The 144,179-nt window shown below is 35.3% G+C and overlaps 7 protein-coding genes and 1 pseudogene across 10 annotated transcripts; 2 read left to right on the forward strand and 6 right to left on the reverse strand.

Annotated features, from left to right (window-relative positions):
• Nucleotides 1–9,564: 9,564 nt before the first annotated feature.
• Nucleotides 9,565–13,147, forward strand: LOC145628859 (putative xyloglucan endotransglucosylase/hydrolase protein 28). Its single transcript, XM_081681284.1, has 4 exons — nt 9,565–9,955; nt 10,057–10,157; nt 10,645–10,853; nt 12,200–13,147. Exons 1-4 carry the CDS (start codon nt 9,748–9,750, stop codon nt 12,702–12,704), a joined length of 1,023 nt encoding a protein of 340 aa, XP_081537410.1. The 5' UTR covers nt 9,565–9,747; the 3' UTR covers nt 12,705–13,147.
• A 14,402-nt stretch (nt 13,148–27,549) lies between these two features.
• Nucleotides 27,550–28,131, forward strand: LOC145627610 (protein ASPARTIC PROTEASE IN GUARD CELL 1-like). Its single transcript, XM_081679977.1, has one exon. It carries the CDS (start codon nt 27,550–27,552, stop codon nt 28,129–28,131), a length of 582 nt encoding a protein of 193 aa, XP_081536103.1.
• Nucleotides 28,132–28,987: 856 nt separating this feature from the next.
• LOC145628860 (bifunctional 3-dehydroquinate dehydratase/shikimate dehydrogenase, chloroplastic-like) lies at nt 28,988–41,211 on the reverse strand. Of its 2 annotated transcripts, XR_014111499.1 has the most exons (12): nt 41,053–41,211; nt 40,672–40,904; nt 36,288–36,393; nt 34,704–34,922; nt 34,006–34,352; nt 33,547–33,610; nt 32,648–32,756; nt 32,421–32,558; nt 31,782–31,930; nt 30,316–30,478; nt 29,746–30,082; nt 28,988–29,277 (listed from the first exon to the last, which is right to left on the reverse strand). XR_014111499.1 is itself a non-coding variant. In XM_081681285.1 (11 exons), exons 2-11 carry the CDS (start codon nt 40,881–40,883, stop codon nt 30,036–30,038), a joined length of 1,554 nt encoding a protein of 517 aa, XP_081537411.1. In that variant the 5' UTR covers nt 40,884–40,904; nt 41,053–41,211; the 3' UTR covers nt 29,497–30,035. The 2 variants fall into 2 exon arrangements, 1 of the variants encoding a protein (XP_081537411.1); XM_081681285.1 differs by lacking the exon at nt 28,988–29,277 and having other exon boundaries at nt 29,497–30,082.
• Nucleotides 41,212–42,528: 1,317 nt separating this feature from the next.
• On the reverse strand, nt 42,529–65,981 carry LOC145627611 (bifunctional 3-dehydroquinate dehydratase/shikimate dehydrogenase, chloroplastic-like; annotated as a pseudogene).
• Nucleotides 65,982–73,635: 7,654 nt separating this feature from the next.
• Nucleotides 73,636–76,585, reverse strand: LOC145626634 (alkylated DNA repair protein ALKBH6 homolog). The gene is made up of 7 exons (XM_081679101.1): nt 76,352–76,585; nt 76,199–76,259; nt 76,064–76,102; nt 75,495–75,607; nt 74,282–74,516; nt 74,125–74,171; nt 73,636–74,007 (listed from the first exon to the last, which is right to left on the reverse strand). The coding sequence occupies exons 1-7, from the start codon at nt 76,457–76,459 to the stop codon at nt 73,831–73,833; spliced, it is 780 nt and encodes a 259-aa protein (XP_081535227.1). The 5' UTR covers nt 76,460–76,585; the 3' UTR covers nt 73,636–73,830.
• Nucleotides 76,586–78,487: 1,902 nt separating this feature from the next.
• On the reverse strand, nt 78,488–89,287 carry LOC145628861 (uncharacterized). The gene is made up of 5 exons (XM_081681286.1): nt 86,170–89,287; nt 83,262–83,918; nt 81,809–81,984; nt 79,177–80,677; nt 78,488–79,047 (listed from the first exon to the last, which is right to left on the reverse strand). The coding sequence occupies exons 1-5, from the start codon at nt 89,123–89,125 to the stop codon at nt 79,016–79,018; spliced, it is 5,322 nt and encodes a 1,773-aa protein (XP_081537412.1). The 5' UTR covers nt 89,126–89,287; the 3' UTR covers nt 78,488–79,015.
• A 10,766-nt stretch (nt 89,288–100,053) lies between these two features.
• Nucleotides 100,054–101,758, reverse strand: LOC145626636 (uncharacterized). The gene is made up of 2 exons (XM_081679102.1): nt 101,324–101,758; nt 100,054–100,849 (listed from the first exon to the last, which is right to left on the reverse strand). Exons 1-2 carry the CDS (start codon nt 101,723–101,725, stop codon nt 100,091–100,093), a joined length of 1,161 nt encoding a protein of 386 aa, XP_081535228.1. The 5' UTR covers nt 101,726–101,758; the 3' UTR covers nt 100,054–100,090.
• A 9,297-nt stretch (nt 101,759–111,055) lies between these two features.
• LOC145626637 (FRIGIDA-like protein 2) lies at nt 111,056–116,063 on the reverse strand. Of its 3 annotated transcripts, none has more exons than XM_081679103.1 (5): nt 115,937–116,063; nt 114,195–115,126; nt 113,456–114,049; nt 112,075–112,244; nt 111,056–111,557 (listed from the first exon to the last, which is right to left on the reverse strand). In XM_081679103.1, exons 2-5 carry the CDS (start codon nt 114,448–114,450, stop codon nt 111,321–111,323), a joined length of 1,257 nt encoding a protein of 418 aa, XP_081535229.1. In that variant the 5' UTR covers nt 114,451–115,126; nt 115,937–116,063; the 3' UTR covers nt 111,056–111,320. The 3 variants fall into 3 exon arrangements, with proteins under 3 accessions (XP_081535229.1, XP_081535230.1, XP_081535231.1); XM_081679104.1 differs by having other exon boundaries at nt 114,195–115,293; nt 115,937–116,032; XM_081679105.1 differs by having other exon boundaries at nt 115,922–115,985.
• Nucleotides 116,064–144,179: the final 28,116 nt, after the last annotated feature.

Below are 144,179 nucleotides of genomic sequence, written 5' to 3' on the forward strand. Positions count from 1 at the left end.
AAGGTAATTAGGTAATAGGAATAAAGGATAGGTCTTACCACAATACCGAAAAAGAATAAATCATACAAAGTGCGTAGTACTAAGTAAAATGTTCTTTCAAGTATATGTTTAATTAAAATCGGGATGAGCATTGATTTTTAACTATGAAATAATTAACCCAATATGCAAAATTTATATGATTGAAATATATCTTTTCATGTTAAGCTATCTAACAATCTTTTTGAATGGTATATGACCCAAACAATACATCCGTGCCAAACTCACATACTTCATAATGTGGGGATGATATTTAGATTAGATGTGTTTTATTCACTTGATTTTTATTTATTTGAACTAAAATCATATTCTCTTTACGTAATATTAATGACTTAAGTTATTTTTGCTGATATCGATCAGATTATATTTACCGAATTAAATTTTATAATGCTAAATTGTAATTGATTTTACTGAAATTAATTTTTCTAGCTAAACCTAAGCTTATTGATAAAACTGATCGATTTGATTTTATATTTATTCTTTAAAACTACTAAATTAAATCTTATTGATAAAGAACTCTACTATTTAACTCAATTTATTTTTCTATAATTAAATATTTTTTTAAACTAAGCTTAACTTAGGGCACATCAAATTTTAGATGTTATAAGTTTAGATTGGTTTGGTTCAGGAAAAATAAGTTCTAATAAGGGTTATTTAATACAAATTACAACGAAAATAAGTTTAAATAAGGTCTAAAAGTTCAGGTAAGTTGGATAAGATAAGATAAGTTCATATAAGTGAAAATCAAGTGCATAAAACACACCTTTATTCTCTTTGAATTGAAGTTCTTTTTTAACTTATTTTATTTATTATTAATATAAGGTGAAGAGAAAAGAGTCTTATTTTAGTTGTAAATTAAAATTGGATATTCATCATTAGCTCTCATTTTAACCAAATTCTATCTTTTCTAAAACATATCTTGCCTAAATTAATTAAACCAGCCGCCCCATCTAAACTAATCAGGTTAAATTTGTTGTAATAATAACAATAAGATCTAAGGCCTTATCCTCTTTACCTTATTCAAATAATATTCAGTCCAAATAATTTAATTAAGTTCAATAAAATAATTTAATTCTGAAAAATAAGTTAAAATTAATTAGTAAGTTAATCATTAGTAACTTTAAAAAACAAATATAGTAAATCAATAAAATAATTTTATTTCACTAAAAATAAGTTAACTTCAGCAAAAATAAGTTTAAAAAACAAATATAATAGTGATCAATTTAAAAATATGTTTTGATCAATAAAAATAATTTAATTTTAATAAAAAAAATTAAGTTCAATAAAAATTATTTGAATCCTGTTAATTTTTGGTGATGAACAAACATGACTTACAAACAATACAAGGTAAGAAATTTATTGCAACACGCATATGATTGTATTGAACTTAACAAGGTGCCATATAATTACTCAAGGTCTCAAGCAGACAAGCACATAATTTTGATGATTTGTATTTTACATATATGACATATATATGATATAAACTAGCAATTTACATGTGCGTAATTTAATTACAATGAAAAAAAATATTAATGACAATAAAAGTTGGAAATTTAATTGAAAGTTGGAAATTTAATTCAAGAAAATTATATAAGTAAAATTGGTTGCTTGAAATTAAACAAAAAATGTGTAGAAAACTTTTAAAAGGGAAAAAAAAATTGCATGGGAGTTGACGTAGGGGGGTAAAGTTATTAATTGTTTGGTGCTCGGAACGGTAAAAGGCTAGGGGTACACAAAGTGTACAAGATTCTTTTTGTACACCACCAATTAAAAAACGCCAAGTCAGCAATGTATTTATGGAAACAAAAAAAAGAAGAGGGAAAAGAAAAAAAGAAGAGGGAAATTTGGGCGGTACAATTTTCATGCTGGGCGCCAAACCGATGAAGGTGGGAGGGAAAAATTTGTGTGGGCGGCAACAATTAATGACTCGATTATTGGGTAATGCACCATTAATTTCCAGATTAAGCAAAGAAATTTCCCTTTTGTTGCCCCATGAATTCATCTTTTCCCCCAAATTTCGTTGGCGAAGAACACAACCCATTTGATTTAGGGAACGAATTGTGAAGAAATTATTCAAGTTTTCGATTCAATTTCGTCAATCAATTACAAGTATTTGCAGGTAATCTTGATAGCTGTAGGATTATTTCGTTTAAAATTCCTAATTTGATTTTTATGATAAATTAGGGTTTATATTGTATGAATTCTGAGTAAATGATTTTTGGGTTAAAATTAGTTTTATGTAACGATTAAATTGAAAGGGTAGAGCGTTTCGAGTAATACATTGATATCTATGTTGTGTTTGGTTTTGTTTGTTTTTATAAGTGTTGTTTGTGAGGGTTGAATATAATTGAAGGTGTGTTGCTGGGTATAATTGTAATGGAATCAGTTTTTAAATAAAATCGAGGTGTGTATTGCTGTTAATAATAATTTTTTTATTTACAGGATCAGTTTGTTATTCGTGGGGTCATATAGTCAATATAAAAACAAAATATTAATTTGCAGTATCATTTTATATTTTGTAGCATATAAAATAATACTGCTGTGTGTTTGACAGTGTGGCAGTGTAATGGAAAGTGAAAACGGGGCCTCTCGTTTGAACATTGATCTGAATGTAGTGATAAACGACGTGGTTAGTTCTATCGGAGATGTAGAATCAAACGATGTAACTGTTAATATTGGGGAACTTCCATTCGATCTTAATGAAGATGTTGAGATTAATAGCATTGGCACTGAGGAGGTAGATGTGGAGGCTAATATTAATATTAATGGACATGATTCTCAGAATGGTGATGTTGAGATTGATAACATTGGCAATGAAGAGGATTAAGGGCACACGGGATATTACCTTCCAATTCGGACATGAATAAAATTTGCGCCCTGCATTTCCAGTTTTTTTGCAAACTTGTACTTTGGCTGGTAGACTATGATTGCATACAACAACATTTTGTTCACCAACGTTCATGTTCCAAGAAGAGGATGAACTTGATTCAGTTTTTTTTATTATTTCCCTCTACGACTGTCATCTTCACTCACAATACAAAACTATTGGCATATGCTCCCTCCTAATTTATAGGTTGGAAACTATGACAGTTTGGTTTTTGAAATGAAGGCAATAAATAAAGTTACCGTTGGGTATATCATGAAAATATCACTTTTACAAACTACGATTATATCGTGTAACATAATGTAGCTAACAGGATCAAATTAGTTTTTACAGGCTAAATATTGTTTTGTTAGAGTATGATAAATAATAGTATAAGGTCCTTGGCACACCAGTTGATATAATATTAATTAGTGCATTAAATACGGTAACCGTTAGTAAGCGTTGACTGCTTATTTCAAAATAGTTACCGTTAGTGAAGTATAAATTACATGTAATACCAAATACCTATTTATAGTATCGGATGATAAATTGTAGGATCAATTTCTATTTTGTAAAATCCAGAACATATTCATATAAGAAACAACAAATTTAACTACTTAAGGTCATACAACACTTGTCAATAACTTGAAGCTTCTAAGTTGTTGTGCACAAAACAGATTATGATATACATTTACTTTTAACTTAGGTCACGCGTTTCCTGGGATGAATTGACTGGATATGCGCTCCCATAAACAACGCCTTTGATAACCTGATGTATCAAATACGGACGTCAATCAGTTAGATAGTTGACAAACTGAAAATACTTTTATTACTATGTAATTAGAAATAAACCTTAGCTTTGCCGTAAACACCGTTGCGTTGGGAGTCTGACTGTATTGCCACAGATACATTGTCCTCGTTCCATGAACAAATTCTGCAACCATTCACTTTCCACTCCACCTTGCTTGCATGACTTATCCTGTCTAAGTATATAAGCTGCACAAAACAGGATATTTATATCATCTATTTACTACATAAACAATGACCAAGAAATAAAGGTCAAGTAAACAAACCACGATTAGAAGTATTCCGCATCCTTGCTTATCCCAGCTGTCACTATACACGGTAAGCCAGTCCAACATATATTTGGCCCAGTTATACTTATATGCCATGTTTGCGTACTGCAGAACATAAACATGAGCAGAACTTATCAAGCTGCCTTTCATCATCGGGCAAAGCAACACACCTAGTGTGTACAGTAGAAAATGTTGCTTGAACATGGCCTTATTATACTTCTCAGCACATATGTCAGCATACACTTTTGACTCTTTGATAGCACCGCGAGAGGAATTACCCTTGTACATTTTTTTCAAATACTTGAATGTATCAGCAGAGGCTTTTTCGGGGTAAAACAAGAAATCCCAACCAAGAACTCCGAGGACCCATCCAACCATCTCGCAATCAACAATAACATTGTAGTTCTCCCTAATATTAAGGGTGCGTGAAACGAGATCATATTTTGAAACAATCCAACTTATAAAGGATGGGTCTATGCTTGTAACGGACAAATGGAGGAGATTGAAAAATCCCATTTCATTAACCCAACCTCTTTGAGTAGGATTCAACTTCCCAACGAGTTCAACAAACCGCACTAGATTTGTTGTGCAATTAGAAAACTGTAACACAATTTTTTAATCAAATAAAATTGATCAACATACACCCACCAGTATAACAACTAACTTATTTCTTTTAAAAGATCGTAACTTAGTTCACAAAATCATTATACAGTTATATGAAACAATAGGGGTTATTATACATGACAAATAATTTGTTTTGTACACAGTCTCATTAGTAGATTAAAGAAAGCATATGTTGTTTAATATACACTAGGAGAAATAACTTTTTCCGTTACCATCACTTTAATTATTTTACGTAATATAATTGTGCATCAGAATGTATTTAAAAGTATATTTATTTAATTTACAGTATCATTTGACCCTAACTAAGTGTTGGCAATAACTAACTCATTTCTTTGACAGTTTCATATGCAACATACTTTTAGAAAATTATATTTATTTCCATAAAATAAACTGCAATAATTAAATAAAACTAGAGGTTTACAAAACCATTGAAGTTGGAATTGAATTTTGAATTAACATGCAATGTGGATACGAATTCAAACGATAAATCAAATTTATAATTGAAATGCTTCAATTCAAACATATACCTTCGGATTTGATTTCCGGACCGCAATATACTTTTCAGATCTTCGTACACTACCCCCCTTCAATCTCTGGTTATGTTTGATTAATATGTGCACAGATCTATTTGACAATGCAACCCTTCTCAAGTTGATGAATCCTTCATCATCCACGACATCAAATAATTCTTTCATCGAACAATCAAACGAAGGAATATAACTTACATTATAATGTTCATACCCAAGCTTTTCAATTATGGCAGCCAATCCTCCTGGTTCAAATTCATTGTCGGAGATGTTAACAACAAGGTGTTCTCCATCTTTGTACTTCAACTTAGGATAATATACAAGCCTCCCACCATGCCAGATTGTACACCTTATTGAATTTGAACATGCCATTCTGATCTTTAAAATGCATGTACCAAAAATGGATCTAAGAAAGCGAAAAAAATGTGTAAAAGGGAAAAAAAGGGTAAAGTGGATTGGGAGGTGATGACGGTTGGAAGTCTGGTCCACATATTCCACAAAACATACCTTTAGTTTTATTTTTTGCATTTCAAACTACAGTGTGTACTAGCGTTTTAAACATGTTGTACGGAGATCTCATAACGACACGTTTATCAATCAAGATTTTATTAAAAGAAGAATGATTCTTTAAAATAGAAAATGTTTTTAGGGGACTAGCTTAAAATAATTATAAACTAAATAACAGATATACGTAAAACATTGTTTCATTCACTAAATTTTATGTTATTATGATATTTTAAAATTAGATATGATTCTGTAAAGTTAAAAATAATTAAAACCAGAAAAAAAAAAAAATACAATTTATGCCATCACAGTGTTCGAACAGTGGTTTGATGTATGCACAAGCACCTTTCGAAGTTAACCATTGGACTAAGGGGTATCAGCACGTTCATTTTGTGGGAAAAAAACTATATATTACATTGTTTGTAAAACCATCCCACAACATCGTTGTCTTGGAGTCGAATCAAATTCCGGATAGTGCTCTTTTGGGTGAATTGCAAAACCTAATCTTTAACCAATTTTGCACCTAATATTTCTAATTTTGATGGAAGTCTACATGAACATTAAAATGGAAGTCTACATGTACTACAGGCTGCTGTGTGCCTTGTGGATGTTCGCAAAAAGCCTCATGAACTAAAGGCTGCTGTTGTTTGTAATGTTCACGGCGTTCGCAAATTAACCGACTACATATCGCACCGCCATTGTTAACAAATTAGTTTCACGCCATTGTTAACGATGAAATTAGTTTCACGCCATTGTTAACAAATAAGTTTCACGCCATTGTTAACGATGAAATTAGTTTCTGCCATTGTTAACAAACTCCCCTAATCTTTAACCAATTTTTGTATATTGTTCTTCATGAGTTAATTGTACCCAGATACATTAGAGGGGAAAATAGAGGAGAGAGAAAACATTTTAGGAGAGAGAAAAAAAATGAGGTAAAAAAATCTGATTTTTTTTTTTTGGACTATATACTACATTAATTTGGGTAGGTGAAAGGATAGAAAGATTTGAAATTCAAAAGTTGAAAATTTAAAAAACAAGTTTGAATTTCAAATGAAATTGAAGTTGGCCCACATACAAGGAATATTCCCATTCAACCAATAGGAAACTTGTGTACAAGATTCCTTTTGTACACCATGTGTACCTTAAATTGCTCCCCTCGAAACGGTACAAACAAAATAGAAAAAGAAGAAGAAAATAGGAGATATTATAAAAGAAAGGTGGGAGATATTCCCTAAGTCGAGTTCATAAGAAAGATAGGATGATTTGTGGTGAGAAATTTAAGGCCCCGTTCACTTTACCTCATTTTTGCTGAAATGAAATTATTTTTACTAAATTTAAATTATTTTTATTGAACTTATATTATTTTTACTGAAGTGAAATTATTTTTGTTGAAGTGAAATTATTTTTATTAAATTTTTTCTATTATATATATTCCTTCTTTATATTTACTGATTTTTACTAAACTGAAACTATTTTTTACTGAATATTATTTTTTTTAGGTGAAGTGAACATTACTACTAATGTTACAACAATAATAATTTACCAAAAACAATACTCAAATATATCAGATTATTATATTTAAGTATATTTAGAAATATAATTTTCAAAATGGAAGGACAATATTATTTTTAAGTTACAAATAAGTTAATGAAGATGTAGCAAAAAAAAGGAAATAATTAAATGGAGGGAGAATTTTCAGCCTAGAGATGACATGTGTCACTCTAGGTTTTGTTTTTAGTATAAAGTTATTACCGATGATTGGGTTAGTGACAACTAAGGCCGTTCGAACCTGTTCACTTCAGCTTAATTTTAGTTCACTTCAGCTTAGTTTTAGTTCAGTTCACCTCAGCTCTAATCGTTTAGTTTAGTTTCGTTCAGCTCCAATCAGTTCAACTCAGCTCCTAATTTCCTTCTCTCATAAAATATTCATTTCACCTCTATTCAGTTCAATTCAGTTCAGCTAGCTCCAATCACTTCATCTTAGTTCAGTAAATGTGAACAAAACTTTCATCGGTCCAAGACCAACCCGAATCAAACTAAAGACCGGAAATTTTAATTTCAAGAACCGAAAACCGGAGCGATTAAGCTATGAACAAACCCGGACCGAACTGAAAAAAATCGGTCCAAAACTCGGACCGGACCGTTTTGGACTGATTTTAGAATTTTATTTAAAAAATACTAAAAATTTAATAATACTTTGGAAAACTAAAAAAAAAAAAAAGGAAAACTCTACTTTAGTGTTTTTTTTTTTTTTTTGAATGTTAAGTACAAAAAAAAACTCATACAATTAAAGTTTTCAAAGGTAATTAAGAATAATATTAACCTTTATCTAAGATTTTATGCATAAATTTAAGGAAAAAATCAATCCGGTCCAAGACCAATTTTTATGGGATTTTGGAGTGGGCTTAAGGGAAAAATGAATTTTAAGACCCAAATCTGGTCCCGTCTGATCCGGGTCATTTTTTTTTGGTCCGGGTCGATTTTTGAACACCCTTAGTGAAACTATTAAAGAAGTTTCACGCAATTGGAGAAAATAGATGAAAGGATCATAAGTGGAAAAGGAGAATGGAATTACCGGAAAAGGTAGGGAATACTTTAAATTAAAAGTCTTTTGGGGACTAAATTAAAAAGGGGAAATATAAAGAAAATTAAGAATTTAGGCCCTGTTTGATTCACCTTAATTTTACTGAACTGAAATTATTTTTACTGAACTGAACTTATTTTTACTGAACTGAAATTATTTTTACTGAACTTAAATTATTTTTACTGAACTGAAATTATTTTTACTGATTTTCTATTATAATTCTTCTTTAAGAAAACTGAATTTTACTGAACTGAACTTATTTTTACTGAACTGAAATTAATTTTACTGAACTGAAATTAATTTTACTGAACTGAACTTATATTTACTTAATATTATTTTTTTAAGGTGTAAAGAACAGGGCCTTATTCATTCTCTTACCAAGAGAGAGAGAGAGAGAGAGAGAGAGAGAGAGAGAGAGTTTGGTTCAAGTAATTTAGGTACCATATATTATTCATGCATCAAATTTAAGATAAATGTTCATTTCCAAACAAAATGAAATACATGATATATCATGAAAATGGCACAACCCGACTTGAGCTCGTGAGAAGCACACCACTATGTGAGATGCACGCAAATGGGCCATGAGCCGTGCATAGACTTTATATTCGAAATTTGGCATGAGTTTGACATGAGCTTTATGGTCCTACCCACTAAATTTTGACCAATTGACTAAATATATAAAAATATCAAAGGGCCTATTGACATGATACGTGTGTTGATCGCATATGAGCTCCTTTAATAAAAGATTGACACAAACATTATTCTACACAACGATTTCTTAACCCATTTAGAGTACAACCTGTTTGAGCACGAGATACGCTGATACGTTACAACTCGTACCTATTTTAATCATAGGCTTCATACATTAGAAAATGTTATAAATGGACGAGGTCTGTTCTGTTCAGCTTAATTTTGGTTCAGTTTCAGTTAAGCTCCAATTAGTTCAGTACAACTTCTAATTTCCTTTATTTATAAACAATTCGTTTTAACTCAGTTTAATTCAATTCGGCTCAACACCAATCAGTTTAGTTCAATTGATATCAGATATTTGATGTGCCAAGCCAAACTACTTCATTGTTGCTACATGCTACCCTTGGAAACTTGGAATTGCTCTTGCCTTCACTTATACTTAACCCAGTTACCAAAAACACCCCACTAGAAGAAGAGCTAGGAACTTTCACATTTTACCATTAAAAACAAAAAACAAACCCAAAAATTAAATAAAAATTAAAAATATCATATTTCTTCCATAAAATAATAAAACTTCCAAAAAATAAAAATAAAAAAAGGGTAAAGGGTAGAAAAACTCACTACCACCACCCTCCACCAATAAAACCATTTCTCCTCACACTCACAGGAGTCACAGTGTCTCTTTCTCACTTACCCTTTTTTGCTCCTCTCTTTCTCTCTCATTCATTCTTCTCCAACATTCTTTTTCTTTTGTTCAGAAATTTGCCTGGTTTAGGAGGGTTTAGTATCATCACCTAAACAATAAACCTTCTTTTTTTGTACACAATAAAAGTGAAAATAATGGGGTGTTTTAGAAATAGATTAATTTCAACATTTTTGCTAATTTTTTGTATTTTTAAGGAGATAATTGCTAATTCTGAGGTAATTAGTAATAATAATCTACCCATAATCTCATTTGATGAAGGCTATTCCCATCTATTTGGAGATGATAATCTTATGGTTGTTAGAGATGGAAAATCTGTTCTTCTTTCTCTTGATGAAAGAACAGGCATGCTACTTTAACTCTCTAGTTTTCTGGGTTTTCATTTATTTTTTTGGTAATATTGGGTAATTTTTCTAATATTTTCTGTTAAAAAATTATATGCCCAGGTTCTGGATTTGTGTCACATGACCTCTACTTACATGGGTTTTTCAGTGCTTCGATTAAATTACCTTCTGATTATACTGCTGGGATTGTCGTTGCCTTCTATGTAAGTTATTTTTTTTAATATTATTTTTTTATTGGAAATGTTCCCCTGTTTAATTTTGTTGATTATTGAGCTGTATTCTTGCTTAAATTAATCTGCAATTTTTTGGTAGAAGTTTCTAGTAGTATAATGCTAAATGGGTTTTTTATTATTTGATGATTTTGAGCTGTGATTATGACAATTACTGTTGTAATTAGTAAATTTTCATAAATGTTGAGTCTTGGTTGATTAAATTTCATGTATGTAGTAATTTAGTTAATCATAATTACATCTTGTATCAGAAGTTACTAATCCTAGTAAATTTAAAGTTATAATCATCTTGGTCTATGAGCTGAGTGTTAAGTTTTTCAGAAACAGAACATTTGTTTTACAATAATTTTCAATTTTTTCATAAATGTATATGTGATTATGCCAATGATTTCAGCAACTATCTGGTGGACTAGAAATGCATAGTAAAAGTGTTTATTTGTGGGTTTATTTTGATTTTCAGATGTCTAATGGTGATATGTATGAGAAAAATCATGATGAGATCGATTTCGAGTTCTTAGGGAACATCCGAGGCAAGGAATGGAGGGTTCAGACCAATGTGTATGGAAACGGTAGCACGAGTGTAGGTAGAGAAGAGAGATACACATTGGGGTTTGACCCTTCGGACGAATTTCATCGTTACAGCATTCTGTGGACAGAGGATCAAATAATGTAATTCCTTTTTCTCTTTGATTCTATTCTTGTTTATTGGGTGTGTTGTGTTGTGTCGTGTTCGTTTTGTGATCTATCATGTTGTTGTCCTTCACATTGTCAACTTTACTTTATTTCTTGATATTTCTTTTGTTAGTAGTTAATACAATTGCTGAAATTTGAAAACAACAAAAGCAGGATTAGTTTTAGTATGGAGTGTGTATTTAGATTACATCATATCACTATTGATAATGACTTAATTTGGAATGTCAATTACTAGCAGACAACTGTTAAGCACTTCTACTTGTTATTTTCGGCACTAAAGTTTTGATTAATCAATAGGCTAAAAAAGTTTTCTTTCTCATCAATGGAGAACTAATTCCTATGCGCATGTTAAGGTGGATGTGTGGAAACACTTTAAGAGATAGAATCAGAAATGAGGTTATTCGCAAGAAAGTAGGTGTGGCGGGCATTGTAGATAAATTAAGGGAAAATCGTCTGCGTTGGTTTGGACATGTAAGACGGAGACCCGAGGGTGCACCGGTGCGAAGAGTGGAAGAGTGGGACCATGGAGGGATTAAACGAGGAAGAGGGAGACCAAAGATGACTTGGTTGGAAGGAGTGAGGAAGGATATGAAGTGCATGGATTTACGTGAGGATGAAGTTTTGGATCGTAAGGGATGGAGGAGAAAGATTTATGTTGATGACTACACGGAATAATCAAATTTGGTTCATGTTAGCCGACCCCACTTTTGGGATTAAGGCTTTGATTGATTGATTGATTGATTGATTGAATGGAGAACTAATTCCTGAGAAGCAGAATGTGGCATTTTATTAGGTCCGATTATCTTCATGATATGGTGTAAATGGTGTGAAAAATTCTGGTCTTTGTCTCTTACAGGCCCAGGACATACTGATATTTTTATCGTGTATTCGTATGTCATGATCGTATAGGTGGAAATTCCGAGTCACGTTTGGTGGTTTCTTCCTGGACTTTAGCATAGCTTTAGATATTATTGATGTTATATCTTGTTGGCAACTTCAAATTTATCTGGTGTTTGAGGTAGTATCCCCTACCTCTTTTTTTCGAGGGGGCGCTTCTCATTTGGTTTTTTGTGGTCTATGCTGATCTCTTTTAAGATACCTCTCTGGCAATTGTTTCCTTCTGCCTCAACATGGACCTAGAGAATATTGGACCCTCATCTAATTTCATGACTTTATATGCTTTTTATTTCCATGTCATTTATATATTCCACTAAGTTCCCAATCTATTGAAAATGTACAGCTCGAAAAGCATCAAAATGATTTTATTGTTTGTGATGTTTACTATTTTGATGTTATATCATAGTTCTTCCAATCCATTGCAGATTTTATGTGGATGATGTTCCCATTAGGGAGATAAACAGGACAGCAGCAATGAAGCGTGATTTCCCTTCGAAACCTATGTCATTGTATGCTACAATATGGGATGCCTCAACTTGGGCCACCAATGGTGGGAAGTATAAAGTGGACTATAGGTATGCCCCTTATGTTGCTCAATTCTCCGACCTCGTTCTCCATGGTTGTGCCGTTGATCCAATAGAACGGTCTCGAAAATGTGATGATATTTCATTGATTGATGGCTCAATACCAAGTGGCATCACCCCTTCACAAAGGATCAAGATGCCAAACTATAGGAAGAAATATTTGACCTACTCGTATTGTTATGACAAGGCCCGGTACAAGACTCCTCCTAGCGAGTGTATTCTTGATTCTCGGGAGGCTGACCGCTTGAAGAAGTTCGACCCTGTCACATTTGGAGGAGGACGCCGCCACCATGGGAGGCGTCATCACCACCGTGGTACCACCAAAAACGCCAAGGCTTCGATTTAAGTGGATATATTATCATATCACACACCATTGCCAGCCACAATTTCTCCTACTAGATTATGGAGTATTATTTTTGGTCCATGGATGTTGGTCTCATATCTCATCAATGTTTATTTTGGATAATATTTGTCTTTAGGGGGTCCTATCTTTGGTTCACATGAATATAGAGGAAAAAGACAAAAAATAAGGGAAAAAAAAAAGTAACAGTGCGCATAAATATGTTAATGGGTTAGGTATCAAGTTTTTTATATTATAAGCGGGTTCATAATATGTTATGTAAATAATTGTTACATTGTTGTTGGATTTTGTTTGAAGATATGCCCATTCATGGCTTTTGTTCCTTAATAATTTTATTATTTTCTTTTTAAATATTGTAAGGTCGGTCGTATTGTGTATTTGTGTTTTATGTCTTGTGATTTTAATAAATTTTTAGCGTCTTATGTTGATTCCTTTGGTCAATAAATACGACAATACTCTTAGATCACAGAATATTTGATTGCAACTTGCAAGTGTATGTTTTTCTGTTTCTTTTCTTCTATTTATGAGTTTGCCCTTCTTAATCTAGTGTGTGCAACGTTTTGTTATACTTGTTACTCCATGTTCATGTTGTTGTCAACTAGCTTAGTAATCGATCAATTTCCATTGTCATATCTATATAACTTTAACTCGTGTGTAGAATTTTGTTATTATTACTCTTTCCACCCTTTTCCATTGGTTCATAGGACAAAGTTCATTTTATTAATTATGCTCATAATGTTCTGGGGTTTCAAGTCGTGTTGATAAAGAGAGAGGGAGAGAGCAAAGTGGGGTTGCAAGTGGAATGTTCACCAAATAAGGCAATAAAGACAGTGGCGGATTTTGGCCAAAAACATTAGAGGAGTCAGGATTTAAATATTTAACCTCTTGCTCAAAACTAATCACTATGTTTCAATATTTTATTAGTAAATACAGGTTATTTAGTTAATTAACTAGTTAATTACTTCCTCCGTTAATGGTTAATTGCAACAAAGGGGTATTATTTTTGAGATATAAAATATTCCTTTGTTGCAATTAACCATTAACGAAGGAAGTATAATAATTTACGGGAGATGGGCCGTGAATGGCCCCGGTGGGGCAGTGGAAGGTCCCCCTTTGAATAAAACAATCTCAAAGGAACATTTCAAAGAGGAATGCTAGACAATCAAAATGAGATGGAGGAAGTACTCAATATGTATGCCAATTGCCAAATAGTTTTTTCATTTTTATGCCGAAGACTTTAGATCATCAGACTAATTTTCTACAGACATTAATATAACTCCCCTTTGTAGCTCTTTGTGCACCAAATATACTATATACTACCTTTGTTTAATATTATTTGCAACGATTTGACATAAAATACATAGATAAAATATCTAATCGTTACAAATAATATGAAACGGAGGTAGTAATTTATATTCCGCGTTAGTTAGATGATAATTGGAGGGTGTTTGAAAGGTGGGGTTGATCCTTGGTAACTTTTGTCGTGAGTTTGTCAAATCATGTTAAAACGTTTTCGGTGCAAAGTTTGAATAGTGGGATCCGAGGTAGGTTAACCAAAATTTGAATGCTTAAAAGTAAAATGGTGAATGGGGTCGACAATAGGACGTTTTATTAGTAGGGAGTGGGCCAAAGTTATCGGATTTTTAAATGAAAGAATAACATTTATGTATGATGATGATGTTGGTTTGCATGGATCGACTTATGATTAATTCTAGTGGAACATTATTTTCTTTTTGATTTCCTTTTTAGGAAATAGGTCCACTCTTTAGTCTATTTTGACATTTTTTAGAATGGTACTACACTAAAATGTGGAATTAGTTATGGAGTTATGATGCTCTTTAAAAAGATCTAATTGGATGTTTTTAGAATATAAAATTTGATGCAAAAGCCAAATAACTGGGTTAAAGTTTTTAAAGGTGATATTTAAAATGTAAACTCGATTACATTTTATGTAGTTTTTACTTGTTATAACAAAAATAAATAAATAAATAAATAAATAAATAAAATAGAAAATCATGTTTGGACAGTTAATGAAAAAGAAAAAATTGTTTGGTATACTCTTGAGGTATTAAAAAATGCACCATGTACTCCTAAAAACTTTCAAATGCAACGTGTGACTGAGGTTTGTAAAAAATTGCACCAAATACCCCCAAACTCATAATAAATGTTAATTTTGTTAAATTGAGACCCCATAATCATCAAATTCTATTAAAAATGCTACTAATGATAAACCATTTAATTATCAAGTAAACTTAATAAATAAATCAAATCCTAACACCCAAAAGTTTAAGATTTATAATGATGAATGGAGTTCAAATTTGGGAAATTCTCAATGGTACTCATCAAGTTTTTTTTCCTCAAAGGTAAACAATAAAATCTCAAATTATCTTTGATAATCTATAAATTGTAAAATTAATTTAGTGGTAACATTAGTTAAGCATTTTATAAAAATATTATTCATGGTTAATGTTTTAAAAGGTAAGGAGAAGAGAAATGCCTAAACCCTTATTGAAAAAAACCAACCACCTACTTCTTCCCCCGCCACCCCCTGCCCGCCCAGCCTCGACTCTCTGCTACCGGGCGGCGCCGGCCACGCCTATCCATGAACAGAACACTACGTCACTGACTTACGCCGTCAATCGTCTCTCACTGATGTCAATGACTCACAGCCCCGTCGCTGACCCAGGGCAGCCGGGGCACCCGTCCAGGGCCCACGGATAGAAAGGGCCTCATTTCTAGCTTTAAGTGTAAGAGTACATATATATTTATTTAGAGATGCTTTTGTCAACATTAGTATCTCTGTAGCTTGGTGGTAATGAATGGTTTGTGAATACTTGTTGTACTCCTAAGTCAGCAGTTCGAATCCTCTTAAAGCTCCATTTCTCTCTTTTTTTTTTACTTTTTGTTTTTAAAATAAATTTACTATATGAGATTGAACAAGCAACGAGTGAGCTAACATGCTATATTTTTCTTGGTTAAGCTTTTTATTTTACACTTTTCATCCTGTCATGCATCATATTTCTTTTGTTAGTGAAGAATGATAAATTTTATTCATAAGAGAGAATCAATCGTAATGTTTCATATTTTTTTTGTACAAATCATATATTCATATAGTTGTAGTAGTATATAGAAGCATTTTTTTTTACATTGAGTTTAATTTATTATAAGTGTTTTTTTTTTTTTTTTTTTTTTTAAAGAATGATAATTTGTTCATATTAAAGTACATATATAGAAAAAAAAAATACATCTTCTATATTAACCAAAAAAAATTCTAAATATAATAGGGCCCCGGTTTATTCTTTTGCCCATGGGCCCCCAAAATCTCATAAACGACCCTGATGACTCACAATCCTCATTAACAGAACACCCACCACCATCATCATCATTTTAACCATTGGAGTAAATTTGATTAGCCTGTAACAACTTTGAGGCGCGCGGCGGAATCCCAATAGTTGCTTTTGGATGTTCGTCTGAGGTTTTACCGCATGTACAAATGAATCTGGAGCTAACTTCACGAACCCTAGGTCGAGATCGACGAGGTTATTGGGGATTTGTCGGCATTGGAATTGAAAGTTTAATTAGATGATATTTGGGGTTTAGGGTTTTTCAACGCCATTGTTGGTGGGCTCATTGTTATTGTAATTGAGGAAATTTGGGGTAAATTGGGTGAAATATAATCGCTTAGGGGATCGTCACCGGGGGTTTCAGTTGGGGATGGTTGGGGTATTTCAAGGGTTGGGGATGATTTTTAAAGGGTTTAGAGTTTCGTGGGGGTAAGGAGGGGGCTGGTGGTTCGTGCGGCGCCGGAGGAAGGGAGATCGAGGCTGGGGGTAAGGTGTGGGTGGTGGCTGGCAGTTGGCTAGTTGTGTTGGCTCGGGGAAAGCGTGTGTGGTTGATGGATTTTATTTTTTATTTTTTTTAATAATTTAACTATTAAAAAATGAAGGAAATTAAAATACTACCTCCGTTAACTGTTATGTGCAACTTTAGGGTATTATTTGTGAGATATAAAATATTTCAAAGTTGCTCATAACGTTTACGGAGGTAGTATTATTTTTAAGGGTATATTAGTCAATTCGCCTTTTTAATAACTTTGGTTAGGCCTGAAATTATAGATTAAATTCATTAATGTCACCATTGAATTAGTAACACAAGTAGTTGATTATCAAAGATAATTTGTTTTTTTTTTGCTATTTACCATTAAGAAAAATAAAAACCTTAAGAACACCATTGAGAATTTCCCTTTAAATTTTGATGTAATTTATGCTTTTGGCAATTTTACTGCACAAATATAAAGTACTAAAAGTGAGTCAATGTGTGGGCATTATTATAATTTGATAAGTGAATGATATGTGCATTTGTTAGACGATCGGGACATTTGATGCATTTTTGTTACAAACATCAGGGCTTCATAGTGCATTTGAAAGTTTTCAGGCTCTATTCATTTCACCTTAAAAAAATAACATTAAGTAAAAATAATCTCAATTCAGTAAAAATAAGTTCAGTTTAGTAAAATTCAGTAAGTATAAAGAAGAAATAAACTCGTAATAGAAAATAAGTAAAAATATTTTCATTTCAGCAAAAATAATTTCAGTTTAGTAAAAATAATTTAAACTTAGCAAAAATAATTTCAGTTCAGTAAAAATATTTTAGTTTAGCAAAAATAAGGTAAAGTGAACGGGGCTATTTTACATTTTAATTTAGAGACATTATGCTCTGATTTATATGATTGTGTGAATCATACATTAGCAATTTAGCATATAGTCAGACTACTCAAATATATTTTTATGTACTCCGTAATTAATTAAGGATGATTTGGGATATATATATATATATATATGGATTATTTTTAAATAATTCGAACTTTGAGGGGTATTCGCTTTAATTGGTCCCACCTAATAACCTAACTTGTTATTACAGGTAAAGAGACACATGTCATAATTGATTGAAAAAAAAAATTAAAATAGAAAAAAAAATCTGAAAAAAAAAGAAGAAAAACTGAAAAACCCAGCCAATAACCCTTATAGGTTCACGACCCTTCAACTCTCCAAGCCTGCCGACAGCCCTTCAACTCTCCAGCATCCCCCACCCCAAACCATCGGAATCTTTCCTTCACCACGACCCACCCATCAAAATTGCCCCCCCCCACACCCGAAAGCCACCCCTTCCTTTTCCCTAATCCGGAAAAAGTCGTGATCGACGAAGAAGTCACCACAGGAGCAACGTCGAGATGGGTAGTTGTATCATGTTTTTCTCATTGCGTTTTTTTGGAGTGTTTAATCTTGGCTGTTTATAAAGTACCGGCGTCGATCTACTGTCTGATTTGGCGGAAGAAACAGTTTTGGGGAGAAGGGTGGTTTTTCGAATTTTCGGGGGTTGGAATAGGAATCATGGGTGAATTCCGGGGAGTGAGAGTGATTTAGGTGGTTGGGTCGTGGTGACCTTCAATTCCCTCATGTTGGTGCCAATTTTGGGGGAAAGGGCGCCGGGAAAGGTCGCCGAAAAAAGGTGGAGTCGGCAGTTGGGGAGGGGGTCTAGGCTAGGCTGGTGGGAGGAGGGACGTCGGAGTGCCGGACTTGGGTGGTGGTGGACTGGCGGGGTTGTCATCGAATGGGGTTGAGTGTTTTTTTTTTTTGGAAAAATTGTCGAGAATAAAACGACTTTTGGTTGATCTTCCAAAAATAAAATGACCTTTAGATTATTCCTGAATAAAACGACCTTTAACATATAACGGGATCGATTGATAACCTGTAGAATAGGTTTATCGGACACGTGTCGTATTACAATTAGTAGATTATTTTTGCTTTTTTTCTTTTCTTTTCTTTTCTTTTTTTTTTTTTCTATTTTTTATTTACAATTTTCTTATTTAAAAAATGATTTTAATTTTTTTTAAAAAAACAAACAACCCCCTACCCCATGAACATCCCCTAACAGCCTAACCCCTTTACCAGTCCCGTCACCACTCACCACCACCTCATCCCCCAACCCTCATCTCCGCCAGCCACGAAAACCTCATCCCACCCCCATCATCTCCACAAACCTCCTCTAAATTAAAGAAGTCGATCACCATGCTTACTACCTCACAAAGCTAGCCGCCAAGCCCATTGCCGACCACCATGATGAACCTCTCTGAACCCAATCCTACGCCAACCACCACCTCTCGCGAACCTAGCCCCTACCAATCACCGGCCCCTCGGCGATCACCACCTCCCAAACTAGCCCTTTGACAGGCTAAAGTCGTATCACCTAATCAAAAGTAATTCCTAAAACCACTAACTAAAATAGATAGGGAAGTAGGGTCGAATCCACATGGAAACAAGTCTTTTTATTCCTAATTAATTAATATAATCTAGATTATAGAGTAACTAAATTATAGACATGATAGAAATTAAACTAAAGGAGATAGAAGCAGGGAGAAATCAATTAATAAAAGCCTGGGGTATAGGTTCACCAATAAACAATATTCTAGGGTAAAACATAATAATCAATCATCAATGCATCAATTAATCAGATCATAAAGGTCTTTCGCTACGTATTACAATCACAGAGTTAATTTACCGGCATTAAATCTCATCTCTCGAATCTCGACTTAACCATTTATAAATTAACCTGCCTATTGAAACTAGGCCTAAATATCAATTCTCATCTCTCGAATCTCGAACCAATATTGCTAAACTCATACATAAAAGATCTGCGCAAATCTAGTTGCATAGCATTAAATCAATAATAGGAAATTAATCAAGCATTGATAATCAACAAAAATAAATTACCCTCTTCATATTATTTATGGATCCCCACAAACCCTAGAAAGAAAACTACTCACACATAATTAATTTAAAGAGAATAATAGTATAAAATTAATAAGGAAACAAAATAATAAATCTTGTGAAAAAGTAGTTTAGAAAAAAGAAAACTAAAACTAAAAGAAACGAAACTAAAAACTACTTAAAACTAAACTAAGAGAACTTGCCTAACTCCAAGCCTATGTACTACTTCCTAATATATAGGAAAGAAACCCACAAATCCTACTCTTAATAAAACTCCAAAAGCAGCCGTTCACCACTTCTTTGAGCCCGATAATTCATGCCCATCAGTTAAGGGATTGGGCTTTAATTAACAAAGCCCAGCCGGCTTTCAAATCAGCGTGAGTGTTCAGCGCCCGATCGGGCCAGGCCTCGAATGATCGGGCCCGGTCAGCATGAGTTGGGCTTCAATGTTCCATTCTCTTTTGTTCTTGGACTTGGTATTTTAGAGTTCATTAGCCCAAATTCATTCACTTGTTTGGTCTGTCGTGATATAATAACTTGTAAAATCTTGGACCTTCTCTCGTATCAAACCCTTAGTTGCCGGATTTAATTTCTCTAACTCGGCCTTGGGCTTTAAATATATGGTCATAAAATACGATTCGACTCTAATATCTTTGTAGTGGCTCAATAAGCTCGGAAATTGACATAAATCTGTAAATTCCTACAAAATAATACCAACTCTACAAAAACACTAGAAAACATATATTAGTAATAAAAATAGCTCCGTAGAGCTCAAATAAGCACAAATATGACCATGGGATAGGGAATAAAATATATATAAAATAGACTCATCAAACTCTCCAAAGCCAAACCTTTGCTTGTCCCTAAGCAAAGCAATGAATAAATAAATCAATACTTCACCCTAAAAATAATTTAAATCAATAAATATAATTCAAGGCAAATCCGATAAATATGTATCAAAGTCAACCAATCAAATCCATCTAACTACCAATCTTCCCTAACAATTGTCAAATAGAGCAAATCACAAGAGCATATAGAATTCAAGACTAATGCTCACACACTCAACTCTCATTTATGTAGGTTTTCCTAATGTGATATTATTTTTATTCTTTCTAAAATCTAAATTTTTTTGGCTATGATTGAAATACAATAGTCAAGGTATTTTTATATCTGGTTGTATCATTAAAAGCTTACATACTTTCCAAAGTAAAGGCAAATCAAGATTGAGATGACAATATAACTTATGTCATTGCTTATATATCTTTTAGTATATAGTTATTATTTATTAATGATTAATTGATTATTTTTTTTTTTGCTGATTTTAAATTGGGTATTTGACATTAAAAGTTTTAATGCAATGGAGGAGGTGCCTCTATTATATATACTACCTCCGTTAACGGTTATTTGCAACATTTGCCATTTTGGGTGCTATCTATTATGTGCAACAATTTTTTTCCTTCCATTTTTAGTAACTTTTTGCCAACAAAATGACCATATTACCCTTACTTAAACAACTTAGACATCTAATTAAATTACTAACATGATTTAACTCTTTACCTAATTGTAGGGAATAATTTCAAGCCTTTAAAATCCCACTAGCTTGAACCCCACTGTGATCATACACTAAAGTACGGTGGCGTCCAAAAGGGAAGAAGATAAAGCAAAATAGTCGCCAACAAGTTTTTAAGGAACTTGTAAACCATCACGAGGTGAAGGTTACACCCCTTAACGATCCAAGAGATCGTCAACTCCATAAGGTCATGAACCAAATAAGGGTTCGGGGATGATGGTACAAATCCAACCTAAAAGAGATTGAACCTGCCATAATAATAGGCCTCTACTTTATTCTGCTCGTATTCATGTGCGCTTTCTGACTAACATGTAATCAATAGGATTAACCCTAAACCTGTTTAATCTATGTTGGTTGAATATTAATGCACAAACAAATCTATTATTGGCGATCACTTGAATTATAATCAAAATTAACCCTAAACAAGATTATTAATTATCTTATTAAGCATGATTGCAAGTACAAAATTCCCTTTAAACATGCAATAAAAGGTGATCAAGCAATAAAATAAAATAATGAGCATCAAGCAACATAATCAATAATATCAATAATAATTATAATCATCATAAAATTATAATCATAATCAAAACAACAACAACAACAACAACAACAATAATAATAATAATAATAATAATAATAATAATAATAATAATAATAATAATAATAATAATAATAATAATAATAATATTCATAATCATCATAAATTATAACAATTATAATCATTATCATGTTCATGTTAATATTAAAGCATAATAGTAGCAAGATCCTAGGCATGATACTAACAAGATTAATAACAAACCCTAGCATGTCACTAAACAATAAAAATCAAATCTTTAGCCCTAACATGATACTAACATGAATAAATATTAGGAAGAACAATAGGAAGCATCGTACTTTTAATCATACTTGATATTAAATTTACCCTAAACATGATACTAGGAATATCATAATAACAATGTAAACATGATTTCTACATCATAATATCAATAAATCAATTAAAGTACTTACTTGGATGCCTCGTACCTCTTTCTAATTACAAAATACACGCGTTAGTAACTTCAAGGAAAAATAATAATCAAAGCAATTAAATTAAATAATTGAAATAGAGATTTGGGACCAAACCCTCAGAAATTAAAACCTTTCACGTCTAGGGCGAAGGCAACTTCGAATATGGCTAGGTGTATCAAGATCTTGTGAATGCGGAATTTTGTATTTGAGAAAAGGCTAGTTTAGAAAAAGAGAGAGAGAGAGAGAATAATCAAGAAAATCTTGATGAGAGTTGGTGAATTGAAATAAGAATTGATGAAATCTGGTTATCGAAAACGGAGTTTTAATACGTTATTTATAGAGAAAATTAGCCAAAAAGATAAAATTAACAAAACAAAGTCTGGAGCACGCAAAACGAGGTTGGCGCCAGGAATTGGCCATTGGCGCCAGGCGCCAGGCCTAGTTCCAGGCGCCAATGCCTGGAGTCAGGCGCCAAGCCTGTTTTTAACGCGTTTTTGTTTTTATCATATCTTTTGATCCGTAAGTCCAAATAAGGCATATAATATGTCGTTGGAAAGCTCTTAAAGCCTACTTTCCAACCCAATTAGAATCAGATTAAAATATTTTGTAGATAAAAAGATATGGCCAAAATAGTGGAAGGGTGTCAGTTTTGGATAAAGTTTCATGTCTCATTCATATCTTTTTCGTTATAACTCGGATTTAATATTATAATATATCATTGGAAAGATAATTTAAAGATCTATCCAACCATATAAAATTTGGATAAATATTATGAGGTACGAAAATAATATCTGACTGTCTTTGAACATGTTTAAATCCGAATAGAATTAGGACTTTAAAAAAGGAAAGTTTTATAAAAAAGGAAAGTTTATATTTAAATCAAATTCCTTAATCTTATCTTTTCAAAAAAGGATAATTAAGATATTTTAGAAACTTATAGAAGATTCTAATCAATCCTAATTAGTTTAGGAATAGGATTAAACCTTTGGACCCTCCTCATGATCATTGGGTCGTAGGTAAAATCCGGTTTGGGCCCAGTTTAGTATTTTGGCCATAACTTCCTCAATATTCATCGGAATTGGGCTTATAATATATCGTTGGAAAGGTCTTTGCAAACCCCATCCAACTACACCACTATTGGACCCATATCATGGACCAACCAAACTGGATTGGTTGTTTTCTTAAAATAAAGTTTTCAAAAACAGAGAGAAGAGAAAAGAAATAAAACTTTCCGCAACACTAGACCTTTCCACACTTCGTTTCATTCGATTATGATTCGACGTGAAAGGCACTCATCACCGGGTTTGGTTTTGGGGAGACACAAATGGGTGTCTACACTAATGAATCTGATTATTATAATCAATTTCACCAAAAATCATACATCTTCATCAAAACCATTCATCTCCCTAACTCTTCTTCAATTGAAAAATCTCCAAAATTCAAACCCTAATTCTACAATTTTGTTCATTTTCCCCCTTCTCTCTCCTCTTGCGATTTGGGTTTGTCTGGCCGTGGGTTCGAGTTCGTGGGTCTGGTCGTGGATCCGAGTTCGTGGGTCTGGTCGTGGGTTAACGTTCGTGGGTCTGGGTTCGAATTCGTGGGTCTGGTCGTTGATCCGAGTTCGTGGGTTTGGGTATAGGTGGTGGTCGTGGGTTTATGGGTGTTGCGTGAGTTTCGTGGGGATGGGTTTTAGATCTGGTTTGTGGGGGTGGCCTGAGTTTCGTGGGGGTGGTTCGTGTGGGGGTGGCCTGAGTTTTGTGTTGGTTAATTTGTTGGGTTTGTGGTGGTTTAGGGTGGGTTGTGGTGGTTTGCTGGGTTCGTGGGTGGTTTGTTAGGTTCGTGGTGGGGTGTCGGGGGTTTTGGCTGGGTTCGTGGTTGGGTTTCGGTGGTTTTGGGGGTGGTTTTAGGTTCTAAGTATCGGTGGGTTGGGTGGTTCTGGTGGTTGTCGGTGGTGTTGGTGGTGGTTCTGGTTCAGGGTTTAGGTGGTTATGGGTTTTTATTTAATTTTTTTCTTTAAAAGTAAGATTAATACTTAATCAAGTGCCCTTAGTTTTCAATAATGACGCTTTAAAAGTTTTGCCTAGGAGTCCACGCATATCCCCTTTGTTGCAGATAACTGTTAATGGAGGAAGTAAACAATATATTGGACTTTGGGCTAAATACAAACCCCAATAAGGCAATAACCTTATACAATGATCCATAGTCTACTATCCATTTAGGTGAGAGTGCCCAAATTAGTGGGCCTTATGTCCAACAAACTCCTATGAATGCAAAATTAAAGTATACTATTTATTCTTGAGCAATTTTCACCCATTTTTATAGTTATATATGTGCAATGAATTAGCATGGTGGACAAATTACCAAAGGGCTTTTCAATTATTCTGATGCATCATATACTGTATTAATCTGCATACTAGCCATTAAGTTATCGGGGACAAGCGGACCATCTACGGCCCACGTCCGGGGACAAGCGGACCATCTACAACCCAAATTTAAGTTTATTTTTGTTAATATGACATAAAAATTACATATTCAATCAAGATTTTATGTTAAAAATTATTATGCCAATAAAAGAGGTAGTATTAATCACATTCGTTTGGTTAAGGCCAGCCATGGTTGATTGCTTCGTGAGCTACGGTGGGCGGGCGAGGAGTCAGATGACTAGTTTTCATGTGACTGTTCAGACTTGAACAAGGTTTTTGCTTAACACTATTAAGTGTGATCAACTTACAAATAAAAACTAATGCTTAAGACTCACCTTAATAAAATTTGCAAATCAAATAGATAATCCAAATTTCTTAGGGAAAATTCTTAAACATCTCTTCATCTCTTGCTTAATGACTGAACACCAAAAGTGTGATCAACTTACAAATACAAAAGAAATATGTTGTATGATTGGGCACCAAAAAATAACAGTCAAATGAAGAGTAGAGTTAACTTTAGAAGTATGTTGTATCTATACTTTATATATTAAAAAACGTTTCTAAATATGTTTATGTGCCACGTGGCACCCTCGCCACGTCATCATATTCATATTTGAAAAAAACCTATCATGAGATTCGAACCCACAACCTCAAAAATACACATTAAATGACTTACCATCTCATCTACATAAAATAATCATGCTTTATATTCGACTCATAAATATATATGGATTGTAGATCTGAACCTTTAAGAACTGCAGTTCTTACAAAAAAGTTATTTTGATAATAATTATGTTTTTATTTTCATTACATTATAAATTTTATACAAATAACATGTTTATATAAATAGTCAATAGTTGTTCAATAAATAATTTATTCAAAGATTTAATGCAAAACTATTAAAAACAAACAAATAATGAATAAATAAATAATAAAGAATGAATATATCTATTCAATTACAAGTGTTCAAAGTAACAACCCGGAGCATTGCCCGGGCCACACACTTGCTCAATTTCTATTTTTTACACTATTCATTCGTCCTACTTTGACTAATGTTTGTGATTTACACATAAGAAAAAATATAGTCTTGTGGGTACTTGTTGGAATCGTTTTAATAAATAGATTATTAATTTTCAATTGTTAGAATTTATACTTATTGATAATTAAAGATATTATTGATCAAAGATTAACATCGTCATTCGTGTCCAAGAAAAATGGAGCAAGTATTTAAAAACGGAGGGAGTATTAAAAGTATAATAAACAATATGGAGGGGTTACCAACAAATATGACATGATATTATTAGGAAAACATAAAAACTGAGGTAATTAACTATTCCGTATTCAAGTATTATTCATCAAAAGATTCTAAACCTTATAGCGTGACAAAAAGAGAGTCTAAATACTTCATTACAATTTTGAGTTTTGACATATTATTTTAACGCAAAAGGGAAATACTATATACACACATACAAACAATATATTTTTGAGTTATATGCAATGCATAATACAGATGTATACTTAATTATTACAAATTACATGATGTGTTCTATTCACTTGATTTTCACTAATCTGAACTAATCTGAATTTATTTTAGTTGTAATTTGAACTTGAATAACTCTTATTAGAACTTATTTTCATGAACTTAACTTATCTGAACTTATGTTTCCTTAACTTAACTTATCTGAACTTATTAGACATGAAATAAGTGAAAATAAAGTGAACAAAACCTACCATTACTATATATGATTTCATGATTAATTACTTGTTGAGTTGTTGATTTTTTTTTTTTTTGGTATGAATTTTATTCAGCAATATCTTTCTATAACATGGACACATACACTTCGTACTATATTGTAGACGCACTGTTAATTACATTTCTAGAGTTGTACCTTGTACTCTATTGTCTCCATGGGTCATAGTAGGAAGTAAATCACCCTGTAAAAAAAAAGGAAATAAATCACAACAATTTTAATGTATGTAAATGTGATCTCTTTTTTCCTATTGGGTTGGAGATTATACCTCAAAGGCTACTCATAGTTTTGGAAATAAATCACTTTTAATTTAATAGCTTTCACACTATACATGCATGTCTAAGAACAGAAATACAAGTTAAACGTTACGCATTTAATTATAATTATTGTAATTATTGTCACATTTTTTTCCCTTTATAGTAGCCATAAATGGGTTACAAACTTACAAAATATATCATCTTTCATTTGCATTATTCATTCCAAGGCTATCAAACGTTCCCTAGGAAAAAATAAAAATAAAAAATGGCACCAACAAATTTCATTTTTTTCTTATACATTATTACAACATCCATCATATTCCCTAAAACAAGCTCATTTTCTTTGCCAATGATCCCCATAGACTCAAGTGAATTACAAATCGTACCTCAAAGTTTAACCACCCAACAACGCCACCAATTCCTTATGAATATATCTTTGTCACGAGCATCAACATATCGTAAAAGAAGGGGCTCGGGCTCAAGTACAAACTCACTCGAATCCACCGTATGGTGGAGGCTAAGCAATTTTTTCGTAACACAAGTCTTCTTTGGCACAAGCTCAAATCTTTTCGGCCCTTATCTTCTTATAGACAGCGGGGATGACAATACTTGGATACAATGCGACGGATGCAACCCATGTTTCGAGGTAAGTGGTGGAAACCCTAGAGTTCAAAATTCTTTAACGTATAAATTACTTAGCCCTGATGATCCGCGATGTGAACCTAAATACATTTATGATAGTTCATGTGGGTACTTGAATGAATATATGGGCGGGTCAGTGTCTACCTCTGGTCCGATGGGGACGGACACATTTTTATTCCTTAATCCGGAAACCCAAAAACCCGAATTTATTCAAGATCTAGCATTCGGGTGCGGTCTCATCAACAAGAACATCAACTTCGGGCGAAATGATGGGCCTGACAATACAATTGGAGGGTTATTTGGGCTTGCACCCGGCCCAAGTTCATTCATTACCCAACTTGATGCCCAAACTCAAGGGAAGTTTTCCTTTTGTCTCACATCTTGGGCCGAACCAGACCTTGGAAGATCTACAATGTATTTTGGTGATGCGGCCAAGCTAGAAGGACCTAATGTCCAACAAATTCCTATGAATTCAAAAGATAGATACCATATATATTTTAGTGGTATAAGTGTAAACGGAAATAGACTCTCATTTGATGCTTCTATATGTGCATTAACAGATGGTGACCCTTCTAAAGGCACAGGGTTCTTCGTCGACTCGGGTGCACCACCCACAATACTACCTACAACGGTATATCAACCCCTACGTGCAGCCATGGTTGACTACTTCGCTCAATATGGTTGGCAGACGATTGGTGAACAAGCCTTTGATCTTTGCTACACGTCGACTCCTAAAGAGGGCCAAAGCTATCCATCCGTGGTCTTTCACTTTTCGAAAGGTGACCAAGGAGGGGAGGTCGATTGGACAATGGACAAGGACAACATGTTTGTTAAGCTCGATGCAATCGATGGTTTTTGTATGGTGGTTGGCCAAGTTCCTGATCCTGGACCTTGCCTCCTTGGTGCTTATCAACTAGCTAACTTTAAGCTCTCATTTGACGTCAAAAATGAGATTTTATCTTTTGCTCCTCAGAGATGCCAAGAGAATCTTTAGCTTCATTTTAAAATCAAATTTGTTATTGTTCTTGTTAATTTACCATGTTAACGTAAATTAGTTTATGCTCATGGTGTGTTTAGAGGACATAACTATATATAAAAATGTTTTGTTCAAATAAATTAATAAAGCTATTTTGCCATGTTTAGGAAATATTTTATGATGATCAATATGTTATTGAACTTTTGTGAGTTACCCTTACCGGCCATTCGGTCAAATAGACACTCATCAAAAACCGCTTTATACATAGACATTTATCAACTGTTCAATAGTACAAAGCTCCAAAAATATTTAAGACGGCCCTATTACATAGACATTTATCAATTGCTCAATAGTTCTATAATCATCTACTCCTAATTTATCCCCGTGATCAATAATTACAAGGTTGATTAACTATAAATAATGATCCTCTGCATTATTAGCTATGTACTTAAGTAGCATTATAGCAAATTAAAATCAATGCCAGAAAATATTTATAGTTTAAAACTAACAACAAATAGTTCAGCCCTTGTCATTAAAACTGGAAAAGTTTAGAAATGGTGGTGCTAATATAACTTATCCTTGAGATATTATTAAACGAAACCTTGATAAGTTCGTATCAATATAAATCTCTTAAATATCCAAATTTCAAATAATTTATTAATACAAAATTAAAGATGAACTAGAAACAATTGGTAATAAGAAGTTATGTTCTGATCAACTTTGATCAGAATTTATTTGGTAAAATATGATCTGTTAGTACAAGAACAAGTATTCATAGGTAATAATCACGAGTAAGCGAATTTGTACAATGTTAAACAACGGTTTTTATAAATTTTTTGTTAAGTCAAGTACATATTGGATTGAGTCTAAGCTCACTTATCCCAGGTAATTAAACACAGAACATTGTAGCCGCGATACTGAGACCATCAGACCACGAGTTCAGAAGTAGGTAGTTCTATTACTCCATTCACCTTGCTGCACCTAAATTTGGATTTCAACCTTAAATATAAAGCTTATTATGTAGGTCATGTAACAGAGTTCTTTTAGGCTTTTAGCTACTAAAACTGCATTGTGATACAACGTGCTATTATATACGACCTGTAGTTTTTGATTACTTCCAAACCACAAATGCTAACTCGAGAGCAAGCAGCCTTAAAAATGTCACTGTCAACAGTAATACAGGTTTAATCAAACACAATGTGATGCGCAGTAAGTTGTACCCGGAACCTACTCACCATTGCAGGGAATAAAATGATACATAACTTATTCTATACTGGAGGGAAAAGCAGGAACAGAAACAAAGGGATAAACCAAGAGTACTGTTATTGTTATAGCATGGTTCTACTGTCAACAAATTTCAACGTGGTTGCTATCTTGTACAGATTCAGACAATCTCAAATTCTCAAGGATAAATAAAGGGAAAAAAAAGAAAATAACAACAACATATGAAGTAATAAAAAAAAAAAAAACATTAATTGAACATGACATAAGCAGACTATGAAAACAAGCCACAATGGAAGTGGGTTAGATCAATCAAGATTAAACGAGAATGGAAATGTTACGAATGTCTCGTGTTCCTAGACGTAGCAAAATAAAACAATTTCAATCACAAGATTCTAAAGAATTGTATACCTTTCCTACACCTGAACAATTTGAACACCTTTGTGTAGTTGGCACTCGCAAGGGGCGGTGAACCGTTTATCGAAATTGGTTATGTCCTTAAGCACACACCACTATAATAAGATGCATTGGCCTATACGCCCTCTATAATGGCTTTTCTCTACAAAGCAGCCTCCAGTTTTGTAGCCTCGTGCCATTTGACAAAAAAAAAAGTTTCAGGTTCACCGTGCTTACATAAGAAATTACACAATTTGGTACAAAAGAATCACTTGGAAATATAATGGAAATACCTAATAAATCCGTCATTGCGTGCTCTTTGCCAGGACTGACTTCATTAGTTCCTTTGGGGCTGTATTTATAGGCAATACAAAAGTCAGCAAGGGCAGAAGAAACATATCAGATGATCAGCAGAAACATAGCAATAATACTAATCAATCAAGTGGAATCGAAGAATTCATAAAGGGTGTTGCTTTAATATGGGATTGATATTTTGGTTAACTTTGCCAGAATCAATAATATAATCTTGTCGATGGCATAAGTTAGAGAAAGTGAGAAACAAGCATATCTTGTTATGAATCTTACCTGGCAAACCAGTGAACTTTTCATACTGTCTGAAGGCTTGATTAGCAAGCATTTCTGTTCCATATACAATAACGGCTCCTGTTTCTTGAGCTTCTTTAAGGAGTCTTGTTAATTTTGGTGTATAAACCGCATAAAAAACAAGAGCATAATTCTTCAAAGCTTTCTGTCGAAGAACACATAGGAAAGAAACATAGTTCAACTTGATGGTGAATCAAAACTGAGCATGAACAAATGTAAAATGTTCACATTACTGGAGAGCAGGAGACAAAGCAATATTTATGTACAGCTATCGCAGGATTTGCAGCTTTCATAATGCTACTATATCAGGCATAACCACATATATGTCATATTTATAATGATGATTTGCCAAATGCTGCAAATTTTTAAATGGGAAAAAATAGATAAATAAAAACAAACGACCTTCATGCCTCCATCTCTACTCCAAAACTGGCTTAGTGTTGAGGTTGATGTAAGAATTTACCAGGATGGTACAGAAAAGATGTCAATATCATATCATACTCTTCCATCCGGTGATCCAGATATTACACTGATGTAGTTCCAACACCTCAAAATTCAGAACATTTATTTACTTGTAATTCACTAAATTACTTTATTTCATCTTTATGGCTAGAGATAATTTGATAAACAATTAGAAATAAGTTGATAAACAATAGGGCCAAGTAGGGAAAGGTCTCATAACAAATGAGTACCTAAGCACAACAGCCACTCAGTTTATACATGGGCACAGGACAAGCAAAGAACTATCTAATGGAAATGGAATTCCTAAGTTTATCTGATGAGATGCACACATCAGGGATACGGCTATAATGTGGGAAGAAAAAAGAAGTGTATGGTGGTGGTGGAGGGAGAGAGAGAGAGAGAGAGAGAGAGAGAGAGAGAGAGAGAGAGAGAGAGGGGGGGGGGGTTGTGCCTTAACGTATCACTATTTTGTCACACGTAAACACTTTTCCCAGGCATCTGATAAAAGGTGACATTTTTTTGCCAAGGTGACTAGTATTTCTGGATAATTGAGCAGTTTGTAGCATCCATATTGCGATTGTTTTACTTCCTAAATAAATCCAGATATAGTAAACAATGGCTATACGCCTATACTTAAGGATGAGATTAGACGAGGGCACCATCTAAAACAAATCAACTAAACCGTTAATAGTTGCATGATGCTCTTGATTATGATAAAAAATATAGTGGTCAAATGTCTAAAACATTACCCTTTCAATAGGGGAGCAACATCTGTTGTGATACAACAAACTACGACATTTATCACAGAAATCATTTTGTATCCCACAGAAATCAAATAATCAAGGAAAGCATAGACTAAATAATTTACTGTTGAAACAATTAAATTTCCAGCAGAGCATAGGTAGAAATTATTGCATTTAACAATACTTGAAAATAACATAAGTAATAAAAGGTATATATGCATAAGAAAAAAGAGAGGGCTGAACCTTAGAAATAGGTGTTTCGGCTATTTTTGGTTTCATTCCAACAGATGTAGTATTTACAAGAATCATCCCTTCTTCTGGAGCAAAGTCATCTAGTTCATCAAGACTGATAGCTTTTCCTCCAACGCTACTAGCTAAATCCACAGCACTTGCTGATATCAAACAACAAGAAAGCAAGAACCCCTTTAGTACAAAACCAGAGATGTCAATATAATCTAAAACAAAATACAAAAAACAAAGGTTGTGTAGTAGAGACCTCTATCAACACGTGATATCCAAAACAATTCTTATTCACTTCAAAGTTTCCTCTGAATTTAAAATAATAAAATATATGTATAGAAAAAAAAATATATCCTTGAGTGCTTCAAAACAATCAAAAGTTAAATATGAAAAAATATATCCAGTGACATGAAATTTATAAATTCTTTTAATTTTCAGCAAGAAAGACGATATCTAGTATCTTTAACCAAAGAATGGCATCAAAATTATATTGTTTCCTCTGCAAGTTTGAAGCCCACATACACATAAATAATATGCCTAGATTACCAGTAAACCACTGTGTTTACTGCCGTAAGAGTAATAATAAAAAAATTATGTAACTGAGTTTGTCAGCCAATGTAACGCATTAAGGAAAATACTTACCAAGTGTGCGATTAGCTATGACCACCTTAGCTCCTTTAGCTTTTCCACCGTAGGCAAGTGCCTTTCCTGCACCACCAGCTCCAATAACAACAAAAACTTTATCTGCCAAGGGTGATCTTGGTGCAATACTTCCACCTTCTAGACTTGCAAAAGGAACAACGTATTGTTATATGATAGTGTGAGGAAAGTATTTAAAGGGATACATAAAATGTAATTGATTAACAAACCTTGTAATCCTTCTTCAATAGCTTCAATAGCTCCCACATAATCAAAATTGTAACCTGCCAATTTCCCATCGCTTGGTCTTTTAACCAAGCAATTTACGGCTTCAATTGCCTATAGAATTTGGGGAAAGTCAGTTTCAACCAATAAACCATTAATTCGTGCCTTTAAGTGACAAGCATGGAATGTAAAGACAAAAGACTACGGTTCTGTTCTCTTTACGTATTTTAACTTCAGCTTTAATAAGGTCAAATTAGTTCTGATAAAATGAGAGCTAATAAGTTCAGATTAATGTGATAAGATAAGATCTAATTATAATTCATACTCCATACTCCCTCTGTTATGCTGAGTGTTACTCAATTATTGTAACAACGCTTACCAATGAAAAGTGAAAAATGGGGACCATGCATCAATGCATGTGGGTACTTTTGCTTTAAAGAGGAAAGAGATGGAGAGTTAGGGAGTTATTAAATAAAATTGAGCCCACAAAGTGGGGTTGTAGGTGATTAAAAAATGAATAAAAGATTGCCATGAAAGGAATAAAGTAAAAGTGGGTTGAGCTTAAAAAAACGGATGAAAACGGAAAGTGAGTGAAACTTAGGCGGAGAGAACAATGCCTACAACCCTACACCAAATCAGATTTTGAAATGATGAATCTATGTAGCCCCTCACCTATATTTAGTATATAACCTCCCAAGGATAAAAATTGTAACTTATTAGATCATAAAATAGTCAGACAATTGCACAATGATAACCAGATAGACACTAAAGAGGGAAGTCCATGAGAAGAGGAAAGGAGAAGCTCGTCCACTCTGAAGCTCTTAAGTTTCCAAGCAACGACCATGGGAATCATAGTATGAACAGACTGTATTCACAAAATCAAAGCTAAAGAGGGTTGGTATACCTTGGCTATGGGATCAACCTCTTCAGAGCACTCAAGTGCAGCCATCTTGTGAGGTATTGTGACACTGCACAATATGCATCATTGGATGAAAAATGTAGCATAGTATGAAATAACAAAAGAACTCTGTTTATTTGTTATCTAGAAAATGTAATGATTCATTAAATATGCCATTTCTAATTGCAAAAGGATGACATAATGTCATAAGTTAATCAAATGACTAACTTCACATTGACTAGTGTGGATATCATCCACGACACAAAATATCACAAATGGTGTGCTGATATCTGATTTATTTGTAGAGTTCATAATCAAGTTAATTAGAAAATTTCGTAAGAATTTTTTGGGACATAGACGTCTACAAATTTGCTTTCCCAAGGGTACATGAGATGTGGATTATGAGTTTTGGAACTTACATAAACTATGATAGTAGTCAATGAGTAATTTGAAAGGTGGTGGTACCTGTATCCAACAAAATCAGTAGACGAATAGGTCTTCAAAAAGTTAGGTAAACTGTCCACCAGCAAAGGCAAATAGATTCCATCGAAGCCAACAGACTTAAATGCTGCGTTAAACATATGCGGACTCTTACTATGGCCAACAGGATTCCCAATTACTCCAAATACTTTAGTATCAGGCCCTATACGTCTGAAATTATACAAATCCAAGAGGTCTTTTATAGTAGGTTGGCCAGGAGCTGAAATTGCTCCTTCCTCAAGGGTACCAAAAGTAAGATATCCACCAAATTTGGCACAAAGTATCCTTGACATCAATCCTTTCTCGCGCATAACAAGTCCAATCATTGGAACCTGTAAATGTAAAGGTAAAATTCAATCAAACACTCAACAGAATAATAAAATCAAATATAATGAAGAAGGTAATTCCCAATTTTGTATAATGTTAAAAAATTATTTTTCATAATATTTTGTGATATTGTAGATGAAATTATGTGGACTATTTTAAAACATATGGTCTGGTGTACAAATCAGAAACACAGAAACCTTATAGTAAGGCACTAAGGCATGCCTATAATCGCCCCCCCTCTTGCCTGTATGAAAATTGAACTTAGGGCATCATGTTAAAAGATGTAAGTAGGATCAGTAATCTCCTTCCTAATTAAATGATAGATATTACACAAATAATCTGCTTTTGAAACACACCTGAGAATGTGTAAGTACTTGAAGAATACGTGCACAATCTGTAATATCTGTAGCGGTTGTTGCAATCTTTACAATGTCTGCTCCAGTTGCTTGTATCCTTGATACAAGATTTCCTATCTCTTCAACTGATGGTGTGCTTTGATAGTTATGAGAGGAAACAATAATCGCGGTTCTTGTAGGCTTCTTTCCACCAAAAGAGTCAAAGAACTCATCTGCTACCTACAAGAGGAAAATGATGAGACAATTTTTCTTTAGAAAGAATTCCTTACAAGCTTGATTTTCAAAAATTCAAGTTCCATCATCTAAACACAAACAACATAGGGAAGCAAATAACCCATGTAAGTTAATGATAAACATAAATGCCATCCATGTGTAATAAAAAATCCTAAGATTCATTCTAATCAAGTCCTATTGGTAATTGGTGAGACTTGAGTCAAGAGCTAAAGGAACACGATAGCTCTTTGATAAACATTATTTTAAAATACCCTACTAATGAGTACCTCATAAGAATTATCAGCTTCTCTACCATAAATATAGTGCCATACAGGCATACAGCATGTAGAGTCAGATAAAGTGTATAATTCCCTTTGCTTGTTTTATGTAAAGATAATCACAACATTAGAGGTCCAAAAAATAAATCATTCTAATTCTATATGTCCTTTTAGGTTTCAAATGTGTATCATGGCTCTCAATAGGGAAATACAAATAAATAAATAAATAAATATAAATTCATTGACCTTGTAATGTCCTTACCTTATTTTAGGTACTTACTACCTCCAATTTTTTTTTTTTTTTTCTTCTCAATCTACACACTTTGCCTATTTGCATTATTCACATACTCATCCTGACCAATGTTTGTAACTTATACGTAAAGAATACATAGTTAAGTTATATCTTGTTAAATTAGTCTCAATATATACTTTCAAAGTATCAAGTTTTTATAATTTTTTCTTATGTATAATCAATTATACTAATGGTCAAAGTTGTGAGATGGCAACTCGGGAACCATAAAGTTAAACTATGGAAAAAGAATAGTCAGAGTTTATTAGAATCAAACCATACTAAGCCACAAAGATCCAAAATTAGGTCATATCTACTTATTATTGTTTACTTCTTTTAGATTTAATAGTGCATTAGTAAAATTAGATATTTGAAAAATACACATAGAGACAAACCTATAAAGACCCCACGTGAACAAAAATATGGTTTAAGTTTGGTCAAACCAAACCACATCAGAAACAACACCTTATTTAGGTGAAAACTGAAATGATAATGGCCAAATTTGGACTAAATTTATGGGGCAGATGACATCATCTATCTAAAACATTGTTGTTCATCTTTATCCTTGTATCCTAGCCAAAGATGCTCCAGTCTCTAACATTAGCTTTAAGACTAGAGCAATGAGGTATACAAAGTACTAAGTATGCAACTCTATTGTTCATATATAAACATCTTTTACGTTTTGTTGCATTCAATTACTCAAATCAGCTAAACATACCTCCCACATCAACATGTTAACAACATGAAAACTTATATAATACTAATTTAGATCTACAATAAACAAAAGACAAAGGATAGTATAACCTTAAGCTCGACATCTATATAGTCAGCTCCTAGTTCCATGGCTCTGTACAACGCACTCCTTCGCTTGCTTTCATCACCGTCATACTGACCACCTTCCCATGTAGGTCTATAAATCATATGAACACTCATAAATGTTTATGAAAATGTAGTTTATATTTTATTACTTGATTTATGAGTTAAAAATCATTTTTACATTATACTATTACTTTGTTTTCCATTCCATATTAGAAAAATAAATAAATAAATAAATAAACAAAACAAACAAACATTAGAGAAAAGCACACTACACATCCAAATATCATGTAATTAAATTAGAACTAGTTATTTCACGTCGCTGAAATGAAATTGTCAAAGGCATATAGGCAGAGTAAAGGATAGCATCTGCCTCATCTAAGCATGCATCTTCACCACTCTTTTGAAATGATTTGTTGCACTCTCCATAATAATTGGCATGTCAGGTTTCATTTATGAAAATAAAGGTGGAGATCCTACATAGATTGCACATACACACCATCAAAGACTCAACCAACCATAATCAATAATCAGTATTCACCAAATGTAAATAATTATCTCTCCCTAATTCAAGAATGACATGCTTTGACAATCCAAACTTTACAAGATTGCATATTGGGTGTGACTTCCCTCCCTAAAGCTTGCACATACATATCATCAAAGACTTAACAAACAATAATCAATTATCAGTATTCGCTGAATGTAAATAATTATCCCTCTCTAGTTCAAGAATGACATTCTTTGACAATCCCAACTTTACAAGATTATTGCATATTGGGAATGCTTCCCCTCCCCAAAGCATCATCTCACTTTGTATTTCTCTACTCTGAAGCACTATATCACTGGTAGGGTATAAAAAACGCACCTAGGTGCTATGCAAATGGGGGTACATTTCCTTAATTAAGCTAGGCAAAGTGCATTTAAAGAGGTGCAATTGAGGCACACATCTTTCATTACTATACCAATTATTTTTTTTAATTGCCTCTGCACCAAGCCCCCTATTTCTTTCTCCTTACTGCACCTTGAACTCTTTTTACACATTGAACACTATTACACATGGGTTTAGAACATCTGGCAATGGTTCGTTGAAGTCCGGGAAAATACTCTTTGGATAACTTAAATCATCTAATCTTTGAAATTCAGTCCAAGTAGCGCTTACCACATTGGTTTTGGTTTGCATATGGACATGGAAGTTAAAAAAAAAACATAGCTTATCCAAACTTCTACAATGAAGCCTTGATGATTGTAATAGACTAACATTAGGAAGGGCAATTTGGGAAGTTTAGTACTTTCAGGTTAGTAGTCCATGGCCTTAATATTAATAGGGGATAGTATATACAGTAGGACATTATGTGAATTGTGAGGAAAATATGTTGAGATAATGGTAACCTCAAGTTACTAGGAGAGCGATAACCTAAAGTTATCAGGAGAGTAATAGCCTAAAGCTATTAATCTATCACTTTTGTATCAAATTCTGCCATTATTAATCGAAATTCCAAGCTTTCATCTTATTATCCATATAATATACAAACCAAAAAATCAGTCTATAACAATGATGCTAAAAATGAGCTTTAAAGCACTTAATTACATTCTATTTCCCAAAATCAAAGTTTTGTTTAACGGATTTTGGTTCCCTTCGTTTCAAGAAAATGAAATTTATCATACTTCCTTTTTTGTTACATTCTCCCCGATAACCTTTTGACCAGTGCTCTTTCTTGGATTTCATTTTGCAGGACAATCAAAGCAATCTGGAAGCACAAATAGATGCATTATTGAATATTGAAAAGCAAATGAGACTTGCTGGAGATGTTGCTGGAACTAGAAAAGCTGTGTGTGACATTCTCCAGTTATGCTTTGAAGCTAAAGCCTGGAAAACCTGGAATGATCAGATTGTTGTTCTGTCAAAGCGCCGAGGCCAGCTCAAACAGGTACACATTGGTATTTTTGATGTTATGGTGAAATCAAAATGATGAGGATCATTTTTCTAGCTGTTAGCTTAGTGTATATTATACTTTAGTGAATTTATCATAATTGAAGCGGCTGTGGTTACGTAAATATGTTAATCTATGCTTTAAATGTGCAATGCAGTGAATAAGACGGACTTAAATGGTATTAGGTCATCACCACTGTATGCCTAGCTTGGTTTGGAGTAATGACTTGTTTCTATTGTGCTATGTTGATATTCTTGGAATTTTTAAGGAAATTGAGTAATTCGTTTGGATTAAAAATCCATATTATGGTTCAGGGTTCCCCAGACAGAAATCAAATAATACAATTGTTTATTGTTTAATTTTCTTTTTTAGTTACCTTGTAAATTGTAATCTTGGAGTCATAATTCCTTCATGAAGCATTTAATCAGGAGGTTCCTTTATTTATAGGCTGTGACAGCAATGGTGCAGCAAGCCATGGGTTACATGGATCAAACATCTGATCTTGATACTCGTATAGAGCTCAATAGCTCATTAAAACATTGAATAGTGTATCTGCTGGGAAGGTAACCAGATATTATTGTGTTGAGCTTGTCTTTTGTTAAGTTATGCTCTTTCATACGTTTCATGTCTTATATTATGTTTGTTACAGATATATGTTAAAATAGAAAAGGCATGGTTGATCAAGACCCTTGCTAATGTTAAGGAAGAACAAGGGCTTATCGACGAGGCTGCTAAATTGATGCAAGAGATCGCGGTAAGTGTGGTTTACTACTCTGTTTTTTTGGTAAAAGTTGTGTAATTGATCATCATTACACATATTTTTGTGATACTGCAGGTTGAAACCTTTTGGTGCAATGGCAAAAACTGAAAAGATTGCTTTTATTCTTGAGCAAGTATGCCCCATTTCTCGAGTTTGTTGGTTCCATTATCTCTTTTCCTAGCAGTAATTGTTCACTGTTGGAGATAAATGTTTCTACTTATTTTAGTCGTGTTTAACTATTGATGAGTTAATATTTGGAAAATTTTCTGTTTATCAGGTTCGCCTTTGCTTAGACTTTAAAAACTATGTTTGGGCTCAAATCCTTTCTAGAAAAATCAGTCCCAGAGTTATTGATATTGATCCTTCAAAAGAAAAGAAAAAACCTAAGGAAGGTGATGCCATTATAGAATAGGCCCCTGCTAATATTCCATTGTTGCCAGAATTGAAGCGCATCTATTATGAATTGATTATTAGGTGAGTTCAAATATTGTTTTTACGGGGTGCTTAGTTCTGTTCTTGCTGGATATAGAATTTTCTTCTTTTTGCATAAATTTTTTTCCTTGGAATTAAAATTATAAACTAGTTTCATTTCTAATTAAGTAGATTTTGCCAGGTATCGTGACTTTTTTTTTTTTGTATTTTGTTTTGTTTTAGATATTGCAAAGTCAATATAATGTAGTTTTTTTCTTGAAATTTTGAGCTTGGAAAATTACTGCACGTACCCATATTTCTTTTGTTGATTGTATGTTCTCAAATCGAGGGAGCCCCAATTCATCTTCATGATGAACAAAAAATGTTTATCTAGTGGCAATTCCGTAAATAAATCAATATAAAATCCTAGTCATCATGGCGTTTCTGTAAATAAATCAACATTACTAGGGTCCACATTTGACAAAAGTTTTTGATTTATTTACAAAAATGCCACTAGATAAACGTTTTTCAGTTTATCATGAAGATTACTCTTAGAGAGATTAAGGAGGTAGAGAGAAAAGACTAATGTATTGTAGGCAAAGTAAGTATAAACTTTAAGGGGTAAAATTTATGAGGGAAACTTTCTAGGCTAAAATTCTCTAATTCAGTTAGTTTGGTGGACAACCATAGATTACTTTCATCCCCTCTGTTCTCATTCTATCACTGCTCACCACATTAGCATCGTAACTTTACCAACCGATTCCAAGTCCAGTTACTTATTTTTTTTCTCTCTATGTTCCTCTACATCTCCTCGACCATTATCCTTTCTGCAATCCAAATTCACTTGCATGATCTCCAACTTTCTTACACCCTTAGACATCTTAAAGAAATAAAAGTTTAGATAGAGCTTGCATCCTTTGGAGACTGTTCTAGAATCTCGTCGCCCGTGACAGCACTTTTGGTGTCAAAAGTGTTGAAAACTATTGAATTGAATTCTTATATTGTAATGTGTATACTGAAATATGCAACCCATTAATTCACAATGCACAATAGTTCCAATATACAACAATCTAATCGTCAGAACAAAATTCTCACTACCCAAATCTTAAAACATCATATATATATATAATTCATGCTTCATGAATCAACCCAACCAACTAAAACAGAATCACACAATGCCCAAATTCATACTTTAAATCCCAAAAGTCAAGCTAAGTTTTCCAAAAATTCAATCAACAGACAAAATTAAAACTGCAAAAATAAAGATTACCTGAAAGTGATCAAAGTAGGCAAAGAACTGTTTTGAATCAAAAGCTGAAGATGATGATCTGGGTTGAAATTCTTCAAAAAATCTAATCGAAGCTCAACCAAATCAGCACCTTGTTCCTTAGCTTTGTTAACTTGAACCAACATTTGATCCGGGGTATCATTCATGATGGGTACACATATCAATGTCGGATTTCTTCCAATGCATTCCCCCATTTGAAGATTCAAGATTGCTAACTGAAACCCAGAAACACAATTATCGGTCCAATAACTCAATAATCTACCTTAGAAGAACCCTTAATTGAATATACTGACAATAGAATAAACGATTAACAATTACATTATGAAATTGATATTCGGTGATTTAAAAAGAAAACAACTTTACCTCAGAAGCTGCTTCAATGGAGGAGAGAGGAAGAGGGGAAGCACAAATTTGAAAAAAGGGGAAATCTTTTTGGATTATCAAGTTTTTAGTGTAAGAGGTTAGGTGAAGGTGATTGAACTAGGGAGGGTAGTGGATGTGTTTGGTGAATTGGTGGGGAGGACGGAGTACTCTTGGAGATTTTTTTTTTTTTAATTTTTTTTTATTATTATTTTTTTTAATGAAAATAAATAATCTCATCTTTGTGCAAATTAAAAAATAAATAAATTCACCTTTGTATAAATTGTACGTCATCTTTTTTAATGAATCTTGATTTGTTGGTGACCGAGTTTAGTAGGTTGTATGTCATGTGTCAAATCTTAATTGGTGCAATACCAAAAAAAAAAAAAAAAAAAAACCTCAAGCCGAAAAACTCACTACTTTTTTTTCGGGTTTGGACACGATGTATCATGTTCAAAGCCTAATTTTGGAGATTGTCTACTCGTTTAGCTAATTGAGACTCATTAGAGGTTTTATCAAATAAAAAAAAAAAAAAATAAATTAATTGGAGTGTTTGGTAAATAGCCTTTTGGGTTTTAAAAGTTCTTTATTAAAAAATTTAAAATAATAAAAGTTTTTTAAATTAGCTTATCATTAACTATTTTTACTAAAATAACTTATTAAACATTTAACTCTTTTACGTATTACATACACCAAAATGACTAACAACTATTTAATAAACAACTAGTGTGTAGTACAAGTGATGATCCGGCCTCCGGGTCATTACTATAAATATATAAATAAATACCCCAATCAAAGTTAGATATATAATTAAAAGCAATAAATATAAAAGTATAATTAAAATTTGGCCAACATGGTTAGACTTTCAACTTAATTATTGTTGGTCATGAGTTCAAACACTATGTAGATTATTTTTGTCTATAGTCATGTGAAATTGGATTAGAGATTTTTTTTAATTTTTATTTTTTTTGACACGGGTTAGAGATATTAATATCAAATATTAACATTTAATTTTTCTAAATCTTGATTAAAGATATCAATAGTCGAAATTATGCATTCACATACATAAAAGTTGGTTTGTAACAAATAGAATGAAAGCAAGAGAAGTATTGTACGTACATGGTAAAAGATTAGCGTGTTAAAGTTTTAAATTTAGTACCCAACTCTTCAAATCGAGCATTGTTATTTTTGCAGTATAAACTATACAGTGATATAAATACTAAGTATATTTTCTTAGATAAATTGGGTCACAACCTTTAGAGAAGTCGTACCTGATTCCCTCCCTACAACTTACATACTCTTTAAAAAATCGACACTAATGTAGATGATAATTAATCTCTTCTATCTATTAAGCTTAAGTTGCATACTATATATATGCAACGATAACATTATTACAAATTACGTACATACAAAATAATACTCGATTTTACAAATTTCTCAAAATTAGAATTCAAACATAGCTCATATCAATCCTTATTATTATTTGTTTCTTGCCAAGACTTCTCTCATAAGTTCCTTTGGGGCTGTGTAATCAAGCGAAACAAACGTCATGAGAAAACACACAAAAAGGAAAGTAAGAAGTGTTAAATTGTAGCAAGAGGTTGCATGTATATATAATCGAACATATATCGCACATTTTACCTGCCAAACCAGTGAACTTTTCAAATTGTATGAAAGCTTGATTAATGAACATTTCTGTTCCATAAACAATAGTAGCTCCTGAATTTTGAGCTTCTCTCAATAGTTTGGTTTGTTTTGGGGTATAAACTGCATCGAATACAAGGGAGTAATACTTTAGAGCTTTCTGCAAAAGAAACACAAATTATATTCACATTAGTATTATGGAGTATAATGAATATAAAGTTAGTGCAAACTAATGCAGATTTAAATGCATGTATTCCTAATCAATGTTGTTGAACTGAATGAACAAAACCCTTATAAAAAAAGCAAGTGCATGTATATCTATTTTACTATAATGAATACTCTTGAGAACCAAAGGAAAATAATACTCCATTTGTTATGTATTACTCGCAACAAACATAAAGATTGCGTACTCCTAGGCAAAAGATGGTAAGTGTAATTAATGAAAATAAGGGCCTGTGTTTAGTATTAATCCAACCCCCCCCCCCCCCTCCCCTCCCCAAAAAAAAAAAAAAAAAAAAAAAAAATCAAACACAACCACCTAGCAGGCTAGCACCACGAAACCAACACCACCTAGTACCATACCACCACCACCTAGTTGCACCACCATCGCCACTTAGTAGCACCACACTCAAACCCAAAAAATTCGAACCACCAATACCACCATCTAGAACCACGAAACCACCCACCACCACCACGAAACCATCCAACACCACCACCTAGCTCAACCCAAAACTCGAACTTGAACCCTAAACACAAAATCCACAACCGACGAACCCTAAACTCAAAATTCACAACTCGAAATCTAAACCCAAAATCCACAACCGACGAACCCTAAACCCAAAATCCACAACCCAAAACTCGAACTCGAACCCACAACCCAAAAATCCCGCCTAGCACCACAAACTAATGCCTTTTCTATCATCTATTAAAGCTTTAATTGGTCAAATTTAATCACCAAAACTCTAGATCTAGAGTTTTCATGCATGGTTAAATTTGACCATGCATAAAACCTTCAAATATGTGCTTCACCGGCAATGACGAAACACCAAGAAGAATAAGAGAGAGAAAATAGAGGCGGCACAACAAAAGGGACGGCGGTAGTGACTTCTGGCGATGGTGGTGGTCTCCATAGAATGTTGCAGTCGAATCGAGGGGAGATGAGCAAATAGGAAAAATTTATGGGTTGAAGAACATAGAATGGAGATTGGTGGTGGTAGTGGTGGTTGCCAATGAAGATGAGAATGAATTTAGATGAAAGCGGAATAATTTTGGTGGAAATAATTAAGTTAATCAGTGTTAGGGTTTAAGTTAATAAGTTAAAATCAGTAGTTTAATTAGAGTGTTTAAAATAAAAAGTAAGGTAATTTTGTAAAATCACACATAAAAACTTACTATAAAAGTTTAAAAGCTTTTCTCAAAAAAAAAAAAAAAAGTTTAAAAGTTTGTTGCGAGTAATATGTAACGGTCATTTTTAGTAATTGTTGTGAATAATATGTAAAGAGGGAGTAAGAGAATCATATCCTTAAAATGCTTAATCCATCTATGACGACATCAAGGCCATCAATACTAAATTCTTACCACTAGACCCATCATGCATGTTTCAAATTTCTCCTTATATTATACTTCCTCCATTTACTATATAATGTCCATTAGCCATTTTTAATCAAAAACGTTGAACATTATCAACTTTTTTGATTACAGGGCAATATTGTTGAAGTATATATATCATACCAAATAACAAGTGTAAGTGTCACACATTAATAAAATTTGAGATAGTTAAACATTTTTTTTAAGGCCAAGGGGCTAAGCCTCCTATTATCATATGGTTTTGGGATGGAACTTTATTTGAACTTGTGAAGTGGACTCTCTCTCTCGGTTTGCGGGTGCGGCCAGACCCGTATTTGATATAGTTTGAAAGCCAGACCTGGTTTTGGGATGAAACCTACCTCCTTTATTAGACTTGTGAAGTGCATTCTCTCTCTTAATTTGCGGGACCCGTATTCGACAAATATAGTTTGGTAAATTTCACTTTCATGAAATACTTTGATAATTAAAAAAATAAATAAATTAAGAGAATAAGAATACTATCATCACAAGTAAGATCATTGACGATTAAGAGTCAAATATACTACGGTATCTTATTTATCAGGTATGAAGGTATTAATAAGAAATATGGTTACCTTAGAAATAACAATCTTATCAATATTTGGTTGCATTCCAACAGGTGTAGCATTTGCCAAAACCATGCCCTCTTCCGGAGCAAAACCATCTAGTTCTATAAGTTTGATAACTTTTCCACCAACTTTACTTGCTAAATCCACAGCTTTTTCTGATATTTACACCAAGATATAAACATTAAACAATAATCTTTTAGCACGACCAAGAGTTTATTCTAATAGGTAGTTAGAAGAAATATAATACTTCCTCCGTTACGAATTACTTGCAACAAAAGGGATTATTTGTGAGATATAAAATATTCTTTTGTTGCGAGTAATATGAAACAAGGGAGTATATGAGTTGAATAAACAATTGTATCAAACATATACTTCATGAATTTACTTAGTAATTGTTTTTCGTGTTTAAAGACACTAAATAAATGCCAATAAATGATTTAAACAACTAATTCCTAACTAAATAAATCAATTAATAACAAATAATTAAATATTCCATAATAGCAGATCAAACAAGCTAAGTAAACCAATCACCGACTCATTCTAAAATGCCAATGTGTTTTCAAGAAAACTACCTATTATGCAATCAGTTACGACTACTCTTGCGCCTTTAGACATTCCTCCATAGGCGAGTGCCTTTCCCGCACCTCCAGCTCCAACGACAACCATGACTTTATCGACCATTGATGATTTCACCACTGAGCTTCCATTACTTATGCCTAAGACATACAAATTTCAAATAATACACTTCATGACATTGTACAACAGATAATCACTTTATACATATCTATAACATATATCATTTTAATTAACAAACAAACCTCGTCGTAATCCTTCTTCAATAGCTGTAATAGCTCCCATGTAATCAATGTTATAGCCTATTAGTTTCCCATCAGACGGTCTTCTAATCATGCAACTTATGGCACCAATTTCCTACAAAATTTTATACGTAGTATATGTTTAATTATAATAGGGATTTTCCATTTGGTACCATTGTAGTTTTGGTTTTTCTAGTTGGTACCCAATTTTTAGTGTTAATCAGTGTAATTTTGTCTTATTCTTTACTATAGCATTTCGTTAAATGTAATTTTTAGCGCTTGTGGTCCTTTAGATCTAATTTCGACTGCAAATTTTGATCATTTAAGGTCATAATGACTTCCAAAACTACATTTTTTTTTGTACAAATTAAACCGCGACATTTCTTTAGCGCTTTTTTTTTTTTTTTTTTTTTTTTTTTTTTTTTTGCTAATTTTGACTTCAAACTTGAACCTTAGGGCCGCAAAGTGCTAAAACCTCCTCTTAAAATTTTTAACGATCAATTTCAATGACACCTAAACCAAAGAATACATAATATATTTGGTGGAATGCTACAATAAAGAATAAATTGAAAGTATAATGATGCCATTTGAAATAAAATTAAAAATTGGATACCAAGTGGAAAAGTCAAAACTACAATGATACCAAATGAAAAATCCCTTCATAATATTATGTACGTGATTTAAATTTGCAAGGGTTTTTCGAACACAGAAAAATTTGGATCCACTGAAAGAGTAGAAGAATTATGCACCTTTGCTACTGGATCCACCTCGTCACAACATTTAAGTCCCGCGATCTTGTGAGGAATTGTGAAGCTGCACACGAATGTCATGGGCTTAATATACTCAGAATGAGGTCTATTTGCTTGCTGGGGATGCCCCAGTTTCTAATAGTAAGAAATAAAATTTGTTTCACATGACATTTTCGTAAAATAAACCTACAACTTTATTCAAGTGTGGAGTCCACAATAATATATCAAGATTTTTTAGTACTAGCTTAATAGTCCAATAAATGTACCTGTATCCAACGAAGTCAGGAGATGAATAAGTCTCTAGAAAGTGAGGAACGCTATCCACCAGCAAAGGCAAATAAACGCCATTAAAACCAACAGATTTGAACGCCGTGTTGTATAGATGAGGACTCTTGCTGTGAGATATAGGATTTCCTAACACACCATGAACTTTGGTATCAGCCCCTATTTGCCTGAAATTGTACAAGTCCAAGAGATCTTTTATAGTGGGTTGTCCAAGGTCTGAAACTGATTCTCTACCCTCAAGGGTTGCATATGTAAGGAATCCTCCAAATTTCGCGCTAAGTATCCTTGACATTAGTCCTTTCTCACCCATAACAACTCCGATCATTGGAACCTGAGAATGTAACACAAGCATTTAGCTAATCAATAAGGGCTAGTTCGTTATATCATTTTTTTTTTTTTTTTTTTTTTGTTTCCATATTTCACCACAAAAAGTATTTTTCATTACTTTGTCGTCAATTTTCAAAATTAACATATTATTATTGTGGGAATAAATTACTTATCTTTAGTTCAAGATTCTATTAAAATTTTATTATTTTCGAATTTATAAAATCAAGAATTGAAAACTAACAGTAATGTCAAACGAGCCTTAACTTTTAATTTCCACCTGATTTTTTGATTTGGTCATTTGTAATAGTTAATTGAAAATGATTACAATTTTCACTAAATATAACATGTGTATTACCCGTTGAAAAATGATTTTAATGCAATTTGTTTTCATATGTGAAAGATAACACGACCTTTGAATTGTTGCACGAACCTGAGAATAAGTAAGCAATTGCATAATACGTGCATTGTGTAATATCTACAACAGTAGTTGCAATTTTTACTATATCAGCTCCAACAGCTTGTATACTTGCCAAAAGTCCTCCTAATTCATCAAGTGACGGGGTGTTTACGAAGTTATGAGAAGAAACTATGATGGTGGTCTTAGTAAGCTCCTTTTCATCATCGTCAATAATGGACTTGAAAAACTCATCTGCAACCTACAAGAACCAAATGACAAACCTCAATAACTTGTTTGCCCAATGTATATGTCCTAATTTCTCATACATTTTATATGTCCATGTATTCAAAAATTGGAAACAGTTTATTTAGGGCTTGTTTGACATTGTTTTTTGTTTTCAGTTTTCAGTTTTTTTTTAAACAAAAACCAAAAAAGGAAACAAGAAAAAGGTGTTTTCACTTTTTTGTTGTCAGTTTTCAAAATTAGCATTATTTTAATAAGTTTGACTAATTTTTTATTCATTATATGACATATATCATACACTTTTAAAATACAAAAAACCAAAAAACTGAAAACCGCAACAATGCCAAATGAAACCTTATTTATTTTTTAAATCATGTGCATTAACACAAGTGCATCCTGCTATCATAGTACGGAGTATATAATGAGAGTTTGTAAGGTCAAAAAAGTACCTTAAACTCAACATCGATGTAATCAGCTCCTAGTTCCATTGCTTTATGCAATGCACTTTGGCGCATACCTTCGTCACCATCGTACTGACCTCCTTCCCATGTTGGTCTAGAAACCAATTCAATTAAACAACTATAATCAATTTTTTTTTTATTATTTTTTTTTTGTGTGTACGTGTGTGTGTTTAGAGAGCAATTAGGGCGGAGGTGAGGATCGATCACATGATCTTCGTTCTGAAATCGAGAAGGAAGCTCTAACCACTTGATCTATCCTTCACTCTCAAAAAACTATAATCATATTATTCCCTCTTATTTTATTTGTTATCCCATTTTCCAATTTAAAAGCTATAAAAAGTCCTTATCATTTAATACTCTGTATTTTTTTTGTAAAAAAAAAAAAACTTCATTAATTTTCCTCCATATATCTGGTGAAGGTGCCAAAATTTATAATTTTTTTTTCTATTAATTTTAAATAATTTTGTACTATACGTACAGTTTTTAATCATCATTATTCTCTCTTCCAGCCGCTAGTTCACCACTATCTTCTCTCTTTTAAAAAACTGGGACTATTTAATGTAAAGTTAGAATCTTTAATTAAGTCAATGATTTCTCTCTTCTTAAGATCTACTCTGTGATTTTATACACCCTATATCACTTATTTTTTGCCCCATTTGACTGTGCACGATCTCAAAGACGCGTATTAAAACGTCTGTGTCTTTATTTTCATGCACATAAAAATTATAAAAACGTGATATAAATAAAATATACAATGAGACAAATTTAACAAGACCACTCATAACAAAATTATTTTTTTATACATTATTGGTAATTTAGGGTCAAATTTTTAAATTTGACCCCAAAAATGGCAATAGGGCACAAATAAAGGGACGGAGGGGGTATTAAACAACAAATAAGATCGAAGAGATATTTACTCAGACGCAATTAATTAACATCCAATTTAGAGAGTGAGGGATAGCTCAAGTGGTTAGAGCTTTCCTCCCAATTCCAGAAGATTCTGGGATCGATTCTCACCCCCGCCTTTGTGGCTCTCTAAACACCAAAAAAAAAAAAAAAAAAAAAAAAAAAAAAATTAACATCCAATTCAATCTTCACTAACAATTAGACTAACTGATGACTAGGTAAGTCTCACCAAAACCATCTTTCGCTATTTGTGTTAATTAAATTGATCAACACAAACAAAATAGGTCAATATTAATATTGGCTCACAACTTCGATGCAACAGTTCATTAAGTGGCAGCTTCAATTACGGAGTGTATATAATCTTATGGCCTTCAAAATCGATATTTCTAAGGCCTATGATAGCTTCGAGTGGGGGTTCATTCGTGAAACTTTAATCGGCCTTAACTTCCCTATCCCCCTTGTTAATTTGATCATAAGTTGTATCACTACGCCCTCTATCTCAATTCTTTGGAATGGGGAGGTGACTAATAGTTTTACTCCTTCTAGGGGAATTAGGCAAGGTGATCCTCTTTCATTCTATATTTTTGTCCTTTGTGACTTTGTCTCCAAAGACTTTCCTTAATGATTGAAAATGAGGTTAAAAAAGGTAATTGGATACCCATTAAAATTGATAAGGATGTAAGTATTTCTCACCTTTTTTATGCCGATGATGTTTTTCTGTTTGGAAGGGCTTCGGTTGAAAATGTGGATGTGATTAAAAATGTTCTCCTTAACTTTGGCAATAAGTCGGGCCTATTTATAAGCCCTACTAAATCTAAAGTTATTTTCCCGCCAAAGATGTGTCTCTCCCTTAAAAGAGCTATCCTTGATGCCTCGAATATTAAGGGAGCTCCTTCTTTCGGGAAATACTTGGGAGTTAACATTAGCCCTAATAGACTTAGGAAAGCGGATTATGTGGACCTCCTTAATAAAACAAAAAATAGGATCAAGGGTTGGCAAGCTAAGCTTCTTAATATGGCCGGAAGATCCACCTTAATAAAATCCGTTCTTAACTCCTACCCTCTCTATGTGATGCAAACTACCTTACTTCCAAGTGCTTTCATAGAGGATTTGGAAAAGAGTTGTAGACGTTTTTTATGGAATAAGGTGGACAAGACTCATTATCTCCCTAGGACTAGTTGGGAAAAGGTTTGTCTTCCTTTAGGGCTTGGAGGGCTAGGAATGCGTAACTTCAAAAATTGGAACCTTGCTTTCATGGCTAAACTTGGGTGGAGAATAATTCATGATCCGGACAAACTTTGGGTTAAAATTCTTCATGCTAGATATTTCAAGGGATCTTCCTTTATTAATAGTATTCCTAGTACTAGGGATTCCCCTCTTTGGAAGTGTTTAGGGTAATTTTACCCTGCCGTGTGGCCCAATCAGAAGCTGACACGTGTCAGCCTCTGATTGGTTTAAAATGAACTAATCCCTGCTTGACACGTGTCATTCCAGAAATCAAGGGAAAAGGCGGCCTTCAGAACCAAATCCCGTGAATGCCGCAAAACGGCGCAGCCCACCAATGATTAGGGTTCAGTGACCTAATCAGGGGCACAATTCCCAAAGACCCTATAAATAGGGAGATATCCCTCTTTTCGAGGGCACGTTTTACCATTTATTACACTTGCATTCTCTCACATCAGAGAAACACCTGAGCTTGGAATCCGAGAAGATACCCACCTAAATTTCCGTCCTCTTTATTCCTTTTCAAGTTACTAACTTGACCGTCGGAGGCGGAGCTCCAATCACCCGGAGTCTCCGTTATTTTGCAGGTACAGCTCGGCCGGATCATACTTCGTGTTGTAACTCTCCCGAGGGACAAAAACACCCAAAACATTTGGCGCCGTCTGTGGGGAGAGTACCTCGAAGATGGTTCAAGAGTCTGTACCCCCTAACCGTCTGGGTGAAGACCCAGAAGTTTTTACAGACCATGAGGAGGATGAAGATCCTCAGGTCGAAGCTTTTACAGCCGGAGACGACTCTCTCAGAACTAAACGCATCCGGCCCAGAGACACTCTGGAGCGGGGTGCCTCCCAGGCGGGTCCGAGCAGACCTACTGGGCAGCCGGAAGGGGCAACCCAAACGGCAGCTGGATCAGCCCCTGTCACCCGAGACGAACTCATGAGGTTCATGACGAGTTTAAAGGGTGAAATTACAAAGCTGATCACCAAAAGCCGGGCTGGCCCAAGTAAAGTTCAGTCGGCGAAGAAGACTCCTCCAGAGAAGGGGAAGTCAGTCAGAAACCGGCAGCCCACTCCTCACCCAAAGGAGAAGGCAGCCGGGACCATTGATTGGTCGAAAATTCTCCTTCCTGGTGGGAACACCAATAACCCTCGCCGGCCTCATCAGCCGGTGAGAAGTAAAAAATCAACTCTCGATGCCCGGGAGATCATCAACCGGAAGAGAAATCAATCGCTGTCTGAGTCGGCTTCAACGTCGAAATTCCCAGACAGCTTCAACGATATTTCTGCAGGGAGTGCACCCTCCTTGCATGAGAGTCAGACAGGCGGTAATACCGTCCATTCTGGCCCTCATATGATTGGAAATGTACCGTATGTGCCTACTCATGCTTACGGACAGTATTCTCCTCACTTCATGCAGCCGACCTTCTTTGGGGGTCAGGCGGCATATCCAAATGTCCAGCCACTGGACTGGCAGCTTCGTCTGCTGCGCCTGGGTGAACAACCTTCTGCGTTCACTCGGGAGATAACCGAGGCGGCACAGCCGGCCAAGGTTAAGAATGTGTTGGTTGGTACTTATGATGGCACCACCAATCTAGAAGACCACCTCATGGCTTACACCAACCTCATGTACCTGCAGGGGTTGGATGATGCCACTTGGTGTCGGTGTTTCCCGGCTACATTGAAGGGCATTGCCCAACAATGGTTTGGCGATTTGCCGGCCGGGTCCATCGATAGCTTCAGGAAGCTCGCCTTCCTGTTCGCTTCCAACTTCTCAATGAACATCCCTGCTAAGAAAACAAGCCTTGATTTGAGCACTGTTAAGCAGGGAGAGAGAGAAGGGTTGCGCTCATATGTCAGGCGGTTCAATCTGATAAGAATTCAGATTCAAGGGCTGTCTGATGAGGTAGCTTTTACAGACTTTTTCAAGGGTCTGAGAGACGGGTCGACTTTTAAGTTCGACCTCGTCAGAAAAGGGGCTTTCACCCTACAGGCGGCCCTGAGGGAGGCGGAAAGCTACATTCAAGCTACCGACCTCTGCTCGCCTGGAAGCCAGTCGGACTCCAAGAAGTCCGACAAGCAGAAAGACAGCCGGCCAGCTCAGCCGGCCAAAAACAAAGAAGAGAGCAAGAAAAGAAAAGAAGTCTGGGCGGTTACTGACTCTAACCAGCCGTCCCAGAAGAAAAAGAAAGAGTTTAAACCGTACGTCCCCAAGTACGAGTTTAACAAAGACTCCAACTCCATCCTCATGGAGGTAAAGGACCGGCTGTCCATCGAGAAGCCGAATCCTATGAAGAGTTCTGTCCAGTCATGGAACAAGAATAAATTATGTCAGTTCCATGAGGAGGTCGGCCATGACACCAACGACTGCTTCAGTCTTCAGCGTGCGTTGGACCGTCTGGCTGACAAAGGGCTGTTGAAGTCCTACATTTCTAAGTCCCCAGTCGGGGCAAAAAAGAAAAACAAGGGTCAGTCCTCCAAGACTACCCCCCAGCCTGCTAGTAGTTCGGATACCGACAAGGAGCCGGTCTACACTATAGCAGGCGGGTTTTCATGTGGTGGCCCTACCATCCGGGGCACCAAGAGCCATCTTCGAAAGATGGACAAAGATGATGATGAGCAGGCGTCTGCCAGCTCTTCCTTCCCAGACGTCTTGATCACTGAGAAGGATAGGGGCAGCGTCCGCCGCACACATGATGACCCGGTGGTCATTGAATGTAAGGTTGCCAACCAGCTAGTTGGACGGATCCTTATAGACACCGGCAGCTCATCAGACATCATCAGCCTCCGGTGCCTGCAAAAGCTGAAATACAATGTCAGCAGCATGCATCCGGTCACCCACCCCTTGGTTGGTTTTGGGGGTGGGATGGTCTACCCAGCCGGAAGAATTGACTTACCCATCCGGCTGGGAGAGAAGGGCCAAGGACGACATATTGTCGTCAGATTCTTGGTCGTTGAGGAGTTGACCGCCTACAACATTATCCTTGGCCGGCCGACCCTCAACGTAGCCAAGGCAGTAATCATCCCGTCTCTCATGCTCATCAAGTATGAGAAGGATGACGGCATTGTGGGTTCCCTGAATGGGGACCAGAAGACGGCCCGAGAGTGTTATCTCTCAGCCGTCCGAGATACCGTGGCCCCAGGCGGTCAGGAACCCATAGACCTTGACAATGTCAAGGATGCCGACCCAGTTCCCGTCCCAACAGCAGCCGGGAAGAAAAGAAAGGCACCTCTGCTGGTGGAGGTGAAGAAAGAGAAAAAATAGCAATCAATGACCGGTGAACGGTCAGATGAGCTCCGTCCCCAACCGGCTGGCGAAAGCATTGATCTCGTTCTGGATGACAGCCGTCCAGAACGTACTGTTAAGGTTGGGACGGTTGCTCATGCTACCTTGGGTGCAAGCTTGCACCTTCTGCTGAAAGAATTCAAAGACATTTTTGCCTTTGAAGTGGAAGAGATGCCAGGCGTCAACCCGGATCTTGCTGTCCACAAGCTCGTTGTGGACCCCAAAAAGAAGCCCATCCGACAAAAGAAAAGAAACCACGGCGAGGAAAGAAGTCAGGCGGCAGCTGCCGAAGTCAAGAAGCTGCTAGACGCCAGGTTCATTCGGCCTTGTAATTTTCCCGACTGGGTGGCCAATGTGGTCCTTGTTAAGAAACCGAATGGGACCTGGCGCATGTGTGTTGATTACACAGACCTCAACAAGGCGTGTCCAAAGGACAGTTACCCGCTTCCAAAGATCAACAGTCTGGTCGATTCTACAGCCGGTCACGCCTTGATGAGCTTTATGGATGCCTACTCCGGCTTCCATCAGATACCCCTGTGGAAGAAAGATCAAGAGAAGACGGCCTTCGTCACTGATCAGGGGCTATTCTGTTATACTATGATGTCGTTTGGCTTGAAAAATGCGTCTGCCACTTTCCAACGGATGATTAATATGGTCTTCATTAATCAGATTGGGAGGAATGTGGAGGCGTACATTGATGACATGATAGTCAAATCCAAACAGCAGACGGATCACCTTGCTGATCTCCGAGAAACATTCACCACCCTCAGGCGGCATAAGGTTATGTTAAATCCTAAGAAATGCGTCTTTGGTGTTGAGTCTGGGAAGTTTCTCGGATTCCTGATTGATCAAAGGGGGATAGAGGCTAACCCTGAAAAGATACAGGCGGTGATAGACATGAAGTCACCCCGTTCTGTCAAGGAAGTCCAGAGACTCACCAGTTGTCTGGCCGCCCTGGGGAGGTTCCTCAGCCGGTCAGGTGACAAATGCCTCTACTTCTTCCAAGCAATCAGAAAGAAGACCAGATTTGAATGGGGCGATGATGCTGAGGCGGCGTTCCAAAGGTTGAAAGAGCATTTGCATTCTCTGCCTAGGTTGGTCAGTCCTTTGCCTAGGGAGACGTTGTACATGTACTTAGCCGTCTCAGACCATGCCCTCAGTGCCGTTCTCCTGACTGAGCGAGACGGCGTGCAGCTCCCGGTTTACTTCATTAGCCATGTTCTTAAAAATGATGAACTCCGGTACCCCATGGTTGAAAAATTTGGCCTTGCTTTGTATATGGCATTCAAAAAATTGAAGCCTTACTTTTTGGCACATCCGGTGGTGATCTACACGGACCAACCACTCAAGCGGCCAATGTCTACCTTGGACTCATCTGGGAGAATGTTGAAATGGGCTATTGAAATGCAAAGTCTTGAAATCACTTACGAACCAAGAAAGGCAGTGAAAGGTCAGGTGTTTGCCGACTTCATTGTAGAAATGACTCGTTCGGTGGCTCCGGATAACCTTGATCAGGTTTGGAAAGTGTACGTAGACGGGAGCTCTACAAAGAACGGCTGTGGTGCAGGCGTAATCTATGAATCTCCTGAAGGAGACAGATTTGAATATGCACTACGCTTCAAGTTTCAGGCCTCTAACAATGAGGCGGAATATGAAGCCCTGCTAGCCGGCATACGCATGTGTAAGGCGGCAGGGGCCATGAAAATTGACGTCTACTCTGATTCTCAATTGGTCGTTAGCCAGTATGAGGGAAGTTATGAGGCTACCCATCCGGCTATGATCAAATATCTTCAGGCAGTCAAAGAAGAGGCCGGGGCACTTGAGGAATTCCGACTGAATCAGGTGCCTAGGTCTGAAAACAACCAGGCGGATGCATTGTCAAAGCTGGCATCTTCCGCCTGCCATGATACGCCTCGGTCAATCTTCTGGGAAGTTCTTGAAAAGAGAAGCATCTATGAGGATCCCGTTGGAATTCTGGACCGAAGCTCTACCTGGATGGATGGCATCCGGGCCTATCTTTCAGAAGGCACACTTCCTGATTCGCCACAGGAAGCAGCCGTCCTGAAAAAGCAAGCTGCAAGATTCGAGTTGAAAAATGGAGAACTCTTCAAGGCGGGGTTTCTGAAGCCTTTGTTGAAGTGTGTCACCCCAGAAAAGGGGAAAGAAGTTCTCGAAGACTTGCACTCGGGATTCTGCGCCTCCCACATAGGCGGCAGGTCCCTAGCCGTCAGAGCCAGACGACATTACTTTTGGCCCACTCTTGAGGCAGACGCCAAGGAATTGGTGAAAAAATGTGACAAGTGCCAAAAGTTTGGAAAACTTATTCATCGTCCGGCTACTGATCTGACGGCCATCCACAGTCCAATCCCGTTTGCAAAGTGGGGCATGGACATTCTAGGTCCTTACACGCCTGCTCCAGGCGGAAAGCGCTATATCTTAGTGGCTGTGGATTATTTCACCAAGTGGGTTGAGGCTGAGGCGGTTAAAAACATCAAGACCTCAGACGTCATTTCCTTCATCTGGAAGAATGTTATCACCCGGTACGGGGTACCCATGTCTATGGTGTTTGATAATGGTCCTCAGTTTGAGACGCCTCAGCTAAAAACTTGGTTGGGAGATCAGGGGATCTCAAGTTATTTTGCATCTGTTGGCCGGCCCCAAGCAAACGGCCAAGTTGAAGCTTTCAACAAAATCATCTCAGACGGCATTAAAAAGAAAATAGAAAGAGCCGGTGGCTAATGGGCAGAAGAATTAATCCATGTCCTATGGGCCATCCGGACAACAGCGAAAGGGGCAACCGGTGAAACCCCATTTCTCATGGTTTATGGTGCTGAAGCCGTCTTGCCCATCGAGCACTACGAGCCGACTCTCAGAGTCATGTTGTATGATGAAGAGGCAAATTGGGAAGCAATGCGCCTGACATTGGATTCACTCCCAGAACGCCGGGGCAATGCCGCCTTGCGTCATGAGATTTACCGTCTGAGAATGACTAGAGCCTACAACAAAAAAGTACACAAGCGTCCTTTGAAAGTTGACGACTTAGTGTTACGAAAAATGGAGGCAACCGGTAGGGCCAATGAGTTGGGAAAGCTAACACCAAATTGGGAAGGTCCCTACCGGATCTATGAAGAAGTAAGGGATGGCACCTACCGCCTGGAAACCCCAGACGGCAGGCGCCTGCCTAGAACTTGGAATGTAGACAATCTAAAAAAGTACTACTTCTGAGAATGTAACTTTTTGTAAACAATGAGTCAATTATTGAAGATTAAGTCTTTGTTTGCAAATTTGAGTTATCGTTTGACTATCCATCCGGGTAATATCCAGGCGGATTCCCCATCTACCTAACTAAGTTCGATACTTGGTAAAGGTTACATTTGTTTATCCGCCTGGGTAATGCTCGGATCCCTTGTTTATTTAAGTCGGATACTTTGTTTATTCAACTGCTTGACTATCCGCCTGGGTAATACTCAGACGGATTCTCCATTTATCTAACTAAGTTTGATACTTAGCATGATCAAATATTTGCCTGTCCATCTGGGTAATACCCAGACAGACTCGTTTGCTTAAAAAACTAAGTTCAATACTTAGTGTAAATTCAACACTGATTAAGAAACTAAGCACAAAAACGTTTAGTGGCTACACAACCGGTCTCAAACAAGACCAGAGGCTAAAATGGCCGGATGGTTGCTATTTTTATAAAATCGCCTGTCCTAACATGGACAAAGGCGTCCGGCAACACCCCTCCGGGTGCAATCGTCGCAGAGAACAGATTATCTGTCGGTTCTACGTATCCATGCAGACGGCAAAAATTGAGCGACCAAATTGGTCAACTCATAGTCTGACCAAAATAACCTGCGGAGAACGAATAAGTTCCTAAATACCGGATGCCCATAGGCATCAGTCGGTCACCGGCTGAAGTTCTCACTTGGGTTATTTATTTTAAAATTGCACCTCACCCCAATTAGGGCAAGAGTTCAATGGCTATGAAATCTCTACCAAGACGGGCATAAGCCGTCTGGGTAGTGACCGAAACGCCTGTTGGTGTACGGCTGTGCACTTGGTTTGGGGCAATCACTACTGTGATTGATTGACTTACAAACATATCATGCTCTTTGCAGCATCAGACGTTTTCAAGTCAATCAACCAGCTCCAATTGAAACCAATCACACAGCCGTCCAGGGGCAAGGACAGCCAGACTATTGACTAGTTAGGCAAAAAATCGCCGCATGCTTTTCATAAGATAGGCAAAAATTAAAAATTCAAATGCAAAATGCAAAATGATCAAAACCGACTTAGTCGGTGCAATTCATAAAAGTCCATCCAACCAAACGGTTGTAATGGATCAAATGTTAACCGGACCCCGTCCGGGAGAAAGAAATTGTTAATTAACACGGCTCCACAGCCGGTAAATACAAGAATACTCGGCACGCAGGCCGGAAAAAGCAAGTTTTGGCATACAGCCGCTGAATAAAAAGGAATTAAAAAAGCAAAGACTGGCATACTGCCGCTGAGGGGTCACTTCTGGCCTGCAGACGGAGCCTCCTGGTTCTCCCCCTTCTCCTCATCATCTGAGGGAATTTGGTGCGCTTCGCCGGGACCAGGAAGCTCAGGCGCGGTCGGCTCATTGTTGCTGAGCCAGGCTTCAAAGGAGGCAGGCTCTGGCTCGCCTTGCTCTCTCAAGTACACCACGTACTCGGCATAGCTGTGCGCCATTGCCCAGATGCTATAATCCGCGTCTGGGTACAAGGCAGCCCAAGCAATCTTCATACGGGCGTCGTTGTCAGCATCACTCTCGGCAACAAGGCGGTTTTGCTCCGCCTCCAGGGTTGCTGCAAAGTTTTTCTGAGCTTGAGCAGCATCCTTCTCCAGCCTCTCAACCTTGGTCTTCAGTTTGCCAAGGTCCGCCTGGGTCTTCTTGAGCGCCTCTTCAGCCTGTTTGGCGCTCTCGTCTGCTTTCTTCTGGGCCTCCTCCGCCCTCTTCTTGGCCGTCTCAGCATCCGTTACCCGCTGGTCGGCCGCCTTAAGATCTAGCTCCAGCTGCTGGATTTTAGACGCCTGTGTCATAATTATTGCCTTAGTTTCAAGTTCATTTACGATAGTTGAGTGGAAAGCAATATTATCAGCGTCTATGGCGGACTTCTTGGCCCTTTTTACCTCTTCCCGTTTGCGGGAATAAGGACGTTTGAGCCCGTCCACCCGCAGCATGGCCTGCAAAAAAGCAGGCGGTATAAGTATTGCAAGCGGGATAAAACACTTAAAAAAATAATAATAATAAAGTTTAGTTGATAAGTTTCTTACCTCAGCCATAAGGGATAGAATGCGTTCAAGGTTGAACGTCTCTATCCCAGGGATATAGTCCTTATCCCTCTTCCGGACGGCCTCCAGCATGGCCTTGGCATGCTTCTGGACGTCTGGCCAGCGCGGAGATTGATCTGCACCACAATCAATACGTGATGAGTGCGAAACTAAGGCAACACCTATTTGTTGCCGACCGTCTGAGGATGACGTCTGTTGGGAGTGGGATTTCACCCGTAAAGGTCACCCCAGCTCAAGCGGGGATTCAAAAGGGTTCTTACCTTTAGAGCCGGCCAAGCGGGAAACGCTTGCAGGCGTGGTGAACCCCGCGGCTGCTGAGGGGTTGACAAGATCAAGGCACAGGCTGCCGCCTACCTTCTCGAGTCGCCCCGCTATCCGCATCGTCTTAGCCCCGGCCGAGGCGCCAGGAGTTGACGCAGAGGCGGACTTTTTTATCTTGTTAAGAATGGCTGGGGCCTCCTCTCTAGCCCGTTTGAGGTTCTTCTCAAACGATTTCCCAACTTCTCCCCCCTGTGAAAATAAACAAGTCAAGGTTAGTATCCGGGCAAGACAGTTTATAGAATAAACTTAAGAAAGGGTCAGGCGCTCAATACCTTGGCCCTGAGCTCGGCCGCAGCTTTCTCCGCAAGCTCTTTGCGGATGGCCGCAGAAGACCGCTTGGGAGTTTTCTCCGTCTGCAGCATGTTCAATGCTTCTTCTGCAAAAAGAAAGAAATTGGTCAACATCATAATTCAATACCGATAGAAAAATACTACAGACGGTATGAACTCAGGTGCATACATTTATTAAACATGTGCCCTAGCCCGCAGGCGGCTAAGAAACATTCATCCCTGAACCAGGCGCTCTTGGGAATCCAGTTTTTAGGGACTTTTATTGTTTCCCCGGTTGACAGAGTTGCGTCTGTGAGGCCGAAAAAGTCTGCCTCAATTATTTTGTCAAAGTCTTCCTCTGGGATCCGGGGAAGAGCGCACTTCCTGCCCAACAAATCAGGCTTCTTATTGTATATACGGAATTCATAGTTTTCCCGTCTGGTTGGGGCTGACATCAGGTAGAACCTGTGTTTCCAGCCATCGAATTTGGAGACCTTGTCCAAGGTCATCATATATTGCGGCTGCGTGGTTAGAGTGTACCACGCCCTCCAGCCGCCTGGGCTCCTACTGAGGTAGTGCATGCTTGCAAAAGCCTCCCAGCCGGGGTTAAGCCCTTGGAACTCACAGGAGGCAACATACCCCAAAATGTTGGTCCAGGAGTTGGGGGTAAGTTGCCAAAGCCCAAGGCCGTAGCCTCTCAAAATTGCCTTCACCGCCTGGTGAAGGGGGAAGCGAAAGCCGGCTTTGAACGCCGCCTCATAACAGCCAAAATAGTTGTTGGCGTTCTCTTGATCATCCCCCCAAGCGATGGTGCCCAGCTCAGGCGGCACCCGGATCTTATACCCGTCTCCAAGCGGGTGCATTTTCTTAAAGTTCTCTAAGTTCTCCCCCATTTGGATCCGGTCTTTGGAGGAGACGTGGATGCTGAAGGGATCGTCCTTTTCACTCCACTTTTTCCTTTCTTCCTCCTCGCTATCCGGAAGAGGGGGCAAGTCATCGCTGCTCTCAGAGGTAGAGGCGGAGCTGTCACTCTCCGTCTCCCCCTCACTTTGGTCCATGGGGGCAGAGGCGGCCTCGTCGCCGCCTTGGTCACACTCTTCCAAGAAAGAGTCAACTGAAGGGGCGCGCGGAAGGGATCTCTCCAGAGCCGTCTGGTCTCCCTGACTAGACGTTTCTCCCTCAGGCGTTTGGCCGCCTGAGCCTTCGCTTCTGTAATTTGGATCAGTGGCCGTCTGCATTGTCCGAGCCATGGTGTCCTGCACAGACACATAACTGGTCGGAATCCATGGAAAAGGGTGGTCCCAACACCCTGAGCCGGCACTCCCAGTCCTAGACTCAGCCGTCCCTGGTGACCGGCTGGACTCTAACCTAGGTTGTGCCGTGTGTGTTGGTGATGCATCCATTTATTGCAAGAAATATGTACAAGCGGTGAAAAAAGAAAAGAGCTGAGAGAGACAGAGACGGTACCTTTGGATTTGATATCTGAAGGAAGGCGGGTCCGGCTGGGTTGCGGAAGAACAAAGTTTCTTGCTCGCGCCTGACTCAAACGGATGACTTCTGCTCTCTCAAAGTTTTTCTCTCTAGAAAATTTTTGTAAACGTACAAAATTATGAGGGTAAAACGGCTATATATAGAGGGTAAATATGGGGGCATTTCCGTAATTTACCCGGAAGGTGAACGGTTACTCTGTAACGGTAAAATTACCGCCAACCGAAGCGTGACATGTGTCACAGATGCCACGTGGCGTGCCATGTCACATCTGTGAGGGGCAAATGTTTAGGGTAATTTTACCCTGCCGCGTGGCCCAATCAGAAGCTGACACGTGTCAGCCTCCGATTGGTTTAAAATGAACTAATCCCTGCTTGACACGTGTCATTCCAGAAATCAAGGGAAAAGGCGGCCTTCAGGCCCAAATCCCGAGAACGCCGCAAAACGGCGCAGCCCACTAATGATTAGGGTTCAGTGACCTAATCAGGGGCACAATTCCCAAAGACCCTATAAATAGGGAGATATCCCTCTTTTCGAGGGCACGTTTTACCATTTATTACACTTGCATTCTCTCACATCAGAGAAACACCTGAGCTTGGAATCCGAGCAGATACCCACCTAAATTTCCGTCCTCTTTATTCCTTTTCAAGTTACTAACTTGACCGTCGGAGGCGGAGCTCCAATCACCCGGAGTCTCCGTTATTTTGCAGGTATAGCTCGGTCAGATCATACTTCGTGTTGTAACTCTCCCGAGGGACAAAAACACCCAAAACAGGAAGGATATTCTTAAAGGAAAGGAATTGTTAATGAAAGGTATCTCTAATAGAATTGGAAATGGGAAGGATATTTGCCTTTGGTATCATCATTGGGTGGGAGACAAACCTATTTATTTGCTTGTTGAAAACCCTATTCCTAACTATATGGCCCATTGGAGCGTTGACTATATCATTAATAATGGTAAGTGGAATACTAATAGGATTAAACATGTCATCCCCGATTATCTTTGTAATCTTATTGAGTGCATTCCGTTACCTAGTGTTGCTTCGGTTGAGGACACTCTTTGTTGGGGTGTCGAGACTAATGGCCAATTTAATATTCGTAGTGCCTACAAACTTGCCTCTAACTTCACTACTCACCCTTCTTTCCCCTCTATTAATTGGAAAAAGATTTGGCATTTCCCCATCCCCTTTAAGTATAAAATACTAGTGTGAGATGTGTGTGTCATCAAATCCTCCCAACTGCTACTATTTTAGCAAATAGAATTGAGAATTTTGACCATATTTGTACTAGGTGCAACTTAGGAGAGGAAAGTCATATTCACTTGTTTCGAGATTGCATTAACACTAGGACGCTGTGGTCTAGAATCTTTGATCTTAACAAAATGGATAAGGACTTTAATTTTCAGATTTTTTTCAATATTAATTAGGAAGGTTAGATGAATTACAATTTGAATATGAGTACTACCCGGAGGGTAATTTTCTCGGTGGCTATATGCCATATTTGAAGGGCTAGGAATTACACAGTCTTCCAAAGTGCCATATATCATCCTCTAACCTTGTTTAACAGATTTAAGATGGATTTGGATATTACCTTCAATGTATTTAAGGGGAAAGGAAGAATCCCTGCCACTTTAATTCGTGAATCAAGGTGGCAAAGACCTCAGCAAGGAATCATTAAAATCAACACTGATGGTGCGTGGGAGTGGAGGAACAAGAACAAGTCTGGAGCAGGAGTTGTGGCTCGCACTTTTGATGGCTGTTGGTTCTTGGGGAAGTCTTGGTGCATTAGTGCAGGGAGTGCTGCACAAGCTGAGTTTACTGCTATTTGTGGAGGTATGCAAATGGCGGTGGATGCTGGCTTCAAAGAGGTTATTATCGAGACAGATGCCCTCTCGCTCAAGCCTACCATAGAAGAGGTAGAGAAGAATGGAACGCACAAGTTGGTGGCTGTTCTAAGGGATATGCAAGAGCTCATGAACAAGGGTTGCAGCTTCTCTTTCAATTATATTCCAAGGCAAGCCGACAGGGTGGTACATTACCTTGCAAAGGAGGTGGATGGAGGAGCTAAGTTCTTTGAAGACTGTCCTGAGTGCGCCAAAGATGCTTATGAAGATGATCTTCTGCGCAACATATAATCAGGGAGGCAGTCTTAATGTTACTAATGGAAGGATGTCCAAGTTTAGTGCTAAATTATTTGCTGTTTTGAACATTAAACCTTATGCTTATGTTTTTATGGTTGCTTTGATTGCTGGTAGGGCCTACAGATTAGTAGTACTAGTCTGGCATTTTGGCTGGTTGCCCTGTACTGTTACAATTTCTAATTAATTAAAGTTCTTGGTTTTCTTAAAAAAAAGGAAAATTTGACAGTAACTACACGCTTAATAGGGGTATTTGGAAACAACTACCCACTAAAAATTTTTATCAAAAAAACTACCCCCCCTAAATTTTAAAAGTTATAGTGGCACTACCCATTTGCATTTTCCGGCGAGAATGTCCGGCGCATGGGCCCACTTTTTCAATTTTTTACTGAAAAGACACGATGCAATGACAAATTGGACCATAATTCGTAACCCTAAGATAACCAATTTGAATTAAAAGCAACAAATTCAACCAATTTCAAATTATCCCCAATTTCTAAGAACCCAAATTTTTCTAATCGTTACACCCTAACATCAAAATTCATAATTAATGGATTAAAAGAAAATAATTACCTAAGAATTGCATACCCTACTTGTTTTCACTTCTTCAATTAGGAATTTTCAGAAGAAAAATTGAAAAAGTGGGCCCCACACATCAGACTTTTTCGCCGGAAAATGCAAATGGGTAGTGCTACTCTAACTTTTTAAATTTAGGGGGTAGTTTTTTTGATAAAACTTTTTAGTGGGTAGTTGTTTCCAAATACCCCTATTAAGCATGTAGTTCCCGACAATTTTTTAGTATGATTTCGAGTTCGTTGATGATGATTTAGTGGGGATTTCGTGGGAGGAAACGGGGATTTCGTGGTGGGTTGTGGTGGTTAAGTGGCGACGCAGACGATAGGGGAGGGAAGCGCCGGCGAGGGTAATCAGTGGGTCTTGGCTCGACGGGGGTGGGGGCGGACCGGCGGAGGGCTGGGCGGGGGCAGGGAGGTTTGCTGGTGGTGGTGGGTTTTTTTTTTCATTATTTATAAATAATTTTTATATTTACTTTTTTTTTGAAAGAAGAAAAAAAAAATTTATAAATAATTTTTATATTTACTTAGTTAAGTGTAGTTTTTTTGTTAAAGACTTGATATCCAAACATAAAGACTTGTCAATATGCTACTGCAGCAGTTAAGTGTAGTTTAGTAACTAATAATTTATTTTAAGTGTTAATTAGTATTTCCTCAAAAAAAAAGTGTTAATTAGTATTTTTGACCAATCATGTGGTGACATGTGTAAGTTAATTTTTTGTTAAAAAAAATTACCCATTCAACCGGTTATAGGTCACCTGGGACCATTAGAAGAAAAATTCATATTAAAGTTTGGATTATTTAAAAATAATCCAAAGTTTGAATTATTTTGGGCGAATCGAACAAAGTTGGGATTACTCTTGTCAATTTATTTAAAAAAATCTTGATTAATTTTCCTCCATTTATCTGGGGAAGGTGCCAAAATTTATAATTTTTTTTTTCTATTTTTACTTTTAAGCAATTTGTATTGTAAGTACAATTTTTAATCATCATTATTCTCTCATCCAGCCGCTAGTCCACTAATTTTTTGTCTCTTTTAAAAAACTAGGACTATTTAACGTAAAATTAGAATCTTTAATTAAGTCAATGGTTGCTCTCTTCGTAAGATCTACTCTGTAATTTTATACACTATGTAACTTATTTTTTGCCCCATTTGACTGTGTACGGTATTTAAAACGCGCATTAAAACGTCTATGTTTTTATTTTCACACACATAAAAATTATAAAAACGTGATATAAATAAAATATACTATGAGACGAATCTTGTATACATTAACGGTAATTTATCTTTTATACATTAACGGTAATTTAAGGTCAAATTATTTTGACCCCAAAAATGACAATAGGGCACAAATAAAGAGATGGAGGGAGTATGAATCAACAAATAAGATCGAAGCCTCGAAGGGATATTTACTCATATTTACGCAATTAATTAACATCCAATTCAATCTTCGCTAACAATTAGACTTGACTTATTTTGGCCGGAAAATCAAAAAGTCAACGACGAAAAATGGTCAAAGGACCCTCCTCACAAATAAAAAATAAAGACCTTTTGTGCGACTTTTTTTTTAATAAAAGTGCCTTTGTCACAATAAGGCCTACTCACTTAAAAGTACCTCTTTACAAATTTTCCATGTAATTATTATAATTTTTTTTTTTTTAGAGAGCCATAAAAATGGATGATGAGCCAGGATCTCTTAGAATCAGGATGAAATCAAAGCTCTAACCAATTAAGCTATCCCTCACTCTCAAAGAGTATGTAATTAACTAATTATGGATATTAAATTCAATGTAGTTGTTCTAATTTGTAAATTGTCAATTATATTTATCAAGTTTTAATTTAATTTTTTGGACAATTGTAAGTAGTTCATAGTGAAAAAGAGATGTCAATATACAAGAGGCAGAAAAAAAAAACAACTACTTTAATCAACTTAATTAAGTACCTGAAAGTAACTATAGTGGGTAAACAAGTATGTTTTAGTAAAGCTTCAAGATCATGATGTAGATTGAAGTTGTTCAAACAATCTAACCGAAGTTCAACCAAGTCGACTCCTTGCTTCTTGGCTTCCCTTACTTGAACCAGCATTTCATCAGCCGTTTTAGCCAAAATTGACGTACAAATCAACGTCGAGTTTCTCCTTACATTTTCTCCTACACCAACTTCCAAGGGAGTTTCCTAGAAAAACATATATACAAACAATGAATGTGTAAGTAAGTCTACTAAAATGGTGAAAAAAGAGCTAGAATACAACAATGTGTGTGTACACGCGCATGCTCTTAGCGAGGAGATACCAAGTTCCCGTAGCCGGAAGTAAGAATCATTGTAGTGCAAAAATGGAGGAGGATAGACAAAGAAGAGATGAGTTGATTAGAGGTTTGTTTAATGTGTACCAATTAATAACTTGGCAAAATTACTTAATTAATATAGTACTCCCTCTATCCATAATGTAATGTGTACTAACTTGGCAAAATTACTTAATTAATATAGTGTATGTATTTCATATAAGGTTGCCCAACATTGTTATGTTTGTTTCTAAAAAAATCTTTCTATTACACAATAATATCTTATAATTATATCGATCAATAATAACTTTTCTATTTTTTTTTTATATAATATATCACCCATAATTCCCCAAATTTGGTGCTACTTCTACTTTTAACTTAAATAAAGTATCCCTATATTCAAGTTTTTTCATTGAAGGGAGTAACTCCTTAGCCTTAAAAAGTGAACACAATTTTCTTCATCACATGTGGGTTTGCTCATATCATTGGCTCAACACTCTCCCTCCACATGCGAGTTGTCCATAATATTGGCTCAAATCACAACACAACCCAACCTCAACTCTAATACCATGATAAACGGGCCTAGACCACATCCGCCACAAATCCACAATTGTCCACTTTATACGTCCAATAAGGTTCCACCTCAAAACCATATGAGAATGAGGGGAGTAGCCCGACCTTTAGCCTTATAAAGTGAAAAAACTTTTTTATTTCTTCAATTTAGAATACACTTCTCAACACTTTTATACTCACATGTGAGTTTGCTCGGTTGTTCACCCATTTTTTTTCCCTCTTAAACGTCAATTTACACACTCATCATTTCATTAAGTTTCTGTAAAAAAAACAAATTAAATAAATTATACTGGTATTATTATATTATGAGACAGAGAAAGTACATCATTTCAAGCGTGGAGCATAACAAAAGGCAGCTGAGTATTGTTAATGCGCTGAATCAGTGGTACGTGATTGTGAGACGTTAAGCAAATTATTGAGCTTAGAGCCAACCACGGCCAAGCTAAGGGGAAAAATAGGTGTAGCCTGGACCAAATGTAGGACAAGTTCATAATTTTATTGTTGATTAATGTAAATTACAATTAGTGAAAAACGTGTTTGATAATTGATCCCTAAAGTTTGCAGAAATCACTAGCTTTTTGCGCATTATTTTGTTTGCTTCTCAACTTGTCTTTACCTATGAACTAACTTTACTTTGTTTCTATAGTACTATGTAATTAAAGATAATGGATTGATGATAAGGTACTTGTGTTTTGTATCATTGGATGTGATGATGAGTTGATAACTGATGAGAAGTACAGATTTTTGTCAAAATTTTTATAGTAAGATTGTGAGAAATAGAAATGGCCATTTCTATTAGATTCAGATCGTATTAGGTGAACAAAACATAGCCGTAGTCAAGTATGTCATGGAAGTGAATAGAGGGAGGGGCGGCCCATTTGATGAGATTGTCTTAATTAGATGCAGTTTATTGTGGTGGTTAACAAAAAGCAAGAAATTAAAGTTGTTTCCATCTGTAATTGTAATGCTTACAAGTTACAACTTCAATGACCAATTCTATTAGTTAAATGTTGCTATAAACATTTGTTATTCTAAACACACGTGGTTGGCCACACAATGTGGCCATCAATTATGAGGGTTACTTCGTTAGTATTATAGGGGTTACTCTTTCAGTTTTACAGGGTTACTTTGTCAGTGTTACAAGAGTTACATACTTCACTAACTTGGTCAGTATTATAGGGGTTACCAGATCAGTGTTATAAGTGTTACTTTGTTCTTTTACGAATTGTTATTTCGGATGCTATACTACAAGAGAGGGGGGTGAATTGTAGTATGTTCCTAGTGCTTTCTTTTTGCGAAATATAAAACTGATTGTTGTTAGGAACTTAGACAATGCAAAGCGAATTTTACGAGGAAACCTTCCAGGACCCAACTGGAAGTAAAACCTCGACCCACCAAGGGATTTCCAACACAAACATTTCACTATAATAGGGCAATACCAAATTACAACCTATTATACACAGACCTTTCTCACAAGTTCCACTAGGGACACTTTTTACTCGATAGGACCCTATCCTACCCAACCTAAGTCCCACACTTAGATTACTCGTACTCCCAAAGTACTACTCACAACTACAACTCGAATTTTAGAGACTTTAAAACTCCTCACACCCCAATACATAAAACACTCAAAACCCTTTTTCCCAATTACAAGATCTCAAAGACTAACTTTAAATACATATCAATGAATAAAGAGATAAAACTAATATGTTGGACACTCAAGATCTGTCTGGAACTTACTGGATGAACTGAAACCAAACCTGACTAGAACTTCGACCTGGAGGTTTGACTTAGCTTCGTGGTGAAGGATGAAACCATTAAGCACGACCACTAAGCTTCGTCAGCCTCGACTTTGAATGAATACATATGAGCATATTTATATACACCCAAATCAAACTTTTCGTAAAAGATAAGTTTTCTCAAAAGATATGTTTATAAGATATTTACCAAAAATAAGTTTTTCAAAAACATATCTTTTTGTTAAGAATATATTATGCCAATAATAATAACTTATATTTGCTATAAACACTAGTAGAAAAATACAAAAAGGCAACCCCCAAATGCCACCGGTTCAAGCCAAACCGGTGGCAAAAACCGGCCTAAAATTGGGTGGGGATTTAGACCAAGAACAATGGCACTGGTTCATCTCAAACCAGTGCCAAAAATACAAAGGCCACCGGTTTGAACCGGTGCCACTGAACCGGTGCACCAAAAAAAAAAAAAAAACGGCCTTTGTTCCTTTATATACCCTAACCTCTCAACTCGGCGCCTCTCCTCCTTCTTTCTCCTCTCTCTCTCCTCTCCTCTCCTCTCCTCCTTCTCTCTCCGACCTCTCTTCTCTGTCCTTTCTCCCCTCTCTGTCCTCTTCTTTTCAATTTCTCTCTAAAATAAAAAATCATCTGATTTTCCCATTTAAATCCATACCCAGATGGAATTCATGGAACCGATTGATAGGGTAATTATAAGAGGCTTCTAGATTATGCTGCAGTTTTGCCTCGACTCGGTGAATCTTCTTTGTCCTCTCGATCTCCGACCTCTCTTCTATCTTCTGCCCACCACCACCGACGCCACTAACCACCGCCGCCACCAGTCCGCTTATTTTCAGGTCAAATTTGAGGTTAGTGCATGTTTCTGGGTTTAATTATTCGGGGTAAGGGTATCTGGGTTTAATTATTTATGTTATATGCCTTAGTTTTTTGGGTTTGATTGTTGTAATATTGTTCAAAATTGATTGGTGTAATTGATTTTGGAATTATTTGGGTTAATTATATTGATTTTGTCATTTTTTGCACTTAATTGATTTTTCAAAATTTATGGATTTAATTGATTTTCGAAAGTTTTGGGGTTAATTGTTTTGCTGGGTATAATTGATTTTCTAGGTTTGCTGGGTTAAATTGATTGCTGGGTTTGATTGATTTTCGAAAGTTTTGGAGTTCGTAGATTTGCTGGGTTTTATTGGGCGATTTTTTTGGGTTTTCGTCCTTTTCTCTTTCTCTTTCATGCATGAGTTTTCTGGGTTTTTGTTTTTCGTATTTTTTTTTTTTAGTTTTAATAATTTCTAGTTTTAATTGATGCAAGTGTTAATTCATGCAACAAGGATTCAAGACTTTGATTTTGGAATATTTTTTTGATGTTGTAATTTTTTTTTTTTTTTTTTTTTTGTGCAATATCAATTTCTGAGTTGAATTTCATTATAATTTTTTAATTTTTTTTTTGTATTGTACAATAACAATTTACTTGTTGAATATAATGTGATTATATTTCATTGTTTTTGCACTTCCGTTATATCGATTGCGATGTTGTTTTTTTTTTTTTTTTTTTTTTTTTTTTTTTTGAGAAACTGATGTTTGGTTTGTACTCTGTATTTTACAATTTACATGCATTTTTTATATTATTTTTATTATTATTGCAAGAAAAAAGAAAAAAAATACCAAAAAGGCGCCGGTTAACCGGTGCCAAAAAGGGGTGCCACCAAAAAAAAAAAATTCGCGGAACTATTTAAGGCACCGGTTAACCGGTGCCAAAACCGGTTTATGGCACCGGTGGCAAAAGGGGGGTAATTGGCACCCCCCCACATTGAAACTGGTTCAAACCGGTGCCTTAAGCTGGGTTTGAACCGGTGCCCTTTGCTATTTTTCTACTAGTGAAAATCAGATTTTATTTAAAACATATACTTTCCAAATATATTAACTTATCTTTTTCAAAAGATATACTTATCATAAAATCATATTTTATTCCAAACTTATATTTTCCAAATATACTAGCTTATCTTTTTTTTTTTAAAAAAAGATATACTTATCATAATGTCAGATTTTATTCCAAACTTATATTTTCCAAATATACTAGTTTATCTTTTTCAAAGATATACTTTTAATAAATTTAGATTTTAGTCTAAACTTATTTTTGCTTAAAATACTATCCAAAAATAACTTATTTTTTTCCAAAAGGGATTTATTAGAAAATAAATATCTTTATTCTGTACAACCAAATCCCTAAAAGATATGCACGTATTAGGTAAATATTTATATCATTAAACCGACCTTTAACGACGTGCAGTCTTAAGTTCCGATTAGCTTCTGAAACTCTGACAGTCTCTGAGCTCATGACAAGTCAATAACTCTAATTTCACTGACTATTATGAGTTTACCTTGGTTCTTTAGACTTGTTTCAGACTGACTTTTATGTCCAACATACTTACATGAATCCTAGAGCGATATACTTCGATTTCTCCGTCTTCATGTTGTTTCTTTGAAACTCTTGTTCTGGAATTGCAGTATTGATGTATTTTAGATCTCAGGGCAACGTTTCACTTTTGGAACAGCAGGCCAAGTTCCTAACTAGAACTTGCTGTCTTCAACGCAGACCAAGTCAACTCCTTAACTTGATGTCTCCAAGTTCCTGTTAGGGAACTTAGATAGTTCTTGTTAGAGAACTAAGTTCCTGTTAGGGAACTCTTCATGTACCTTTTAGGGAACATGCTCTGGGAAAGTTCCTTCTGGATCTTGTTAGAGAATACCTTCAAGTTCCTTCGTGGTTTGGTTCTCGTGGAAGAACCTGCTTTAGATTCATTCATTCTCTCTTGTTCCTCTTGAAGTCTTCTATATGTTCCAACCCATTGACTTCACCTAAGTCAGTTCCTGTCTTCACATAAACACTTAAGAGAAACATTATATTGAAGTTTGTTTGTCATAAACAAACTTCAAGTGAGAGAACTAATTAAACTTAAAGCTTATGTAAATACTTCTACATATATACAACTCATGTATGCTTAGTGTACTTACCTCATGAAGCTAACATATGCAAACACCTATTTACATAGTTACCTTCATGGTTCTTTAGCCATCATCATGCTTATCAACCATGGCACTCATCATTGTTCTTGTTTCTCTATTGTATAATAAATTATACATTAACAAAATAATAAAATAAAAAAAATTGATATTATAAAACTGTACGTACATTAAGACATATCCATAGAAGATAAGTAATATCTAACATGAAATATAAGTTTTGTATGAAATCTAGTGAAGCAATGATATATAACATGGATATGTTATACTACCTCCGGTCCAAACTCGCAACTTTGGGGTATTAAATTATTTGTGAGATATAAAATATTCTAAAGTTGCGAGTAATTTGGACTGGAGGTAGTATTTCGTATGTAACTGTACTTTTTATGAAGTATAAACAAAAATTTATGGTTCAAAATAAATTAAACAGGGATGTTAGATGTAGCCATACTGTGATTATAGATGTGAAGACCATGTATGATGTTAAAAATTCCCTCAAAAAAAAAAAAAAAATGTATGATGTTAAAAAAAAGAATTAAAAAAGAAAAATGAAAAATGAACGTACTCTTTATACTGTATCAACTTTAATTCAATGTCATTTGACTGATCAAATTTCCTTGAAAAATAATTTGTGATTAAAAATTTGTGATTAGATTGATTTAGTGTCAAAACTGTCAATAACATTAACCTAGTTAATGGAATCAATAGTGTATCTTCCCATATTATCTTCTTCTCCCACAAAACCATTCAACTATATATGGCTACTTTATTACGAATTATGCTTCATGGTGTTTGTGGTTATTAAATTAGATGATGGCGAAGGTGGCAGTACTACAGTAGTCATGAACTCATGATAAAAGTCAATGGAGGATGGGACCCAAACTCTCAATTGAGTTGTAGAAGTAGTTTTCGTTGTTACAATGATTTAATTACTATGTCCCTCGTACAGTGTAATTATTCTAACATTAATCACCCATATTAATTAATCAATTATTTTCACAGGTATTAATTAATTAATAAATGGTTTGGCGTAAAATAAATTAATTAAATGTCGTTGTACATATTAATTATTTATTAATTCGGAGTAATTAAAAATTCTCGAGTTCGGGCAGATTAAAAAATTCAATTTTTAGATAATTTGTTGCTTTGCCTATTAATATAGATTACGACATTATAATTTCTATATACTATCTCCGTTTTTTTTTAGTTGCAACTTAGAGGTATTATTTGAGAGATATAAAATATTCCAAAGTTGCAATTAAAAAAAATCGGAGGTAGTATTTGATTTGTATGCTTTATCAAATTTTATTTGTTAGATATAATTAATTTTCTTTAAAAAATTAGACTTACTGTGCATGACGCGGGCTTAAGCAAGTTATTTCTTAATTCAGAGTAATTAAAAATTGACAACTCAATTTCCACCTATACCTCATAGGATTGACTCGACTAATCGCTATTTATAGTTTTATACACTAACGTGTACTTTTCAACTTGGTGTATTGTTGTTCTTTGAAGTTATGATTGGGTGAAGTTGTGAGAAATTAAATTGGTGGCACTAAAAGTAGAATAACTGAAAATAAAGTTCCATGGTACAAAATAGTTGTTTATATCCAGCTAGTTAAATTAGTTAACACAATCAATGATATTAATCAGCTACTAGCTACAGAGTAATAAACAAATAGGGCGTATATAGTATAAGAAAAATTCAAAGGAACAAATCATATGGAATTATGACAATCGTCATTAGTTGATTTTTGCTCTTAAATAAAAGAACCAACCTTTTGAAGGTAAAAATGAACGATTTATGTGAAGCAAAACTCCATGAGAATAGAGACACGATGGATTACCATAACTTACTCAACTTGGCTAAAAGTTGTAGTTTAAATAATCACAACTTTCAAATTTTGCAGTTTGAAAGTTGCTTTCTGCTTTAGTCTATGGTGCAACGGATTTTTTTTTTTTTATAACTGTATTTGACTAAATAATTAACATTTTTTAAAAGAAAATATACAGCTACAAAATATTACTTTTATTTTTATTTTTTAATACTTACAACACATCGTTTTAACTCGTCATTTAATAACACAATTAAGAAAAGCAAACAAACGAATTAAACTACTCCGTATAAAAAAATTGAATCGTAAGAACTATTAGAGGTAAAGTTATTTCAAATAATTTATCTATTTATCTAGTCTAATACTCCGTACGAATATATTTCTTAGAGTATATGTCAAAAGTGGTGTGTACTGTGTTGCAAGAAATAAAAATGGAGAAGTATTATAATTTAATCAACAAATGATAATATACATACTGTCAGCAACACAATAGTATATCTTCCTCAGATGATCATTTTTCCACAGAATCCAAAATCAATCAACTCAAGGATTCATCCCCAAATTAGATCAAAACCCACCAAAAACATTTTTTGGAGTTTGATTATTCTCAATTAGTTGTAGCTCAAAGCCTCGTCAGTTTTCAGTCTCCTAACTTAATTTAAACTGTATTTGTTAACTAGCAACCTTCACCTAAATCCTGATCAAATTTTTTCGAACCTTCAATACCAACCGCCATGTCAATGAAACCCGTTTGGCTGTTCGACATAAAGTCTTGGCATCTCCTGAATTAGTTTCCTCTGCGCAAGTGAGGCTTGGCAAAAGATCATTAAATCCAGATTCCTTCACAGTTTCAGTAAGATTCACAGCCTACATTATAAATCCAGTACCCACATCAAGTAGCAGAAAAACATAATAATAAACACCAGTCACCAGTGCTTTTGCTCAATCTAAAATTTTGATTTAATTAGAATCCGACAAACTTACCCCATCAAAAGGTTGAACCGCATTATCTTCAATGCCATGCAAGTAATCTGAAAGCCAGATTTTAATGATCTCATAAGTCATTTCATGAAAATGGGAATCAAAAGAGAGAAATTATTTTACGATAGTGGAAGGCTCTATAAATAGTTATATCAAGTACCCGAGTATGCAAGGTCCTTAAATATCAATAGACTTCGAGGCATCAGCAAAAGAGAAAAGCTACTGTGGCTGTTCAATGGTACCGTGGATTGTTCAGAATTTTGTGGAATGGCTTCGGATTCAGCTGTACCACTGCATTCAGATAATTTTAGATGAGGAGTGAAATTCATTACCACAGGTGACTCGAGAGACAAGATTGATGCAGCTGGAAAGTAAGCTGGTCCATCTTGATGAGGCTGCATGATAGTGAAAAATTAAGTCCATCTAAACTACTAATGCTTACGTAGTGCATTTTTAGGCTTTCCTATGACTGAGAAAATAACATATCAAAGCATTTAAAAAAAAAATGGTGTAAACAAAAAATACACTTTCTAAAGTGACACTAAGGTTTATCAGGGGATTGCATTAAGAGGCATTATGCTTAGTTTGTGGCTAACCCATCATTATTTCTGCAATTACTAACCTACCCCATGTACACCCGCTCCAAATCTCAAACTACCACCCACACAGGTTCACTCCCCTCTGATTGGCTCCGAAAGGCAGCCCACCACCGGACCCACTACCCCAGTTCAACCACCAATTATGTTCTTTAACCCAGTGGAATTTCAAGTGTGTTTTGTTTTGTTGCAAGTGTTCAGGAGGCAGTCGTTGATATAGGAGTAGGAAGCCAACTTCCATTTACATCAGCGGCAGTGGTGGTGGATAAGGTGAAGAGAAGTGGGTGGAAGGAGATGATGAAGGTTAGTAATTAGCTAGAGGTCTAGAGGGTAGGTTAGTAAAATGAATAAATGTGGGTTAGCCATCTAAAAGAGCAATTAGGGCATGCAATGGAATATGATTAGCTAAGGGTTCACTATAGAAACTAAAAGTTTTTTGTTTCCACCATATGGAATTTTCAAAACTACGAGGCCACCTTGTAGAATTTCCCTAGTATCTTTAAGACATAAAATCAACAGCATAAACAACTTCTTTATTTTTAAAGTTTTAAGAATATGGTAGGCTATCAGGCAACAAAATATAGACAATTAGACACTCCCCTATTTTCTCTTCCTGATTAAAAAATAAATATAAATAAAGAAAGAGGGAAAAAGGAAACGGAACAGTTCAAGAAAAGCAAGTTTCACAGAGTTGACAATGTCAAAAATTATAGAAGGTAGTAAGATGAGATGAAACAGCGAAAATCGGCAAAAGAAAATATAGACTCAGGTTCGAACCATTATGCCTTGATCAGGCTGGTATTCATTGATGAGAACATGATTAGGGGCAGCAGGGAAAATTCCAAGCTCTTCATGTATCCTTTGTGTTATCTTGGTCAGCCAAGGAGGCACTGTAAAAGTATACGAGGAGCAGTCAAATTTTATAAGGCCTAAGAAAATTTCAAAATTTTGAATTTATACTACTAGAGGCTGGAGCAAGAGAAAGCAAGATAAATCTCAGACATTAAATAATATCTCAGCTTTATCCATAAGTGATTAGAATTTGCTATTTATCTTAAAAATCATACTTTGGGACTCGCAGGTCACAAGGATAAGCGACCACCACTTGCAAAAATTCATGCATTTTGTTTTAAAAACAAAATAATGAATCTTAACTTAATAACTAGGTGAAAAAAAAATACAAAAAAATGAATCTTAACTCAATAACTAGGTGCAAGAGTTCATTTTTTCTTTAGCAGCTTTAAAAGGTCCAAAAGATGAATATGGGCCAGGAGTTGGACCTTGATAGAATATGAATTGCAAAGTTAAATGGTTCCAAACCCAAAAGTGAAATGCATATAACTTACAGTCTTGACTAATAAGGCCCTTCTCATGAACTACACCCCCTGTAGAAGAAGATCAACAAAACATATTTAGCAACCATATAATGTTGTGCAAGAGGCAAGTGTGCGTCATATGTGCAAGATGCTATCTTTCAGTACCCCAATTCTGTAACCTCCGATTTTTAAGTGTTTTCCACTTTGAAATAGGTGCTTGATAGATCTATGAACACAAGGAGATGGAAAAAGTTAGATGTGTACCCAATGTTAACCAAACATTATATTAAAAAGTAACAAAGAAAATGGAAATATTACATGATTTAAAAGCTGTGTTTGTTCAGAATCATTAATAAATTCAGGGATGTATATAACTGTGGGCACAGAGCCAACAACAAAGCCATGCAACTTCTCATCCATTTCCATTGCTGCTCATCCAGAAACACACTAATACAATCAGTCTAAACAAAAGAAAATAACACAAAATAACATGAATATCTACAACGAAAACCAACAAGCCAAAGTTACTCTTGCAATCTTCTTTATCACACTAATCGGCTGCCTACCTAATGCGTATCCCCCATTCTCCAACCCCCCCCCCCCCCCCCCCCCTCCCTTTTCTGCTGGTGGCTAATCCGAAGAGGGTGTTGTACACTTGTACTAGTATTTATCTCGGGGGTAGGGAGGACTTGATGTTCATAGTGTGGCAAAATACATAAGCAGCCAAAAAATAATGTAAGGGATAAGAGATGAGCTGCAATTTTACAGATTTTACGACACTACAATCAAGTAAAAGAAGCTCCTACAATAATTCTTTGAACATATCTAATAGGCTCAACTCATTGTCACATGAATATACCAAGTTAATGTCTTATAAGCTCATGTTATTCTATCAGTCAAAAAATAAACACCCAATGTAAAGCTTGAATTACCAACACCGACCACAGCACTCTCTATACAAAAATACAAGAACATACCCTTTTGGTTTCTTCAATTACTTTAATTTAAACAAGTAACCTATCATTACAATCACTCATGTTCAATTCTGACCGAAGAGGATTCGAAAAACAGTTCATTGTTATTTTTCATGGATCCCATGATAAATTACCAGTATTTTGAAGATGACCCAGCAGCCAAAATCACAAATTTACCATGAACAGCACATAAAAAAGCCATTAAAAGAAATAAAAGATTAAAAATTTACAAAACTTTCAGTCAAGCAATTCATCAAACAGGTGGTATGTCAGAGTATAAAGAGTTTTAGTAATACCAAACTCAGCAAAATTTTCGAAATTGTGGGAGTTTGCCACAGAATTAGAAGGGGTACCATACAAATGGTGTTTGAATTCGCACAATTGTTGCAGATTTATTTGTTTAATTCAAGATTATAGATACTTTTTTTTTGGAGAAAAAAAAATTCAAGTAAAGGAAGAGTTTTGGAACTCACCAAAAAAAAATTTGTCTAGGACAACCTTTTAAAAAACAGTTTTTGTCTAGGACAACCTTTTAAAATTTTTTTGGCAAAGGCAGACCCTATTATAATTTTTTTTTTGTTAACGACGACCAACCTCCACTTTCAAGCGTTGACCCACCAGAATCCGACGTTAACACCCCTTCACCACTGTCTGTACTCCACTCGAACCACCACCCCCACCAGGCCACCACCACCACCACAACTATAAACTCCACCACCACCTTGAACCCACCATTAGCGAAATCCGCAACCCCACCACCACCGAAACCACACCACCAGCGTAATTTGGATCCAAAACCCCACCACCAAGCACCGGCAAATCCCGAAACCCCACCCTACAATCACCCTCCTCGCAGCAAATAAAAGCCACCCCACGGCAGGAATTCAACCTACCGGCCTCACTCACCCTCCCCCGTAGACCGCATCAAATCGAAATCCACCACAAAAATACCAACCCTAGCTTTAGATCTGATCGAAATCCGTTGTTTTTTCTAAGATTGCACACCCAATTCAGTCTCTTTCGTGTCAATCAAAGATCCTTAATTGAGACAAAGAATAATGCGGCTGGTGGTGATGGTGGTGGTGGCGGCGGTAAAGAAGATGAAGAAGATTGGTGGTTGTAATGGTGCGATGTCGAAGGTGTTTATGGTGGCCTTGGTGTTGGTGGTCTGATATTGAAGGTGTTCATGGTGTTGGTGGTCTGGTGCGGTGGTTCTTATGGTGTTCGGTGATGATGGTGGTGGCTAATGATGATGGTGGTACGATGGTGGGGTGCAATTAGGAAAAATAAAGGTCACGTGCAAGTCATGTGAGGGTCAACGCCGGATTCCGGTGGGTCAACGCCGGATTCCGGTGGGTCAACGCCTGAAAGTGGGGGTTGGTTGTTGTTAACAAAAAAAAATATATTAGGGTCTGCCTTTGCCAAAAAAAATTTAAAAGGTTGCCCTAGACAAAAAACTGTCTTTTAAAAGATTGTCCTGGACAAATTTTCCATATATAAATTACAAGTATATGATATAAAAAATCAAAAAATTGTATAGATACCTTATTGGTACACGTTTATTGCTTCCTTTCTTAAACACTACAATTTACACATTATCATGGCCCGGGAATATAAACCATGTTTGACCATTACTCTTATGGCTTTACAACCTACACAATTAAGAACTAAACAATTGAAATAATTGAGGATCAAGCATTTGAACTAAAAAGAAAAAACAGAGCACCCTGTACAAACCAAACTAAAAAAGAATTAGACACAAGCACAAGGCTGTTTATGGTTGTATCGGCATATCCTCTAGATTTGCTTCTAAGCACATTCAAACCAGAATAAGACTTCAATTCCACTTGTAAGCATCTTTTATCATCAACCTTCAAAATTCCTAGATAACAAGTTAGCCTACCAATTAGCTGTCTTGACACCGGAGAACTGATATATCCAAGGTTCACCCTTATCATATACATCCTTTAGTGTGTTGAGTGCAATTGACAAAATAGCCTTATGTTTATCACGGCCTATACGGCGGCACCTGACTTCCAACTGAACAACAAACAAAATGTCAAGAGATTATAATAAATGAGTTGCAGAAGCTTATGAATATATGACAAATTAACATCAAAGGTTTTGAACTAAAATCAAAGATTATTGTACAAAAGTTCAGAATTATACCAAAATATCCAGGTGTAGGAATAACGTTCGAGCTGATTCCAGCAGTAGGCCAAAATTGTCCGGGTGCAGGAGGTCCATCAGGATAGCTTCCAGCAGTAGGCCTATACTGTCCAGGTATACTGCCAGAACCAATTCCAGCGGCAGGTCCATATTGTCCAGGTGTATTGCCAGGCCCAATTCCAGCAGACGGCCACTGTCCAGGTGTAGGAGTACTGCCAGGGCCGATTCCTGCAGCAGGTCTAAATTGTACAGGTGAATGAGTATCACCAGGACCGAATCCAGCATAAGGTCTAAACTGCCCATGTGCAGTGGTACTGCCAGGGCCAATTCCAGCAGTAGGTCTAAACTGGGGTGCAAGGGTATCACCGGGGAAAATTCCAGCAGTAGGTCTAAACTCACCTGTTCCCCAACAGGGATTGACACCATAGCTGCCACTAGGGCCACCAAACTGGGCACTTGGCCCATTTACAGCAGGCATTTGTCCAGGATGCAATGCTCCATTGGGTCCATCATGGGCTACATGTCCAAATGTACAAGGTCTATGTTGCCCCCATGATTGCAGACTTGGCAGTGGAGGGTTCATGGATGTTATGGGATATTTGGGTGGTGGATTAGGAGACTCAAAAGTTTGTGGTCTAAGGTGTTTTGCTTGTTGTGGCAACACCGAGGAAGAGGAGGGGCTGGAAAAGTATTTCTCACCACAAGACTCTGCTACAATTTCAGAAAAGGCTGGGGAGAGAATTTTTTCGGCCTTTTTTACACCCTGAATTGAATTGTTTTCTACTATATCCTTTTCAATATTTGCAGAAAAGGTATTCTTAAGATCCTCTTTTCTTTTATTAGCCAACTTTTGTTCAACTCTTGCAGTGGTAGTCTTCAATTCTACATCAATGCCACCAGGGCAGATTCCGGCAGTAGGTGCGATTTGCTGAGTCTCCCTACAGGGAGTGGGAGTGGCACTAGCACCATAACTATTATCAAGTAAACCAGATTGGGCACTCAACCCATTTATAGCAGGCAATGTTACAGGATGCGACACGGGGAATTCATCAGGCTTAACATGGGCTTGATGTCCAGAAGTACAGGGCCCAGGTTGTGGCCACTGTCTATTAGAAACAAGAGCCCCTGCTTTGAGGCGCTTTTCTTGTGGCAGCACAAAGGAAGGGGAGGGGCTGGAAGTGCGCTTCTTCCCACCAAACAACTCTGATGCAGTGTCAGCAGGATGCAAAAGATTCTTTTCTGCCTTCATTCCGAGCTTAGTTGAACCAATTTCTACCATATCCACTTCCAAATTTATGGAACTGTCATCTATTAACCCTTCTTCGGTAGTTACCATCTGTTCCTCTTCAGTGGTGGAAGTCTTCAGTTCTGCAATCTGCTTTTCCAGCTCTTCAATTCGCAATTCAAGAGAAACATCTGTGAATTCTGACTCAAGCTTATAATCATTAATGTATTTCAGTACATCTTGCAGGTGATGCATCTCAAAGCGAGCAGATTCAATCTGCAAAGATATTATTATGAATATACTTGATATGAATATTACTATTATTATCATGAATATACTAAGTTTGAATTCTTTGAAAAGAACATAACATCTGGGAGACAATACAAACTCCAAGAAAAACAATACCATGGATGTTGGCATGAAACTTCCTTCACAAATATAAATACTGTATCATTTCCATTAGACCCATTAATTACCCCAAATAGACCATTCTCTTATATTAGCATTTGGCATTTTCCTTGTTCATCCTTGAAACACATGCACACATCTCCATCTATACACAGTACACTAGTATTAACTAACAATACTAATCAGAGCACAGAGCAGATAATCTGTAAGGAGATCGTACACAAAGAGAACAACTTTTTTATTCGTTTTACTAATTTAGTTCCCCTTGTCTCCTTCCCTTATAAAATAGTCCCATACCAATCTCACTTAACATCGCAGAGTGACATATGACGACCATGCCACCCAAGAGTTCTAGTCTTCTTATACTCTCATTGACTTATTGCATTATCAAGCCCTGCATCTACCACACCAGCATTGAATTTCAACTCAAACACCATTGTTGAATAAAAAACAGATGAAGAAGAAGAATATCAAATCCAGCATCATCAATTTCATTTAGAATAAAGAAGAGACTATACCAAAGTTAGACTTCCCCTCATATAATCTCCCCAAGTAGATTCAGATAACAATCATTGAAATGAAGGCACTTTTCATACATCTCTCTTTTTGGGGGGCCTTTTTACTCTATGCCCTCAACAGAAATTTAGCAATAGTTCAAGCTTTTACTTGAGCCATTGGGAGGTGTGGTAGGGGCACAGTGTCCGAACATTGTCTCTCTCTCTCTCTCTAAAATAAGCACAATGCTAAGACGATTGGCTATCCAAAACAAGGCTGAGATTAATTTCTTCATTTGGCATGTAATTAGCCATGGTTGAAAATCAAAGAGGTGTTAGAGGATCAAATAAACCTCTCATAAGTCTGATCTGATAGCAAGTTTGAATACTGTGTCAGATCCGATTGAAAAGTGAAATAGCCCCTAGAGCATGAGTTATAGCTTTGAAGGTTACACCACAATTGTAATACTAATTTGTAAGCATTAAACAAAGGGTCAATAATTACCTTTGCTGCATGAGAATTGTTTCTTTCCTTCCGCAACTTCACTGATTTTTCCTTGGTGAACTTAAGGTGATCTTTTAGAAGGGGAGCTAGCGGAAAATAAGTTTCCATCATAAAAGTACAGATATACTTGACTGCCTGAAGTCGTCGGTCCTCCTTGACAAGAGATTTGATAAGGCCTGTACAAAGTGATCCAAGAAAGAACAAACAACTAGTGTAAAGAATCAACTATCCCAGATAAGCAAACTTTATGAAAGAAACATATACATAAGGTAATCAACTAGAACATCAACAAAATATCACACAATCCTTGAGATGCTTTATGTGAAAAGTGAGGAGGAGAGGCGCACAAGAGAGTCAGCACAAACTATAGGATTTTAGAGAGAGAGAGAGGTGGGGGTGGGGGGGGGGGGGGGATAGAATTTTTAACACCCAAACCTGCACATAGAATTTTTAACACCCAAACCTCTGTTAGGCTCCCCTTTGTCTACTATAAACCCTTTCATTTATTGCGCTTTATTTCAGCCTTTTTTTCACCTTTTGAACTATGCAACTGCTTCTTTATTTACGGCTTCTAAGCTTCTGCTGGGTGGCATGCTTGCAAATTTTTCCCCTTTTGTCTGTAAGCTTTGGTTATTCAAGGATGGACCATAATCATCCTTATGTAACATAATCCTCATCATTTAATTAAAAAAAAAAAATTATACATAGAGCAAATGAGGCACTTAAAGAGTTAAAGATATAGTATATGATTGTATAATAAGACAGTTTTACCAATGACCCAAATTAGAAATTCCACCTCCCTATTTACAGCAAGGCATTTTTTTTCTTTTTTTCTTTTTTTGAGAAATTTAATAGGAAGGCATTATTACAAGCATGAACAGCCAAAAAACCATGCATGACCTATTATACACTTCTCCAAAATCACACTCACTTTCCACCCCTTAGCCCTTTATTTTTTCACCATTAACAATTTCTCTATTAATTTATAGTTTAAACCTCTATTGTCACATATCTTGCAATATCACATAGGAGGAAAAACACAATATAGAATCGGGAGAGTGGAAACGCAGTAGATTTGTGAGAATTGAGGGTTAATATTAGACAAAAAGTCTTGCAGAAACAAAAGGGTCATTGGACAAAAGGAAGTGGGCATGTGATGATGTGAATTAACTTAGAGATGGAAGATCAGTTAATCCTTTCCCCTTTATATCTCCTCAATGGATAAAATTAAATTGCTAGATATGTAAAAGGCATTTTCATTACATATGCACCCTTCAGCAAGAGACAATCTGACTATGTAGAGGAAAAATACTAGGTAAAAATTGTTCTATTAGACATATTAGAAACACTCAATATATAGGTAAACAAGATGATTCGTATGAAAATAAGAAATCATTCTCAAGTAACTAGAGCTCTAGAAGTCTTTTTATGGGTTCCAATAGAGGAAAAATACCTGAAATTCTTTTTTCCAATCCCAGTGTACGGCACAAGTATGGATTTTGCTCAGGCCGGAAGACCAAGCGCCCACCATAACATTTTTTGAAAAGTCGAAAAAGTTCATTTTCATTAAATAAACTGGCTATCTCGTATGTGGCTAGAAATTGCAGAAAGCCATAAACTTCCAAAAGTTTATAGCCTTTCGTCTTAGCCAAAGTTTGTTTCCATGTATAAGCAAACTTTTTTGCTTGCTTTTTCAAACCAAGTGTAATTTTTAATGGTGGTTTCACCAACTGCTCTACCTGACCAAGGGAATTGATACTACGTTGTCGCTTTTGTAGTTTCATCAACTGCTCTAACAAAAATATGCAATTAGTTTTCTCAACTGGTGTTGCCTTCGGTTGGTTGAAAATTTGAACTACATTAAGAAGTAGTTTTGCTGGGTCTGGTGCACATAGAAGTGCATCTAAAATCTTTTCTGGAGAAATAATTTGATCTATCATATGTTCTCTTATATATAATCTTAGACCCTTTGCATCCATACGATGGCACAGCGAGTTGATCACACTGCACTGATTTATGGAGGGTGAAGCAACTGTATCAGTCCCTTGCAATATATCTGTCAGCTGTTGTCCAGTCGTTAATTCAAGGGGGCCAGTGAGCATATTGCTTCCTAGCCAAACAAATCAAGTTGAAGCAACCATTAACATATGATGTGGGAAAAGCATTTGAGAGATGAGAGGTCCAAATATAGAAAATGCACACGATATTACAAACTATACAGTACACCCAGAGCAATACATAAATAAATACAATAAAAATATATATATATAAAAACACACACACACTGATTTGTTACTTAACACAAAAGGTCAACATAGAGGTAAAAGTAAATATCATTCAAATCCAGTTTTGACTAAATCATCCTAAAAGCCTAGGTATCAACATTTCAATAGACCTTGGGTGCATATCACAAGACAAAAGCATTAGTGCTTTTTTGTAATATCACAGCAAGACCATGACAAATTCACATGGGGTCACTTGGTTCACTGAAGTGAAAATCAAAATTGTGGAAATAATCCATACCAGGGACGACTCCGAAGGTATGGATTCAAAACCCCACACCAATCAAAAACTATGAAGTTCACTCTTTGAATGGAATCTAATTCTATATCCATCTTTAATGTTTTATTGCATAAATTATAGCTACCCAATTTAACTTTCTCAGCTATGAGCTATATGCAACTGTTTCAATTTTTTTTTCTTTTCATTTTATAAAAAATACTGAGATACAAAAGCATCAAGCATAAGCAATTACGCACAATGAAAAATTAGTACTATATCTAATAAATATATTGGATTATAAAGCATGACATTAGCTAGTGCATTGCATGATAAAAATAAATAAATAAAAGTAAAAAATTCCAAATTTCAAAAGATGCATTATGAACAACCCAAACATTGATGCAAATAAGTATAATCCAACACAAGCAGTATGCTTATGCATTGAAACGAAAGATGACAAAAGTCATGGGTCCTTCCTACTCCCACTAACATTCATTTCCATACTAATATTTGGTTTTATTAGAAATAGGAAACAATAAAGCAGAAATATGTCCAACCTCAGCTATAATGTCATGCACTTACTTAGTGCTTTAATCACATGCCTTTTTGACAAATACTTTGTCATTAATCCTAAAAAAAAACACAACAAACAAACAAACTTTGTCATTAAGATGTAACAAGGTTAACACATTTTCTCATTATGATTTAACGAGGTTCAAAACTAAATGTCGCGATTTCCTCACAAGATATGCTCAAGACAGTAACAACATTGCAACAATTTCCAAGGAAAACTAAATTTATGTATCTAATTATCTCAGGCCTACAAGTTCATTTTATGCGTCAGTTTACAAAAAAACAGCATCAACGTAAATCCACAAGTATCATAATACTAGTGTAACCTGATCCAACAACAAGCTTAAGCAACCTCAATATTTCTAGCTCCAATAAGAAGATATAAACACACGGGTAATCAGCTGATACTCTGTACACTAACAGGGTTGATCAGGCTCCCTCCCTCCCCCCCCCCCCCCCAAAACCTTAATAAATATTCTCTTTTTACTCTCACCAATTCTTTATCATGTTGACTTTTACACTATCCACACACCCCCTCTATGAGCATTTTTTGTTTGTTTATTTATGTAATGTATGAAAACAAGTGTTATTTTGTAATATGGTATTGGATGTATCTCAATGTATATCATCAAAATATCAACTTTTAATAATTCCTACTAATACATTAGAATAATAATAATAAAAAAAAAATGGTCAAAACCATGCATTAAAAATGTAAAGAGAGGAACAATTAAAAATCAATAGAGGAAGTAAGAAAATAGACAAAACTCAAAGTGTGCTGAAAGGCCTTGGGAGTTGAGACCGTAATTGTTACAGTAATAGGTGATATAGATCCTGTGGCGTAGCTATGGAACAAGAAAATAAAGCATAGGCAGCATCAAAACCTAAGATGGGGTCACCATAATATGCTACCAGCTAGTAGTTTGCTTGTTCTTGTCACTAATTCAATGGATATAGAAAAGGTCGCAGGCCTAGTTGTTCAGAAAGAATTATTTAAAGAGACAGGGTAAAGCCTACTTTGACTCTCAATTAGACTTCATTCAACCAATTTTCTAGTAAATCCACAATCTGTTATTCATAGTAGGTACTTCCTAAAAGCATCATTCAAATAATTCTTTGAACAGATAATACTAACTAATTGGCTAGCTGATATTGAGCATCAGAATGCAAAAGGCAAGCAGAACATAGAATCACAGGCACAGCAACTTTACACATGTATTGCACAAAATAGAACTGTAAAGAATGGGTCTCAGATGCATTGTATGGGTGACAAATTAGAAGTTCACCTTCATTCGCTTTGAACAAGTTCAGTTCCTGATGCAACCGAGGTGCTATCCTATCCTGATCCACAATCTTATAAAGCCTCTGCAATTCATCCCTGTTAACAATTGAACTCAAGCCAAATGCAACTATTAACAGTAAGAAGCTTAGCACCACAATACGACTCTGTCCATTTTCTCTCATTTTCTCTTTCCAAAGAAAAAAAACCTTCTTGGCGTTTTTCTTCAAACCTTTATCAACTTTAAGTTGTAAATTCATCAATTGCTCCAACAGTAGCACACAGCTACTCCTAACAGCACTTGTTTCATACATCACATCACCATTCTTCAAATGTGGTGAGAAAAACCCAACACAAGCTGCTAATACCAACCTGCCTGGTTCTGAAGATAACCTGAGAGCATCCCTAATCTCTTCTTCCATGAACCTGTGTTCATCGACTCGATCATTCAAAAACATCTGCAAGGCTTTTCCATCTGTCATACATTGCTTAAGACTAAGACTCTGCAATCCTTCAACAAATCCCAAACTACTGTTTTGTTCAGATTTCTTCGTCATGCCAGTGGTATCACTCAATTGCTCCCTTTCCAATTCCAATTTCGTGCAAGGGTCATTAATTTCATTCTTCTTGCACTCCTGCTCCTGAAAACACTTGTTGATTTTCTTCCCCTTTAACACCAAGGATTTAATATGCACATCCCTTTGTCCCTCTCCCAACTCCTCTGCCTTGGCGTGCCTACTAATTTCCTTCTCTTTCAATTCCAGTGCTTGAGACTGCTCATACATCTTCTTTTCTTTCAAATCTAATGCTTTACTACGATCACTAATTAACTTCTCTCTCAATGATAAATCTTTACATCGCTTGTTTATATGCTCCACTTTCGAATCCAAAGATTTAAAACTCTCATTGATATGCTTTTCCTTCAACTCTAGCTCTCCACATTTCTCACTAATTTGTTTATCTTTTAATTTCTTCTCTTCAGTATGCTCTATCATTCGCTTCTCTTTCAATTCAAGCTCCTCACAAGCCTCTTCTGTCTGCTTGTATTTCAATTCGATTTGATTCTCTTTCAATTCTAGCTCTTTCAAACGCCCATCTATATGTTTCTCTTTCAATTCTAGCTCTTTCAAACGCCCATCTATATGCTTCTCTTTCAATTGCAACCATTTAGACCGCTTATTCAATTGCTTGTCTCTCAACTCTTGTCCCTTGCACCGCTCATCAATCTCCTCCCTAGATTCGACTACTTTGCAACTTTCATCAGTTGCCTTCTCCTTCAACTCCACCACACTACACCGCTCAATAATTTCCTTTTCCTTCAACTCCAACTCTCCCAACCGCTCACCTATATGCTTCTCTTTCAACTCCAACTCTTCACAACGCTCATTCAATTGCTGATCCCTCAACTCTTGTGCCTTACAATGCTGATTGATTTCCGCCTCCCTCAATTCAATCACACTACACCGCTCACCAATTTTCTTTTCCTTCAACTCCAACTCTCCCATACGATCATCTATACGTTTCTCTTTCAACTGCAACCCTTTACACTGCTTATTCAATTGCTTCTCTCTCAACTCTTGTCCCTTGCTCCGCTCATCAATCTCCCTCTCCCTAAATTCAACCAATTTGTAACGTTCATCAATCGCCTTCTCCTTCAACTCCACCACACTACACCTCTCATCAATTTCTTTTACCTTCAACTTTAACCTTTCCAAACACTCATCTACATGCTTCTCCTTCAACTCCGCCACACTACACCTCTCATCAATCGCCTTCTCCTTCAACTCCGCCACACAACACCTCTCATCAATTTCCTTTTCCTTCAACTTCAACTTTTCCAAACACTCATCTATATGCTTCTCTATCACCTCCAATTCTTCCCTACGCTCCTTCAATTGTTTATCCCTCAACTCTTGTACCTTACAACGCTGATCAAATTTCGCCTCCCTCAATTCAACCACCCTACACCGCTCACCAATTTTGTTCTCCTTCAACTCCAACTCTCCCAAACGCTCATCTACACGCTTCTCTCTCAACTCCAACTCTTTACATTGCTCATTCAATTGTTCATCCCTCAACTCTTGTGCCTTACACCGCTGCCCGATTTCCGCCTCCCTCAATTCAACCACATTGCACCTCTCATTAATCTCCTTCTCTTTCAACTCCAACCCTTTACCCTTCTCACTCAATTCCTTATCCCTCAACTCCTGCACTCTACAAAGCTCATCAATTCCCTTCTCCCTCAATCCAATTTCTTCAAAACGCTCATCAATTCGCTTCTCCTTCACCACCATCTCCTCCTCCCTCAACTCCGCCACCCGGTTTCGCTCCTCAACCTCCTTCTCCCTCCTCTCCAACTCTATACACCTCTTATTTATCCCATTCTCCCCCATCTCCACCGCCTCGCTCCGCTGATCAATCTCCTTCTCCCGCTCCTCCACCCTCCTTTCTCTCTCCTCAACCTCCCCACACCCTTCCCTCCTCTCTCTCACCTCAACCTCCCTCTCTCTCTCCTCCACTGCAACAGTCCGCTGCTCGATTCGCCTCTCTTTCGCCTCCGCCGCCTTAAACCACTCCTTAACCCGCTTCTTCTCCAACTCCAACATTTGAACTCGCTCCGAATAATCCCTCTCTCTCATCTCCAACTCCTTACATCCCTCACTCAATGAATTCTCATCAAAGTCCAGCTTTTTCCGACGCAATTCAACCTCTTTTTCCCGATTATCCAATGCAATTCGCAGCGAATTTGTTTCTCTCTCCTTCACCTCAAGCTCCTTAATATGGCTTCCCAGAGAATGCTGAACTGACACAAAGGAGTTCTGGAAAGTTCCCCATTGATCCGAAAGCGCCATAACTGAGTAAACATGAGATTGAATTGATTGAAAAGTGTCAGTGAGTTGATGAAGAACTGCTCTCGATTTTTTTAGGTCTGCTGATGTTTGCTGCAACGTTACTGCCGCCATTGTTGCGGCTTGATTACTGGTAAACCTTGGAATTTAAGTTGCAGAAGATGCTAAAACCCTAGAATTTTGGTTTCAATTTTATGCATTCGCCGGAAATTGAATTACGATTGTGCTAATCGTATCTTTATTTTCATGATTAATTAATTTATGATCGACTTTCAGTTTCAGCAGCAATTAATTGAATACGGATTTATAACAGCAATAATTTTAAACTAAATAAATAAATAAATAAAAAGAAGAAAAATACTTTTGGGCCTAAAAGTAATGGAGCCCAGTTTAGGGGTGCTCAATCCAGAAAAATTCAAAACCGCCCCTAACTCAAAAAACCGAACCTAATAGGAAGTGGGTTATACTATGTTTAATTCGTCTTATTTTTAATGAATTGAAATTACTTTTTATGCTATGTTTGGATAACAAATTAGAAGGTAAACAAAAGGGAGGGAAATAGGAGGAAGGGGAAGGAAGGGAAAGTGGAGAAAATAATGAGCTCCATTTTCCCTCCAAATCTCTCTAATTTTGAAGGGATGGTTTTTATTATAGGAGGAGGGAAAATGGATCCCTCCCCTTCCCTCCCCCAAACATATAATCCAAACAAGGAAGTTTGTCTCCCTCTCTTTCCCTTCCCTTCATTTCCTTCCATTTTTTGTTAGTGGTTAAAATTTTTCTTTATTATACTGTATTTGTTTGTCTAATTACTAATTTTTACTAATTTAAAATTATTTTTGCTAAACTAAGTAGTATTTTAAGGAGAGGTAAACATAGCTTTAGGCCATGTTTGGTAAATGGCTTTTTTGTTAGCTTTTGGTTTTTGACTTTTTTTTCAGTAGTCAAACAGTCAAAAAATGTGTTTGGTAATTGGCTTTTTAGTCAGCGAAAAAGCTGGCTTTTAAGCTAAAATAAAAAAAAAAGCTGCTTTGAGTAGTTTTTTTTTTTTTTGGCTTTTGGCTTTTTGTCCCATAAATTATCTAATTAACAGCCAAAAACCAACAATTAATTTACCAAACACTTTTATAAACAACCAGCTACGTAAATGAAAATTAAATTAACTATAAATACAATTATTAGCCTTCAGCTCGTGCATACAAGGTAACTTCGAGGTTGACATTGGTGAAGCAATGGCTATGAGACAGAGTTTTGTGACAGCAATGGAAGCAACTTTTTAGGGACTTCGCTTTGGAAACCGACAATATCAAATTGTTCCATCATATGAAGAAGGGTATCACTCATCCGAATGCTTTCGGAATGTTGTGAAGGACGTTTTTATGCTCGTGAAAGATTATAGACGAGTTGATTTTTCTTTTATTAGAAAAGTAGGTAATGGTGTGGCACATAGTTTGGCTAGTTTAAGTTGCAATTTTAATGAGTGTCGTATTTGGCTAGAAGAGTATCCCTATAAAATACAAGGGGTCATTTGTAATAATCTTGCAAACTTGACGCTTTAATAAAATGTTGAGCTTCCGGTTTGTGTCAAAATAAAATAAAATAAAATAATTATTTATTTTAATTTTAATGTCACATATTTTGCATGAGAAACTTTGTTAATTAACAAATAATGTTCTTTCAAAAAAAAAAACACACAACGTAACATACCCTTGAATCGGTATTTTACTTGTACGAGCATATAACACTTCAAATTTATCCAATAACTCAATGAAACAAGTATCATTCCACCATATACAAGTCTCTCCCATTATGATTTGAAAATTTAAATCATTTTTAACTGATAATGGTATGCAACTGATATCTAAAACAAGTAAATAACACATTATCAAACGAATTAATGAAAAAGTAAATGATAGGAAAGATTTAGAATTTTTCAAAATTGATTCTATTACCTGTACCAAATCTAAATCAAAAAGTACAAATACTCTAATTAAAGAACCAGTTGTTTCATTATATTTGAAATTGAAGAATAACAAAAATATTTTCATTAATTTAATATGCATGCACGAAAAGTGAAATAGAAAAAATATGAAATAAACCTTTCTTGATTCTCGTTTGGATTATTAATTTGATGATCAATTAATTAAATCATTCTATTTGCTCTAATTTTTCATCCTCAATAATTTTATTCTTGTATTTGTTTACCTATACAAACTAAATAAGAATACAAAACAAAGTTTAGAACTTAAAAATTATACATAATGTCAATAAACAAAAATATACTTACCAAAATAGCTATGTCAGCCTGCATTGCTTTACTCATTAATTTGGAAAAATAATAAAAATCACTCTACAAAAAAAAATAAAGATATATAAATAATTAATCTAATTATTTATTGTACATCAAATAATATACGCAACAACTATTAATCGATCTAAACTTTCACTCATAATGGATTCAATTGACCCATTATTTTTTTTAAATGTATTATTATAATATATATTTTCACGTAATTTGTTAATATTTATATAGTTTAATTATAATTTGTTCACGTAGGATTATACTCACTTATAAAAAATTAGTGTGATTTTAAAATGAACACTTTTTTTTTTAAATACACATGATGTACAAAATACTCATCAAATTAAATGAATTAGATTAATATGACAATAAATTTAATATAAAACAAAATAAAATACCGGCGCGTGAAATATAGATGTTTTTGTTTCATATCTGATTTTTTCAAACGTTACTGTTTTCTGCAAATATCACCGTAATATTTAATACAAAGAATTTCTTTCTCATCAAGGATTTATTATATAACATAAAAAAATTTCTACCTCAAACTCGCCTTCATTTTTTTGTATAACATGTTCCAAAAGTCTAACATATAACAAAATCAGTCAAATTAATAGAATTCAGTTAATCACCAATCAAAAATATAATACTATTTAGTTTTCATGAGTCCAAAAAGGGTCTCACCGGACCTAGATACTTTCATCCATGGTAACTTATATGAGATTTTGAGTAGGTTTCTCGAGTGCAACTCTATTATTCTCAAGTTTATTATATATCATAAAAATAATATTAAAAAAAACTAATACAATGAAGTAGTTTGGACGGGTATTTCCCTTTTCACTTCATTTAACTTGCCACGATATCCGAGTACTAAAACATTTATGCAGCGTTGATTCTTCCTTTCATCTGTCTCATGACTCTCAGTTGTCTTCAAACCTTGGAAAAAAAAAATTATTCAACTTCCTTTAATTTAAGGAACACAAACTATTAAAACTTTTTAAAAAATTATTTTTAAAAATTAGGAAAATATAGAATTGCACCATAAAAACCTAGCTACTATATTATAGAATTATTTACCCACTGCATTATAGAATTGCACCGTTGAACCTTACTCCCTCCGTCTCATTCATAATAAAGTTCTCGCTTATACTACCTCCGTTTCTTTTTAGTTAACACGTATTCCTTTTTAGGAAGTTTTTTTTAGTTGACACGTTTTCTTTTAGGGTAATCTTTTTACCTTGCATTTACAAGCTACCCACTTGCTTTTTCATTTTCGCTCACTCTCTTTCCTCTCCTTAATATATGTGCCTAAATCAAACGCATCAACTAAATAGAAATGGATTTAGAGAATTAAAGAAAGTGAAGGAAGTGTAAAATATGCCTTAGAAGTTTCACCATAGAATACTCCGTTTAGTCTCAATTGATGTATTAATTGGCGGTTTTTACACCATATGCCCCTGAGTTTTTTTTTTTTTATCCATCGTATAACCTCTGGAATTTTCTTGTTAAATGTTGACTATTGATTGTTAATTTCGTCAGTCATTAGATTTAATTAAGATTCGAAATCACCATAAATACATTTCCCTACCCCTTAAACCACTCACATTCCTTTTTCCCACTCCCGAAACCACCTCAAATTTCCTTTTCTCATCCTCAAAATCAATCATACGGATACGGTTATAGAGGTTTAGAGTGGTTTCGGGGGTTAGAGAAAAGAGATGAGTGATTTCGGGGATGGTGGGAGAGATCTAAGGTATGGTTTTGATGCATAATTAACCAAATTTCACTCATCTTGTCATTAGAGGTGTATGGTGAATTTTTGTCACAACACGGGATATAAGGTGTGTACATTATCAGATCAAATATGTAACTTTCGACGAGTTCAATTTTTTAATAAGTATAGGGTTTTTTTTTTTTTTTTTTTTTTTTGGTGTGTATGTTTTTTTACAAACTTGATTAATGATTGCAAAAAGGAAAAATTGCCCTAAATAATCCGACCTTTGTCTCATCCGCCCAAAATAATCTCACCTATCGATTATTCTTTAATAATCCGACCTTTATATCTCTTCCGCTTTAAATGGTCCCAACCGGTCATCTAACTTGTTATTACAAGTTACTAGACACGTGTCAGTCTAGGATTGGTCAAAAAAATTAAAATTAAAATTATTTAAAAATAATTAAAAAAAAAAGAAAAAAAAATCAAAATATCCCAAACCCAGAATCCGGCAGCCCCAACCACCGACCCTCTACCCATTTCCGGCCACCATCTCCCTTCCCCTCCCAAATCCGACCACCAACTCCCTTCCCCTTCCCGATTCCGACCACTCCCTCCTTCCCCCTCCCCGTTTCTGGCCCACCCGAATCCAAAACCAGCCTGCAAACTTCTAAAGCAACCAGCCCGCAAACCACCAACGCATTGCTACTGCTACTCCTTCGCAAACCCGCCACCCAGGCCACACTCTCCCCGCAACAAACACAAAACGAATCCTCCACAACAGTGAGTCGCCACCCACCATAGACCAACAACCGCCGGCGGACTTCACTAGAGCAGCCGATTTCGACGCCTACAAATCAGCCCCAAAATCGAATATTAAACCCCTCACAGCTGCCATTACTAAGGGAAAGGGACAATTTCGATGGGTTGGCTGGGTAGAGGAGGTGGTTTCGGTAGGTGGGCTGGGTAGGGGAGATGGTTTCGGTGGTGGGTGTGCCGGAGAGAAGGTGGCTGTTGGTTTTTTTTTTTTTTAAAAAAAAATTTAATGATTTTTTTTAATTATTATTTTTTTAGATATATTTTAGACTAATTGAGTGGTGACACGTGTGCAAATAGTTCCAAATCACCTATGGTAACTTGTTTAGCCGGTTTCAAGTCACTTGGGACTATTGGGAGCGGATAGGGTATAAAGGTCGGATTATTAAAAAATAATCGAAAGGTGGGATTATTTTAGGCGGATGAGGCAAAGGTGGGATTATTCTGAGCAATTTTTCCTTGCAAAAAACCCTAAAAACCCTATGGTTACTCTCAAGCGTAAATGAGGTATATATATAGCGTTAATTAACCACTAAGGCCCTGTTCTCTTCACCTTAAAAAAATAATATTAAGTAAAAACAATTTCAGTTCAGTAAAAATAAGTTCAGTTCAGTAAAAATAATTTCAGTTTAGTAAAAATAAGTTCAGTTCAGCAAAATTCAGTTTTATTAAAGAAGAATTATAATTAAAAATCAGTAAAAATAATTTCAGTTCAGCAAAAATAATTTCAGTTCAGTAAAATTAATTTAAGTTCAGTAAAAATAATTTAAGTTCAGCAAAAATAATTTCAGTTCAGTAAAAAATAATTTCAATTCAGCAAAATTAAGGTGAAGAGAACGGGGCCTAAGTGTAATGCAGTATCTTCTTCTACGAGGTGTAACAAAGACCCATAATTAAACAAAATTAAAAAAACGTAAGATTATTTTTCTTAAACCAAATACATACATAAGATTATACACATTATATTAGAAGTATAATTAACTAATTAGTAGATGATGAAAAATTATATCATTCATGAAATTGCAGTGTTTCCACTCGATCTAGATGATGATGGCCTTCCTCTCCCACCCTTCTTCCTCACCATAATTCTGCAATTGCCTGGCGACTCTTTAGGAAAATTTTGGCCTGCTACTGCAAATTTGACCTAAACGTGTTATACAAGTAGTACTGCTGTATTTTTCTTTTTTTACACATACTTAGCCCTTTTATTTTCTAAATAAATTCTATTAGCCTACTTCCCTTTTTTATTTTTATTTTTATGAGGTGCTCCATTAAATTTGACACACATGTAGTCATGTAGACATATATATATATATATATATATATATATATATATATATATATATATATATATATATATATATATTAATAATAGTTTAAATTATCAATGACTATAAATTACAACCATTAAATTTTAATAATCTATTAAATTATTAATTGAGACAGTTTCAACAAATGCCGCAATTTTTTTAAAATTATGAATAATTCACAAACATTGGTTAAAGTAAGTTAAGTAACTGCAAAAAGTCCCAATAAAGCACTTGAAAAAAATGGAAGGATTACTTGACCAATGTTATAGGGTTACTCGCTCAATATTATAACTTAAAAGATTATTTGGCCAATGTCATATATGTTACTTTGTCGGTATTATGAGGGCCATTCTGTTCTTTCGTAAGCGGTCACACAACATGGTCAGCCGCACTATGCTACTAATATAAATTATAACTAGTTTCCATCTCGTGCAATGCACTAGTAGAAATGATTAAATAACAAGTATACAAACTGGTTTTTATAAATATCAGTCAAAAGTTATATCTTTATTCAAAACAAACAAACAAAAAAAAAAACAGCCAATTTCAAAAGTCATTATAAACAGCCAAATATTCCAGGCCAGTTGGTCAAACAAGCCAAGTGAACCAGCCAACCGCCACCAGCCATTTGCCAAACAAGGCCCTAGAGTCGGATTTTGTAATATTTAAAACCTAAATTAATCGAAAATTTTATTATTTCACCTTAAATTTTTTTTTTCACTTCACTTTTTAACTTTTCACCTAATTCACTTTTTTGTAAAGATATTATTTTCAATTGTATTACCATAAAGGATTTAAGATACAAAGTATTAAATGATTTGTGGCCTTTTTATTCAGAATATTTTTTGTAAAAATGGAAACTAAAAATCTAACTTGTGCCCGGTCTTCTCTTAAAAACCCAACATTCCATTAATCTCATAAAAATCCAACCTTTATACCCAACCTTCTCCAACAGATCCATTTGACCTTTAACTGGTTAAACAAGTTTTTTTTTTTTTTTTTTTTTTTTTTATTTAATTATCTCACTTCCCCTTCTCACTCTTCCTCTTTCTCTCTCCTCTCTCCTCAAAAGTTTTAATACAGTATGCCACCACCTCCGCCGCCTCCACCATCGCCGCCTCCACCTCAGCCAGAACTTACCCCTCCCTTACTCTCATTCTCCCTCACAGGCTTCCCAATTCTCACTACCAAATCAGACCCTCTCTCCTAAAAAACTGAAACAGAGCAGCGATCACCTCCGCCGCCACCACCTCTGCCACTCCTTACCCAACCCTACCCAACCCTAAACTGAAACCTCTCCCACTCCTACCTAGGTTTGAGATTTGTGGTTTGCGATTTGTTAGGTGCAGTTTGCGATTGGTGGCGATGTGAGGCAATAATGGTTGTGGAGGTTGCCTTTGGGTTGGTGGATTGTTGCGTGAGGTAAATGTTGGTTTGGAGTCGGTGGTTGTGGTTTCCAATTGATGGTTGATGATCGATTGGTGGTGCGGGTTAAGGTTTGGAATTGTTGCGGTGGTCGGTTGTTAATTGGTGTGGGTTGGAGCAGGTGCTGCGGCAACAGTATAACTGGTGGCTTGTTTGGGATTTTGAGCTACTAATATTGGCTGGCCGTGATCAGGGCTGGGAGGTTTGCGAGGCTGCTGAAATGGAGGGTGGAAATGGAGATATATGGGCGGTGGTGCGAGCTGGATTCGCTGATTGGTGGCTATGGAGGTTTCCTTTGGGTTGGTGGATTGTTGTTGGTGTCGCTGGGTTCCGGTGGGCGGTGGAGATGGGGTGGCCAGGGAAGGAGGGTGGGGTTGGCTGGTCTGATTTTTTATAATTATTTTTGTTTTTAAATAATTAAAAAATAATAGTTGACCAATTAATGGCTGACACGTGGTACATAACTTACAAAAATCGATCATCAATAGGTAATGGATTTGTTGGTTTGTTGGAGGAGATGGGGTATTAAGGTTGGATTTATATCATTATATGAGATTAATGAAAGGTTGGATTTTTATGAGAAAACTGCTCAAAGGTTGGATTTTTCTTTTCCATATTCCCAATATTTTTCTATTTTAATTAGATTTTATGTGGCTTTTATTTAAGCAATTTGCAACCCGAAAATACCTAATACCTAAATTAGCAAGTACCGAAGTTTTGGACAAATTGCAACCCAAAAATAATGGTTACTTGAAATAAATTCCTAAACGGTAACCGAACCCAAATTTGCACACCTCTCGATGAAGTCAATAACCTTGTTTTGGTATTGAGTGTCTTGGGCCTAAGTGTAAGGGTTTTAAGAGCATCTCCAATGGGAGTACTCTACTTCCATACTTTTTCCCTCTCTCTCCCATTCTCCTTTTGACACATCATCTACTTTTTCCTATACCCCACTTTCCACTATCATAATACTCTTCATCTTCCTCCTCCTCCATAATTTCCCACAACAAGAGGATCCTCTTGTCATACTCTTTTATTCTCTATCTCTTTAATATATATATATATATATATATATATATATATATATATATATATATATATATATATATATATATATATATATATATATATATATATATATATTTGTCACTACATTATTGTACCTATTATTATATATATCACTACATTATTGTACCTATTATTATATATATCACTACATTATTGTACCTATTATTATTTAGTATTAAATTAATTTTGTTTAAATTTTAATTATAGTAAAAATATTTGTTAGTAAAACGTAAACATATAGTTAACTTTCTAAGATAATAAAATAGTAAATATTTGTAAAATAGTATAATCAAATAGTACGCTTAATTTGCATTAATAATAACATTCATTAATAGCTGAAATAATAACAAACCAACATGAAACTAAAAACAACAATAACTAGAAAATAACGACATTAAATTAAAATTAACATAAAAATAAAAATAATGATAACAATACCAATCTCCTTTTCTTACACACATTGTTTAAGTTTAATTTGGTCCTTGAAACTTTCTCCAAACATGTTCAACCAAATCGTTTTTCAACGACACATGTATTTGTTTGTTGTGAAGCTCTTCCCTTTTGCCCATAAATCTGCTTAAATCTCGATCCATGTACTCGTATCTTCCGCGACTAACAAGGATGGGCCCGCGATTAGCGTTTTCACTTGATGAACTAGCTAGTGTCTCGGGTTGTTCTTCCGCAAAATCAATACACGGATCTTGATAATTTCGATACATATGACGTTCATCTTCTACAATCATGTTGTGCATTATAATACATGCCATCATAATTTTCCATAATAATTCAGGGTGCCATGCCAAAGCAGGATATCTTATTATTGCAAATCGAGCTTGAAGTACTCCAAATGCCCGCTCCACATCCTTTCTAGCACTTTCTTGTTTCATAGTAAAAAGTTTATGTTTAGCAGTCTGGGGAGCAGTTATGGCATCAATGAAACCAGCCCATTTCGGATAGATACCATCCGTTAGATAGTAACCCATATTGTACGTTTTTCCATTTACGTTGTATTGAACTTCTGGAGCTCGTCCAGTTAGTAAGTCATCAAATACCGGTGATCGCTGCAAGACATTGATATCATTATTTGACCCAGGTGTCCCGAAAAATGCATGCCAAATCCATGTATCCCAAGAAGCAACGGCTTCTAAGATTACAGTTGCCTCTCGAGATCTTCCTTGATACATGCCTCTCCACCCTGCTGGACAATTTTTCCATTGCCAATGCATACAATCAATGCTCCCAAGCATGCCAGGAAAACCACGACTTTCTCCTTCACAAAGGAGACGATACACATCATCAGAATTTGGCTTCCTCAAGTAAACTGCAGAAAAGCTAGTAATAATTCCGTCAACAAAATGAGTAAGACACTCTCTTGCCGTACTTGCACCCAACTTGAGGTACTCATCAACATGATCAGCCGAGGTGCCATATGCTAACATTCTTATTGCCGCGGTGCACTTCTGCAAGTTTGAAGCACCAAGTTTCCCAGTGGCATCTGCATTTTGCTTAAAGAAATCGTCAACTTCGGTTAAAGTATTCACAATGCGCATAAAAACTGGCTTTCGCATGCGAAATCTTTGTCGAAATTTTACATCATTATAGAGTGGCGTGGTACTAAAGTAATCATCTACCAAACGTTTGTGAGCCCCTTCACGATCTCTTGGCACATAGTCCCTCGATCTTGGTCGTGAACTCTCAGTTGTGGGTTGTTGAACAGCAGAGGTAACCACTTCTCTTATTACATCCTCCACCTCTTGTATACGTTCACTCTCCTGAATGAAATCCATCAACATCCAATCATATATTTCATCACTAGAACTTGATGAACCTGAACCAAAGTCAAAGTTCATTTTTTTTTTGTGAAACTTTGAGTGTTTTTACAATTTGTGCAAAAAACAATGATATTTTCACAGAAGGAGAGTAAATATATATATGGAGTATAATGTGAAGTGAACTTATATTGTGAAGTAAACTTATAATTTATCAAGTGAACATAAAATCACGGATAAGATATTGTTGGATATAGAAGATAAGAAAGTAAAAGTTAATGGTTGAGAATTACTAGATATCTTCTGAAGATAAGAGTGAAGATATCTTATCCAAATATGTTGGATTTCAATTATATGAAACAATAAGACTAGTACAAGTAACGTTAGGTACATCATCATGATATGTCAGCAATTATATGATAGGACATGACATATTGTAATGGTAAAGCTTACAAGATTTTTTTTTATTTTGTTTTTAATTAATATAAAAATTAATATATTTCACATAAATTAATTAGAGCAATATATTACAAAGAATCTTAATTTGAACTAAACAACATTATATAAATTAACTAAATATATATTACAATAACAACAATGGAATATATTACAATACAATATCATTTAAACAATAAAATTGTAACAATTAGGATATAATTATTCAACTTTTTATAACTAACACTAAATAAATCTACCCCTAAACTCATTTTTCAACTTCCGATACAATTCTTCATCATCGCTATCACGATTAGGATTTGTCGCTAGTATGCTGAAAATTCTAATTTTTGCCTCCTCCTCCTTTTGTCGTTTTCTATCTTCACTTCGCTCTTTGATTAAAGAATACATCCTTTCTCCTTGTTCATGTCTCTTAAGGTTAGACTCATCAAGAGTAGAGGTCAAACTATCAATGTTGACAAAAGAAGAAGTAGCCTTCTCCTTACCTTTATTTTTCATCTTCTTAACCCCATAAGGTCGATTTTCTTCACTATCACCTATTAAATACTCGGACTCTGATCTTTTACTTCCTCGACTATCAGAAGGTAGTAGCATAGTTCCGGCACCCCATTTCTTTTTTTTCCTCATAATTTGCCAACAATGTGTCAACACAAAATGTTTACCATATTGTTTGTGAAAACTCTCGTGAGCATGCATTTCAATATCTTCCTCCGATTCTCCACTTTGTGGTGGGTTACGTCGGATTAATGAGTAACATCCAACCCATTTTCCAACCAATTCATTAATATGATTCCACCTAACTTGCAAAGCTTTCTTGGTCCTTTTACTAATTTTCCAATCGGGATTTTCTTCTCTTGATTTGTTGTAGAGAGCTTCAATGTTATCCCACAAATTAACTTTTGTTTGATAAGTACTCTCTCCGACATCTCCTCCGGCATTAATATACCCGGATACTAGCGCTTCATCGTCCTTTATGGACCACCCCTTTGATCATACAATAATATTCAAACTAATTAAAACAATACAATACATAAAGTAATAATAAAACTAGTTAGCCATAATAATATTAATTGATTATATGCACTATATAATGTAATAATATATCTCTTAAAATAAATCTTAGATCATCTAATCTTTACAAGAATGCTACACTACTGTAAGTTTTGCTAAAGATTCTTTTTATTATTATCATTTACAAAAATTCTTTTTATTATTATCATTTACAAAAATTTATGTGTACAAGTGAGAATAGTATATTGTTTGATGGGTTGTAATTAAATTATCTATAATAATGTTCGTTATTGCTAATAATAATTTTAAAAAAACAATCATACCTTAGGTTATTGCTAATAATAATTTTTAAAAAACAATCATACCTTAGGTTATTGCTAATAATAATTTTTAAAAAACTATCACACCTTAGGTTATTGCTAATAATATTTTTAAAAACTATCATACCTTAGGTTGTTGCAACTCATTCGTTTGTTGCGACACTTTTGCTTGTGACGTCTTCTTTGCTTGCTTTTGCGTTTTTTTATTGTTAACGATGACATTTGGTTCTTCGGGAAACAATTCGACGGCAACATCTTCAATTTCTTCAAGGTGGCGTGCCGTCCTAATTTCGGAAGTTGGAGTTGCATTGCTACTAGCATCTCCTCCCGGAGAACATTCCATTTGTTGAAAATGTTGAGACATTGGAAAAACAAAATTTGGATTTTGTGAAGTGTTATTTGGATTATTAAGGTTAGATTGAGTAGTAAATAATTGTACCATAGCTTGAAATTGAGGATTATTAAGAAGATTAGGATCAAATTGGAAATTATTTGGTGTATTTTGTGAGTTTGCACTATTATTATCCATATGGGATTTTCTTAGTTGAGAATAATTAAAGGAAAAAAGTTAATTAGTTGTGAGAAATATGGAATATGTAGGAATAGATGAATGAAAGTTAATTAGTTGTGACAAATATATAATGTAAAATTTTTTTACCGTTACAAACTTACAACAACATATAAAAATTACTACAAATTCTTCTTGTTTGAAATCCCCTAGAAACTAGCCGTTTCAAATTTTTTTTTTTTTTTTTTTTATTTTAAAATATATATATGTATATTTTGATAAAGTTCCGTTTGCATTGTTGACTGGGTAGAGTATTGCAATGTTGTTTATTTTTTTTAAAGTACTGCATTATTGTTGTTGTACTACAAATTAGAAAAAAAAAAAGAAGAAAAGAAGTGGGCCAACAATGTACAAGTGTCAAACATTAATAGGATAGTTGGGGGGTCCACTATACAAGAGTATCATGGGAGTACTACTCCATATTTGGAGTATGCTTCCAAATACTCCTATATGGAGTACTTTGGGTAAATTTACCACAATGGGAGTATCCTCCCAAATTGGAGAAATATGGGGGTAGAGTACTCCCATTGTAAGTGCTCTAAGCTAAGATCTAAACTAAGTTAGGTTTTATTTGGCTTGTTTGGCTTGTTTTGTCAATGTATACATGATTACATCATACCGTGGGCTTGATATTGTATATCATATTAAATTTTATCAATTAACATATACTAAAAGCGAATCTAAAATGACATTTGTCACAATGTCATTAAAAAATTTCCCGCCCAATTTTACTTTCTATTTTTATGCAGATTATATATTGAAAGAAATCATTTTGTAATAATTTAAAATATCTTTCTTCCAATTAAAATTCTTAACAATAATAATTCTCCATATAAACCTAACTGATATATTTTTACATATATGTAGTTTTTTATATTAGGTATTATTTTTATAAAAATAATGAGGTGAGTATTATTAAACAATATTGCTATACATTATTTTAGTTTTCGATAATACTATTAACTTTTTTTCATCCAATTTTTTACTTTTGCAATAATGTTTAATTCAATTAAAAATAAAATCATTTTGTTAAGACATATATAATACACACTTTATTTTCTACTCTTAAAAGTTGTACTAATAATAACGTAGAACGTGCAGATACTATATAACCTTAGATTTTTTTTTAAAAAAATAAAAATAAATAAAAAAAATAAAGCCTCTTTTTTTCTAAGTGTCACTAGCTAATCTAAGACATTGATATAGTTAGGTATAAAAGTTAAAGTTATATTTATTTTTGAATTAATATTATGAGTATAATTTATTTTATAAAAATATACAATAACCTTTTTCTAAAAGTTAAAGTTGCATTGCACGGGACTTAAACTAGTTTTTACTATAATTGAATTTATTTTGTCTAAAACAAGTTAAAGTACTCACTTTGTCCACAATTATATGCAACTAAAGGTATTATTTGTGACATAAAATATTCCTTTATTGCACATAATTGTGTGCGGAAGAAATAAATGAAATACATTGTGGCGGTAAAGCCGAGAAGGGTTAGTTTGATGAAAGTTTGGGGCAAAAAGAGAGGTTTGAAACCTTGATTAATCTAACATCTAATAAGAGTGATTGGTCATGGGAGGATTAGTAAACTTGTTTCTGAAACGCTAATTTTGAATATGCTAGTTATAGAGGTTTGTAATTTTGTTTATGTAATAATTTTAAGGAAATTTTGTCTAAAACTACCCTAAAGATAGGGTCATTTGTGAATAACTACCTATTTTTTTCTATTTGTTTAGAACTACCCAAAAGTTACAAAACGTTTGGATAACACTACCTATTAACGTTTTCCGTAAAAAAAAATATTAATTGGACCCACTTTTTCACTTTTCCCAATTAATTAACTCCTCTAATTACTTTTCTCTCCTCCCTAATTAACTTCCCTTAAACCCTAGAAATCAAAACCCTCAAATTTAGACATCCTACCAATTACAATGGCCAATTAGGCATCCTACCAATTACAATGGCCAAATAGTAATTAAAATGCAATTGAATTCAATCTCAAAGTCAAAATAATCAAAACCTACAACTCAATTGAACCCCTAAACCTTAAAAATCAAAACCCCCAATTTTTTTGAACCCATAAACCCTAATCCGAATCACTAATTTACACCCTAGTTATGTTAATTGCGCTCAATTAAAACTTATAAACAAATACAATAAACAATGAATTAAAAGGTAAGTGTGAAACACTACATGAATAATTGAGAATTTGTATTCTATTGATTGAGTATATGCTCTTGGATTTTATGAGTGAGAATTGAGGGAAGTTAATTAGGGTGGAGAGAGAAGGTAATTAGGGCATTTAGGGGAGTTAATTAAGCGGGAAAAGTGAAAAATTAGGACTAATTACGTCTTAATTGGACGAAAAGCGTTAAAGGGTAGTGCTACCCAAACGTTTTGTAACTTTCGGGTAGTTCTAAACAAATAGAAAAAAAAAGGGTAGTTGTTCACAAATGACCCTATCTTTAGGGTAGTTTTAGACAAAATTTCATAATTTTAAAGTACTACTTTCGTTACACATTAGTTGCAACTTGATATTATTTGTGAGACATAAAATATTCCAAGTCGTAACTAATATATAATGGAGGTAGTAATGTTTTTACCATTTTAGTGATTAACATCAAGAACACTATCAATGTAGTCATTTGTTGAATTCAAACATTAGATAAAGTAGAAGCATATCAAATTCAAATGATTTTGTTTTAATTTTACAAAATCTGAAAGAAGAAAATTTTAAACTTATTCTTCAAATGTAACCTAGGTAACCACCAAGCTTCTTCAAATGTTGTGTAACAATAAGTTTTCATTAAATTTAATTTGTACTCAATATAAACTAGATACTACATTTATGCCTAATCTAAAATGTATGCCTTCAGATTTTTCATGCTAACTAAAACAATTATAGACATGTGTGAAGATCACAGACACAACTATTTTGTGTTACAGAAATACACAGATCAGCAGAGCACCAAATTTACCATCTATGTTCATCAAACAAAGCTCGAACAGGCCAGGTTAAGGCGCTACTAGGCGTTGTGATTGTTCCCCACTCTACGACGCTTTTTAAACTGTTTTGGACTTGCCACAGAATCACAGGAAATTGGACTGCGTTTATTATTCTGATTTTTCGAGGCAACCTTCCTAAATTTTCTCTTCTTGTACACTTGTTTAATGCGCGATAAAAGGGAATCAGGTGGAAATTTCAACTCAAGCTTAAAAGTGGCAATGCAGCTAGTAACATCTCTAAGAATGGCTAATTCCATGTTTTCAGCTTCATACTGTAAAAAAAATTAAAGGCTAAAATTATAAGATTATTTTCCATGAAAACCTGAAATACCAAACAAAATACGAGTAACAAATATATATAGCTAGATCCTGAACAAGCCAAAACTTGAACATACCTTAACCAAAAAAAAAAAAAAAAAAAAAAAAGGGGGGGGGGGGGGGGGGGGCAAGTTTTCACATACTAATTCAAATCATCAACTATGTTATGTTAAGTTCCGAAACAATATACAGTAGCAAAGAAAAAGAAATGCAGGACACACAGAGACCTGAGAATATCATTTCCGACTAATTCTGCAAGAAAGTGATGTCAGAAACAAAAGTTACTAATATACTAAACTAAATGAGCTTCTAATAGAATACAAGTCAGATATACATGTTTGGTGCATGTCCCAGGCCCTTAATCAAGCAACTATTATGACAGTAACAAAATAGCAATGAAAAAAATTAACAAATGAAACATAAAGATGAATTCTAATTGTCCTCTTATGCGTAGTATGTTCTTTTAAGCATATGATATATACATATATAGCGTAATAATAATGACTTAGTCTCATCACATATTGCATAATATTTATATAAAATCGTGCTAAAAATTTACCTCAAATCTAAAAGCTCCCTGTTTCCGTTTCTGATTCACTCTTTTACGAGACAGGTCCAAGTAACATTCCAGTAGAGGCACTGGGGAATATAGATGTTACAGCTTAAAAACACAGATGCACTTGACTGCTGTAAGCAACTTATTTCTTTCAATATAAGAATGGATTAATCCTGTTCAATTTGAAACGGAAAAAACACCAAATGAGCACCATAGATGTACAAATTAATGATAAGAGAAAGGGTAGCCAAGCCAAACCGGATATTAAAAAAATGTACATTAAACTCGTAATCCTATATGAATTTTATAGCCAAATAATGAAAGGAACATTCGTAACTCATAATCCTACATGAAATTAACAGCCAAAGAATGAAAGGAGGAACTTTTTTAAAAAAACAACTTTGTATTAAGCCAAGCAGTACTATTAAGTAGGCTGTAATATTCTCTGTAAATTTTCAAAAGAGTGATTCAGTTGAATCAAAAAACAAAGTGCTGTAAATGTTCAAATGCCTGCCTATTTCAGGATGAACAAATTCTACAACTCAAATAGGATATGGACAAGCAACAATATACATCTCACAATGATTCCTCTAGAACATCTACACTTATACCTCTGCTTTACAAATGGATCGAGACCAAGGCCGACCTTCCTTAGTTTAAAAAAGAGAGAGACATGCATGTTTTCATGAGACTTAGCTGCAGCTAGATTGTACTACAAAAAAAATTCAAAATGACAGAACTACAGCTTTAAGGAGGCCTTCTCTGGAGAGAAGCTATCACTGAAATTTTATAGACCGACTTTTCGATATCCTACCCTATATTTCTGATATACAAACATAGTATTCTTTTTCCATGCTTTCTAATGTCTTCATTCATCACATAATTAACCAACTTAAGACACGAAAAATGCTACACATAAAGACAGCACATAGTAAACATAGATCAAAGTATGCTGCCTTGGCAGAATTACAGGTGTTTACAAATATTTTATTGTAAAACCATACATGAAACTCCGGTATGATTCAAGAACAAACTCGATATGTGAATTCATCGAATATTAATAATCTCATAAAAGCTTACTGCAAAAATATACACCTGCAACTATATTAGTACTTCATATTATATAGAGGTTCTCACAATTAAGTTAAGTTTTCATTGAGAGCAATAGGAATGTTTCGTTCACTAAACTGAGTACATTTTTTTTTTTTTTTTTTTTTTTAAGGAGATACTAAACTGAGTACATGAGTTGTATAATTATCAACAAAGTTTATGTCACCTAGATTAGCTTAAATGTGATACCAAGAATCAAATCCTGTGTATACTATTTCACTTCAAAAACAGAATTCCCAATTAAGCAAATTACAAATAGTCAATTTAGCACATTAGCATAGATATAATGAAGATACATACCTGGAATCTTATCCGAAAGCCCCAATGCACTGCATAAAACCGCTTGCTGCTCATGCCGATAAACCTTAGGTCCACCATACAATGAACCAAACATGGATAAAAGATCATCTGCATCAAAACAATCTGCTAACTTGAACGCAGCTACAAACTGCAAAAACCCGAAATTATCTGTTGGTGTTCTGCCCTTGGCGGCCTTAAGAGTAATAGCTAAATCCCTTGCTTCCTCTTTGACATTATCCATAATTGGAGGAGATAGGTTCATTAACTGCTCTGACAGCAAAATGCAACTATCTTTATAAATTGTGGTCGTATCCTTATCTGAGAAATTTCGATGAAACAGTCGAGTGATTCCAAAAACAAGCTTTCCGGGATCAGGAGAACATCTAAGAGCATCCAATATCTCCTGAGGTGATACACCATTCGCTTTCATATGATCCATTGAATAAAATTTCGCAAATAATGGATCACTATAGTATGAATGAGTTCGATGGCTAACAATATTTGATAAGGAGGTATCTTTTGAACATGTTACTTCTTGTTGGTTTTCTGAATCAGGTAATTCCTGCCTCACGTTTGTCAAACTGCTACTTTCTAAACAAATCAAACAAGAAAGTTCAGTATTTATTGAAGGTCCTATAAATAGAAATCGATACTCTAATAGCAACAAAGAAGTGAAACTACGAAATTTTGTAGCTATCAGCTGTCTTAGTTTAGACTAAATCGTGCTTACATTTCCTCTGTTCTTTTTTTTTTTTTTTACAGGACATTTCCTCTGTTCTTCATGTTCCTATTTTCACAATTGTAAATTTATGAAAAGTTGCTATACTATAAATATAATTTTAGACCGCTCTAAGCCTTTAACAAGATCCAACATTCTTAATTATATTTATAATTCACAAATGCTAGTCAAAGTAAAGTTTGTAAATACGAGAATTGTTTAAGAAAAACGAACAAAGTAATGTAGTAAATAGTAAAGCTAGATTGCTCACCACTATGCTTCTCTTCGAACTCTTGTGCTTGACAATCAGAAAGTACGCGATGCTCATCTGGTTGCTCTTCCAATAACCCGTCTAATTGATCATCGAGCTTATTCTCTTTCGCGTCTAGTACCTTGTTGGACTCATTAATTTGAGTATCATCCCTTACTATGACTCCTTTAGCCTGCATTGCAAGCAATTGCTCCTCAATTTCCTTTTCCTTCAACTCCGCCAGTCTTAACCGCTCATCCATTTGCTTTCGTTCCAACTCCATAGCTTTTGCATCCTCCAACATTTCCTTCTCTTTCGCCTCTAACAATCCACTTCGCTCATCAATCTCCTTCTCTTTCAACTCCATTGCTTTAACACCCTCTAACATTTCCTTCTCCTTCGCCTCTAACACTTGATAACGCTCATCAATATCCTTCTCTTTTAACCCTAACATCTTCTCTTTTGACATCAACAAACTACTTTTCTCATTATTTTCCTTTTCCTTACACTCGAGTGCAAAGTACATTTCATCCAATTCCTTCTCCTTCACATCCAACACCTCCCCTCGCTCACTCATCACCTTCGCCCTCAAATCCATCTCTTCAACATTGTCCTTAACAACCCTCTCCCTCTCCTCGACCGCCTTCAGCATTTCCTTAACCCGCTCGAAACCCTCAACATTCCGCTTCTTCCCCAACTCCAATGACTCCCTCCACTCTTTCACCTCTTTTTCTCTCAACCCTACAAACTCACTTCTCTCACTCAACACCTTCTCATCAGAGTCCAACTTCTTCTGCCTCAATTCAAACTCCTTTAGTAAATTCTGTAACCTGTTCTTTAACACATCACATTCTCTTTCTTTCGCCTCGACTTCCTTGACTCGCTTCTCGAGGGAGTTGTGGATTTTAGTAAAAGAACCCTGGAGTGTCTGCCATTGCTCGCATAGTGAAATCATCGAAAAGGAACGAATCTTGAAATCGGTGAAAGTTTCGCCGAGTTTGTGCATTACTAGACGTGATGCCTTGAGGTCGTTTGAAGTTTGATCGAAAATTGTCATGGTTGATCAATCTTTTGGAAAAGGGATAAACCCTAGAATTCTGTGTAGAGTAACAGAACAAGTGTAGCGGTTATGTTTAAAAAGAGGAATGAAAACAGCGATAGTTTTTTATAATTTGGTGATCGTGCGATCGTGCTGTTTAAAGTGATTATCATGAACAAAATACTAATTTCTTAACTTTCTTTTTTAGAAATTTTGTGTAGAACTACCCTAAAAATAGAGATAGGGTCATTTGTGAACAACTATCCATTTTTTATTTTTTTATTTTTTTAGAATTACCCACAAGTTTGAAAACGTTTGGGTAGCACTACCCATTAATATTTTCCGTCCAATTAAGACGTTTTCAGAGCCCACTTTTTTCACTTTTGCCACCCAATTGACTCTCTCAATTTGTATAAAGGTTTTAATTTACCTTAATTAACCTAATTAGGATTTTAATTAGAATTCATTTTAGGGTTCATGAGTTAAGTATTATTTGAGGACTTTGATTTCTAAGGTTTGGGGGTTTAATTGAATTGGGGTTTTTTGCTTATTTTAGCATCAATTGGATATTGTATTTGAAAAAGGTGAAAAATTAGGCCAAAATAACGTTTTAATTGGACAAAAAACGTAAGTGGGTAGTGCTACCCAAACTTTTCCAAACTTGCGGGTAGTTCTAAGCAAATAAAAAAAAAATGGGTAGTTCACAAATGACCTTATCTTTAGGGTAGTTCTATACAAAATTTCCTTCTTTTTTCTTCTTTATTAATTGTAATATTTACATTTATATTTTTATTTTACATAGGGTAAAGTATGATTATCAATATCTGTAAAAAAAAAAAAAAAAAAAAAAAAAAAATATCAATAGGCTTGGACCTTCTTTCAAAAAAAAAAAAAAATCAATAGTCTTGGACCATAAGATGAGAGAAATTAAATATTTAAATAATAAAAATAAATTAAAAAATATTTAAATTTTTTTTTTGAGGGAAATTTTTTTTTTTAATATTTTTTAAAAAAATTAAATAAAATATTCAAGAAGGGTTGTATTAATTTAAATAAAATAATTTTTAACAAAAAAAAAAAAACGGTATATATAATTTTTTATTTTTTAAAAAATATTATAACCTGTGCATTCTCAGTTTTCATCTATTCTCGGTTAGATGTAGCTACGCGAACTAAAGAAAAATTAAGGTGTCGTTTGGTTGCTATGGGAATTTACTTTCCATAGGAATTTGTATTTCATGGGAATTAATTTCCTACATCAAATTCATGGGAATTGCTTAAAATTGTTTGGTTGACATGAAGGAAGTTGCAAATCATGGGAATTTTGACTTACCTAGGGGGGGTTGGGTAATCAACTTCCCATGTTTTGTGGGAAGTCACAATTCCCATGAATTTGCAATTCCCTCATTTTCACTTTTTAGTGTCAACCAAACAACTCACCCATTTTCAAATTCCCATGATTTTTGACTTCCTCCATTTTCTTTAAATGGTGATCGGTGATCATGCATAACAATTTAGAGGAAGGAGAGTGGGTGAGTAATGTATAATATACAAAAGAAATTTTCAACCACACATTGAAATTTGAAGTAAAATACATAATAATGGTATGAAATGATAATGAAGAAAAATACAAAATACTACGTATATTATATCAACATGCATCTTAGAAGGAACTTATCCAAACTATACAATGCTAACTAATTATATACTTTGTAATTTAAAGTTTCAATTTAGATGTTTTATTTCATTTTTAAATTAATAAACTCTCGCTGTTGGAGCAAGTATTTAAAAACGGAAAGAGTATAAGACTTTTTTTTTTTTTTTTTTTTTTTTTTTTTTTTTTTTTTTTTTTTTTTCATTTTCTCAATCTCTCTCATTCCCAAAAATGCTTAGGAATTCGTAATTTTTAAAGTGGTGTAACTAAAAAGAAACAGAAAATGCATTGTAAACATGTGAAAACTATGAAATGTGAAAATCATGGACCGAATTATTGTGTTATAAACTTACAGATGTACTCACTCTATGACGCTTTTTTAAAGTGGTGCAACTAAAAAGAAACAGAGAAAGCATTGTAGACATGTGAAGATTATGAAATGTGAAATGGGAAAGTCATGGACCGAATAATTGTGTTAGAAACCTACAGAGATGCACATGTTAGAACATGAACATCTACTTTATCAGTCTACCATTCTGCATTCACATTTCACCTAAACTAACAATCTCGAACCAGGTTAAGGAGGCTATTTGGTGCAGTTATTTTTCTCTCACTCTATGACGCTTTTTTGGCTGTTTTGGACTTGCTACAGATTCAGAAGAACTAGCACTGCGCTTATTCCATTGCTTTAAAGCAACCTTCCTATCTTTTTTCTCCTTTAACAATTCTTCAATGCGCAATAGAAAGGAATCAGGTGGAAATTTCGACTCAAGCTTACAAGTGGCAATGCAGCCAGTAAGTTCTCGAAGCATGCACAATTCCATGTCAGTAACAATCTGTAAACAAAATACCATAATTATATGATAGTTTGTCCATGAAAATCAGAAACGCCAAAAAAAAGAAAAAAAAAAAAAAAAAAAAAAAATGGGGAGTACTACACAACTAGGACATACTTTGTATTACATACTCTTTAACAAAGTACAGAAGTTAATATGCACATGATTTCTTAATTACTTGGGGAAAAAACAGGTAAGTTTAATTTGTCCATGATTCAAATCATCAGCTAGTTCTGCAAGAAAGTGATGTTTAAAAACAAAAGGCTAAATTGCTAAACGAAATGAGGTTATTAGAATACAAATAGTCGGATATACATGTTCAGGTCCCAAATCAGGCAACTAATATGACAGTAATAACAAAACACAGCAACGAATAACTTAACAAATGATGCAAAAACTTGAATTCTAATTATTCTCATATTCATTAAGCATGTGAAATACGGTGCAAAAATGACCTTAGTCACATCACATATGGCATAACATATACAGAGTAGAACGAGTCATGTTATAAATTTACCTTGGAATCAAAATTTTCCTCTTTCCGTTTCTCATTTACTTTATTGGTTTTAAGGTCCAAGTAACCTTCCAGCACAGGCACTGGCGGAAATATATGTTCCAGCTTAAAAATACAAATGCACTTGACTGCTGTAAGCAGCTTATGTCTTTCAATATAAGACTTAATAAGTCCTGTTCAATTCAAAAGGGAAAAAACGGGTACATTAAGAGTATGTAGGTAAGTACTACTCAGATAATTCTAAAAAACAACAAATGAGCACCGTAGATGTAAAAACTTGATGATAAAAGAAAGAAAACTTAAGCCAAAAGCCCAAAACAGAGATTAAAATCACATTTAACTTATACTCTGTATAAAATTTTAGCCAAGTAATTAAAGAAACATTCTTAAAAACTAGAAAGCTAAGCTAAGAAAGTAAGAAGTACTCGTAAGTACTCCGTTGGTTGTCATATAATTTATCAAGAGAATGATTCATTTGAATGAAGAAACAAAGTTAGGTTGGAAATAATTAAAAGGCCTGCCTATTTCAGGATGAGCAGATTCAAAAAGTCAATAAGATGACTCCTTAAAAACACATGCAGGTTTTCGAGGGACTACTAGATTGTACTCCGTAATCCGTAGAAAAATTCAAAATAGAAACTGAGAAAAACCGACTAAACTACAGCTTTAGGCATTCTCTGGAGAGAAAGCAAATACACTGGAATTTAATACATCGTAACATGTAGTATTCTACTATTCTAGTATGTTGGATATCCTAGCCTATATTTCTAATACCGGATATACAAACATGATATACTTTTGCCATGCATTCTAATGTATCCCTTCTTCACAAAATAAACCAATCAAAGACAAGAAACTGCTACACAAAAAGACAGAACATAGAAAACATTGATCAAAGTATGCTTCTTTTTTTTTCCTTTTGCAGAATTGCAGGGTTTTATGAACATTTTACTTTAACAACATACATGACACTCTGATATGAATTAAAAGCAAATTCAATATGTGAATACATCCAATAATAATAGTCTTATACAAGATCCTTTTTAATTATTCTTATATCTCCCTTCTTTTCAGAGAAAAAATCTTCCCCTGATTGTAGTTCAAATTGTACTAATTAAATGGTGGTTCTCACAAGCAGCTTAGTCTTATTTCAAAGAAAAACCAATGCTTTGTCACTAAATTCTATTCATGAGTTGTATAATTCTCAACAAAGCATGGATGTCAACTAGATTATCTTTGCTGATTACATGTGTTACCAAGAATCTGGTTCCCGTTTACACCATTTGCACTTCAAATAAAATAAAATAAAATAAATCCTAACAAAGTAGAATTACAAATTGTCCCAGTTTGCAACTTTACATAGAAGACAAAGAAGATATATTACCTGGAATATTATCCGAAAGTCCCAATGCACTGCATAACACTTGCTGCTCATGCCAATAAATCTTAGGTCCACCATACAATGAACCAAACATAAAAACAAGATCATTTGCATCAAAACAATCTGCTAATTCGAAGGCAGCTACAAACAGCAAAAACCCGTAATTATCTGTTGGAGTTCTGCCCTTGGTGTCCTTAAAAGTAATAGCTAATTGCCTTGCTTCCTCTTTGACATCATCCATGATTGGAGGTGATAGTTTCATTAACTGCTCCAACAACAATATGCAACTATCTTTATGAATTGTGGCTGTATCCATATCTGAGAATCTTTGGTAAAATGTTCGAGTAACTTCAATAACAAGCTTTCTGGGATCAGGAGCATATCTAAGAGCATCCAATATCTCCTCAGATGATATATCTTTTGCCTTTGCATGCTCAAATAAATAAGACCTCACCAAAACTGCATCCATATTAATGCAATATGAACGAATTCGTTCATCAGCAATATTTGATGAGGAGGAATCATCTTTTGGACATGCTACTTTGTGGATTTCTGAGTCAGGTAATTCCGGCCTCACTTTTGCCAAACTGCTGCTTTCTAAACAATCAAACAAGAAATATAAGTGTTGAAACAATCGAACACTTCAAGGTCCTATAAAGAGAAAACCTAATGATGCTTTTAAAAGCAACAAAAGAAGGAAGTGATAGAGTGAACATATGTTGCAGTAAACTAGTTTGCTTACCACTTTGCTTCTCTTGAAACCCATTACATTGCTCCTCTAATGACTTGTCTAGTTGATCATCAAGTTCATTCTCTTTCGACTCGAAACCCTTGTTGCAATCATTAATTTGGTTATCATCCCTTACTACCAACTCTTTTTCATGGCTATAGAATTGCTTCTCTTTCGTACGCAATGCTAGAATTTGTTCCTCAATTTCCTTTTCCTTCAATTCAATCTGTCTAGACCGCTCATCCATTTGCTTTCGTTCCAACTCCATAGCTTTTGTACCCTCAAATACTCCCTTCTCTTTCGCCTCTAACACTTCACTACGCTCATCAATCTCCTTCTATTTCAACCCCAACATCTTCTCTTTAGACTTTAACATTGAGCTTTGCACATTATTCTCCTTTTCCTTAAGCTCAAGCGCGAAGTATAACTCATTCATGTCATTCTTGTCCCCCTCTAACTTTACCTCTTTTTGTTCCAACACACTTTCCTTCATATTCAATTCCTTCTCTTTGGCATCCAATGCTTTGCCTCGCTCACTCATCACCTTTGCCTTCAACACCATCTCTTCAATACTCTCCAAGTCTCCATAATCACTCTCTCCCTCTCCTCCACCGCCTTCAGCTGCTCCTTAACCTGCTCAAAACCCTCCTTATTACACTTCTCTCCCAACTCCACCGCCTTACACCGTTCACCAAGTAATCTCTTCTCCAACTCCAAAGACTCGCGCCACTCTTTCACCTCATTGATTCTCTCACGCAATGACTTCTCCCCCAAGTCCAACTTCTTCTTCCTCAATTCAACCTCTGTTTGTAAATCCTTTAACTTGTTCTTTGCAACGTCGATTTCTGTTTCTATCGCCTCGACTTCCTTAACTCGCTCCTCAAGCGAGCTGTGAACCTTAGAGAAAGAACTCTGAAGTGTACGCCATTGCTCACAAAGTGAAACTATTGAAAAGGAGCGAGTCTGAAAATCAGTGAAAGTTTCGCCAAGTTTATGCATAACTAGCCTTGAAGACTTAAGGTCATTTGAAGTTTGATAAAAAATTGTCATGATTGATCAAACTTTTAAACTGGTAATTAAATTTGAAGATCAATTATTAAATCCTAGAATGCTGCATAGAAATAGAAGAAGGGTAGTAGTTATAATCAAGATTAGACTGGTAGCTAGAAAAAAAAGGAAACAACTAAAAGGAGAATCCTCCATTGAAGCAACCTCTTAGGTAAAAGATGTATCATTGAATATCAAATTCAACCTTATATGTTCTTCAATTATTTCAATTATTAACAACAAATTAATTACCATAAAAACAAATTGAAACAAGTAAACCTAATTTGAACATATCTTTGAATATGAATTTCCAGTATTTTGAATTGGATATTGCAATTGGCAAAGATTACATCTTTACTATCAATTAATAATCAAATTAGCAACCAAATTGACTCAATCATCAAATCAAATTCATTTCGATTAAGAATATGAATAGCAAAATTTTGCATTATTTATAATTTCACAGAAAATTAAAATCAATTTAACCGTGATCAAAATTTTCCTATTAATTATATCTTTATATGCAAACAATTTTGCAGCGAACTCGCAGAAAATTCTAAACATATTGAAAAATCCAGGCAAGTAATATGAACGGGTATGAATCATCAAATCGAGGGTAATTTGCAGCAAAATGTAGTTTAATTTGCATAAAAATCGACATAAAAATGTCGCTTAAAATTGAGTAATTGTACCTGTTAAAGTATTACCTGATTTTGCAGTCAATTTGTGAATTCAAGTGAGGAATTGAACGTTTGCATAATAATTTGAAGAGCAGGAAAGAAAAAAATGCATCTTTGAGATAATATTTGGGCAATTATTGAAAAAAAAAAAAAAAGAAGAACTAGTGAGAGAAAGTGAATGCGTTTATTTGCCAGGTTTAATCAAAATTAACTTAATAGTTATTTACTAGTATAGTACCGGTGCAATTGCACGGTATTATAAGTTCATCAAAGGTTATGTTCAATTCAGCTTATTTTTGAAATAATCAGATTAAATTGTCTAGCAAATGATATTTTATGTTTATTTGCTTTTATTTATTGTTGAACAATTATATTTTCATAGTTTGAAAATGGGAATTTTTATGTGGGCGTGGCTGGTCACTCTGTGTGGAAGGGGTTACTCGAGTAATTCCTGACCGAATAATCCCTGGCCGAGTAACCCCTGATTGAACCCCTAAAGTAACTCTTGATCGAGTAACTCTAGTAACCCTGCCCAATCGAGTAACCCCTGACCGAAAAACCCCTAGATTAATCCCTATCTGAACCCCTCAAGTAACCTTTGAGGGAACTCCTACTACACGGTATGTCCAGCCATATACAAAAATTTGTCTTAAAAATTTATAAATTGCAAAGTGCAAATCAAATGACATCTCATTTAATAAATTTGCAAATTATTAAATCAAATTATAATTTAGTTAGTCAATAAAAATATGTGGTGAATTGAACATTACCCAAGTCTGGTCAAATCTAGTTAATCAAATATAGCCCAACAATAAATTAAAACCCCTGACACAGTAACTCGAGTAACCTTAATCGAGTAATACCTGGTCTGAGTAACCCCTCAAGTTAACCCCTGACCGAGTAACCCCTGGCCGAACCCCTCAGATAACTCCTAACCGAACCCCTCAAGTAACCTCTAACTGAGTAACTCGTGTAACATAAGTTAAAATATGCAATCAATAATTTTTCATCAATTGAATTATATATATTTTTTCTTATTTTGTTTCTTAATTTTAATTATTTATTTTTCATAAGTTAAAACATGATGTTTGACTCGAACTTTTTGAAAAAAAAAAATGAATAAATCGTTTTATTTGAATAAAAAAATATATGTTTTGGTCTAGTAATAATCTTGTTTAGTCTTCTTTACTTTTCTATTTTTTTAGGAAATTTGCTTTTCTATATTTTACCCACTTCTTTAACAAATCTTCTTTATATTAATTAGATTTCTTTTTATCAAAAAAAAAAAGATTTCTTTTTAAAGTAAGTGTTAATGTTTCTTGTTTTTTTTTTTTTTTTTTTTTTTTTTAAGTAAGGGTCTGTTCACATTTAATTTACTGAACTGAGATGAACTGAACTGAACGAATTAGAGCTGAACTGAACTGATTAGAGTTGATCTGAACTGAACTAAGCTGAACTGAATATTTTATGAGAAGGTAATTAGGACCTGAACTGAACTGAACTGAACTGAACTGAACTGATTGGAGCTGAACTAAACTGAACTGAAATTAAGATAAAATAGTAGGCAATAATTTAAGATAAAAAATAATATGCAATTTTGTCACATAAGATCAAAACTATTCATATGATTTATTGTAGGAAATAATTTATGATAAAAATATTATGCAATTTTGTCGCATTAGATAGATAAAAAATATTTGTAAGATTTTTTGTAGGCAATAGTTTAAGTTACAAAAATATTCATAAGATTTTTTATAGGCTATAAAAAATTTCTACAATATATGGAGTATATATTTTGACAATTGCTTTATATAGAATTGGGAAAAAAGGCGGGAAAATTTTTAATAGTGGAGTGACATGTGGAGCTTTGCATATAGTGTCCTCTATTTTAGTATATATATATAGATAAAAAAATATTTGTAAGATTTTTTGTAGGCAATAGTTTAAGTTACAAAAATATTCATAAGATTTTTTATAGGCTATAAAAAATTTCTACAATATATGGAGTATATATTTTGACAATTGCTTTATATAGAATTGGGAAAAAGGGCGGAAATTTTTTTAATAGTGGAATGACATGTGGAGCTTTGCATATAGTGTCCTCTATTTTAGTATATATATAGATAGATAGATAGATGAGTTTTAGGTTCTTTATTTATTTATTTTTTTGACACGTAGGTTCTTTATTTTCAGTTAATCATGAGATGTCTTATTTTAATGCGAAGTAAAGTATTATGCTCAATTTAGTCAATTATATTTGAGTTGTCTTATTTACTTATGGAGTACTTCTTATAATTTCTTTTTTTTTTAAAAAAAAAAAAATCATTATATATACAATGTGTCTTTATTTAAAAAGTATGGAGAACATTTTTTTTGTGCAAATTCCTTTAAAAATGTCTAAAGGTGTGTTAAATTCAAAATTAAAATTTACGGAGTAGTTGACTTACATTAACCATAGCATATTGAGAGAAGTTTGACCAAAGGGTTGACCATAATTGGGATACTTCACTCCACATATTAGATGGTTTACGCTAATCTATACAAGTACTATATAGGGGTGTGCAGAAATGGACCTAGACCGGAAAACTGACCGGGACGGGTCCGGAATTGGACCGGACCAGTTGATTCCGATCCGGTCTTCGGTCCTCACAAATTGGGGATTCCAGGTTTTCAGACCGGTCCGGGTAAAAATCAGAAAGTGTATTTTTGTAATTTTTTGGGTGAAAATTTTAAATTTCTAAAAAATTTAGGTACAAAACTTGTAATTTATAAATTCTAGGTGCAAAATAGGAAAGCACGCAAACAAAAATCGGACGTTAAAAATGTATGTATATATTAAGATACTAAAATGAAAAAGAAAAATAGAAAAAAATGTAACTGGCCCATCCCGGTCCAAAATCGGGCCGGAATAAACAGGTCTGGATCGGAACCCGGACCGGTTGATTACGGTCTGGTTGGTCCTAATCCCCAAAAAAATTCGATTCCGGGTTTTGGTCAATTTCGGTCCCCAAAAAAAATGAATAAGAAGTCATACCAATTTTGCTATCTAGCTAATAATTTAGCTCACTTATTCTTCTTAACTAGCCTTCTGGCCCGTGCAATGCACGGGTTATTCATATAAAATTGCATTAAGAGATAAGTGAGGAAATATCAATAATTATTATAGATTTATAGGGTATAATATGTAATCGGAAACATGATTAAAGAAATTAAAATTTTGGAACTTTAATCGAAAAAGAGGCTTAAATAGAAGGTAGAAGGGCTAAAATTAAAGCGAGAATAGGAAAAAGTTTAATTAAAAGGGAGAGATAAATATTAAGAGATGAAATGTGTATAAAAGATGAAGTATAAGTTTAATGAAAGAATTAAAAAAAATGGTGTAATAAAAAATTAATAGTATAAGATGACATGTCGTGGCACTATGGTTAGAGAAGTGTAATAGAATGGATGAGGACATGTGTCTTTTTTAGTTTCTTGGTTATAGTTTTTAAATACTAAGTATAGATATATTATAATGTAGATCATTAAAGTTTATAAATTATTTTCTTTAACTAAATCTAAAATAGAAGTATTTAACATTATTATGTATATAAAAAAATTAAAAGTAAAATTCATCTACATAAAATATATAATACATTAATATTCAACGTATCGACCCTGGACATCGTCCGGGCTAAACACTAGCTAGTTACAATGTTAAATTACGCGTGATTGCTAACGATAAATGTCAAATTGTCAAGCCTAAGGAAGAAGGCCCGAGACTGAAGGAGACCGGTTTGTGAGCAGTTGAAAACAAGTTCAAAAGAACGATTGGCAGAGTACTTACAAAGTACTTAAATCATCTTTAATCTCATTGCTTCATTATTACACCACCCTTATTTTTATTTACAGTTTACTTGTATTTTTTATATAGTAAGGGTATATGTTAATGAATTTTTTTTTATTTTTTATTTTTCATTTTTAAAAAAAAAAATTTGCCGCTTTAATGCAATACATATACATTATCAAATCACACCCTAGCTATACTAACAATTTTATTAATTTCTTTTTAATAACAACGAACCCTAGATAAGTCTATTATGTTTAGGATTAGGTTTATTATTTATGGTAAATTGTTTTATCTTTTGTAGGTTTAGGAAAGTAATATGCAGAGTTCTACAAGGTTTAGGTAACCTTTTGTAAACTATAAATATTAGCCAAATTCATCAATACATGTCAAGCAATTATATTTTTCATTACAGTAATATTTTACAAAAAGATAAAATGGCCGATGACTTTCTTGAAATGCTATTACAATGGCCGAAATCTTCATTGCCGATCTCATCACCGGCAACCCAAGTGAAAGGCAAAGAGTCGAAATCTCTCCGTCAAAATCTCAAACAACCTTTGTCATCACCACAAAAACCTTCCTTGAAAGACTCGTTATATTGCGAGAAGTTGGAGTAGGGATGTCAACGGGGCGGGGCGGGGCGGGTTTTGGCATTTCCATCCCCATCCCCGCCTCCCATTTTCATCCCCATCCCCACCCCCATCCCCGCAGCGGGTCTGGAAACTTTCCCCATCCCCGCCCCGGCGGGTCTAACTTCAAAACCACCCCCGCCCCATCCCCATGTGGATATCCATCCCCGTTTTAGCCCCACATAATCCCCGCCCCATACCCACCAAATCCCCACCTGAAATCCACCACAAATAATATATTTAAATCAATTCCAAAAAAAAAAAAAAAAAAAAAAAAATTCTATACTACAGCAGCGTACAACTCAAATACAAAGAATGCAGTACATACTTCACATATTGAAAAAAAAAAATAACAGTAACTCAAATTGTCCAAAGTCCAAAATTAAAAATACTACAAGTTTACAAATATTAAAATACATAATAAGAAATCCATTATTCGGTGCAAACTCCACTTGTTCCGGAATCGATATCCCATGTTTCAAATTCTTCCTCTAATTCACCCACTAATTTGGCATACTCATCATTCCTGAATTCTCCACAATCTGCAAATACAACAATGTGACTTAATTAAAAAATAATAATAATAATAATAATAATAATAATAATAATAATAATAATAATAATAATAATAATAATAATAATAGTAATAGTAGTAATTAAATAAAATGTTATTTTAGCTATCTACCTTTAAGAGTAGCCCATATCCAATTTTGAGTACACATTAAAGCTTCGACTGCTTCCGGTAAAAGCCGACTACGATAAGGATTAAGAACCCGACCACTTGTGCTAAATGCGGACTCCGATGCAACAGTAGAAACAGGAATGCTCAATATATCTCGTGCTATTTGCTGAAGAATGGGATATGTGCCTCCATTTGTCTTCCACCAATTAAGAATATCAAAATCTTGGACTAGAGGCACATTAGCAGCATCTAAATACTTATCCAATTCAGAAATTTCATTACTTGGATCCTTATCTTGTTGCAAAAATTCTGCAAATTCTTGCATAAAGGCCTCTTCATTGGCTTTGCTACTACTACCCAAATCAAAAGGTTGTTGGCTACTACTACCTTGAGTTTTACCGATCTTAGAGCCATATTCTTCAACCAATCTTCGTAGAAGATCACTAATTCTACCAACCTCAATTTCAAAGTCATGCTCATCAAAAATTTTTGCAAAATAAAACCGAATAAGAGCCATTTTGTATCTAGGATCTAGTATTGTTGCCACTCCCATTAAACCATTCACATTAGCCCAATATTTGTTATATTTCAGCAACATAATGTCAGCCATTTTCCTTACATAATCATGAGGAGATAAAAGCCAACCAGAAATAGCAATTCTCAAAGCACAAATTTTAGGAAAATAAAGATTGGCAGTGGGGTAATTTGTTCCTGAAAAGTTAAGGGTAGTTTTACTAAACACTTCTAAATGTTCACATATTTTCTCAACTTTTTCCCAATCTTCAGGTGTCGGTGGATTCTTATATAAATTATTTCTTGCACTTAAAACAACAAACACTTCTCTATAACAAATAGCAATAGAAAGCATTTCATAAGTAGAATTCCACCGAGTTTTGCAATCAAGTGCTAACTTTCTAGTACACTCAGGAGCTATTTGCTTAGCAACTTGTTCAAACTTTTGTACTCTCTTATCAGAAGCAGTCCAAAACACAACACTATCCCTAATCCTTTGAACACCATTTGATACCACAGCACTTAAACCATCTTGAACAATCAAATTTAAAATGTGAGCACAACAACGCATATGAAAAAAATCACCTCGCAATAAAAGTGAGCTATATGGAAACACTCCTTTCAAAATTTCCATCATTGCATCATTAGTCGAACAATTATCCACAGTTATAGAAGACAACCTAAGATCAAGATTCCATGATTGAATGCTTTCTTTCAATGCATCAGCAAGGACTTCGGCAGTATGAGGGGCAGGGACATATAAAAACCTATCAACACCATTGAAATTGACAAATAAAAACCTATCATCATCACTTATAATTACTATGATATTTTCCAGGGAACATCAGTATAAAGGTATGTTTTCATTTTAAATCTCACACAAAAAACTATAACAATACAAAGGCAACCAAAAAAATAAACAAGTTATAAGTAACTAGAAAACAATACCTTATGATCCGACTTTGCAACTTCCATGTATTATCAATGAAATGTGAGGTGACCGCCATATAACCTTTTCTCTGGTTGTCAGCAGTCCACATGTCAGTAGTTAAGGCAATCTTGCCCTTTGCTTTCCTCAACAAGGTTGCAACATTCTCCTTCTCAAGCTCATATCTTTTCATAATATCTTTTCTTGTTGTGTTGCGAGATGGCACTTTAAATCCAGGTTGGAGTGTCTTGCTATACTTTCTAAAACCCATATGTTCAACCATGCTAATTGGATACTCATGCAAAATAATCATCTCCGCCAAGTCTCTTCTTCCATCTTCTTGGTGGAATTCATAAGGGGCCAATGTCATCGTTTCATTCTTATCATTCAAGTTTTTTTGTGTACCAAACAATCTTGATTGTCGAATATCTTGACATACTCTCTTTGGACATATTTTTAAATGATCTTTCAAATGCGTAGTTCCTGCTTTCGACCCACCAGCAAGTAGCTTAGAGCAATGGTTGCACTCAGCTTTTACTGCATCACCAACCCTCTTTCTCTTAAAGTCAGACCACACTGCTGAAGTATGCCTACTAGTTATTGGTAGGACAGAAGGATCGGAATTAGTCTCCATGGGACTTTCATCGTCATCCAATGTAATTGGAGTATTACTAGCTGAAGTGGGAACACTAGCATTATTGTCATTCTTTGATGTCATTCTCCCCTAAAAACAAATTGCAGTAATTTAATGGTCAATTCATGAACAAATTAAACTACTACTTTCAACAAGTCAACACAAAACTTTTGTAAAAAAAAAAAAAAAAAAAAAAAAAAAAAAAAAAAAAAAAATTGACAATCACGCATCATCAAGTTAATCTTTTTTAATATCTATCCTATAATATCCATCCTAATATCTATATGACTTTCCTTTTTTACCAAGTTAATCTTGCATATAAATAAGACCATCACGCATCATCAAGGACATCAACCCCACAATTTTATTTTATTTTTTTTTAAATAATCTCCAAATTTTTTATTTTTAAAAAAATTGACAATCTCAATTCTCTTTCTCTTCTACAATGAAGAAGGACGCAGAGTTGAGTGTTTCCTGTAAAATTTCTGGTGCAAATGAAGAGAATGAAAGGGAAGATGATGATTGGAGTATCTAACCCTTGAACCTCCCAATTTCCCATACAAATACAAATTATCAACATATACTTTGAAATTATCAACATCTATGGTTAACAGTAGACATAATTGAACATACAAGTACAAATTATTCTATATCATGCAACTAGAAATACAAATTATCGTCATACAAATACAAATACAAAATAAAATGCAAATAGACACATGCAACTCAAAAAACAAGTAATCAAACATAATAGCAAATTATTCAAATTATTTTTCATAAAAAAAAAAATGTTTTTGTTACCTAGGAGTCTAGGACATACTCACAGACGCAAATCAATTTAATGAACTCATACATAATCAAACTAATGGCTTCTTAATTAATTTCTTAGTTGATTATTTAATTTATTTTTCATATGATAAAATGATAAGGGAAAAAATAATTGGGGGAAAAAAAAGAGAAAGAGTTAGAGAGATTACCTGGAAGAAATTCTGGTCAGATTCTTCGTTTACCGGCGACGAGATTCACAGCCTCAAAGGTGGAAGTAAGGTGACAGCCTGAGAGGAGTAGATCTGTTTTTTTTTTTTTTGACGGAAAGGAGTAGATCTGTAGATGATGGAGGAGAAAGTGAGAAATGGAGGAGAAAGTGAGCCTGAGTGTGTGACGGCTAGGGTTGAAAGTTTGAGAATGAGAAATTGAGAGTGTGTGGGCTTTTTCCAGAAACTTCATTAATTAGTTTTTTTTTTTTTTTTTATATACATAATAAATAAATTAATGATATATGTACATATGGGTCGGGTATAATGCGGGTATGGGGCGGGTATGAGATGGGTCAGGCGGGGCTGGGCCGGGTATGGGGTGGGTCAGGCGGGGCGGGGCGGGGATGGGGTGGGTCAGGCGGGGCGGGGCGGGGATGGGGCGGGTATTGCCTAAAATCCACCCCCGCCCCATCACCCATGGCGGGTATGGATTTTAGACCCATCCCCGCCCCGCGACCCGCCAAAGCTATACCCATCCCCGCCCCATCGGGGCGGGGATGGGGCGGGTCTCCTACTAGACCCGCCCCACTGACATCCCTAAGTTGGAGAATACAAAACGTAAGTTGCAACAAGGGTACAAGGACTACGAAAATGGAAGAAAGAAGATATGTTTGATTAGTGTGAGTGATCTCCCTTCAGAACCTACTACAAGTCGAAGAAAGCAAAACAAGTTTAAAGAAACGAGCTTAAGAAATCGTAAAGAGTTAAGAGAGGTCAAGAATAATAATGGCTCGTCAAATACATGGGTGTTGAACAAACAATGTACTAGTGATACGGTACGTCAAGATAAAGAACAAGATTATGGTACTCGGCCACCGGCAACGAATTCAAAGATCAAGATTAAGTCATGGAACAAGTGAATTGAAGAATTAAAGATTTATGATCATCGAAATTAATTTCTTCTACTAGGATTGAGGTTGATGAATGGTTGAATAGTGGCTGTTGTTGAGTAGAATGTCGTTAAATATCGTTTTATGTATCGTGTACTACTTTTTTCTGTTGAACGAGATTATGATGTTTACTGCCTTTTGTATTGTTACTATTATAATAATAATTAGTTTTATTATTTTCATTATTATTATTACAATCTTAGATATGCACACGCATAATAAGAAGTGTATTATACTTTCATTAACCATACAAAATTGTTTACATATATACTTTGTACATACTTGGAGATAATAGTGCAATGCATGGACAAAGTTTTAAGATATTTTAAATAGTTTTTTTTTTTTTTAACAAAAATAATTTTTTCTACTTTAGTAAACAATAGGAAAATTACATATTATAGAAACAAAGAAAAAAAATACAATTTTGAGGTAACCTTAAGTCTTTATCAATTGTTACTACTATTTGTCATCATAACGATTACACATCAATAGGGTTCGAATAACCAATAGGACAACCTTAGATATATAGTATAGCTAGATTTTTAACCAAAGAAACACCATGATTAGCGGTGTCAATTGCCTTTCTTGATAATCTTGTACTTTGAAATATGAAAAGGAGATATGAAAAGGAGTAGTGCTAGCCTACAAAAAAAAAAAAAAAAAAAAAAAAAAAAAAAAAAAAAACTCATGTTATATTCAATTCATAATTCTTATTATTTAACTAAGATAAATAAATATTGACAAGATAAGATTACGATTGATTTTTTTAGGGATTGGATGCAATTTATTTTAAGGAAGGGATTAAAGGCAGTTGAAGGCATAGAATGTGGAAATAATAATAAAAATAAAAAATAAAAAAAACTGTGAATGCTTTTTTTTTTTTTTTTTTTTTTTTTTTTTTTTTTTTTTAACAAAAGTTTTAGAAGATTTTGTAATTAAGAAGGATAACTTCATTGGAAAAAAAAAAAAAAAAAAAAACAATTGAAAAAGATTTTTTATTGGTATTTTTATCAATAGAATTTTCCCAATAAACTAAAGAATTCTCTTTAAAGATTAACACATATACAAGTAGCCTTTTTTTCATTAAGTAATACTAAGGGTTTGTTCTCATAAGTTTATTTTCAGTTCCGTGCAGCTTCTAATTTCCTTCTCTTATAAAATATTCAATTCAGTTCAGTTTAGTTCGATTCGGTTCAGTTCAGCTTAATTCGGTTCGGTTCGGTTCAGTTCAGCTTAGTTCGGTTCAGTTCAGTTCAACTGAGTTCATTCAATGAAAACATGCCCTAACTTTATGCATAAACATTATACAAGTATATTTTTTATTTTTTTTTTTAAAAAAAAAAAAAAAAACATTATACAAGTATAAAATTTTAGTGAAATAATTAGCATGCGGTCTCCATTACCATGAGATTACAATCTGACCAAAAAATAAAAGGTGAAGTCCAACTACATACTTCTCTCTTCCTATTTCTATCTACCAAGTGCTTTTAAAATACTTTAAAAATTGTTATGTAGTCGCAATTACATATAAATATTGCACTAAAATGATAACAAAATAACAAAATCATATTGGATACATTATTTATATTCATATTGTTTGTGTTACAAACGTGTGAAGAAGTATATATAGACGTAAGAAGAAATTCATGGATCAAATATTTTTGAGTTACAAAAAAACACAAGTCAGAGCATTTAATTCATCAGTTTGCATCCACCTAAACTAAACTCGAACCAGATTAAGGCGCTACTTGTACTTGGTGATCGTTCCCTACTTCTCTATTTTAGGACGCTTTTGTAGCTGTTCTTGACTTGCTATGGAATCACAGGAGCTTGCACTGCGTTTATTATTAATCCAATGTGTTAGAGCACCCGCCTTCCTTTCTTCTTTCGCCTTTAACAATTCTTCAATGCGCGATAATAGGGGTTCAGGTGGGAATCTAGACTCGAGCTTAAATGTTGCAATGCAGCTAGTAACATCTCGAAGAATGGATAGTTCCTTGTCAATAGCTTCAATCTGTAAACAAAGGACCAAAATTAGCCTCATGCTATTCAAGCAAATGAAAGACAAAGTAATAATATATACTGCCTCCGTTATTTATTATGACAGATTATGTGCAACAAAAACATGTCATGAGGAGAGAGATAGAGAGAAATGACAACCTGTAAATGGAAAGAAAACATTTGTTGCAAATAAAGTATATCATCTATTTTTAGTAAACGTTGCACATAATATGAAATGAAGGTAGTATGATAAGTCACATTGTTAATAATGGGTAGTACCTTTGGAATAAACGTTCCAGCTTTCCGTTTCTTATTCACTTTTTTATTAGACATGTCCAAGTAATTTTCCAGCAAAGGCTCGGGTGGAAACTTATCTTCCAACTTAAAAACACAAATGCACTTGACTGCTGTAAGCAACTTCTTCTTTTGAATAGAAGACTTGATAAGTCCTGTTCAATTAAAAAAAAAAAAAAAAAAGGTTAGTACGAGTATAAGTCTAAAGAACAACAAACGGGCACATAGATGAACATACGTGGCTTAACTACTTAAGTAATCGTAATTGTGAACAGAGTGTGGATATCAACTAAATTAGCTTAGTTAGAGTCGTTAATTAAATGTGATATACCTAGGGGTCGAACCACATATATATACACTATATGCACTTGAAAAAAATACAAAATTCGTCCTAACAAGTTAGAATTACAAATTGTAAATTGAGATAATGTAGATATATGCATACCTGGAATCTTATCTGAAAGTCCTAATGCACTGCATAAACTCGCTAGCTGCTCAAGCCGATAGATCTTAACTCCACGATAAAATGAGCCAAAAAAGGTAACAAGATCATCTGCATTGAAACAATTAGCTAACTTGAACGCAGCTACAAACTGCAAAAACCCGAAATTATCTGTTGGAGTTATGTTCTTGGCGGCCTTAAGAGTAAAAGCTAAATCCCTCGCTTCCTCTTTGACATTATCCATAATTGGAGGTGATAATTTCATTAACTGCTCCAACAGCAAAATGCAACTATCTTTATAAATTGTGGTAGTATCTTTATCTGAGAAATTTTGGTGGAACGTTCGAGTGACTTTCATAACAAGTTTCCCTGGATCAGGAGCATATCTAAGAGCATCCAATATCTCTTTAGGTAATATTGTTTTCGCCTTCACCTGGTCCGTTATACAAAATCCCAAAAACAATGCATCCATTGTAGTGCAATAATAACGTATTTGTTCACCACCAATACTTAATGATGAGGAAAAATCTTTTGTACCAATGTGCTTCTCATCATACTCTTGTGCTTGACAATTAGAAAGTATTTGATGCCCATCACATTTTAGTTGATCATTGAACTTGTTCTCTTTCGACTCGATCTCCAACTCTTTAGCTTGCAAAACTAGAAATCGTTCCTCAATTTCCTTTTCCTTAAATTCAATCTGTCTAGACCATTCATCCAATTGCTTTCGTTCCAACTCCATAGCTTTTGCATCCTCTAACATTAACTTCTCTTTCGCCTCTAACATTTCACAACGCTCATCAATTTCCTTCTCTTTCAACCCTAATATCTTCTCTTTAGACATTAACATTGAACTTTGCTCATCATTCTCCTTTTCCTTACGCTCGAGCGCAAAGTACAACTCATCCATACCATTCATATCCTCCTCAAACTTTACCTTTTTTTGTTCCAACACACTCTCCTTCATACTCAACTCCTTCTCTTTAGCATCCAATGCTTCGCCTCGCTCACTCATCACCTTCGCCTTCAACTCCATCTCCTCAACACGATCCTTAACCGCCTTCTCCCTCTCCTCCACCGCCTTCATCTTCTCCTTAACCCTCGCGAAACCCTCCTTACACCGTTCACCAAGTAATCTTTTCTCCAACTCCAAAGACTCGCGCAACTCTCTAACTTCCTTTTCTCTCAACCCAACACTGTCGATTCTCTCACGCAACGACTTCTCTTCGGAATCCAACTTCTTCTTCCATAACTCAACCTCCTTTCCTAAATTATATAACTTTTTTCTAGTCATATCGATTTCCCTCTCTTTCGCCTCGACTTCCTTAACTCGCTCCTCGAGCGAGTTGTGGATCTTAGCAAAAGAACCCTGGAGTGTACGCCATTGCTCACAAAGTGAAATAGCTGAATAGGTGCGAGTTTGAAAATCAGTGAAAGTTTCGCCGAGTTTGTGAATAACTAGTCTAGAAGACTTAAGGTCTTTTGAAGTTTGATCAAAAATTGACATGATTGATCAAATTTAGGACAGAAAATTTAAATTGAAGAACAATGATTAATATACTAAAATTTTGTAAGGAATACGAAGAAAGGTAGTAGCTATAAACAGGATTTGATTTTGGTAAAACCAGAGTTATTATATAATACGGTGAGGTCGGTGATTGGGCGAATTATAATGTATTAGGATTACTCTTTTTTATAGAAATTAATATTGTTCACCCTTTTAATTATCACCTCCTATAATATATCCGTGTCAATACACGGATGTATTAATTTCCTAAAGTAATGTTAAAATTTCTTTTAATTTCTCTAACTGTTGAAATCTTACTATAAAATTTAAAATATCTGATTGTTTACAAATTTTTGTATGTGGCTGGCCATATGGTGCGGCAAGGGTTAATTGTAGGGTGTTACTGATTTTGTCAGGGGTTACTTGTAGTTGTTACTTGTATTATGGGGTTACTTGTATGGGTGTTACTGGTTTTGGTCGGGGTTACTTGTATGGGTGTTACTGGTTGTCAGGGATTACTTGTAGGTGTTACTTGTATTCTGGGGTTACTTGTATGGGTGTTACTGGTTTTAGTCGGGGTTACTTATACGGTGTTACTGGTTTTGTCAGAGTTACTTGTAGGTGTTACTTGTATTATAGGGTTACTTGTATGGGTGCTACTGGTTTTGGTCAGGGTTACTTGTAGGGTGTTACTGGTTTTTGGTATGGGATTTTGGTCTAGAGTTACTTATAATACAAGTAACCCCACGATACAAGTAACCTCATAATACAAGTAACTCATACAAGTAACCCTAAAATACAAGTAACCGTGCCGCACCATGTGGCTTGCCGCACTGAAAAACCTCTGCTGATTGTTTGATTGGTATTGATTGAAGCTAATACATCCTCCGTGTCAAATAATAATAATAATAATACCCTACTAATTTCTTGTAAATTGATTGACTTTGTAGGTTATTTTTATAATAATAATAACTAGCTTTTTGGCCCGTTCGATGCACGGGTTCATATTTAGGTTATTTCATGTGTAGGTATGTTTTTCAGTAGTTGAAACTTTTGATATGAAATACAAAGTAATTGTCTCATTGTTAAAACTTAAAAGGAAAAAAATAATGAGGGTAGAACTGGGGAAAAAGATAAAGGAATTTAGTTACATATATATATACATGAAGATTATAGGATATGAAATGACATATTGGTTTAAATTATATTTTAAGCCTATTAGTTGAAAAGACAATTTTTATATAAGTATATTAATTGGTTCAACTTTATTTTATTATGATGGAAATGAAACACTTCATTTTCTTAATTGAATTTGCAAGTTATAGAATGTATAAAGACTTAAACAAAAAAATTTAAAGGGGTGACATGTGTCATATGTGGTAGTGAGTGACTTGTGATGACATGTGTCATATGAAAAATTATGGTTTGTGTTTTTAAATACTAAAGTATAGATATAGATAGATATCCTCCTTTTTCATGTTGTCTTTAATGAGATATTACATGGCTATTGATGTTTTAGACCATGTTCAATTCACCTTTAAAAAAAAATAAAAAATTCATTCAATTAAAATGATTTTAGTTCATTACAAATAAGTTTAGTTGGGTAAAAATAATTTAAGTTTAATAAAAATAACTTACAAAAATAAATATAATATAGAATCAGTAAAAATAATTTCAATTTAGTATAAATTATTTTAGTTAAAAAAAAAAAGTAATCCTGTTTATATTTTACGGAGTAACAAACAATTTATTGCAAGTTTCTAAATTTCATGAAATCAACTTATTGCACTTAAAAATACAAAAGGGCTGTTGTCAAAAAAAAAAAAATACAAAAGGATCGGAGTACATATAGAGTAAACGTATGTACAGTAAATTACATCATACATCTAAAGTTTGTATTACCTCCGTTAATTATTATGTGTAACTTTGGAATATTTTATATCTCACAAATAATAAAGCTTGTTCGTGGAGGCGGATGCACGATCCGCATGGTGCATCCGCTCCAAAGTACAAAAAGGCATAATGAACATGCAGGTATATACTAATGTACATGGGCATATAAAAGAAAATAGCGTTCATTTATAATGTACATCATATTTTTGTGCAACAATTTTGTATATTATTTTTGTATAATAATATAATTATTTTTTTTTGTATAATGAAATAGATAAATAGTACTATAATTATTTTTTTTTTACCATACATTAATTACAAATCATTTTATTTTTTTTTACCAAAAGTTCACTTTCTCTCTCCAAACAAAGCTTCAAACCCATTTAAATTCCTCAAACCTCAAGCAAAATTTCGAAAATTTCAAGAAATTCGAAATTTTGAGTCCAAAATTGTTCAAGATGACAAATAAAAACGAAAGGTAAGACCAAATTCAACATTCATACTTGTTTGTTTGACATTCATACTTGTTTATTTGACATTCATACTTGTTTATTTTGAGTTTGAGTGTTTGTTTTTTATAAATTTGATTGAAAATTGTAATATTTGGTTTTATTGGGAATTAATTGCGATTTTGATGTTATTTTGTTGTTGCAATGAGAAATAAAATGAAGTTCTTGAAGAAGATCTTCCGATTAATCCATTTTTGAAGAAAAAAGCAAGCAAATAGACAATTTTTAAAAAAGTTGTAGATTCAAATAATGCAATGTACATTAAAATACTGTAAAATGTTCTTTTTTCATATACTTACATGATGCAAATAATACAATGTACATTAAACATGTAACCAACATTATAACATATATGTTCATTAGAATATAATACAATGTACATTATAATACAATAAAATGTACTTTTTTATATGCATACATGGTCATTTATACTAAATGTACATTTACTATATGAATAATGTTCTTTAATATTATCATGTTCTTTACTAATATTACAAATGTTCTTTAGATTTACAAAAAAAACATATAAAACTAGATGTTCTTTATAAAATAGCTATATGTTCTTTATAAAACAACTATATGTTCTTTACTAAACAACTAAATGTTCATTTCGCCTTTTTTTAAAAGAAAACAGGGTGCATCCGCCTTCACAGAAAAAATTTCACACAAATAATACCCAAAGTTGCACATAATAACTTACGGAGGTAGTATATCTAATCTGCCTTTATTCATGTTAGCTTGTACAACTACAACTCATCAGGCCATCAAATATCGATGGCTATTCAAACCATGGGTAATTTTTAATATACCGACGATTTAAACTGGCCATTGGTAATAAGCCATTAGTATTTGGTACACACATTTTTCTAGTAGATATAAGTTGGTTGGCTCGTAGCATGAGTTACATGCATGTCCAAATGAATGTGGCATAACCATAGGAGCTACTTAGTATCCTAGACTTGAGGTCGCTTTTGTAGCTGTTGTTCTATGGATGTGCAGGAGCTTGCACTACTCTTCTTCCTGGGATTTACTGCAGCATCAGCATGCCTCATTTTTCTCGATCTTCTCCTCCAATATCTTAACGCGTGATACAAGAAAAGCGGATGGGAAATTCAACTCAAGGTTAAAAGTTGCGACGCATTTAGGGTCTGTTCTCATAGACTGAACTCATCTGAACTAAAATGAAAATAAACGTATGAGAACAGTCCCTTAATAACATCTTGGAGAGTGTCTAATTCGATGGCTTCAGCTTGGATCTGCAAATATAATAAACCATAAATATGTGATAATTTGCTCATGCATTTTATTCCAAGCCATAAACATAAGATGTCAAAATTAGAAAACTAAACATAAAAACAGAACCTATATAAACAAGAATAGTGCAATTTGTTACTATAACAAGTTTTGTTACTATATCAAGTGCCTTCTCTTTCAAGTCAATAACAACTTCATTGTTATTTCGGATGATATACTACAAGAGGGGGGGGTAAATTGCAGTATGTTCCTAGTGCCTACTTTTCACGGAATATAAAACTGATTACTGTTAGGAACTTAGACAATGCAAAGCAGATTTTATGAGGAAACCATCAAGGGCCTAACTGAAAGTAATACCTCGACCCTACAAGGGATTTTAAGCCAAACCAATCCACTATAATAGGACAAACACTCCTAGTTACAACCTATTACAATCAGACCTTTCTCACAAGTTCCTACCCGGAAACTTGCTACTCGATAGGACCCTATCCTACCCAACCTAAGCCCCTCACTTAGATTCACTCGTACTCACTGAGTATTACTCACTCGGTCTCTCACTAGAAGCTCACTCGGCTTCACCCTAGAAGCTCACACTTTGCACGCATACAATTATGATAACGAGAATTCTCACGAACTCTCACACCCCAATACATAAAACACCCAAAACCCTTTTTTCCAATCACAAGATCTCAAAGAATAACTCTAAATACATATTAATGAATTAAGAGATAAAACTAATATGCTAGACACTCAAGATCTGTCTGGAACTTACTGGACGAACTGAAACCAAACCTGACTGGAACTTTGACCTTCAGGTTTGACTTAGCTTCGTGGTGAAGGATGAAACCATTAAGCACGACCACTAAGCTTCGTCGGCCTCAACTTTGAGTGAATACATATGAGCATATTTATAGTACACCCAAATTATTCTTTTCGTAAAAGTTAAGTTTTCTCAAAATATATGTTTAAAAGATATTTACCAAAAATAAGTTTTCCAAAAATATATCTTTTTGTTAAGAATATATTCTGTCAATAATAATAAGATATATTTTCTATAAAATCAGATTTTATTTAAAACTTATACTTTCCAAATATACTAGCATATCTTTTTCAAAAGTTGAGATTTTATTCCAAACTTATTTTGCTTAAAATACTTAATTTCCAAAAAAAAACTTATCTTTTTCCAAAAGGTATTTATTAGAAAATAAATATTTTATTCAGTAAAACCAAATCCCTAAAAGATATACACGTATTAGGTAAATATATATATATCATTAAAACCGACCTTTAACGACGTGCAGACTTAAATTTCGATTAGGTTCTGGAACTCAGAGAGTCTTTAAGTTTCTGACAAGTCAGTAACTCTAATTTCATTGACCAATATCATGACCAATATCATGAGTTCACCTTGGTTCTTAGGACTTGTTCCAGACTGACTTTTATGTCTAACATATTTACATGAATCTTAGAGCGATATACTTCGATTTCTCTGTCTTCATGTTGTCTCTTTGAAACTCTTGTTCTAGAATCTTGTAGTATTGATGTATTCTAGATCTCGGGGCAATGTTCCACTTCTGGAATAGCAGGCCAAGTTCCTAACTGGAACTTGTTGTCACTCTTTTCATTCCTTATTGGAACTCGTAGACCAGGTTCCTTTCTGGAACTTGCTGTCATCTTTGCAATCCAAGCTTCACTCTTTAGCTTGCTGTCATGCTTCTGTTAGGAAGCTCCTTGTGTGTACCCGTTAGGGAACACTTCATGTACCTATTAGGGAACATGCTCCGGCTCTCGTGGGAAAGCTTGTCGAAAGTTCCTTTTGGATCTTGTTAGAGAATACCTTCAGGTTCCTTCGTGGTTTGGTTCTCGTAGGAGAACCTGCTTTAGTTTCATTCTCTCATGTTCCTCTTGAAGTCTTCTATGTTCCTACCCATTGATGACTTCTCCTAAGTTAGTTCCTGTCTTCACATAAACACTTAAAAGAACATTAGATTGAAATTTGTTTGTCATAAACAAACTTCAAGTGAGAGAACTAATTAAACTTAAAGCTTATGTAAATACTCCTACACATATACAACTCATGTATGCATAGTGTACTTACCTCATGAAGCTAACATATGCAAACAACTATTTACATAGTTACCTTCATGATTCCTTAGTCATCATCATTCTTATCAACCATGACACTCATTTCGATCTATTGCTTATCATATATTGCTCAGGTTCCTTATATATATACTTGACATTGCTCAGGTTCCTTGTATCCTGTTCCAAGCATAACTTGTTCTTTCTATGCACAACTTAAAAAACACGTTAGATGGATAATCATATATAATTAGTTTACAATCATGGGTTTATAAAAAGCCTAAGTGAGCCATCACTCTGCATCAAGGCCCAAGGGCCATGTGATTTTCTCATCTTGTGCCTTTATGTAGATGATCTTATCTATATGGGCACTAACTCAAAAATGATTGAAGATTTCAAGAAAGCAATACCGACCTTGGAGCTATGAAATACTTCCTTGGCATGCAAGTCAAGAAAAGTCCAGGAAGAATATTTCTCTCACGAGAGAAATATGTTGAAGATATGCTAAAAAATTTCAACATGGGCGATTGCAAGCTAATGGCGACACCAATGGCTACGAATGAGAAACTCTCCAAATATGATGGAAAGGAGAAAGTGATTGCATCACTCTATCGTAGCATGGTCAGATCTCTAATCTATATCACAAACACAAGGCCCGACATAGTACATGCAATTAGCATTATCTTTAAGCTCATGAGTGAACCTAGCAAGACACATCTTGCAGCAGTAAAGAGGATTCTCAAGTAAATCAAAGGGACAAGGAGCCATGGAATAATGTACGAGTCCGAGATTGGCTACAAGCTCACAGGCTACACACAGACAACGACTAGGCTGGAAGCATTGATGATCGAAGAAGTACGAGTGGCGTGTTCCAAATAGGATCGAAGTCCATTTCCTGTCCATCAAAGAAACAGATAACGATGGCACTATCATCATCAGAAGCAGAATACATATCGACCACAAGCGCAGCATGTGAAGCACTCTAGCTAAGGAGAATTCTTCAAGATCTACGGCAAGACATGGGAGATCCAACAATTCCATCCATTGTGACAATATGGCAGTTATTGCCATGACAAGAAATCCAGTTTTCCATAGTCGTACAAAGTATATCGAGATACGACATCACTTCATCCGAGAACTGGTCGAGAAACAGGAGATCGAGCTACAATTCTGCAAGACGGGAGAGCAGCTCGCAAATATATTCACCAAGGCACTACCAACAGATAAATTCCTCCATTTCCAAGACAACTCGGTGTTCAAGATTTCTCAGATTAAAGGGGGGTGTTAAAAAAAGGAAAAATCTATGAAGTAATGTAAAATATCTAAGAGTAAAATATCCTAGAATAGTCTAGAACAGTACAAAGTGGAACAATCTAGAGTAGTATAGACTTATCTACCTAAGTCGATTAACCACGGACATACTACAAATCCACTACTATAAATATAGGAGTTTTTCATGCAAATGTAAGGAATTTACCCATGCAATAATACTCATATCTTCCAATCTTTGCTATCCACTACTACTTCCACTCTTCTATTTTCTACATTTATAGGTAGCAATATGAGATTAAAAACGTGTATTAATGTATTTAAATTTACAAGATTAATATGTGGTTTTCTAATCATGTTTGATTAATCATTTTTATACCCTTATATGAAAAGCTACAAGTATTAGATAAATTAACAAAAAGTTAATAGTACGAATGCTAGCAGAAAATCAAGAGCAACGGCATCATATAAAATCACCAACTAACAAAGTATCAATACTTGTAATTAATAATATGAAAACAACCTACTTGATATTTTAATTTAATTTTTGATATTATTAGTTACTTGATATAGTAATAATGATATCCAAAACTATATACCAAATATTCAAATATATGCCTAACAAGTTGAGTTCGTAAAAAATATACCCCTTGTTGATTTTTGGTAGAACATGTAAATTTTTCAAATTTAATATTGTAAAGGGTACCAACATCTTTGTTATCGAAGACAACATTTCTTTTTTTTCATTGTCAACTCTTCATTTTCATGTTGTTGATGATCATCATATTCATGTTGCTCATCTTCATGTTGATGATCATCAGATCATCTTGGTGCTCCTAATCATATTCATTTTACGTTGCTCATCTTCATGTTGATGATCATCATATCATCTTGGTGCTCCTAATCATATTCATTTTACGTTGCTCATCATTATCTTGATGATATTTATCATCTTCATGTCCCTTATAAACTTCTTAATTAGGGGTCAATGTATTGATTGGGTTACACTGGAAGATTCTATTTATAATTTATGCACACTAATCCAATATCATGTATTTCATCAAATGCTTTATTTCCTTTCCACTCAAAAAAGATATGCACAACACCTCATCCCTTACTACTCTTAATAAATTAAAAAATACTAGGTTAACTCCTGTGCCCTGCACGGTAATTTTCATTCAATATTTTTAAAATTAACATTATATTGTAATTTCCAATAACTATTTTTAAAATTAACACTATATTAAAAAAAAATGAATACTTTCGTATGTTATATTCATATCAATTGAATAGAACAATAAAATTTGGCAAAAAAAAAAAAAAAAAAAAAATCAAACTAATAATAATCAACATGTGCCGGTCTTGAAAACTTTTATTGAAGTATTAATAGTTAATTATACTATAGTATTAATTGATTAATATTCTAGTCACAAATAATTCAAGGAAATAACAAAAGTTTCATTAGTTTATTTGATATGGGCATTTCATTGTTGAAACTTGTAGCTTAGCTTCTATTAAGAAAATATAATCTTATTGTAATAAACGTAGTGCGTACTACGTACGACATACATAATACATACATATATAATACGTACATATATAATGTATGTCTTTCCTAAAACAAATACTCCATATGTCACAAATATGATAAGAATATTACAGTATTATTTTTTATTTTATTTTTTGCTTAATTTAAGTCATAGTTGTCAATAATTTTTTTAGAAAAGACGCATCAAATCTTCTATTATACTTTATATATGTAAGGGATTTGATTCTTAAAAAAAATTTCAAAAAAAAAAAAAAAAAAAAAAAAAAAAAAAAAAAAAAAAACTAAGGACACACCAGGATATAACACGTGTCATTGCTGGTGTGTCTTTTAGTATATATTATTGATTGATTTTTAAGTTACTACCCTTAAATTAAAAAATATTTTAATCATCACATTTACCTCATTTCTATCATTTATTTGGTTGGGATCAACTTTTGTATTTCACTTTTTTTTTTCCTTCTAGATTCTGTCAATTTATCTTCTCTTAATATTCTATTCATACTCTACTCGATTCTTTATTTAATTAATTTATAATGTTGATAAATACAAATTTTTAAATTATATTATGCAATACACTCATCCTCACCACCAATCACAATCACTTACAGCAGGAGACAGAGACAAAAGCAGCCACAGCAGCAGGGAACACAGCAGCAGGCCGGGGACGGTACACCACACCTCTCCTCTAGAAGCAGCAACGGGTTTTTAGTGCAAGGCAGTACTTTGGCGTATTAGCAATTCAGCAAGAGGACAAGAAAAGTAGTTAGAGTAATTAAGGCACTAGGCCAATGAGAAGAAGGAAAGGAGTAGTATAAATAGTGTAAGCCGTAATTGGCATAGGTATCCAGAAATTGTATGAGAAACTTTTGGAGAGTAATGGCCTAAAGCCATTGAACGTTGTACGTGTATTTGCAATCAGCTAATTCAATCATTCAACCTTTTTCTCAATTGTCCGACAATATTAGTTAGTGCATTCCATTTGGTATCAGAGCCGTCATGCCGCCAACTCCGCTAACAGTGACGCCGGAAAGAATGGCGGCGCTGGAAGAGAAGGTGGAGGAAATATTCGAGAAACTTGGTGACGGGGAGAGCTCCTTGCAACAGACGCTGAAGAAGCAACAGGAGGACGCCGTTGATAAGGTGAGACAGACGCTGGACGGCCGGATGGATCGGTTCTGGCAGGATATCACTCAACAAATTAGTATGACGACGAGCAGACAGGACAAGGTTATGGACGAGATTCGAGGTGCCCTCAAGGCCTTAGGCAAACAACCGGTTCAAAACCTGGGTATGAATGAAGAAGTGGAGCAGCCACCACTCATGGGCGGCTTCAGCGGCTCGCCACACGTTAACGGCGGTTTCCACGAGCCACCAACGGGCACCAGAGGACTCAACGGTCTGAGATTCGGAAACTGGGAACCAGGAACAGGGTTCCTACCACCTCGTAACACACCCCACAACGACCAGTTCGATGACTCTACCTACAACCCCAACCAAAACCACCGATGGAGGTTCCGAAAGTTGGATTTACCCACATTCGACGGGTCCGACCCGGATGGGTGGATCTTAAGGGGGGAGCAGTATTTCGAATTTTATAGGTTGTCAGAGGCGGAGAAACTTCAGGCGACAATGGTGGCGATGGAAGGTGACGCTCTGCGGTGGCACCAATGGGAATCTCGAAGGCGGCCGGTGATTAACTGGGAAGATATGAAATTAAGGGTATTCACGCAATTCCGGCCTGTTAACGCCGGGACCCTTCACGAGCAATGGTTGGCCGTAGCACAAACTACAACGGTGGTGGACTACCGGCGAGTCTTCATCGAAAAGGTCGCCCCTCTGCCGGATATTCCAGAAAGCCTGCTGAAGGCCCAGTTCATTAACGGCCTAAAGGATGAAGTCAAGGCCGAGATCCGCATGTTAAACCCACTGAATTTGGAGGATGCCATGGATTTGGCGGTGCGGGTCGAAGAGCGAAATCGGGTCGCCGGGCTGAAGAAAACGGGTGGGGTGTTTAACAGACCTGGACCCTACTCCTACTTTAACAAGAGCCCAGCCACTACCATCCTAGGAACTAGGCCGGCCCAAACTACCTCCCATGCATAACCCAACTCACAATTCCATAAGCCATCAGCCTTACCAACCAAAACACAAACACAGACCAACCCAACACCCAGCTCATCCCAAAGCTCAGTTTCGTCAGTAAATTACCCAACAGCATCCAATTTTAACAGAGTAAACTCCAGCTCCAGCCGTTTTAATGGTGAAGTTCGAAGGTTGACCGAACGAGAAATACAAGACAAAAGGGCGAAAGGCTTGTGTTTCAGATGCGACGGCAGATGGACGGGGCCCACTCACGTGTGCCCTGCCAAGCAACTCAGCGTTTTGTTGGTTGAGGACGATGAGTATGAAAATCCAGGGGAGTTAGCGATTATGGAGAACGTGAGGGGTGAGGAAGAAGAGGAAGTGCCCACTGCCATATCCATGAACTCGATTGTTGGCCTATCCAATCCCAAAACCATAAGACTCCGTGGCACGATCAATGGACAAACGGTGATCGTGATGATCGATCCCGGCGCCACACATAATTTCATAGCCCAACAGGCTGTGAAAACGCTCGGTTTATCCATCCTTGGAGACACTCCTTTTGGTGTTTCATTGGGCAACGGAGAGAACATTAAGGGAAGGGGACAATGCAGGGGAGTGCGCTTGAAGCTCCAAGAAGGAGTGGAGTTGGAAGAGGATTTTCTACCCCTCCAATTAGGTAATTCGGATGTGATCTTGGGGATTCATTGGTTAGAGAAGCTTGGGGCCGTGCTTACCAATTGGAAGTTACAAGAGATGACATTCACACTCAACAACAGATCGGTCACAATTCGGGGTGACCCGGGTTTGGCTCGAACAGGTATTACTTTAAAAGCCATGATCAAGACTCTACGAAAGGAGAACGGAGGGTTACTTGTTGAGTTGAACCGCATCGAAGGCACGCAGGAAGAAGTGAGGGCAGAAGAAGTTCCTGACTATTTGGCAGAAGTGTTACAAGAGTTTAAGGGGGTTTTTGAGCCTCCAAAAGGGCTGCCGCCTACCAGAAATCATGAGCACTCAATAATGCTTAAGGAGGGCACTAATCCCGTGAGCGTCCGGCCATATCGATATCCTCAATTCCAAAAGGATGAAATCGAGAAACTCATCGGGGAGATGTTAGAAGCCGGGATTATTAAGCCTTCGACTAGTCCATTTTCGAGCCCGGTTCTTTTTGTGAAAAAGAAAGATGGATCGTGGCGCTTTTGTGTAGATTACCGTGCCCTAAACAAAGAAATCGTGCCCGATAAATATCCCATACCCGTGATTGATGAGCTCCTTAACGAGTTGAATGGATCACAAGTGTTCTCTAAGCTCGACCTTAAGGCCGGGTATCACCAAATTTTAGTGAAGCCGGAGGACACACATAAGACGTCTTTTCGCACTCACGAGGGCCACTACGAGTTCCTTGTGATGCCGTTTGGCCTCACAAACACTCCATCCACCTTCCAATCGCTCATGAAAGAGGTATTTTGGCCTCACTTGCGTAAATTTGTCCTTGTATTTTTTGATGATATATTGATTTATAGTGCTAACAAGGAAGATCATATTATGTATTTGAGAGTTGTTTTAGCCACACTTGAGAAACACACGCTATTTGCAAATATGAAAAAATGTGAATTTGGTAAAGAGATAGTGGCATACTTGGGCCACGTCATATCCAAGGAGGGGGTCTCAGTGGATCAGGAAAAGGTTAGGTCCATGATAGCTTGGCCCACTCCTAAATCCTTGAGAGACTTAAGAGGATTCCTTGGGCTCTCTGGATATTACCGCAATGCAAGTTCATTAAAAATTACGCCCAAATTGCCTTTCCTCTTACTGACCAGCTAAGGAAAGATAATTTCAGGTGGAGTGCCATGGCCGACAGTGCTTTTCAGCAGCTCAAGGAAGCTCCGGTATTAATTCTGCCGGATTTTCAGAAGACCTTCATAGTCAAATCCGATGCATCCGGGTTCGGTCTCGGGGCAGTCCTAATGCCAGAAGGGAGACCCGTGGCTTATTTTAGCAAGATGCTTGGCCCAGGAGGTAGGAGTAAGTCGATTTATGAGAAGGAATTGATGGTCGTTTGCTTAGTGGTGCAAAAGTGGAAACACAATTTGTTAGGGAGGAGGTTTGTAGTGAGGAGTGATCAAAAGAGCCTCAAATATATCACCCAACAAAGGGAAATTGGCATGGAGTATAAAAAATGGGTGCGAAAGTTGATCGGTTTTGATTTCGACATTCAATATAAGCCGGGAATTGCTAATAGGGTGGCGGATGCCCTTTCGAGAAGGGGGGAAGATGAGCAGAGCAGGGAATTGGGAACGTTGCTGTCAACGCAAACAGTGGATTGGACCACTTTGAAGCAAGAAATTTAGGGGGATAAGGAGCTGCAACGGTTGAAGGAGGCCGTGGAAAACGGAGAAGCCGTGGCTGGGTACACAATTGAACACCAGCAGTTATGTTACAAGGATCGCGTGGTGATTCCTCGCCATTCGAATGTCAGGGCTGCTCTGTTCAAGGCGTACCACGACTCTCCGGAGGGGGGTCATATTGGGGAGACCAAGACCTACTTGATGCTAGGGGCGGAGTGGTTTTGGAGCGGCATGAGAAAGGATGTGGCGGAGTATACACGACAGTGCGTAGTGTGCCAGAGAAACAAAATGTCGCAGCAATCTCCGGCCGGGTTATTACAACCTTTACCTGTGCCCGAGCGAATTTGGGAGGATGTGACAATGGACTTCATTGAAGGCCTTCCCCGCTCCAATGGGATTGACACTATACTTGTGGTTGTAGACCGACTGTCAAAGTATGCCCATTTTATCGGGCTTAAACACCCCTTTACAACCTACGGGGTGGCTGAAATTGTTGTAAGAGAAGTGGTGCGGCTACGTGGAATCCCAGGAAGCATTGTCACCGATAGGGATCGAATTTTTGTAAGTATATTTTGGAAGGAATTGTTTCGTTTGCAAGGGACCGGGTTGAAGAGAAGTACCTCCTACCACCCTCAAACGGACGACCAGTCCGAGTACGGCCAGTCCGAGGTGGTCAACAAAAGACTCGAAACTTATTTGCGTTGCTTCGCAAGTGAGCACCCCAAATCGTGGGCAAAGTGGCTGTCCTGGGCAGAGTACTCGTACAATACCACCCCACATTCATCTACCCTTTGTACTCCCTTCCAAGCGGTTTATGGCAGGGAACCACCGCGTTTGATCAGGGTGGGAGTGGGGCAGACCCCAGTGGACACAGTTGAGGAGGTGTTGCGGGAAAGAGATATAATGCTAGATGAGTTGAAGTGCAATTTGTTACGTGCTCAGCAAATTATGAAGAAGAATGCAGACCTTAAGAGAAGGGAAGTGGAATTTTCTATGGGGAATTTTGTGTTCCTCAAACTTCAGCCTTATCGGCAAAAGTCATTGGCAAGGCGCCCCTTTGAGAAGTTAGCTGCTAGGTTCTATGGGCCTTTTAAGGTCAGCCAACGCGTGCACGTGGGTAAAGTGGCATACAAATTGAAGCTAACAGAACAGTGCAAGCTCCATCTGGTTTTCCATGTTTCACAACTCAAGCAAGTGGTGGGTGTTAATCATAATGCGCCCACAATTCCAGACCAGATAACTCCAGAACTGGAGCTAGTGGTAGTACCTGAGGCTGTTCTAGAGACACGAGCGAAGGCAGGGCAGGGGGGGAAGTTGAGGTCCTTATTAAGTGGCACGGAGTACCTGAATTTGAGTCTACTTGGGAAGACCCTGCAGCTATCGAGGCCGCCTTTCCGGACTTCCACCTTGCGGACAAGGTGGCTGTTTTAGAGGGGGGTATTGCAATACACTCATCCTCACCACCAATCACAATCACTTACAGCAGGAGGGAACACATCAGCAGGGGACGGTACACCACACCTCTCCTCCAGAAGCAGCAACGGGTCTTTAGTGCAAGACAATACTTTGGCGTATTAGCAATTCAGCAAGAGGACAAGAAAAGTAGTTAGAGTAATTAAAGCACTAGGCCAATGAGAAGAAGGAAATGAGTAGTATAAATAGTGTAAGCCGTAATTGGCATAGGTATCCAGAAATTGTATGAGAAACTTTTGGAGAGTGATGGCCTAAAGTCATTGAACGTTGTACGTGTATTTGCAATCAGCTAATTCAATCATTCAACCTTTTGCTCAATTGTCCAACAATATTAGTTAGTGCATTCCATATTATAATTATTTATAAATTAACAAATTACATGAAACTACATTACACATATACTTAATTATATTAATTGATTA

The sequence above is a fragment of the Chenopodium album genome, chromosome 4, assembly GCF_948465745.1.
Source record: "Chenopodium album chromosome 4, dcCheAlbu1.1, whole genome shotgun sequence".
Lineage (NCBI taxonomy): Eukaryota > Viridiplantae > Streptophyta > Magnoliopsida > Caryophyllales > Amaranthaceae > Chenopodium > Chenopodium album.

Bases quoted from the DNA above. Each gene is read 5' to 3' on its own strand.
- LOC145628859 (XM_081681284.1), top strand. From the start codon at position 9,748: ATGGGGTGTTTTAGAAATAGATTAATTTCAACATTTTTGCTAATTTTT. The intron at 10,158-10,644 runs GTAAGTTATTTT...TTTGATTTTCAG, and splicing joins GGATTGTCGTTGCCTTCTAT to ATGTCTAATGGTGATATGTA. The intron at 10,854-12,199 runs GTAATTCCTTTT...AATCCATTGCAG, and splicing joins TGGACAGAGGATCAAATAAT to ATTTTATGTGGATGATGTTC.
- LOC145627610 (XM_081679977.1), top strand. From the start codon at position 27,550: ATGTATTTTGGTGATGCGGCCAAGCTAGAAGGACCTAATGTCCAACAA.
- LOC145628860 (XM_081681285.1), bottom strand. From the start codon at position 40,883: ATGGGGGAATGCATTGGAAGAAATCCGACATTGATATGTGTACCCATC. The intron at 36,394-40,671 runs GTAATCTTTATT...TATGATTTATAG, and splicing joins CCTACTTTGATCACTTTCAG to ACCTACATGGGAAGGTGGTC. The intron at 32,559-32,647 runs GTTTGTTAATCA...TTGCAAGTCTAG, and splicing joins TATTGAAGAAGGATTACAAG to AAGGTGGAAGTATTGCACCA.
- LOC145626634 (XM_081679101.1), bottom strand. From the start codon at position 76,459: ATGGAAATGGATGAGAAGTTGCATGGCTTTGTTGTTGGCTCTGTGCCC. The intron at 76,103-76,198 runs GTACTGAAAGAT...CTTCTTCTACAG, and splicing joins TCGGAGGTTACAGAATTGGG to GGGGTGTAGTTCATGAGAAG. The intron at 74,172-74,281 runs GTACTTGATATA...TCTGGCTTTCAG, and splicing joins TAAGGACCTTGCATACTCGG to ATTACTTGCATGGCATTGAA.
- LOC145628861 (XM_081681286.1), bottom strand. From the start codon at position 89,125: ATGGCGGCAGTAACGTTGCAGCAAACATCAGCAGACCTAAAAAAATCG. The intron at 83,919-86,169 runs GTGAACTTCTAA...TTGTTTGGCTAG, and splicing joins CTTGTTCAAAGCGAATGAAG to GAAGCAATATGCTCACTGGC. The intron at 80,678-81,808 runs GTAATTATTGAC...ATATCTTTGCAG, and splicing joins ACAATTCTCATGCAGCAAAG to ATTGAATCTGCTCGCTTTGA.
- LOC145626636 (XM_081679102.1), bottom strand. From the start codon at position 101,725: ATGGATAATAATAGTGCAAACTCACAAAATACACCAAATAATTTCCAA. The intron at 100,850-101,323 runs GTATGATAGTTT...GTATGATCAAAG, and splicing joins ATGAGTTGCAACAACCTAAG to GGGTGGTCCATAAAGGACGA.
- LOC145626637 (XM_081679103.1), bottom strand. From the start codon at position 114,450: ATGGAGTTGGAACGAAAGCAAATGGATGAGCGGTCTAGACAGATTGAA. The intron at 114,050-114,194 runs GTAAGCAAACTA...TTGATTGTTTAG, and splicing joins GTTTCAAGAGAAGCAAAGTG to AAAGCAGCAGTTTGGCAAAA. The intron at 111,558-112,074 runs GTAAATTTATAA...TTTTGTTTACAG, and splicing joins AGGAAAATTTTGATTCCAAG to ATTGTTACTGACATGGAATT.